Source organism: Dermacentor silvarum, chromosome 6 (assembly GCF_013339745.2).
Source record: "Dermacentor silvarum isolate Dsil-2018 chromosome 6, BIME_Dsil_1.4, whole genome shotgun sequence".
Classification (NCBI taxonomy): Eukaryota; Metazoa; Arthropoda; class Arachnida; order Ixodida; family Ixodidae; genus Dermacentor; species Dermacentor silvarum.
In genome coordinates, this window is record NC_051159.1 from 115,269,204 (window position 1) to 115,413,382 (window position 144,179).

General features: G+C 46.0%; 2 protein-coding genes across 6 annotated transcripts; one reads left to right on the top strand and one right to left on the bottom strand.

The window, feature by feature from the left end:
• Nucleotides 1–13,003: 13,003 nt before the first annotated feature.
• LOC119456840 (myosin-11-like) lies at nucleotides 13,004–82,294 on the bottom strand. 3 transcript variants are annotated; one of them, XM_049669393.1, is made up of 20 exons: nucleotides 81,638–82,294; nucleotides 73,265–73,344; nucleotides 72,130–72,200; nucleotides 70,014–70,271; nucleotides 68,881–69,020; nucleotides 63,791–63,908; nucleotides 60,943–61,042; nucleotides 60,135–60,240; nucleotides 55,680–55,997; nucleotides 52,362–54,135; nucleotides 47,760–48,127; nucleotides 45,011–45,186; nucleotides 40,375–40,513; nucleotides 37,781–37,822; nucleotides 32,793–32,991; nucleotides 30,214–30,241; nucleotides 26,843–26,910; nucleotides 20,541–20,899; nucleotides 19,207–19,263; nucleotides 13,004–13,556 (listed from the first exon to the last, which is right to left on the bottom strand). In XM_049669393.1, exons 1-19 carry the CDS (start codon nucleotides 81,674–81,676, stop codon nucleotides 19,252–19,254), a joined length of 4,395 nt encoding a protein of 1,464 aa, XP_049525350.1. In that variant the 5' UTR covers nucleotides 81,677–82,294; the 3' UTR covers nucleotides 13,004–13,556; nucleotides 19,207–19,251. The 3 variants fall into 3 exon arrangements, with proteins under 3 accessions (XP_049525350.1, XP_049525348.1, XP_049525349.1); XM_049669391.1 differs by lacking the exon at nucleotides 19,207–19,263; XM_049669392.1 differs by lacking the exon at nucleotides 19,207–19,263 and having other exon boundaries at nucleotides 20,541–20,895; nucleotides 26,839–26,910.
• LOC119455877 (transmembrane protein 161B) lies at nucleotides 20,561–113,780 on the top strand. Of its 3 annotated transcripts, XM_037717392.2 has the most exons (13): nucleotides 20,561–20,688; nucleotides 71,103–71,211; nucleotides 83,219–83,290; nucleotides 83,483–83,583; nucleotides 86,001–86,099; nucleotides 87,722–87,988; nucleotides 91,653–91,807; nucleotides 93,033–93,093; nucleotides 100,386–100,529; nucleotides 106,456–106,569; nucleotides 107,524–107,698; nucleotides 110,841–110,937; nucleotides 112,848–113,780. In XM_037717392.2, the coding sequence occupies exons 3-13, from the start codon at nucleotides 83,288–83,290 to the stop codon at nucleotides 113,117–113,119; spliced, it is 1,488 nt and encodes a 495-aa protein (XP_037573320.1). In that variant the 5' UTR covers nucleotides 20,561–20,688; nucleotides 71,103–71,211; nucleotides 83,219–83,287; the 3' UTR covers nucleotides 113,120–113,780. The 3 variants fall into 3 exon arrangements, with proteins under 3 accessions (XP_037573320.1, XP_049525351.1, XP_037573319.1); XM_049669394.1 differs by lacking the exons at nucleotides 20,561–20,688; nucleotides 71,103–71,211 and adding an exon at nucleotides 82,926–83,128; XM_037717391.2 differs by lacking the exons at nucleotides 20,561–20,688; nucleotides 71,103–71,211 and having other exon boundaries at nucleotides 82,927–83,290.
• Nucleotides 113,781–144,179: the final 30,399 nt, after the last annotated feature.

Here is a 144,179-nt window from a genome sequence, read left to right on the forward strand (position 1 = left end):
AACAAGTCGTTCTGCCGGGTTGAGTCCTTGGTTAAAATTACTACTGCGTTTTATTGCGATAGCAATTATATGGACACTCAAAAGCAGATTCCTGCCGTCGGCGTCGCCGTCGCCGTGAGGTTCCGTATGACGTCAATGGAGATGAAATCGTCGCCGATAAGTGGTTCTTGAGGGAAAGGGAAAGGTTGGCGCTATCTTCTGCAGCCCTTGAGGGAGCACGGCTCAGCGCCAACGGGGAGGGGTAAGTGGGAGCGAAAGAAGGGATAGAGTGGAGTCGCCATGGCTGGGCGAAGCAAAACCGGCAGGCATAGGCGGCACGTATCAGGCCGAGATGAAAGGCCTTGGTGTGCTGCAGAGTCTGCAGGGGTGTTGTGCCAGGCTGGTCAGGCCCGGGGTGGGTGGGAGGCCGTGAGGCCTTCCCGCTTGTAGAAATGTCCTTAGAGGCGTGCGGAGAGCCCTGACGAGTCAAGGAACTCCACGACGCCTCGAAGTGCACAAAGGTGGTGTCGGCCGGGGAAGAGGAGATCTTCCTCCTTGCCAGAGGGGAGGCCCAGGCGGCGGAACTCCTGCAGGAGTGGGCCTCGCTGCTGGAGGTACGCCGGGCAGGCCAGCAGGAGATGTTCGATCGTCTCCGGCTCCCCGCAGGAGCTGCAGGCCGGGGACGTCGCTCGTCCCAATCGGTAGCTGCGTGCTGCCGTCCAGCTGCAGCCGATGCGGAGCCGGAGAAGGAGCGAGGTCTCCCTGCGAGCCAGGCCTCGCTGGGGGAGTGGTCGTGGGGGGCATCCCAGTGCCACCCGTTTGTCTGGGTGGTGGGTCGCCAGGTGTCGCCGCAGCCTCAGTCCAGTGAAGTCGCCCTCCGTCACGGCCCGACTGAGGGGCACAGTGGTGTGGTGGGCGTCCTTCGCCAGGGTGTCGGCTGCCTCGTTGCCCGGGATCCCTACGTGGGCGGGGATCCAGTGCAGGGACACCGGGTGGCCTGCGTCCTGCAGCGCTGTCAGCCGGGTAGACAGCAGTGCGACTCCAAGGCTGGCGCTTTCTGGCCTCTGCAGGCCGAGGAGGGCTGCCTTGGAGTCGCAGAGGATGGCCGCTGGTACCCCAGGAAGCTCCTCGGAGAGTAGGTCGACGGCCAGGTGGAGGCCTGCCGCCTCCGCTGCAGTCGAGCTGGCGTGTCTGGGCAGTCGACACTGCCTGCTCTTCTGCAGGGCTGGTGCCGTGCAGGCCGCCGTGGCAGAGCCGGTGTCCGGTATCACCGAACCGTCGACGTACACCAGGAGGTGGTCTCCGAGGGTCTCGTCCAGGAGGCAGGCGGCCGTCTGCTGCAGGGCGCAAGCGGGCGAGCGCCTCTTCGAAATCCCGGGCAGCTCCGTGGCGATGGGGACAGGAGGCCTCTGCGGTGGGGGCAGCTGTACCGCATTCGGCGGTGGGTTGCCAACCACCTCCTCGTAGAGGCGGCACAGCTGACCCATCCTTGAGGAAGGCCGGGACTGGAGGCGACGCAGCAGGCCTCTGCCATCAGGAGCATGGTGGAGGCGGTCGACGTGCCTCAGCCCCTGCTGCAGGAAGAGGAGCGACAGGGGCCATGCTCCAGCCTCCGCAAGGGTAGCGGCAATCTGGGAGCTCCGGGGGACGCCCAGGCAGAGTCGGATGGCCGCCCGGTGCTGCAGCTCCAACTTTTCGAGGCGGCGTGGCGGCAGCGCCACCAGCGGGAGGGCGTACCGCAGGCGTGATGTGGCCGCCGCCTCGTAGAGCCGCAGGGCCCACTTCACCGAGCAGCCCTCTACATGAGCAAGGAGCTGCGACACGGCCTTGCGGACTCTGATGGTCTGGGTCTGCATGGCCCCGACTGCCGGTCGCCAGGTTAGCCGGTGGTCGATGCGCAGCCCAAGGTACGACACAGTCGTACTCCATGGGATGCGCACGCCTTCCAGCTGCAGCCGGGGAGCTGAGCGCCGTGCCGCTGCTCTCGGGTGGACGAGGAGGGCCACCGTCTTCCCCGTCGAAACCGAGAGTCCGATGCTTCCCAGGTAGGCGGCCGTGGTGTCCAGGGCTCTCTGGAGGGCCAGGCACACGTGGCGGCTTGACTGCGGCGGTCCCCGCACCCACAGGGCGATGTCATCCGCGTAGATGGAGCACTCCACCTTGTAGTGAGGGTCGGTCGGCAGTGCAGCAGGCAACCGGGCCAGGGCGAGGTTGAAGAGAAACGGGCTCACCACTGACCCTTGTGGTACGCCTGCTGCGACCGGACGGGGAGCGCTCCTTGCATGGCCCACGCGGACCCTGAGAGTGCGGTCGTTCAGGAACGATGACAGGAACCGCCGCAGGTTGCCGCCAATGCCCAGGAGGTCCAGAGCCTGCTGGACGACCGCATGTGGGAGGCCATCGAACGCCCCCTTGACGTCGATGAGGAGGAGCATGGCGAGGTCTCGGCTGGCCCTGGCGTCCTCCAGGGTGGAGACGACGTCTGCGATGGAGTCCGCAGTGCACCTTCGGCGCCGGAAGTCTGTCTGCTGGTCCGCGAGGAACCCGCAGGCGCGGGCCACCCATTCGAGCCGTGCCAGAGCAATGGCCTCCATCACCTTGCAGGCAGCGGAGGTGAGAGAGACCGGTCGGTATGAGGACAGCTCGTTAGCCGGCTTATTGCTCTTCAGAATGGGGGCCACGATGGCTGTGCGCCAGGCCTCCGGCACCTGTCCTGACCACCAGATGTTGTTGTAGCAGTCGAGCAGGCGTCGTTGTTCACTGGTGGCCAGGTTGCGGAGCATCTGGAGTGTCACTCCGTCTGCTCCCGGTGCACTGCGACGCTTGCCCCTCCTCAGGGCCGTCTGCAGCTCGTGGAGAGTCAGTGGGTCCTGGCAGATGGCCGCGATCTGGCTGGTCGCCCACTCCGGATGCAGCTCCAGCAGGCAGGTAGGCGGGTTGGCAGGGGGAAGTCCGACCGGCAGGATGGCCGCAGCGAGGGCAGCCGGGGGGGCGAAGTGGTCCGCTAGCAACTCCGCCAGGGCCGCCTCGCTGATGCCCAGCGAGATAGCCACCGCGAGGACGGGGTGGCGGTTGACTTTCCTGCCGGTCAGGGACTTTAGGAGGCGCCAGGCCAGGGGGCCCCTGGAGCGGTTCTCGATGGTGGCGCAGAGGCTCCCCCAGCTCTGGCTCCTTCTGCGCCTGGCCTGTCGTCTGCAGCGGGCATCCGCTCTCCTGTATTCGGTACAGTGCTCTGCATTGCCCGTCCGGATTGCTCGGCGCTCCACGCGTCGCCTGGACGCACGGAGGTTGAGCAGGAGCAGATCCGGGGCAGGAGTATCGGGCAGAGCAGAGCACTGGACTGTGGCTGCCTGGGCGCACTCCATGATGGCACTCAGGAGGTCACAGCCATCTTCCAACTCACTGCAGCGCTTCCTGAACAGGGACCAGTCTGTGACGTGGTATGTTCGTGACCTCGGCCTTCTCCCACACCCGGGGGTGATCAAGATGGGGAAGTGATCAGATCCCCAAGTGTCGGGAGTTGTAGCCCAGTCATAGGAGCGCTGCTCGGTGGTAAGGGAGAGGTCGATGGCTGTGCTCACCCCACGGCGGACGTACGTGTGTCCTCCTTTGTTGAGTACCACCAGGCCTGCTCGGCTGATGGCGTTGCAGAGGTCCCTGCCTCGGCGGGTGCACCTGCGGCTGCCCCAGTCGGTGTGGTGGGCGTTGAAGTCACCGCACAGGACTGCATGTCCACCGAGGCGTGCTGCAAGCCGCACCAGGCTGGAGGGGTCCCACTGTTGTCCAGGACGAACGTAGACGCTCGCGTCGCCGATAGATAAGAGATAAGTGGTTCGTGAGGGAAAGGGAAAGGTTGTCGCCGCTCGCCGAACGCTGTATGTGCGAGTGAAAGGGCGCGAGGGACGCGCGCTTTCACGGGGAGTGAACGCACGGCGGAAAACAAACGCGCGTTCTGCTCTGTGCTCTCTTAAGGGCTGCAGAAGTAGGCGTTTCTTTCCTCCTCTACAATCACCATATATGTAGAGCAAACGTGCCTTCTTCCGACGCACGAAAGGCCGTGGGGGGGGGGGGGAGGGGGAGGGAAGGGAGGCGACGTTTAGCTGCGGCACCAAGTGCCTATTTATATCAGAGGCTCCGGCAACAGTCACCAACGCCGCACGCATTTTGAGCGAACGCGGGCAAAACGCCGACGGCGTCGACAACAGTTCTGCGTGTTGCCGGTGCTGCTGCATGTCCAAGTTTATACAGCTGATAAAGCTGCTATCATTACTCCGTATAGCTCTCTTCAAATTTGCTATCGCAATTGATGCTTCACCTTTCAGGTGAAACTGCGACAACTTTTTTCAATTATAAATCTACGCGCAGAGCGAAACATTAAGAAGCAGTCGATACATCCTTACATTTAGACGGCTTCTGCTTGTTCAGGCATCTTGATGTCCGCACAGCATACCTCTCGTTGACGGCAGCCAAGGACCTCTCAAAAAGCTTAAGATCATCGTCTGACTTCAGGTAGCCATGGGAGTAGCCGTCTTCATGACGATGTAACCCTTGGAGGTACTTTCGATCACCTTCTGTCGCTCAGGAGGCTCGCTCATCATTGCATTCCGTGCTTTCACAAGCGAAACGAAACAACGCACGCCGCGAATATGATACGCGCGCCAACTTCTCGCTCACGTGGAATGAGAGGTACTTTTCGATCACCTTCTGTCAGTCAGGAGGCTCGCTCATCGTTGCATTCCGAAACAAAACGACGCACGCCGCGAATATGATGCGCGCGCCAACTTCTCGCTCACGTGGAATGAGCTGATCCGAACTGAGACGCCGCGCACCGACCGCGCCGCCAAACAGAGGAAAAAAAAAGAAAGAAAATGGTGATACGTCATCGAGGCGAGGCCCCGCCCCTAGACGGATTTGTTGTGAAAACAGTCGCACCCAATTTTTTCGCACTAAATATATTCCGAATATCGTGCAAAAGCAAGCACTTACACGTAGCGCGTAGGCACGGACAACGTTTGAAGTTCATTCCGAAATATTTTTCAGAAAGATCGGATGGCTATTTAGAAAATTTTGAGGTATAATTTACGGTGTCTGAAAGACTGCGTTTGCAGGCGCATTAACTAGATGGCGCTACCATACTGACGGAGGCTCGGGATCGCGTCGCCTGCACGCCTCGTCTGAATCGCATCTCGTCTGCGCGTGCGTTCCTGGATAGGGTAGCAACATGGCAGCGCCCTTGCAGGTTCCCGAAGGGCGCTATAGGCTCCCTTCAATGGTCATGCGGCGCAGCGATCGGCTTAGCCGTCAGCGCCGCCGTGTCAGTTCCGCGAAACACCGAGGCGGCCACTTCTACGAAGGCATGCTTCTGCGGCGCTCATTTGAAACAAGTCGGACGTTCTAAACTGTGGTTTTTAAGGCAATTGAAAACATTGAGGCCCATTTTCGACCACCGACACTCGAGAAAGGACGTCGACTTTACGACAACAACCATGTATTTCGTGTCAAAAAAGTAAACAGGACGGACATCGCAGAAAAGTTCTTGTCACGACAAATAAAGCACGTTTACGACGTCGAACTCAAAGTAAGTTAACAAATAAATAATTTATTCCGCTTAAGTGGGCAAATACGGCCGTAGACGTTTTTCAACTTTCATTTGTAGCTTCAGTATACTTCGAGCGTGCCTTATCACATTTGTCGAGTTGGAAGGTAACTTGAATGATTCTTTATGGAGCTTTTTTCTCCGTTGACAACGAGCCTCTAGCATATTCTGGTGTTGTCATTCGGGCTCCAGTGTGAGAGGTTATCACCGCTGAAACATAACAGAGAGCAATCAGCTGACACTAAGCAACGCCAAGACTGAACAAATGTGTGCTAGCGTGCGCGAGAGAAGTGCTATTTTGCGAATACTCGATGTGTGCTGCGGTGCACTCCAGCCTTAGTTCTGTTGTTCTAAACGCGAGAAAACGACGGCATGAATGAGCCCGGTTTCAGCAGTCGCGTCTTGATCCAGGCGCAGAAAGGAGCTGCACGTTGGCTTATTAATGCACAACAAGAACTACAAAGGTCCAACGCGGAGCGCTTACGAAGCTAGATTTGACACATAACAACCACTGCGCATTTGTTTTGGAGCGAGACTAGCTAAACAATTAATCAAACCAATTTACAACAGCGGGAATCAGATCACGTGTGTTTATGCAGTTGTCGCTTTATTGTGCGTTTTCATAGCTGCTGCCTTGTGTTTTCTTTTCTTCTTTTTTTACATTTTTTAATTTTGCGTTTGCGTCATAGTTCAACAGAAATTCGCAAGAGCGACTCTTACTTGACGGCCCGAACCACGACGATCCACCTTCAGCCGCCGGGTTTCTCCCCACATTCTTGAAGGGAAGCGGCACAATTTGATGCCGACATCCCCTTCGCGGTTGTGAAAATACCTAAGGCAGCAGTATATGCGCATGTTCTTGTTGTTCACACTTCTCACGGAGGAGCTGCCGAGTGGTCGCGGTGAATCCATTGAAAAATCTGAAAAGGAAGCTTTCAGGTGCGCCTGAGCGAAGCATGGTCAAAGGTGAAGTGGCGGTGCGGGCCTACTCGCGGGTGCTCACCGCCGCTGCTAGGTGGTGCGACATGTACAGCCAAACTGCATTGCAGGGTGCCTATGGGGAGCTTCCCTCTAGAGTTGGTTATATTAACTCTATGCCATGAACCGCCGATGAACCGCTATATTTTGAACGTATGGGCTTCTATGGAAGCTTCGCTACCAGATACCTTGGTTGCGGTACTTACCAGGTAAACTCGGCCGCAGGGGCCATAGGAGTGTCTACTCTTTACGTTTACTATATTACTCTATGCTCGCGGAGCGAGCGAACCCTCCTTTCCCTTCTCCGTAGGGAGGGAGCGCTTGTGATTCGCTGGAAGAGTGGCGTGATCCGGCGCACCACTTGCGGGAGCGGAGGTGGCTGAGGGTTTCCGGCCCCCAGCTGCGGGTTGTTTTTCGCGTATGACAGCCACACCGACGGCGCGAGTCAGGCAATACAAGCGTCGCAAGAAAAAAGACTGCTAATATTTAAAAAAAACTGCACGAACAGCTACTAAAAGTTCATTTCGAAAAGGAAAGGTTGGCGCTATCTTCTGCAGCCCTTGAGGGAGCACGGCTCAGCGCCAATCACGTAGAGCACTGCACGGGCCCGGGCCGACCCGAAAGCCCGTGTCGGCCCAGCTTCCTTCTAGTAAATGTATGCAACTCTATAGCTCAGACGCTGTAACGCGTGCAGTTTTAGATGCGAGAGCATCTTATGCTCGGGGGAGTGTCCGTTCTGCGGCGTCCGCACCCATACTGCGCATGCGCCACTCTCCCTCATTCTCCTCTCCTACGCAGGTGTGCGCTCCCCTCCCCTCTCCGCCACAGGTGCGGCGCAGCAAATCATTGCATATAACTCTCTCTCTCTCCCTCTCTTAAGGGTACGCCGGTAGGCGGCGCAAGTGTCGCGGCGCAGTATTGACCCTTTTCGCGGAGCAGTTTGTTGTAGAGAAACGAGATGGCGCTCACGGCGGCGCGCCATACGTCTCCTCAGTCAGTGACCGCGCACAAATACGAAACCACTACCGCTCCTACCTTGCTTCTGTGCGATCAGCTGTCGGAAATGCAACTGAGTTTTCGCTAACACACTGTGCTCCAATCATGCTAGATTGAATCATGTGGATTGAAGACGTGTGCAGAAGTTGGCGGCAAAAATAGTGACTGGCATTTTAAGGAATGGAATGAATCTGTGTGGCCAAGTTCGCGGACCGCTGCAGCAATTGTCCGAACGTGTTACCGGCACTTCGAGATGTACGGCTCTCCTCGAGCATACACAAATTTCCTCATCCGCCTGCGTTGTATTGCTAACCTTCAAAGAAAGGGCTTCAGCCCCGCTACGTCGGCAAGGGTGAGTACTGCTCGTTAAACAATGATAACGGGAGTAGCGCCGCCTCCTGTCATAGTAGCGTTCACGCACAGTATTTACATACATCTACCCCAACCAGCACGGAAACTTACACCCAAAGTGTCAAGAATAAGTGAATGGGCGCACACTTGAATATATGCGCACTATATACGCACAATAAGTGACTGTACTACAACGATAGCGCACGAATGGTCGAAGCTGAATGTTTCGTCATGGTCCACAAGAGTAAGCGAGTTACTCGTGATAATACGCATTTGCTACAAGGTATTGCAATGTGCAGAACAGCTACGTTTCAAGCCTTGTGCGCAGCAAGAACTAATCTATCGGAACTGAGCATACCCGCGAGCGATTAGGCTGAAAATAATCAGATAGTGGCCGCACCGAGGAACTTCACTGAGTCAGAAACTGACAAGCCACTGCTTCAAAATATTTGCTGAATAAAGAACAAAGAGCAAAACACACTAATCCTGACTGAATTAATGAGCGGAATGTTAGGATAGCTTTGAATACATATTTAGCCCCGCTTTTATAACAAGCACCATATACGCTGCTTGCGCCGTTTGGACATAGCTTAATCAGCTCCGAAAGCGTTTTTGCATGTTCTCTGAAGCTGTGATCAAAGCTTCGTGTCGTCCACCTAGTGACCGTCTACGATATCTCCGAAAACAGGTTTTCTAAGCCGCGCCGGCGTCATACACTTCCATTGTAAACAAGGAGGCAACGGAGGCAGTTGAGGCAAGCAATGGACGAGTCACCACGTGATCAAACATGACAGCGCCCACGGGATCGCCGCGAAAAGGGTCAATAAAGCGCGCGTTCGCTGTACTTCCGTGCGAAACGCCATGAGCAACGTCGGCGCTAGTTGCAGCGGCAGCGCCACCGCCGCGGAGCAGAGGAAACTTAGCTCGGGAAGCCATAGAGTTTCACACTATAATGTTATAGTGAGAAACTCTATGCGGGAAGCCGAACGTAAACGTCAACGTCGGCAGCAAACTTCTACGGAAGCAACACGGGCTAGGCACGCCGAAGTGGAACGTCGGCGTTATCAAGCCGATACCGAACTCCGGGCTCGGAAAGTCGAAGCGCGACGGCAGCGTCGAGCGGCAGCTACCGATCCCGAAGCGACGAGGAAACGCGAGTCTGCGGCAAGAGCAGCAACACGTTCGAGGCCGTTACAGCGCCCGGGCTTCGACGGTGCTGACGCGCGGTTCAAGCGCGACTTCCTCGATCGGAGCTTCGGGCACAGCTGCAACGTGTGCGACCGGCTTTGGTTCGACAACAACCTGAGCAAGGTCGGGAGCGTCCAGAACGAACGTCAGCGTAACGCGGCCGTCGGACCCCGTACAAACGTCTCCTCTCTTCTCAATACATTCCCTCACTCTAAACTTTCATTGGGTTGTGTTGCCAAGTGAAACGAAACAAACTCGATGCGCACCCCCCGCGATGCTTTCGCACCATGGTTGCCCGTAGGGTGAGATGATGCGATTTTTTTGTTAATATTAGCAGCCTTTTTTTAGCAGTCTTTCTTTAGTCTTTATAAGCAGTCCGAAGCGTTTGTCGGCGGGCTCGGGCCAGGTCCGGGCTTAAAGCTGCGGGCCCGGGCCGGACTCGGCCTTGAAGCCACGGGCCCAGGCCAGACTCAGGCCCGCTCATTGAAGGGCCTAATAGGCCTTCGAGCACACGCGTCCGTTATGCATTGCATGGTTCAATGCATTCTGTGCCAAGCTGATGTGACATGTGCAAGATGACTGTCATCATCATCAGCCTATATTTATGTCCACTGCAGGACGAAGGCCTCTCCCAGCGAACTCCAATTAACCCTGTCTTGCGCTAGCTGATTCCAACACGCGCCTGCAAATTTCCTAACTTCTTCCTTCTTTCCTAACATCACCCCACCTAGTTTTCTGCCGTCCTCGACTGCGCTTCCCTTCTCTTGGTATCCATTCTGTACTCTAATGGTCCATCGGTTATCCATCCTACGCATTACATGGCCTGCCCAGCTCCATTTTTTTCCGCTTAATGTCAACTAGAATATAGGTTATCCCCGATTGTTCTCTGATCCACATCACTCTCTTGACTATATTTTATCAGATGACCGTATACCTTATCAAAAAAAAATAGTAAAACAGATGAAGTTCTCATTTTTAAACAGGCGTGATGTGTCTGCTGAATCCAAAATTGTGGGCCGATCCTGGCAGCAGTGCAGAAAGGGTCCACGCGCAATGGCACATACACCTGTGAACTAGCGAAGCTGAGCCTGGCTAAGCCTAGCGAAGAATGGTGGGGACTACTTAAACTTAGTCACCGATAGACAATTTATAGCCAATCAATAGCTAGTCAATAATTAATCGACCACTAATCAATAAATTCCCGATAATGCTGGGGATGACTTGGTAGTGCTTAGCCTAGCCCAAATGCGTGGCCAATACCTTATGATAACCAATCAATAGGTAATTTATAATCGATCAATAATCAATAAATTCCGGGAAATGCTGGGGATGACTTGGCAGTGCTTAGCCTACCCCAAAAGCCAGGACTAGCTAGGTGTCCACCAGCTCCGCTGTCTCTTTAGCATTGCGCCGCCAGTGCAAGCTACTTTTTCTATTTTTTTTTCTTTTCCGCAAAAATGAACATTGTTTCCGCGTAAGGAAAAATAAATTATACAAAGAACCACTCCTCAAACCATTTTCATGTTACTGCTTTTGCGATTGCACTATTACCAGTGTTGATACTATTGCATTATTTTAGCGCTAAGATCAGGTACTTTTGTGCTTCAATGCATAAACCAGCATTTTCCTCAGTAAGTTAACTGGAACGCCCATGCATTTAGTTGGACACTTTCAAAATTATCTCGAAACTGGTTCAGTCCTGAGAATTCGTTCCAAGTGGATACACCTTGCGAACTCGGAGGCTATAATTCGTAGATTGAAAGATGTGCCGTAAGATAAGTTAATTAGCGTAATTATGTTAAATATTCAATTAGGCATTCTGACCATCCATTAGGCCATCCATATAAGAATTAGCTTGGAACTACACAAAACAATTGGCCTCCTTAGAGCTTCGTCACATTAATGCGAACATAAGAAATCCTGAGATATGGTCAATTTCATACTTCAGAACACTCTATAAGCATCAGTCGTTAATACATAACCTACCATTCACTTTGAACAAATACAAAAATGTCGATAATTTCAGTAAGAAAGAACTCGGCTCATACTTTGGTCGCTTGTAATGCATCTGATGCGATTATTATTCTGCGTTTGTGTATGGTTCTGAGTATATAATGCACATCCTGTTTCGTTTTCTTAGCAAATGTTAATCTTGTAAAATTGTATAGCTGGTGTTGCATTGTTTTGTATAGCTAGTATTGCTATTGCAGTGTTGTTTAAAATGCATTCTGTTAAAACTTTTTCCAATTCTGTTAACTCGCCGCGACGGAAATATTCTTTGTCTTTCCGTTCATAACTATTTCGTCTATGAGGAATTCCAGCAAGAGCTGGAAATATATGAATTATTGTGCATGTTCGCGCACTGTTTGCTGCACTATTGCCTTGCCTGGTCTTTTGGGTCACGTCAAGCTACGTATGTAGCTTTTAGTCCAAAATGACCATGCAGCATGTGGACAATTGATTTGATTCGATTGATTTCATTGGACACTTTGAAAATTATCTCGAAGCTGGTTTAGTCCCGAGAATTCGTGCCAAGTGGATACGCCTTGCGAACTCGGCGGCTATAATTCGTAGATTGAAAGATGTGCCGTAAAATAATAAAAATGTTAATTAGCATAATTATGTTAATTCTTCAATTAGGCATTTTCATTTCTCGTGGAAGTAATGGCCGCCTCATCGAGTAGTTTAGATCAAGGATTATAATTGTGCTATCTGCCACAGGTAATCTTTAAAAACTTGGTTCAGCTAAAATGAAACACCCTGTATATTTGCATGCTAAATGACATCATAGAACCATATCGTACAAATCAAGGTAAGTGCATGCGCACCAGCGGAAAAATAGCAGCACAGGCAATGGGCCGGATTACTGATGTTCCCGTTAGAGAAAGAAAGATTTCGGCCTTTTATTGCTTATATACTGCAGCTGATTAAACGTTGAGAAGGTGAGGCTGACAGATACGGTACAATCTGTAAGTAAAAAAAAGAATTTTTTTCTTACAGGCTGGGCCTGGTCATGCACACGTGGGCCCTAGCTAAGCTTAGTAATGAACTCCCGGGCCTGGGCTGGTCTCGGTCATGTACGCACGGGCCGGAAAATCAGGCCCGTGCAGTGCTCTAGAGGGAACTGTGGCGCTAGTGACCACGGGAGCTCAGCCAGCATGGAAATTATGTATAGATTTGCCTAAACTTCACCCCTCTGGCAATAAATGGCTTTGCGACTTTGCAAAAGAATTTAAGAACGTACTGCGTTATAAACAATAAAATAAACATTAAAATTGTCCGAGGGCAGGATTTGAACATAAGAACTCAAGCACAGAAGCCCGATATTGAAACCACTACGCCACTGGACACATGGACAAGCGGAACCACTGCAATTAGCAGCAATTATGCGTGCTCGCAGTGTCTTAACTTCTACATTACACAAAGCATAAATTGCTTTGAAATTTAGGCCCAGATAAATCGTAATAAACGAAGTGACAAGAACATCTGAAGACGCACCCATATATACTACCCATCATTCCCCTGGTAGTTGTAAACTCGTAGATAGATAGATAAACTTTATTACAAAGAGAGTTTATAAAGTACCCGTTGCAACAAAAATATCACTGGTTGTAGCATAACCAATAAAGCTGCTACACAACTAGACCTACATGATTACTACAAGCAAAAATTATGGGTTGTGCAAATGTAGGTTACCAGCGTGAAACCAATAACAAATCTTCCATTACCTATTTTGTTTCAGCATTGCTTCGAAAACTCCCGACAATTTGCTGTTTTGTCTAGCAGACAGAACAGTAACAAGACTAACAGTTGGTTGTTGCGAAATATCTGGTTCGACAAATGATGAGAGTCATTGTATTTTATATACAAGGCACACAGATTATGCTAAAATTACGAACACGAACGAGAACCAAGTGCCAAGTAAAAGTGTTTATTAAAAACTGTAAAACTTCCTTTATACAAGCAATACCAAGTGTTCCAAAGGAAAGCCACGCACTGAAAACACAGCATAAGTATTTACACAAAGAAATTTGAAGTTTGCCAGGACTTGGCGATATTGTTGAAGTATTCACAATAAAAGGCGTCGCACAAAGGCACACAGTGCCCACTTTTCGGTATGTATATTACTAAAATTCATGGTCATCCTTGCATATTTTTTCTTGAACCTGGAACTTAAAAGGGTGCGATGCTAGTTACTTAACTGGCAGATTTTAATGCTGTCCTGCTATGAGCATCTGTCACACTTTTACTTCAATTTTTTTCTCTTCGTTTAAAAACTGGCGACTGTACAAAGAGCTCTGTCATTGGGTCTAAAAAGAATATCTTAAAAACATCATGAGAAGTGCTTTAAAATTATGTACATTCTAGAACACTAGCGCTTAAACCTGCTTCTCAAAAATTTCTTGACACTTGAGGGAGTCTGTGTCGACTTCTTAGGTTTTGTCTTGGATGGTGTTGCTGCAGTCCCCTGGAAAAAGGAACGAGTGCATATCCTGCATAAAGCCTTGAGTCGCCCACTGACTTACTTTCTTGAGGCCACTTGCAATTTTTAATCATATTAATCATAATCATTAGGCATGAACACCATTTAGTAAATGAAGCAAGTCAAAGGATGCACAGGACAACAGACAGGAAGGAAAACAATTGCGATGACACAGGCGGGTGTCATAATACAATGCCATCGGTATTGTTTTCCTTTTTCTTTTTGGCAGTGTTTTGTTATGCGGCCATCGTTGGTTGCAGTTGTCCGGTTCCCACTCGCGTGATGATTTCAGTAGTTATGGTGAAACAGAAAAATCAAGATTTTAAAAACTTTCTTGACAGCTACCATTACCACTAAAGCCTATTGCTTATGCATATCAAATGAGCCCGACATACTCAACCAGTTAATAAACGAAGGCCATAGCTGCGGTCAGAAGTCCACATTCACCTTGCTGTTTTACTTCATATTTGATTGGTTAACACTATCGTTAGTACAAATTTCCTCGCGTGCTTCCACAGTGTTCAACTCTTCGGCACGACAACAGTACAGTCACCGGCAAATTTTATGCATTCAAGCTAAAGGTACGAACACTAGAAGAAAGCTCCCTGCAACGGCGTGCCACACTCCAATGTACACGCCAACGACAAGCTTTTGCAACGGGCACACTAGCAGATCACTGCTGGTGACTGAGCCTGTGTGAAAATCGCGCAAACATCTTGCTTTCCGAACGTTCGCTTACGCTTTTGCGATTCGCCATGCTGCACTTGCATCAGAGGTCGTCAGCGCGGTGAGGCAGGAGCACCAATTGAACACCGTCTACTCAGTGACATAGGAGGCAAAGTGAACCTTCAAAAAGCAAGATGCTTGTGCGATCTCGTCCCTGTGCGCTGCTATAGGCTTTACTCAACTTCCATCTGAAAACATTGACAGCGCTTTAAGAACAACCGCTAACGATAACAAAATGCATAGTTTTGTCACCGATACACCTGCTCCTTGCCATAGTCTTAACATAGAAAATAACAAAGGACATTCACGCCACTTTTGGCTCTCAAACGTGGGTACGAGCAAGTGCAACAGTGGGTACAGCCACTCGCTGTCGTTAGCTGCTCTCATTCATGCTAGTGAAGTTTGACAGTGGTTATAACTTGGCATGAAAGACAGTTAACACCACTCTATTCTAATATCGTAGTCATTATTAAGTGCAAAAAATAATTATAAATGAGCCCGTCAAGCGAGGTGGCCATAGTTTTCCAACGGCCAGTCATTGTGCGGTGAGTGTACCACAACCTGATCTGCGCATTCCCTGGCAAGTGCAAATCGTATCATTAAGTACATAGAAAGCTGCAACAGTAATGACAATATGGTTCTGCTATGCTAAAACACATTAAAAGAATCGAATGAAGAGTATCGGCTCCCGTGTGCCTTTTACTTCCATTGACGATGTTGACGATGCTCTAGGCAGATGCGGCAAAATTAAGGGTCCTCATCAAGCAGTAAAATCTGTTGCATTGTCAAGCTCCGACCCTCGTAATGACCAGCAGTGGCTAGCAAATACAAATGCTCTGGTTTTGCTAGTGACATGCTTATTTACACAATGCTCCGATGATGACCTGTTCATTCCGAGAGAGATGTGGTTCACCGAGTGCTTGTTTCAAGCACTCTGCATCAAACAAGTCAAGCTTGTTTGATGCAGTTCTCAAAATTGAAAGTGATAATTGCACTTGAAAGCACATGTACTCAAGAAGTCCTGTTCGCAGAGCCTCAGATGCAGTGAACTGCCAAGTCAGTAATCAGAAATCCCAGCTATGTCTCAGTGCGGACATTTGCAGCCTTGCTTTTCCCACGGCAGCTCACTTATTAAAGCTCGAAAAAAAATAGCAGCAATCACCATTTCCAAAGTGGGAATTGGTATAGTGCTCGGCTGTTCCTTGCACCATGCCTCACAGCACTGCGGTTGCCCAAGTTCTACAGCCATGTTCACGGTTCACCGATTCGAGCACGGACACAGCAACGGCTCCAGAAAAAATATAAATCCCACTTTTGCGATAAAATGTGCCGCATTCTTAATAGCACGAGAAGTTGCAGGGCATTCAGCATTGCATTCGAATCACTCCCCTCTGTGATCCCTTGGATGACATCGCGACCATTTTCGGTGATTCGAGCTTGTTAACCGATCCGTGCCGTCCCCAGGAGCCATTGCTAGTTCTTTCCAAATTAAAGTGATTTTCATATTCATGAGGTGAATAACTATAACTTGCTGCAAGCTCACTTTTTCTTTTACGTGCTTCAGTTCAGTTAATAAACTGACTTTATTCAAGTGCATGAACTGATTACAGCCTCATTTCTTTGGCTGCTTGTTAAAAATTGCTTGCTTTAAAAGTCACTTAACATTTTAGCTTAGACATTAACACAAAAGCTATCCACAAGTTCTGAAGTGCCTGCGACAATAGTGACGTGCACGTAGCCTTTTGAGACGGTGTACACCATGTCATTGTACCAGCACACCACACACAATTGGTAGTCTATCAAACAAAGGTGCACACGAGAGCACTCAAACAAGCATGCGCATGCACACACACACACACATGCACGCACACATGTAGAGTGACAAAACAGCCTCCCTCACAAAAACCAACAAGGCGTATGTGATTTCAGGATCTAAGTCACCTCAATACCAGCTCTCAAAGAATTGATCGCACTTTCAGAAATCTTGAATACACTGTTTTGAAAAAAGAACAAACACATTGCATGCCTCCAAGCACGCATACAAGCCTTATTTCTAGCATGACAGGTTTACCAGAAACAAAGGACTGCAGCTGTGTTGGGCAGTGAAGTAGTGCAATTGTGCCTCCAACTTGCGGTGATCAAAACCCTACGGACATTAAAAATGCACTCGCCTAATTGGTTCATTTGTACGAGCATGCGAAAGGGAACAAATGGGGCTTGCAGATTCAGTGATCCGATTTCAGTGGTCCTTGAAAGTGCGACTGTAGTACTACTATTAGCATTGTAGAAGTGCATCACAACAGTGCCTATCACTCGTCAACTGGAAGTTTATCCCACAGACAACCTAGAGGTTTCAACATGTTAGCGCTCGTAGACCTAAACACTGTCAGACAGTTGATATAGAGAAAGCTTGGTGCCACATTTGTTCTAACGTCATGGGAATGATAGGAAATGCGAGTTTTGAGAGTGTCAAATGCCGAGTGTACCAGAAATATTTCTAGCCTTGCGCTTCTATATTCCCAATCAGCTTTCTTCGTGCCAAGAAACAAATGCTATGGTTCACATCAGCCAACCAGCAAAGTAAAACAGGAGGACTCCTCCACTGTCAGCCTCTCCCAGCACTGTACTGCCTCAATAAAAGCTTCACAATAGTGCAGTATAAAATCTTGGTGATATGAATCTCACAGGGTAGCATGAAATATTCGTATCACCCAAAATTTGTATCATCAAAACATACATAAAATCAAGAAGATATGAATTTATTTACCTGAAAAAATTTCTAATAGTGGAACCCTATTGATACGTTCCTCCCTGATGCATTTTCCCGGCTGCTACGTCGCAATTTCGCGGTCCTGACCTAAATCCCACCGACATCCATGTATCAAGTTCGACGTGATACATAGCCAATCTCTAATGTTCCTGCATCTTACGATGCGTTTGAATGTGGGAGTCACATAAATTTAGCGGTGCAGCCAGCTTGTACGTTGCAACAAGCGACTGGCACATTGCAGATACGGCGCAGCAGTGCGGGCGCTGTATCTTGAAAGCGATCTGCGTGACGTAGCAAAGTGCGCGCCTGCGTGGGCCTCACCATCAAAACAATCTGTGAAATGCACAAAGTACGCGAAGCAATCTGCAACGTAGCAAAGTGCGCGCCTGCGTGGGCCTCACCATCAAAACAATCTGCGAAATGCACAAAGTACACGCTGTGTGTATGCGCTGTGCTTTCGACGTTTGGTTCGCGTTGAAGCGAGAAACAGCGCGAAGGTCAATTCACTTGCTGTTGCGCCCGCTGCGCTTCACGCCAGTGTTTCGACAGCGAGTGTCCGCGGTCATTGAGAGAGATGTGTTCATGTTTACCTGTGCGCGCGTGACACCGTGGTTGTTAAGTGAATGTTCACAAGTTTATACAGCCGGTAAAACTACTATCCTTACTTCGTACAGCTGTCTCCTAATTTGCTATTGCAATTGTTGCTTCACCTTTTGGGCAAAACTGCGCCCTTTTTTTTCTTTTTTCTGCGCAGTTTTTTTTTTTGCGCGGTCCCGTTCTACTAAAGTTTTCTTCTAGCCCAAATCGTCAACGATCCCTTTCCGAAAGGCGTAAAAGTGCGTGTACGTGATGTCGTGAATGTTTTTGCACGCCACTGAACGCCTCAGCACGTCAAGTGCAGGGAGCGTTTTGGCCGTCTGGGCTGCTGCCGCGGTCGTCGTTGCTGCAGTAGTCCTCGTCTACTTTCTCCCTAAGCATCAGCTAGGCTGCGATGTGGTGCGGTCCGCTCGATGTGGGAAACAATGAGAGATTGCACAGCCGCGTGACGTAGCTGGCTGCTTGGCGGCTATGGATCCCGCCTAGATCCCGCTGTGTCGGCTTGTCTGTGCCGGTCAATCCACTGGCTCGGCCGCCGCCGCTGGTGCTCGCGTGTTCGTCAGTGGCGCAGCGAGGCGTTCGGAACAGCTGATTTTTTTTCGTATTGTGAGCAATGTATTTCGGCCGGGGAACGTTGCGAATTCGTATCGCAACGAAATTCGTATCAGCCATGATCGTATCACCGGGGTTTTACTATATTAACAGCACGCAGTGGGTGAGCCTCCTCCGGAGCATGCAGCCGGCTCTCGTTTCCGATTACCTGACATGAACCATAGCCTTCACTGCACTCCATGAAGTTGGCAAGACGCAGTGTAGTTATTTCTGACCTGCTCACTTTCTTATTGGTTTGTGGTTTCCCGCTGTTGCCACAAAGTTGCACAAAATTTGACGCGCGTGCCAACTTAATGTAGGCTCACTTGAACACTACCACCTGGGAATAATTTCACAGTAGTGCAGTGGCGCTTATTGTGCAAACAGATTAGCAGAGTTTACGAGCGGAAGATCTGAATTTGGCAACATTGCAGCATATTACAGCGTTTGACATGTTTACAGCAATTAGAGCATTCTGGCAATGTACTGTTGTCTTACGTGCACAGGGGAGGCAAGGAGGCAATGGCCTGATTAACAAATGCAGTGCACACTTGTGCAGCATATGCATATACACATATGCAACTAACACCAAATACACACAGAAATATGCTTACTAGCAAATCAAAAGCAGTGCGAACATTCATATTGAACGACTTCATTACGTTCTCAAACAACTGTTTTTCAGACTAGTCGGCACAGTAATGTGTTTAGGAAGAAATGTGCCACAACAGGACAGCACCCGTATTGTGTACCTTACGGAGGGAGGCAGGACAAACCACAGACGTATCACTTTTTTTTTTTTTTTTTGACAAATGGCTTTATACCTGGGGGCCCCCAAGATACAAGGGTGTCACATGATTGCGTCATGACTCTTCATAGCCAGTGGGACTTGGGCACAGAAGGGTTAGTGTGCAGACAATGAACATACCATGCACAAGAGGAAATACTTACTCAGAATGAAATCTATCACCAGCAAAAATAGAGTGCAGCAGGGATTCAGAACGAAATCTATGGCCAGCAAAATAAGAGTGCAGGCAGTTCAGAACAACATCCTTCAACAAAGAAAAGTATAGTTCGTGCTTATCCAGCTCTAGCAGTGTTGCTGAGCAGCTGAGTCAGTCTTGTATATCAATAGGCTAAGCATGGTAGTGCAATGTGGTATAACAAACTTCTAGAGGAGTGGAAAGCTGGGCTAATAGGAGTGGTTAACGGTTACAAGCGCAGTATACTATACATTTGGCCTCATAAGTTTGCAGGGCATGGGTTCCACTAGAAAGTTCAGTTCTCACCCAGTTTGCGCATGCAGCGCCTAAATAAATTGAAAATTGTTAGCTGCGCACAATGCAGTTCCAAATACCAGGCGATGCACCTGGCACTTGCGGTAATTCAGCCTCTGTTGGAGATTTTGTGCCCTGTAAACTTTTAAAGCATACAGTAGAAAAGGGTGACAAAAATATGTGCAGGAGGAAGTGCTATTTTCTAGTAAACATGCAGTCCTTGCCAGCATTCCTCATATTTCATGCACAGTGCACAATGCACAATGCACAGTGAGGATCACTAACGCCAAAATAAAACGAGGACCCAAAGTACCGAGAACATTTGTTCCATCTCTCATGTCTCTTACTGAAAGAATGTGCTGAGGGATGTTCAGTAAAGGTTACTATCACATAGCAAACATATATATAAGTTAACTTCCACTGCTTCAATATTGCATTATCTAACTGTTCAAACGGATGCTGTGGTGGAGGGCCCCGAATTAAGTTTGACCTGTCAGGGTTCCCTTCAATGTGCACAAAAGAGTGTTAAGCACAAGTATCTTTGCATTCTTCACCCACTGGTATGCAGCCACCGCAAACCGGAATCGAACCCGCGACCTTGTTCTCAGCAGCAGAACACCATGGTCACATAACTACTGAGCCATAGTGGCAGGCATTGTTAATTTCTGACCACTTTTACTGTTCCATCAAGGTTGAATAATTGAAAGTTGATTGCCCAAAAATTAAGGCACCAAACAGGCCATGGCCATTTTCGGGTACACACACTCAGAGAATCTTTAGCTGCAAGTTATAAAGAAAATTATACAAGCTTTGGTCCCGCTCCTGCAGCGACTTCTGGGCCGAGAAGCTTGGCACTTGCCATTTCAGTGAAGCACCTGGTTTTAAAACTTACACGTACTTGCACGTAAACGTTTTCACCACAGGCACTGCTTTGCCACTGCTTGAGAGGCTCGGCCTAGCCAGGCTACTCAAATGAAGGCAAGACTCTCCAACAGCCTCGACACTCACCCAGAATGATGGTGGTTTGTTGTTGCTGTCATCGCTGCTGCTGGAGCGGGCATCTCTCTTCCGCTTGGCCGCGTCTTCAGCAGCGTTAACTCGTTGCACCGAGCTGCTTGGGGCAGCAGCTGCAGAGGTGCTTGCAACTTCTGGAAAGGTGAACTTGCTGTCTCCTTTCAGGGGTGTTGCTGGTATCGGGCATTGCTGTGTCTCGACTGGGTACACGGACTTTAGATGCTGAGGCAACATAGAATTGCGTCGATACAGCTCGCTGTACCGGTGCATTGGGTCCTCCGGCTGACTGCTAAGCTCTGCGAGTGTTGTTTCTGAGAACAAGTCTTGCTCTTCATCGCAGGAGAAGCGGCTCTCTGTGCATAGTCATGGAAGAGACGTGTTCTTAACATTGCAGCCAAGGTTTAAGAGGGAGGGTTAGAATGGTTTGGCCAGATTGTGAGAAAAGGCAACGGCTAAATTGGCAGGAATGCAGTACCGATCTTGGTGGCAAGAAGACATACTGTATTCACTTGATTGCATGCACGCTCTCTTTCTAGAAAAATGTACTAAAAAGTTACACGCACGTTATAATCGAGTATGAAACCAAACCAGCGATAGTGACAGGCTGACAGCGATGAATGACGATTGGTCCACTGTCGGTCAGATGCTAGCATACATTTTTTTTCTTAGAATTGAGAACAAGTTCCGATCGCTTTCTTACAATAAAAATCCAAAAACATTTGCTTGAATAGACACTGAGAAACACTGAATCTGTTTAGATCTGTAAAGCATTATTGAATAACCCTATGTTCATTGATCTTGTAATAGGTTGATTATTACAAGAGAAAATGATTTAATTTTTGAATTTCAGGCCGTAGCCCTAGGGCCAGTACATGTCAGTGCGACATCACAGATTGCAAAGTATTTTTTAACTTTTCGGCCATTGTCGCTCCAGTAAATGTTCCTGCAAATTCTAAAGTTCCATTTTTGGCTCTCAAAATATAGTGTAGTCTATTTTTACCGATAATTTAACCAGGCCCAAGCAAACTGTCAAAATCCATGACATCACAGTGAGCTGGTGTGGGAATTTCAAGGCAGCGTCACAGCCCCCGGAAAGTAAAGCTAGTTTCGGCTTCAAGGAACATGCGCGCTCCTAGCGGGTGCCGGACATCCCAAGTTATTTTGCGTATTTCTCTTTTTGCAAATTTTAAATCTGGCGAAGTGTGGGAAGTGGTCGCCATCGTGCGTCCGTCAAGCTTGCCACTCGCTCACCCTTGCCACTCGCTCAGCGATAGCATAAGTGAGATCGCGCTTGGTCGTCTGCTTCAGTTGTCGTCCCAAGTGTGAAGATGGGAAAGATAAGACAGAGAAGCTTGATCAGGCGTGCAACGAACGGAAGACGCAGGAAACCAGGTCAACCAAGCATTAGACGATGATGGCTAAATTGGGGCATCACATGTGTTGCGCGGCTCTGTGGTGTACGTTCGAATACCGGGAATTCCATTTCTACGAAGTTTTTGAGGTTCCCTAACGACCACGGGTAAGCACAAGTATTTCACTCTATTTTCCGAGCAGGTATTCATTTTGCATGAGTAAACCAATTCTGTGCAAGCCTGAGTGGACTGAGGTAAGAGCAGTGTCGCTCGACTCATTCGTCATGACTGCAGCCCATCTGTTGCCGGTGAAATACTTGTAATGAAGGGCTTGAGTGTGTGTTTTTGGGCTACATATATTCTGTTCACTCTTTGTTGACATGCACAGCCAAGGTAAAAAAAGAAAGACGCAGCCGTCGTGGTTAATAATTTTCGGATTGGATCTTCTGGAATCTATTTTCACTCATTATGTACAAATTTCCATTGTGAATGAAAATTGCTTCTGTAGATTGACTTCCACACAGTGCAAAAGTGACAGTCCGAATGTGTGAATAAAAACAAAAGCGTTGAACTTTTACTTGTGTTTAGTTTTGCCTGGCCGAGAAATCTGCTAGTTTTAGCTGATCCACTTCGCAACACACGAACAAAATTAACGATTGATGGTGCCAGGAAGTTATATTCTTTATGCTACCCCCCACTATATCTATGGACTAGTTTAAGTGTAGCCCTAAACGTAACCTCAAGTTAGGACTTTCAAAGCAACTACTTTCACGAAATGACGAAATGTAATATATTAACTGCGAATATTGGTAATTAACAATGGTTCGCTATATAAATATTCTTCATTATAATTGCTTGGCACTGGTGCGTACAAGCAATGTCCCAGTGGTTTATCAAATAACTAGCAGCTTGCAAGGTAAACCTGGTAGGAAGAAAGCGCTTCCTAATACACGACACACTTCAGCGGGTTCTGCTCCGCGATTCAGTCAATGTTGCCGCACGGCCAGCGGACCTGCAAGAGAGCACGAACGCATTCTGCTTGCATGTGAAGTGGGAAAGGAGGGCTTTAGCGGCAACCCTCCTCCTACCGGCTGCGTGCCCTCTCCCTCTACCTTGTGACCTCATCAGTGAGGTCATAGAGGCATTATATTGTTTGTGAATTATTTCCAGTAGAATATCCGGCAGCCGCCAGGGGTGGAAGCGGCGCTGCCGCCGCGTATCGGCATGGGACCGAGCGTCCCATGGGAGGTATAGGGGGTTTCCGGCCCCTGGCGTCGCCACCTGTCTCATTTTTGCGTCTTTTCCAGTTTCCCAACCGTTCCCTTGCTAAGAGTGGTTTCTTGTACAGTTAAACCTGGATATAACGAAATTGACAAATTCCCGAAAAACTTCGTTATAAAGAGGATTTCGTTATATGCTGGTTCGGCACGAAAATTCGAAAAAGAAACGCTTACCGTGTTTACTAGATTCTAACGCGCCCTCAATTGTAACGCGCACCCGTTTTCCGTTTTCGTCGAAGCACTCATCCTTGGAATGTCACACACACCAGGTACTGGATGCGTGGACGCGTGTCGTTTCGCACAAGCGCGAGGCATCGGAAATGAAGAGCGAGCGTCACGATGGCGTTGTAGCGTCGTATAGTGTTACAGTAGAACCCCGCTGTTACGTTACCGGGGGCTGCGTTTTCCCGGCTGTTCGTTTTCGGCCGGTCCCGGCACAGCTTCCATAGATCCCAATGCATTGGTAACCCCGCTGTTGCGTCACAACTATGGGACCGTTCCCGCATCATACGTTGTGAAATGCCACCCCGCGCCGGCCCGAGCGGCCATTTTGACTTTTCATGTCGCTTGGCTTGGTGGCTTGACGATGGCATTGGCCGCCCAAAGTGCCGGGGGCGACAACTATGATGTATTTTTGGTTTCCGCCAGAAAAAGTATGGCCCTTGAGATCCGGATTTGCTACATAAAGATGGTGTCTATGACGCGTTGTGGCCCTAAAATTGGTTTTGGCTTATAGATATCCCGTATAAACTCCAAGGGCGATAACGCAGTTGCCGCGCGCCGTGTGCTGTATGTGCGAGTGAAAACGTGCGAGGGGAGCCGACGACCGCGTCTAATCTCGCGCGCGCAGGAAAAGCAGGGAGGAAGCGCGCCTTCTTCCGTTGCGCTCGAGGCACCAGCGAGCAAGCGAGGGGGGAGGGATAGCGGGGCGGCGTTGTACTGTACTCTGACATCAACTGCGTACTGCGCGGCGGCGCGCGCTCGCGCGGGCCATATCTTGAAACCGATCTGCGTTGGGGCAGAGTCTAGCAGTGTAGGCGAGTCAGCGGCTCGTAGCTTTGTGCGTGCTGTGTGTTCTCGGCGCTCAGTTCGCGTTGAAGCGATAGACAACAGCACGAAGGTCACTTCGCTCGCTTCCCCAGCAGCGCTTCCACACGCTGCCAGCGTTTGACAGCGCGTGTCCACGCTCATCGAGTGTGATGTGTCACAGCGTGTACCAGCACGTCGGCAACATCAACTGGAAAAGGAGAGAGTGCCGGCTTGGCGTGCTAGGCCAGCTGCAGCAAGCGGCAGGATCAGGTTTGAATGAAGGGAGGGGGAAAGGTCACGCCCGCGGAAGCAAGATCGCCGGGTGGAGGGATGCAGGCCCGCCTCGCACACGCACACACGCACACGTGCGCTCGCTTCACATTCTGTCGCGGTGGACAAGGTGCTTCTGGTTGCCGCTCGCGCAAAAATGACAATATTTGGGGCGAAATCTCTAGGTTGTCGGAGGGGGAAATTCGTTATATCGAGGGGGTCTCCTGCTGCCACTTCATTACGTAGAGGTCTCAAATACATGTGCTTCTATGGAGTAATAGAAGGGAATAGAAAAACTTCGTTATATCCAGGAATTCGTTATATGGAGGTTCGTTATAAGCAGGTTTAACTGTATTGCAAAAGGGTAATTTACTAACGGCTAAAGTCATTTCTTTCTTTAGTGGACCTCTAAGGTGTATTTTGATCAAGAATACTTAGGCGAAGCACCCTGTTAATAAAAAGACCCGTGCAAAGCAGGCCATTTTAACTTGACTAAAATGTGCCGTGAAGACGAAACAAAAGTTTTTGCGCACCATTGTTACTGTTTAGTGCAAAAAAAATTCTTGTGTATAAGAAATTTTATTCTTATAACTTTCTCAGTAAGTGCTAACAAAGCATAGCATAAAATGCTTCACATGTCGTATTTTTACTGGGGCCACTACATTGTGTAATCAATGCTGCAATAAGGGTCAAAATGCATTTTATTCCCAACTTTTTCAAAATTTCCGCAGAATATTAAGGCTTTATTTGTTCCCAAAGTAGTTTTATTACCTAGCACAGGGGTTCTCAAGTACAGTCATCCCACGGAACCCTGCTAAGCTCCATAAAGTGCCAAGGAAACTTGACCACTCACTCATATGCACGCGCCTGACCCCTATGGTAACCTCAACAATGACCGCTTTAATGGCAGTGCCTGTCTCAGCAGAGCTTAAGGGACAGTGAATGCTTTGAACACACGTCATCTCCCGTCGAAAATGACCATTTTTGGCCTGGCCTAGGAAGATTTCCTAACAATAATGGTACCTCATAATGTCTGATCACTCTATTTACCCAATTCTAATGCACGCCTTTTGTTTTCCATGCAAATTGGGTCGAAAAGTGAAAAGTGCCTGTATGATGCAATCGGATACGAAGCAAAAACTGCCTTTGCTGCGTTCCATACGCTTTACTTCGTAACATGGCTGTATTGCGGCGAAGCTGACCAAGAAACTGATGGCCATTTAAAGAAATTAGGCACGTATTAGATTTCTACTTTGTTTAGGAGATGTAATGTAATTTCTATGTTCATTTGCTACTTTGGATATATAGAAAGTAGGCAAGAATTTGATTCAAGGGTATGCAGGACTGTCAAATACTGCCTGCATACTGTCAAATACTGTTTCTTCTGAATCTTGTTTAATTTGACTAGCCGGATAACTTGATCAATTTCATCAGGCCCGTCAGGGTCGAAATAATGGAAGTTGACTGGTATACATGACGTAGAAGAAGATAATGCGACATTGGCTTACTTTTACATACAAAATTAGCAACCCTGTTTAAACCCGTATGCGAATGAAAGTATGTGTTTATTTGTCCCCTCCCCATAGCGGCACTGATACCATGGCTAGAACTCCCAGGACTTCAATATTTTTACAATGAAAGACACATGCACATAAAGCTGTCATAAATCGGATGTCCGGCCAATATCCCTGCACTGTATGGGACTTTGTCTACAGCAGCTGATAAACTAGAGAGTGCAGTCATTAATGGCACGATTTGTGTTCTACAAGTCAAAATATGACAGGCACTGCTCACGATTAGTCCGCGAGATGTCTGCACTGAGAGAAAACAGTTTGTTAACCCACAAAGCCAGCATATCATTCATTCAGCATTCAAAGAATTAATTTCATTAATCAATTCATTCAGTGTTGGCTGAAGACATTCAGCCAGATAGTGCGTACTCAAAACTGAAACTTGGCAAGAAAAAAACATTTGTTGCACGCACGATACACTCGTCCACAAAGGGTTATGAATAATAAAATTCATGTAAGCTTCATAGTAATGTTTTTGATGCCCCAAAGAGAAATTTCCACTTGTGGATAGCTCAGCAAACCAATTATTGAATAATTTCTTTTTACTCAAAAGAATTTCATTGCTTTATTAATTTTCTTTTTTGCACGAATGTACTCTCATGGCTAGAAATAAAGGTGAACAAGTTTTAATTTTCCTTGATGCAGAATGGTGTTTGGGCTTTGCGGGGGTTAAAAAATCCATTGTACTGAAAAGTAGAGCACCACAGGCAAGTGACCAATAATGAGCATCTTTTGACAGAACAAACTGACAACGGCAGCAAGCAACATGAATGACAGAAATTTGAGGAACTTGCCAGAAAATATGCTAGAGTCCAGAGCCGCTGCCTGTGCGACCTGTCCTGACCTCGAGACACTGCTCTCCCTGTGAAATTCAGCGAAACAAAACGAAAGACTGCAGGTCTAACGATTGCATCAAAAGAACACCTATGACCATAGACAAATGAGAGCACAGAGAAATTTTGCAGTCAAATTACCAGTGGCACAATTTGTCTGCACTTGGCATTCTCCTCTGGTCAACTGATATGAGTGAATGAATTAAGGGCCTTGAACCACTTTTTATCGAAGTGGAGAAAGGCATTTGAAGTGAAAATAGGCTATTTCAAAAATACTTTGCCGCAAGAAGTACTTCAATACGTTCAGCAGAAATGGAGTTATTGGCAATCAAACACAGCCTCTGCTGTGCTCCCGTTCCTTCTTCAATGCCTTGCACTGCGAAGGCGAGTTGGGGCGTGGCCACAACGCTGCGCCTTCTACATGTCACCGTGGCGCACAGTTCAAATTTAATGTTGGATGTTAACATCGACGCCACGACTTCCGATTTTGGTGCCTACTACGCGATAAATGTAAGCCAAACACAGCTGTCCTCAGCGAGCTGCAGTGCGCTTAGCCGGTGGACTCGTGGCGGCACTACGCGGCAGCTGCGGTATCTACGCCACGTAGCCGACCGCAGCTACCAATACCAGCCGCATATGGGAATCTGCTTTATTACGAAATAAAGTGTCCAGAAAAGGATGAGGAACATGGTTTCTGTTGAAAAGGGAGCATTTGAGAGGAAGGCAACTTCGTGCTCCGCTTGAGAGCTCCACGCACCGCGTAAGACCGCAAAACTTGGCCGAGATGTTCACAGCAGCGCGTAGTACTCGCGGACTTATTTCACCAAGCCCAAGGGGTGGTTAAGGGCCCCTTTAATCTTTTTTTTTTTCTTTCTTTTTGGCAATCGTCCTGTGAATTTGCTCAGCACCAATCGTTCATAAAAATGAACGATTGGTTGAATGGCACTGTCAAACTCTCTCGTTTAAACAGAAGCCACGGTCCTCACTCTCTTCTGTGTGCTTTATTACGTAATAAAGCACATTCCAATACGTGGCTGCTATTGGTCGCTGAGGTCGGCTACACCGCAGCCGCCGCGGGGTGGCGCCACGAGTCCACTGGCTGCTCGCTGTGGACGACCGCGTTTGGCTTACGTTTAGTGTGTCGTAGGCACCAAAATCGGAAGTCCTGGCATCTATTAACATCCAAAATGAAATTTGGCCTGCGCACGATGGCGACATTTCGAAGGTGGAGCGTTGTGGCCCCGGCCCACTCCGCTGTAGCCTTCGCAGTGCAAGGGAGCACAGAGGAGGCCATGTTTGATTGACCATAAGTCCGCTTCTACTAAACGCATTGAAGTACTTTGGCGGCAATGCATTTGTGAAATAGCCTATTTTCACTCTGTCTTTCTCCACTTCAATAAAAAGTGGTTCAGGGCCCGTTTAGGCACAACTTCCAATTGCTGCATGTGCTGAACAGAGACTTAAAGGGCACTAAAGAGAAAACATCACTTCAGCTTAGACTGAGACAGCCTCCTTTCAAGACAATATCTATTCATTTCACACAAAGTAAATATAAGTAGAGTTGAAGGTAAAACATTTTTTAAATTTTGTGACAACAAGAAACGAAAAAAACTTACAATTTGCTCTGCCTTCTAAAATCTAAATGGCAGGAAATGTGGAGCTGCTGCCACCATGTTGAAACAGTAACTGAATCTGTCAGTCTCGCATATGAGAGGGGTGGCTGCCAGGCTAAGGATTCTGGGAAATGCCGATACATCTCTGAACTTAAGTATGTACACTACTTTAAGGTGATTACTCGGACTTGACGGGGACTGCTCAAAATGAATAATTGGAAGCCCCAGGGATAATCTATGCGAGTTATAAGCGAATTTCAGCTTGAGGCGAGACTTCACAGCAGCACAAATTTAGCCTTATGTTGTGGCTTTACGGCAGCATGTGCCCCTGCCTTTAGTGTTGATCCGCAAGAGTTATATGCGTAAAAATAAGGTACTGCCTAACCTTACAATTTGTGCTGCCTTCTAAAATCTAAATGGTTGAAAAAGTGGAGCTGCTGCCGCCATGCTGAAACAGTAAATTAATCTGTCAGCGTCGCATATAAGAGGGGCGACTTCCAGGCTAAGGATTTTGGAAAAATACCTCGCCTGATATTTGAACAAGTGCGGTATGTCTTTTGTATTTGGGCAATTGTTGCTCAGTAGAAGTTCTTGGAACTTGATATGATCAATCATTGGCTCTTTTAGAATACAATACAATCTGTATTTACCAATACAGTAAACCTCATTACAAGAGACACTTAAGGGACCTGGGAAACAAGCATCTTGTAACCAAGGTCTCTCATAACGAAAAATTCTGAAAACACTGAGTAGTCAGACTAGATCACTATTATACATCAGCACCAAAGTGTGTTTGAACACATCTACAGGAAATTGCTCAGGATGGCTTAAAGTTATTCATACTAGTTTGTTTTTAGTGACTGCAGATTGCATTAGCTTCCTTCCCAACTTTGGAGGTAAAGCACTTCACTTTACAAGCCTTCCTGTTGCTCACAATACCTTTGAAATGCTTTTAGATGTTCATCAGCCTCAACTACAGACACTTTCTGCCCTGCAATGTCCTAGTCATCGTCCTCCTCGTCTGGTTCATCTTCTAAGGCACATACACCATTTACTTCCGCGAGGATTGCATGATCTGCAAGCTCTTCATAGCACACGAGGTCCACCTCTGCAGGCACAAACTCCTTGAAAGATTCTAGAACGTCTGGTCTCTTGAATGCAGGCCCAAGCTTTATCTTCGGGGCAGTTTTCCACAGGATCTTCCATCCTGGATCTTCCATCCTGGGTTGGATGGAAGATCCGTGTCTGAGTTGTGTCTCTTCTAAATAATGAAGAGCTTACTCTAGGAACCTAAAAAGTTCCCCTTAGTAACAGAGTGTCTCTTGTAATCATGTCTTGTATGCGATGTTAACATAGCAAACAGGAAAACCAACCAAACCATTTTCAAATATCTCTTATAACCAAGTGTCCTCTTTTGTAACCATGTCTCGTCTTGTAATGAGATTTTACTGTAATAATCTACTAGGCCTGAGCAGATGCTGTGCGGGAACTTGAAGTCGCCGTTGCCATCTGTATCTGGTTCTTGCTTTTCTGATTTGTCAAGCTTCCTCTAGAATTAGGAGTGGCTTTTTTTTTTATGCTATTGCAGAAGCATATTTACCAATGCAGCTCAGTCCGTTAAAAAAAACAATGCGGTGGAAGCGGAAAGGGTTTGACAAATGAATGACTAGAATGACCAAGAAAAACATGGCCTCATCAATGAGGAAATGTTGAACTTACCGTCGAGGGTTGGACTTAAACTGTGGAACTAGAAAAGAGAAACAAGGACAGACAGTATTAATGGCATTGTGAATTCTCCAGCAGCCATGTCCAAAACAACATAATAGTGCCTTATGTACCTACATGTTATCAAAGTAAACAATGTTTTAGGGGAGAACTTGTGCTGTCTTGATCTCTTCCCTTTCTGAACAAATACTGTCACATTTTTGTTGTGTTCATGCGTCTGTTTTGATAACTGCACATATCTGGTATTTGACTTGGTTTCGTATCTACCTTTGTTGACCATTAGCAACTCAATTTTACGGTTTTTCATGTGAAAAGCACTGTTACATTATAAGGCATGGGGTTCTTTATCATGCATCCATTGCACGACCGTTGCACGACCATGACCGGGACTTGATCCTGCGACCTCATGCTTTGCAATGCAACGCCATAGCTGCTAAGCCACCACGGTGGGTGTTGACCATTTTCAACTGCTCTGCTGATAACTGCTTGCATCTCTGGAGAACTGTCATATTACGCAGTGCATATTCACGTCCACCACCATGGTCTTTGGGTACTGAAAAATTACTATAGTGAACAAACAAAAACATGGCATTCCAAGGTTTCTTACTAAGAAACGAAGCAATTTTCATAGCAAACTGTTCAAGCTAATACATGAAATAGCCTATAATGTGGACAAATGGTAAAAAAGAATTGATGGGTATAGTATAGTCCCAAGCCTTCATAACGAAGTGCTTGGGACCTCTGAAATCATTCATTATACAGGTCACTTCATTGTAAAGGTAGTGCACCGCACAGCTCACAATGGAACCGGGATAATTATTCCATCATTATACGGGTCATTTCAGTGTAGTCGTTCGTTCTAGAGGCACTCAACTGTAATCAGTTTATGGCAGTACAATCTCCTATTTTTCAATCGAAATAAGTATGTGGTGACAGACTAACAAGAATACGAAATTTTTCAACAAATATACAGTGGAATCTCGATGCTACAAATCTCACGGGGTCATGAAAAATATTCGTATTAGCCGAAATTCGTATCATCGAAACACAATTAAAACTAACCAAATTATGGGGGGGGATGAGGGGATCAGATCGCGAAAATCGCGAGAAAAATTGATTTTTGAAAACCACGCGTTTCGGTATCTGCAACGCCTAATCTACGCTGTATCAAAATGGTTTGGCTGAAAACGCACTAAAAGTGGCTGAAAAGATTTATTCGTCAGTGCGCAGGGCGAGAAAACAGCTTTAAATCGCGCCAGATCACCGCAATTCACGGAGACATATCTCGTATTTCCCGCCACCGAGCGCCGTCATCTTGGTATCGTTCGAAAGCTCAAAGTTTCGCCGTTACGCTTCTCAATTCGTCTGTCGTCGCCATCTTGTAACAAACGCGCAAACTCAAAAGAAGCGCGGGTCTGCGATAGGTAGTCACACGGGCCCTCCGATGAATGCGGGCCTCCGATTGGCTGCCGTGCTGAAAGGCGTCTCTCCATTGGTTGCTGCTATGGCAGGGGCAAGATGGCAACCGCAGTTGTCTGCTTCATAAACCACGCCGGCATCTTCACTTGACATGCAGAATTCGGATTACTGAGAGCTCCCAGGTTAGTGATGGATTGTCGCTCGTTGGAGAAGAAATTTTGGACGAAGCCCGCCTTCGGAATAAGGAAGCGCAAGCCTCCTACAGCAAGAAAAATACGGCGATTAGCGGGAGAAGCGGAGGAGCACCCGACTGAACGTGCCGCGCTACCTTGCATCGTGGATTATGTGCCGCGCTATCTTGCACCGTGTGACTCCAGCAGTGAAACCGACAATCGCCCTGTGTCATCAGCACCGATAACGCAGTCGACGGAAGACGCGCCAACGGAGGCTCCCCCGCCTCGGCGTACCGCCGCGCGAATCAGCCAAGATCGTATCTCGGTCGACATAGCTCGCTGCGACTAGGCAAAATGGCCAAGAATGCGGCCCGAAGCACAGCAGCCACTCCGTCCGATGGGCGGCCGCCGAAAAGGAGGAAAAGCACAAAAGCAACAAAAGCGCCACCGCTTCAAACTCTTCGCGCCCAGTCGCGGCCTCTGCGCTGTCCGGCGTCGCGTCCGCACCTCTGAACCAAAAGAGAAAGGGAGAAAGCGCGTGACTGCGCGCCGTTGTCTTTCGCGGCCGTCGGTGGGGCGGCGTTTATTCGTATCAACCAACACGGGTCGAAAATCGATTCGTAACAACCGTACTCTAGCACGTTGCAAAGTAATGGGGCTCGGCCGGGACTACGGAAAAATTCGTATCATCCGGAAATTCGTATTAGCCGTGATCGTATCATCGAGATTCCACTGTATTGAGAGTTTTTCTTTAGTTGAACAATGTACTAATAGTATTTTTTATGCTAGGCAGTACCTTTGAACTCGAAATTCAAACCAAACTGTGGGGATCCAACGTCTTAAAGTGACACACGTAAGGCTGAGGAATCACTGGTGACTGTTTCTGAATTTCCTCTATTAAAATGCGGCTACCGCAGACTGGGCATCAAACCCGAGACCTTGTTCTCAGCAGCAGAATGCCATAGCCACCACGACGGGTACCTTTGAACTCGTCGGCAGATGCGATGGAGCTGCGAGACGGCCTGCTTGAGAGTGGGCGCTGTGACCAGATGCTCTCCAGGCTTGGTGTGGAGTACATTGACTGGTTGGCTCCCCTGGCAGGGGGCTTCTCTGCTTCCTTCTTCGAGTGTTCACGCAGCTTTGCATCGCAGTAGCTCAGCTGAGCATTGAGTGACCGGTTCTGCAGCATAAGAAAATGGAGTAGAGTAACCCAAGGTTGTTTCATCGGGATGAAACATGGTAGAAGATAAAAGTGTGCGCCACTGGTCACAAGGAATGAAAAATGCCATTTCTGATTCTGTACAGTAGTCCACATATGTCTAGAGTGATGAATTGGTGTGCTGCAATGCAAAGAAATTATGGAGGTCTCCATTGCAGGCAATCACAGCTACGTTCATTTGAGAAATGATGGAGTGGCCCCAGCATAACAACCGTCCTGGCCGCTGGCTTGAGCTTATCCTTGCCATCTGGCATGCCACTGCAGCTGATGGCAGCCCCACTACAAAATCAATAACGGTGTTGCTGGTCGGTTTGAGAGACAATGTTTTTGAAGGCACAAGGACACCCATGCAATAGCATTCAAGCTGGTGCCTCAAACCTAGCAGCTGCTGTGTTGCTACTGGTAGTGGTTCTTTGCTCAGCAGTCCAGCACTTAACACAATCGTACATGGTGTGAACACGGCTCTCACATGGGTGCTTGAATGTATTTTAGTTTGCGTTTCTCAAGCTCACACTTTTAAGGTTCCGCAAAAAACAGTTCAGTGAGCAAACTACCAGGGCTGACAAGTGGTCAGTTTAATCGCTTGCCAAGTACTGTGCACAGCCCTGAAGCTTTTCCTTGCAAGAGATATGTTTTATAATGGTGACTTCAGCGATCAAATGTGAGCGCTAACATAAAGGACAAAGTGGCACCGGCTTTACCAGTGCTGTTGTTTGTCATGAGTGTTCGTGCTTTGCAACTAAGTCACCACAATGAATCTATATGAAATAGCCCAAGTTTCAGTTCTACTTCAGAGGTACATTTATCACAGTGCATCAAGGTGTGTGAAACATACTTATCAGCGCTGACGCTTTGGCGAGTTGGTCTGTGAAAAAAAGGCTTAGGTCAGAAACGTGTGGAAACGAGAATGTAGCTTTACATAACGACACAAGCGAAGGAAATAGCATTCATGGAGTCTAAATTATCAGTAATTTCACCTTCCTCACTACTTAGAAGAGCAAATTCTCAACAGCGTGTAAATGAAAATGGATCAAATTTACTAAGGATACAGTACACAAACACAGCCAACTTTCCGCACAAGCTTTGTCACGAATTAATGTATAGAGTAAAATTTTGAAATATCCGTAATCAAATTTTTTCTGTTAATTCGATCATGACCACCACCCACACATTTCTATGAGCCAAAACGATCCTGGATTAGCCCTTGCCACATAATTAAAGCTTGACTGCTTAGCTAGTTATGTAAGGTTTTATGGCGCAAAAGCAACTAAGGCTATGATGCGCCATGCACAAATATATAGTTTGATGCAAGTACTTGACTGGTTTGCACGAATGCACGTGACTACTGGCTGCTTTGTATGTTGGAAGTTCTAGGTAAATGCACTGAGTGCACGTATCTTGCCGAAAACACCTGCTGGGTTAGCAGCATCTTTTGCAGAAAAACATTGAAGGGCTTTCAAGGAATAAAGAACTACGGTGCCCGACAGCTTGAAAACACTGCCTTAAACAATGACAAAGTGTGCTCGTAAAACCTTTTCCGCATAAACTACCACTTGCCACCACAAATAAGATAGATCCTCATGGCAAAGGTGCTAATCAAATCGTATTGGTTTGACTCCTGGCTTGCATAAACCTTGCGGTCAGATACAAATAAAATCCTCTAAACTCGGCCAAAAGCAAAATTCAGGAATTTATAAGCTAGTTTAAGTCGTAAAATGACAGTTTTGCATTGAAGTACTGCCGTAAACCCTGGCCTATTTACAGCTTGCCTAGAGGATTTTTAAACGAAAATGACACACAATGAATGATTATAATATTTGCCAGATTCTAGCATGCACCTTTAAGAAAATTTGCCTGCGCCGTGGAATTGAAATCAAAACCGTGTTCATAACAGCCTTCTGTCAGAGCCACGAGCCTAATCAGTATCATTGCCCTTCCTATCACACCAATGAACTGAGATTTGGAGCAATTTCTGGAGCAGCAATTTTTGTGCAAGCGGCCCTAAAGTTGCATTCTCGCCCGGGTTTTGTGGTGTTGGTTCTGGGTGTCCAGCGTTTGTCGATTCACGTTGTGAACAGTGACATGGTACCCATGCGAAGTTGTTTAGGCAGCGCTGACTCCACCCTCGATGTCTGCACCGCACAAAGACTGTGGCTTTTGGGCCGTGATCCTGTAGCAATGAATTTCGCACAATTTTATATGCTGCCTTTATCATCCACCATTCACGGCCGGCTGACCCCATTGATAACAGAGGTGGAGCGTCGCTCTTGCCACTGAGGAAACGCCGCAAAAAGGAGTGGCACTGGAAAGTGCATTGCTGCAACATAGAGACCTCGTTATGTTGCCACGGATTGACAATTCGGTATACTTGATATATTTGATTGCACTTTGGGCTATCTGTGGCATCAGCATGACAGTGGTAGAAGTATGGACTTGCAAGACCTTGGGTAAGCATACGTGCGTGCAGCTATGCATTGACAAACTTGGGCCTTATTTTTGGACAATCACTTTTTGGGATATTTTCACGTTCACGACGTTTGGCGCAACTAGCACCAGACACGTCGGGCAATAGTGTTCCTGGCACAGTGCCAAGAATGCTTCAGCTCATAGACGCCAAGAAATCTGACACTAGTCATGCGAAATCCCGCGAGAGAATCCCCAAAAGTGGTCGTGCGAGAATACGGCACATTTTTTAGCTACTAGTAGAATAGTAACTTTTTTTGTTTTCTGGCGAATTTGAATACAGCATTTCAGACTCCCAATTTGGACTTTTAGGCGGCCCCCATTGAGCCCGAATTTTCTGTCAGGAACGTGTAGATGACTGGAAGCTCAATTTACTAAGATGAGTTAGTCATGCGCACTATAAGTGCCTGCAGGTCACGGCGGCCACACACGTTTTGTGCAGTTGCTAATTTTGGCACACTTTGGTGCAATATTTTTTTTTAACAGGATGGCCCAGGAAACCTTGTTTGGTGCATTTGGCACAGGATTGAGCACTGCCCATCACGCGATGGTTACAGAACAAGTTCTCGCACAGCATAATGACGAAGCAGCGCTCTCATGTTCTGAATTAGCTTTCGCAATGAGACAAAGTAATTTTACATGCTACACTAGCAAATAGCATCGCACATTTCTGGTGTTCCAGAGAATAGCATGCATCACAGGGTGAACCACTGAGAAAACAGGAGTGTCCAGTTGGGGCAAAATGGTGGCACATGCATAGGTACCGTACTAAGCAGTAAATTAAGCAGCACAGAACCAATTTAAGAATTAAGCAGCCAAAAACAATGAAGTTACTAGGCTTTAAGAGCACAGGGTGATATCAAATTTATTGGCAGCTATGATGGTTAGGACATTCATCCCATTTTTTTTTTATGCACACAAGTGAAAAGGATGAGGACAAGTTGAAGATCAGATGCACAGTGTTTCACATGGGGCAATAGCACAATGGGGAAATGGCACAAGACAGGAAATATGACAGTATGACAATGAAACTGGCACTAGTTTAGAGCAGAGCAGGCAATTCAAATCATTGAGTCCTATGGCTCACTAACAGTCTGTGCACTCGATCCCATAATCGAGTGGTTCACGTTTTAGCAATTTAGCATGTGGAAAAGTGTCGCACAGTTCGACAGCGGTGCAAAGACAGGTTAGAACTGAAGAGACTGTCCAGTTGGAGAGCGACGTGAGGGCAAGCCGAGCCAAGCTGTCGGGAGCATGTGTCACGAGTTGCCTTCAGGAGGTAGCTCACATGCGGTGGTGTGACCACCGCACCTGCTACAGTCTGGCAACACGATCTCCTTCAGAGGCCCTTGAGACCACCCCAGGGTGCCCTGCACCTCTGGTTGGTCTTAGCAGCGAAACACTGGCAAACAGGAACAGCGAGTGGATCGCGACAGACGCCCTTGTCGCGGACACAGTGTCAGCAACGTCAAGGCCACGGCCAATGCACACTGGTACTGCGTCCTCCGAGACCCTAAGCCTGGTCACAGCCTGCCAGTATCCACCTCGTAGCTGATCGTCGCTCGTCTGCCCCGATGTTCTTCCGTGTGCATGCCACCTGACCTCAGCTTGCCCTCTTCGTGAATTCTCCCATCTTATTTCAGTCACCACAAGACCGCGAAGTTTGCGCTTCGATGTTCACGGTTAGTGTCACATTACACTTGCCACACATTCACTACGACAGCACTGAAATTATCACATGCACTCATGCCACGTTACTGGAAATAAGTTGATTGGTGAAATAAGACATTAACCAGTTCTCCCATGTACTTCAAGATGGAGGCAAGAAAGCTGGTTGTCTAGCGCTTCTAAGGGATCCGAAGCATCTTCAAAACATGACCAGGGCCAAGCAAATGTGCCAATTCTAGTCAAATTGTTTTCATTTTCATGCTTCAGCAGTCCAGCTTTCAACGACGTAATGGATTTTTACTGACTAATGCTTTATCAGTAAAGTTAAGGAATAGAGGTGCCCCGCATTTACGGAATTCTTGAGAAGGCAAATGCTGAAGTCTGCCAATTTTGAGAGCTCTGCTGCATTACAGTGAACCACACACAAGAGAAAACTAAAATCCATAGCAAAAAAAAAAAAAAATTCTGAAGCTCATTTTTGTTTTTTCTCTAAATTTGATATTGTACCATAGAAATAGAGTTTTGAAAGAAGGCTTATCAGTCTAGACTGGTTTAGTTCCTCTTTATTTTCCCTTTAAACAGAAATACCATTGTGGAGAGAGTTTTGCCAAAACCTTACCTCACTCGCCAGCCTGTCTCGTTCCTGAGTCATGGCGGTAAGCTGCGTGGAATGGGGGTTGAGAAACACTTTTAAGGTACTTTAAATTTCATTTTATTATTGTGACAGCAATTATAAAGACACTAAAACAAGGTAGCACCGCTTCCACTGCTGTGAAATCATGGTATAAATCATAAATCATGCTGTGAAATCATAGTATGGATGTGCATGCGTTGCATGTGCACTGAGGGTTCAGTCTCCCGTGACGCACAGTGCATTTGGCTGAGGAAGCAACAAAGCCAAGTGGATGTACCATCACGCTTTATTTAATCGACTCTGCAGCAAAGTGCTCTGGCTTCCAGAACACTTCGTTGGACGCGCGCATACGTCAGAGTTCCTGCTAAACAGCTGTGTGCACTGATCTAAGTGAAACGGAGAGTACACGTCAAGCTAAATACTAATCCTTCACTGGGCCCTGAGAAATGCAGACTGTTCTCTGTCCGTCTTGTATCGTGCACCGTCAAGGTGCGACAGTGGTAACGCCACTGCCAGCATTCATCATGGCAATGTTGCAACACGCCTGGTATCTACTGTTGCACAGCAACAGTAGCCTCGTGTGCTATGTCACGCCATGCCGCCTCCGCTATCGTTAGAACACTGTGCAAGGTGCTCTAGTACAACGTTAAACCTTGCTATTGCTTTCAATGCTTTGCCCCTCGGGTGGAAGTGCCAATGTTTTTGTGTTACCCTCAGGGCCAAAGGTGCTATTGAGGGGAGTGGGTACAATGTGGAAAAAGAATACCCTACAGACATTAAGCTCCAGCAAACTAAGTGTTAGCTAAGCGTTGCTAAAATTGATGTGCTTAACAGTCGAGGCAAATGGTCTCGGAAGGTGGTAGTATTTAGTAGTACCTAAGAGGTATGGTTAATAACAGCAATTGTATGCGTTTCGCACAACAACATTATTCAGGCTTTTTGTGCATGATCAGTGCAAGGAGAAATAACGTTGTGCAGGTTACGAATAACTTATTTTGTGAAATAAACAAGGACTAGCAAACTTATGATGATAGGCAAGGAAAGTGCTAGGGGCAGCATATTCAAGCTTACTGCAGATTAAGCATTTGTGCAGCAGGAGTTTTAAAAGAATCCGACGCAGAACAACAATTGCAGCAAAGGTATCCTAGATTCCAGTCAGCATTTCTAATTATTTTGTTCACTTGCAATGACCAAGAAAGGGAAGAAGTTATATGGACCCCATGACGATAGGACATGACTGACTCGAGAGGGAAATGTTTTTAGGGCTGTTGACACTACTACTCCTGGTCTCAACATAAAGGACCTGGCATCATCGACACTGTTATAACCTCATGACATAAAGCAAATTTTTTTCGATGAGTAACAATGGAGTTAGCATATGCTATCTGCCAACCTGAGGACCTCGAAATTTGGGAGAATTGCAAAGCTGAGAAGGCACAACAAACGAAAAATAAAAATTATGCACTTTTTTTCTGTGTCACAGCAACGTCAGGAACCAATCTGAATGGCTGCCAGCACAGTTATTAGATGCCTCGGTGTTCGTACTGTGATTGGAGAAGTGTGTGCACGCATATGACTCATACTATAAGTCTAGTGACAGCGGCCCCTTTCTATTCTTAATATGCTTCAACACATAAACCTGTATGGTGGCAAAGCTGACCTAAAGAAAGCCGCCGTTCTGCAATGCATGAGAGCTCTGCCTCACACACGCTTCTCAACACGTCTCGATGTGAAACGAAATGAGTTAAGCCTATACTGCCTACACACAAAAAGCATGGATATAAACGTGACTTCAGCTACCTCCATAGCACATATTGGCAATTACAATGCAGACTATGCTGTATCATGCAATTTTTTTCGCAATGCAGTTGGGGCGTTTTTTTTTCAGAACAGTCTTGTCCGTACAATCGGAAAGATTGCTCGGAATTCGGAAGAGTTGGCAGGTATGGGTTAGGTACAATCACGTTGCATAGAAAATAAGGAGTATCGTGAGCATTTCTTTTGGCAGTGCTCTACTGTGGCAAGCTTCAGTTTTTCTAGAATTTATAAAAAATATAATTGAGTTGTATTAGTAAGTTAAGTTTTTACAATACTAAAACATGTTACCCTTACCATGACAGTTAAGCCAGGAAAAAACAAAATATGGGTGGTTAAACCACCTTGAAGTTCCCAGACCAGTTTGCCACGACGTAACGGATTTTGATAGAGTCTGCTCAGGCCTAGTTGATTCTTTACAATGAAGTCTTCATTCTCTCTTCACATAATTGACGTACCGCAAAATGAAGAATGAATCTTGAAAGAATACTTTAGCAGTCTAGAAATTATAGAGGTTCTCTTTAGTGTGCCTGGCTGAAATGGCAAAGGCAGCGCGAGAAAGAACAGACAGAGGGACAGAGAAAAGGACAAGCCCTGCGCTTATCCATTTCAGTGCAGTTTTTCATGTCCACTCTGTCCTTTTTCGCTCTGCCTTTAAGGTTCTAGTCATGAATACCTACCAACTTGCCCAACTAATGCAGCTTTAGTGTCTTTCTAGAGAAGAATACTAATATAGCTAAAAGCATGTTTTGCCATAACCTTACCTCATTTGCCAGCTTATCTCGTTCTTCCTTCATAGCAGCAAGATGCACGGCCTGCTCTTCTGTTTGAGCCTTGAGTGCCTCAGTGTCTTTGCTGGACTGCTTGACGTTCTCGGTCATCTCTGCGATGTGTTTCTTCAGACTACGAAGAGGAGATCCAGAAATGATTTTCACAGCGACTCATCATGCATTATGACGTCATGCATTGTGCAATAGTGCATTATGCAGTAGTGCAAATTACATAAAAACAGCAAATGCACTGAGCACTTACAAATACTACAGGCGCTTTGAAAGGACAGTTCCTATCCGAAAGCACTAATCTCTACTCTGGTAGCAGGTATTGCAAATTATTACTGAACAAGCGTGACCAACAGGAGAAGATTGCGATGTCTACAGCCACACTGCCACCACGAGGCAGAAGAGAGGTTGTACGCAGACATTCAGATGAGGCTTAGATACCAGCCAGAACATTTGAGAGCTGACCCTACAGCAATCGACATGATTTTACAACAGTAATAACTACGGGGGTGCAGCAGCTCGCAAGTTGTGGATGGTAGGACCAAATTCTGCATGGAGACAGATGGTTCGGGGACTATTAATTAGTGATGATGATAAGCATGATGCCTGCAACAGATGCCACAAAACTGTGTGGAGCAAGAACCATCAGTGTAAAATGCATCTGCATTAAATGATTCATGTGGGCCCATTTTCACTACGCTCTGCAATTTGGACATTTCGTCCCTGTTAAACATGCGAGCACCAGTGTCACCATTTTTTCTTTGCAAGGATTCCACTAAAAAAAATGCCATGACACAATATGTCATGCACATAGGAGGAGGAGAGAGACGAAAACCGTTGTCGGGACATCTATTGCTGCACTCAAATGAAAGTCTTGCTTCTCAGAGACATATTTCATAGAGAATAGAGAGATTTAGAATATCTGGTATTCTGGTCAATGCAGGCCGACTGGGCGTTTTACCAGAGAGGCGGAGGCATACATGTGAGCGGCCTGCATGGTGCAGCCACCTGGTGGTGCAGAGTCACGCTTACAGCCACAGCGGCGCGCTTGCGTGGGAAGGCGGCACTCGCGAAGCCACCATCTTTTTTTGTCTCACCCTCGCATGCCTTCACTCACACCTAAAGCACACAGTGCGCAATAGGATCTTATCACACTTGGACTTTATATGGAACTAGACACGGCTCCACTTCAGCGGTCGCCCTTGTCACGAGATTTGAGAGGTGCGTTCACAAGCAGCTGCTTGCAATTGAATTATTTGACCATCTGCATCAGTGGAAGTTTCCATTTATTGACTCGGCATTCCTTTGCGGTGGCAGTGAAATTGCCTACACACTTCGTTATACTGAGCTACTAAATTTGCATACATGGTGTTTTATGGACAAGAGGTTATGAAAAGTTAAATACTTTGTTATGTCGAGGTTTAACTGTGTAATGAAATTTCACTGTTCTCACGAATGAAGACGGGCAATAAATGGAAACCACTGCGGGAGCCAGTGGCAAAATGGTTGAATTGCAGGTGGTTGCTTGCGAATGCACCTTTCAAGTTGAGCGCTGTGCAACAGAGTGGTTGCCAAAGAGGAGCAGCGTCTTCACTGGTACCAGCAAACTTTACTGGTGATGGCCTCCAAGATGCTCTGCCACATCACGGAGGCCATAAGCTGGCGAGTGCGATGTCGACCAGGGGCGCACATCAATGCATCGTATCGCGTCATATATTGCACATTCCACACAGCGTAGTTTCATATCCTGCTCTTTACTTTGCGTTGGCACCCAATTTGGTGCTACCCTCATGTGGCAAGTGAGAAGCACAAGTAGCGGTAGAGTCGGTAGTACTAAAAAGAACACCCTCTCGCTTGAGGACAAGGCAAGTATCTTGCAAGCGATTTTGATCGGCGAGAAAAAGGGTGTCGCCACTAATTTCAGGATACCACAGAGCTATCTTGAAGTCCCCAAAAGAGGCTATCCTTGACTCGCTCAAGAAAAAAAAGCACAAATTCCCAGCGAGAGCAAATGAAAGAGCGAAACCAGCAGATTAATTTTGGAGCAAACAAATATGTTTTCTGTGAGTACACTGCTTCTGCAACAAGTTTTGGATATCCATAGCTGAATTATTGAAATTTTGGGGACATAATGCACGTGTGATGTCACAAAATAGAAAATGTCGCAGCCATGAACAACGGTGTAATTCATGCCGTTGCTTTGCTTACACAAGATTTTAATGCGAAGCTGTTTTGTGTCATCCAACGGGTTTTGATGCCGAGTTGATCGGGCTGTTTGGAGAGCAAATCGGTTCAGTGCAACATAGCATAAGGTGTCGTACCACTCTAGGCAACACTTGAGGTTATGCTGGCAAGCCACGGCGGTGGAATGAATACGAAAGCTTTGCTTATGCCAATCACCACAGTACGTTGGACTTTCAGATTTCTTTTTTTTTTTTCAGCTTTTCATGTGCCTTACAGCCTCTGCGAGGACTGTCAGTACAGCTTTAAGTGGTCACCAACTCAAGTTCAGCAATCTTTTTTCTTTTTTGTTAGTGACTGCCATGTCGAAAAAGATTCGTTGGCAACTGCATATTGCATAAAAGGTTGAATTTCAATGTATATAAATTTTGATATAATGAAGTAAAGTACTATAAGCTATAAGTTCACTTTTTCTTTCAAGATGCAAGCAGATTTTGCAGAACAACCTTGCTGTCTATGATATCAATTCAGTGTCTCTTTGGTGTCTTAAGAACATAAGGTAGCTTAGGCCACATTTTACCAAATGCTATTAACCTCGAGATCGAGCAGAGTCGCCGTCTGGTGGGCACTGGGTTAATCACAGATAGTGTCGATTGCGCCACGCGTCGTCTGCTAGGCACCACGTGTTTACATGTGCGTGCACGGCATGAATAGCTTTAAAGGCTGCTGCTTTAGTGGCTGCAGCAGAGTCATAAATGCTGATCTGAATTTTTTTGACGGCGTACAAAAGCATTTAGCATTGCGATGTCTTTACGCTGCAGTGAGATCAGTGAATGTCCGTGTCAAGCATGCAATGTGCAATTGTCACACCCTCCGTGCACAAAAATCATAAATCTTATTGCCTCTCGTTTCGAGAACATCCCAGAAAGTATTTTACCTTGTTTTAATTAAATGATGTGGTAGCCGCAAAACGTGAATACCGTGCTTTAGTGACTTGTCACGGTGTGTAGATCACTCTGAAAACTTGGATATCATGGAACGGGGTGGTGTGAACATCACTCAGCAGTAGTAAAAAAAACTCGTAAACGTTCACTCGTATCATATCGCATCACACACTTTATATTACGATAACTGCATTATGATAATTGCAATAATCACATGACTCTTAGTGCTTACACGACCAGAGATGTTCTTTTAATATGTGGTTCTGATGCCACTACGGCAAATAAATCTTGCCTCACAATTAAATTGTGCACTTTTATACTCCAATTAGCTGCCACAAAAGAAAAGCTAAAATGGGGCATTATACAAAGATCATGTGCAAGCGACAGTCTCTAGACGGAGGACGTCATAAGGCGGCTATTAAAATTTCCTTTCGCTCTTTATTGTGGTGTAGTTAGCTTGATGCAAGACTGACTGCTATTAGCCGAGATAAAACTACCTAATAATTTTAGCTCCTCAAATAATTACAACTTTGTCACATCGCTGCCGTGCGCATAACCGTGCAAGGGCGATAAAAATAGCATTGTCTGAAGCAACCTGATGATCCTACTTGGGCTTTAGTTCCTTCGGGGCTAATAAATGTTATTTCTCTCTCTCTCTCTCTACTAACATACTGTCACAGTGGCCTAGCTTGCCTAATTGAACTGATTAACTGTTTGCATTTCACAGTGAATAAAGAAAAAAGATTAAGAAAAGGAGCTGTAGATCAACTGGTGCTATAGAGTGCACATTAACTTGCTCCTTTACCTTCGTTATAGAGGAATACAGACTTTTAAACCAGCGCAAGATTCGCAGAGAATGCAGTATTAACTGACGCGACAATATTAACAGAGTAGGCGGAACGCAAGCGAAACATACAGAAAAAGCCCCGAGAAAGTGCCGAAACAGATTGCGTGGGTGAGTGCTGGCCAGTCTCCCATTGAATGACAGTTCACGTTTCTTTCAATTAAATACAAAGTTTGTGCACATTTCGTGCAGCCATGTGGAGGGCAATAGAAGATCAGCTCACTGCAGTCAGCGCGTTTCATTACAAGAAAATCGGGCTGAGTTGTTCACAGTGGAACGCCCCCGCGTTCATTTCATTGCGCGCCATCGACCGCCTATCCACACTAATGAGGCGACGGTGCTGCCACCTAATGGTTCGATCTCGTGGCAAATAGACTATATTACAAAAGCATTGGAAGGCCACCATTACGCGCTGTTAACGCCAGAGTTTTTTTTTTTCCCGCCACCAAAACCTAGTGCTGCGGTTGGCTCATGTCCATTAAAATGATTGTACAGATGTGCTCGGTGTCTCACGACTATGTTAATTTGAAGTTACCGCACAAAACTGAGAAACAAACAGCCCAAGATGCTGCAGCCCGCACACAAAGTTGAAACTGTCTATAGACAACAGTTACAGTAAACCACACACTCTACTTGGTGAAGCCATACTTACAGTGCCTCTCTTCGCTCACGAAGAGATTGCTGGTTGAGGCACTTCTCTTTCCACATGGCAGCCTCTTCTCTTAAAGCAAGACTTGATTTCTTCATTTCTGTAATCTTCTTATTCATTTCAGCATTAAAGGAGGCAAAAGCGCCTCTGAGCTTCTTCGCGCAGTCCTCATTGGCAGACTACAGAAAAAGAAAAGGAGGTACTATAACTTGCACCACTCAGAGCCATGACTGAGTGGCACTGGCTAACACTCTCAGGGCTACATCTAGCACACATAAATACCCAAGTTAGTGGACGGATTTATGGTCGTCGCTGTAGCACAAATGGTAGTACAACGCATGCATAATGTGAAGGTTGTGGGTTCAGTTTGCACCAGCGACAAGTTATCTTTTCGTCCCTTTTCATTTCCCCTTCAGTATTTTGTACATTTCAATTTCAATCACAGCTAATTACCCCTATGCTTTCTTTGGCTTCATTGCCCGCTGGCTTTATATGGTCGCGATTTTAAGAAAATTGAGCCCCTCCGTTCCCCTTCTCATTCTTGGATCTAGAAAGGCATTCATTAGGGGTGCGCGACTTAAAATTGTCAAATACAAATTGAATGCAAATAGTATAACTTCAACATCAAATACAGTAACATGCAACTGCTGGTTAATCCGGAAAGTGGAGCGATTCACAACTTGTCTGGTCTCGCCAACCTATGCACCTATACAGCAACAAATTCTTGTTACTCAAAAAAGCTTTGCATTGGTTGTCACTCAATGCATTTGCAATAATCAGGTGATAAGCCCACGAGCACGAGTAGTGCTGCAAAAGTATTGACAGACGAGTGAGGTAAAAGCTGCACTAGCATGCAGCCAAAACTAAGTGATTGTGTACTGTATGACATGACCACCGCTTAGAAAAACAACAACAATATTTTCTTTTCCTCAGGAACAATGTACATGAAGGACTACTGCCGCACAGCACTCATGAGCTTTCATGTGCATGGAAAAAAAAAAAAAGAAGACGATTACTGTATAACCCTTACTCAATTTTAGTACATAGCAGGCAACAGTGAAGAAGCACTGCAAATAGCAAAGTCATAGAAGTCTCATTTAAGAAGTCTCGCAGTGCAGTTGCCTCTGCAGAATAACTGCAATTGTCACTGCAGTCAAAGTCCACAACAAAGAAGTGTTTTATTACCCATTAGGATTCTATAGACTCCAATGTATCGAAATTCCCGCAGCAGCGAAATACTGTTCCGTGAATTTCATTCTAGCAGGACTGAACTGTACAGCTTGTGGACGTAAGGCTATGTCAAATCACATGTCATTCGTGCTTCCAGTACACCATATGTACTGTATCGTGTTTTGGTTGCGAGTGCGAGCGGTACGCTGTGCGCAGTGGTTGCAGAATTGTGCCAATTCACTTGCTCGGTGGTTAATAGCTTCAGGTCTGCGACACCTCGCACACAATAAGTGCCTCATATGCTACATAAAAACAAAATCTTTAATGTTGCATAAAATTACATAACACATCTTTCATAGCAAGGCACTATTTTCTTGCCAGAAATGAGAGCGGTGATGGGAGTCTTAAGCCTCTACAGTGTGGCCTGCTAGGCATGAAACCGAGTATAAGAATGTGTAATGCACCTGTACTCATGTTCAGAATAGCACCTTTCAGCATAGCACGATGTGCGCACGCATCATGGTAACGTTTATCAAGGATCAGCCATCTCTTGCATGTTAGGTTCTAGTCAGCTGTTACTGCAGTGACAGATTGGTCACTACTACACCAAGAGACCACGTGGGCATGCAATGGGTAGATGGCATGTTTGCTTAGTGAGGTCGCGTGGACTGGCATTGCTTAATAACTTGTCCCAGTGATAATGTAACACTTCAATCCATCGTCGACACTGTGTCCGGTTAGTGTAAAACATGGTGGACGGAACTAAACACTAGTAAAGGCAAAGTCATGCATGTAACGCAACCACTTGAAGCTTCAACTGCATAACTACCTTGACAACTCTTCCTCAGAAGTAGTATCCTCATTTAACAATCTTGGTATCACCATTTCATCCAAAATCTTGTAGAGTGCTCAACCGAATCCATTTTATTTATTAATTTTTATTTAGAATACTGTAACCCATACAGGATGTTACAGGGTAGGATATGCATATAAATAGAGTAAAATTTGAATCCATAATTAGTAGCACCATTAAAATGCTTGCATATCTTCATAATTTTTTGCTCAATTACAATTACCTCAATAAAAAATTTAATTAATCATGGTGACCAATTACTGCCCCACAAGTAATTACAAAGAAGTAATTGATTACTTATACCTTCGTCCACTTCAAATGCTCTAACAGAAGTGCTCTATTTCCAATAAATATACATATTCATTTTTCTTTGAATATCCTTATTCTCTGTCTATCTTGCACATTTTAATGAAAAATAAACATTTTGTTCTGGTATTTTCGCATATACAGAAAGGGTTATTAAACCAAGCTTCATATGGCACAAACTTGAGTGCCACAAGTTCTAAGGTGTGAATATTGCTTTATATTAATAGTGAAAAAGATTGTTTATTAAAAAAAACTGTTCAAGCCGCATGATAACCTATTCAATTTTCTTCTGGTACTATTCCATTTGCCTGCGATTTAGCCTGAAAATTTGCTATCCACACACCATTACCATTTAGCAATCTTAGTACGAGACTTTATGGCCACAAGGAATCGTAAAGCATGCAGAGAAGCCCAACTGCTCACCTTGAGCTTGGACTTCAGGCCCTCGTTCTCTTTCTCCAGCTCTCGGACCTTATGGCCGAGCTCATCACGTTCGGCAATCAGTGTCCGAGACTCGCTCTGCTCGCTCGCAAGCTTGAGCTCGAGGCGCTCTTTCTCCTCTGTGAGCTGGCCCATATCGGAGGCCGAGGTCTTGCAGCCTTCACACTGGTTCTGAAGCTCTTCTAAGTCTGCCTGCAGCCTCGCCTTCTCTGCAGCCTCCGCGGTGAGCTCGTCTATTTGCTGCCTCAGTGCCTCCTTGTGGGCATCCCTTTCCTTGACACACTCGTAATAGTCTTCCTCGGACTTCCTCTTAAGCTCCAGCTGGTTGTTCAGCTTCACCTCCAGGTCACCTGTGCATTGTGTACAGTTTTTTTCACTTGAAGGTTGATTGATTAAATTTAATGCCACAAAGCAACGAAGAGGCAATCGGACATGGAAGAGTAGGGGCCTCTGGATCAATTTTGGCCTCCTGAGGCTCTTTAACTCCTTAATTCATTCTTATCAAATAACTGTACTGAAATGGCTTAGCTTTTCATGACCTGAAATGTTTCAAAAACATGTTTAAAAGAACACAATCTCTGGAAACATTTTATGGCAAATAAAAATTATGAACAGCCCACTCCATTTGGAACTTTCTGAGAAAATATTGGATTGTAGTGTTCCTCCATTGATGTGTGAAATTACAGCACACTACCACTGGCGGTGTGATAGCACTCAAATGACTGTACTCTGAACTGCACTGTCGCACCACCTACACCTGTCAATGGTTGCTTTAAATTGGAGCACAGGGATAGCACAAATTGTTTAAAGCTTGCTTCAATCATACATTCGTCTATTCGATAACGTGGTCTATTCATGCAAACTTGGAACAGCAAAGACTGACAAGCAACACATTTCTTCTAGACCACTTTTCCAGGGTATTGGCTGTTCCAGGTTTCACCTGCTTCAGGAACTTGTCTCAAACACGCTTCAAGCAGGCACCCCTCTTGCAGCCTTTCAATAATTGAATTCTGGGGTTTTACATGCCAGAACCACAATTTGATTAAGAGAGGCACGCCGTAGTGGGGGACTCCAGAATGCATGGACAGCAGCGAAAGGTTCGAATACTGAAGAGCACAGTTTTTGAGAGCAGGATTAATTTTTTGCAAAACCTGAAGCAGCATTTGTAAAACAAGCCCAAATTCATAAATTTTACAGAAAATTCAGGATACTGAACAGTGGATACCGTTTTTTTTTTTTTTCTTTTTGCAAAATGTTCTTCCTGGTGCTGTCCCATTTCAGGAAGTAAAAGACACAATAGCGTGTCAGTGTGGGAACTGCCAGCTGCCACATAGTGTGAAAAGTCTTAAAGTGCAGACAATGAACAGCTACCGTCATCTACGTTGCGAAAGTAAAAACATCCTTCAATGGTCTCATTTAGTTGCTAGTCATTCAAAAAATCACTTGTGTCAGAGTTCCCTTTTCTGGTTTGCAGGGGTGGGACTGCCTAAAGTCATTTCGGAGCAATTTTTGGAGCAGACAAAATTGCATTTTGGAGCAGCTTGGAGATTTCATTTTGAAGCAGTTTTAAGCCGACTAGTCTGAATTTTGGTGTAATAATGGAATATGGCAGCGCACTTCGAAACCACGACGAAACACACAAGCCAACACAAAGCACGTAGTAGAAGCGTACTTTGTAGCTATGGCGTTCTAGGATATGGAAGAGTGGGTCGAGCAGCGGCACGACACATGCTTTCCTGTAAAGGCAAAAACATTGGTGGCACTACGATCGAGCTACATATTCCCGCACCAACGCTCATGATGATAGCAGAAAATGTTCTCAAATTATGCGGTCCAACTGACGTGGTAACGTCATTTCTGGATCACCATAGGTCACTGTAGACCAAGGGAGCCGCAATCAACCCTGGGCTGGTATAATGTAAAACTATTCCAACCTGTTTTTATTGCAATAGCAATTATATGGACACCCCAGGCGCATTTCTGCCATCGCCGTGATGTTCCGTATAAAGTTCAGGGGCGATAACACTGTTGCCACGCGCTTTATGTGCAAGTGAAAGCATGCAAGAGTGAGCTGACGATGGCGACTCAATCTCGCACGTTCAAAGGAGGAAAGCAGGGAGAAAGCGCACCTCTTTCGTCGCGCACAAGGCACCGGGGGGGGGAGGGGAGGCAGGAGGGAGAGCTGCTGAACTAAGCTGATCCCGCTGCAGCGCGTGCCTCCCGAATATCTAGTTCGCTTGCAGCGCCTTCGGCCTACTTTTCGTTGTTTTGTGCCTCAGCTAGGGAGGGCCTCTCGGCCCACTCAACCGTATTCTAGTGCACTCTAAATACAGCCACCCCGGCCGTTCCGAGAGCAGCAACAGACGGAAGTGGCCACGCGCATGCCGGCCATTTTCCGAAAGTGCTGAAAAGTCTACTGTTATAAGCGCGAAAATTACGAGAAACTGTGCAGGAGGTGCTGTCGCACAACGTGCGCAATTTGAACGGCTGCACTCTTTTTTTGGAGAACGAATCAGCTAGCCGTTTTGCAGCCACTGCCAGAGCACAGATGCCACAGCCGTTCTGGAGTAGCGTGGCGCAATTTTCTGTGCTCGGCGCAGTTAGCCACAGGAATTTTTGTATAAAAATGGTGCAATTGGCGCAGGAGTCCCATCCCTGGGTTTGCGGCAGTTTCCAACAAAAATTATAACTGAAGTTTTACTAAGAGCAAATGTTGGGCAAAAGAAGTGGCAGTATGTGGCCAATGCCAGTTAGCTAGCCAAGGAACTACCGTATTTACTCTATTGTAACGCAACCGCGATTGTAACGTGAGGGGTGACTTTGTTGTGTCTAGCAAAAAAAAAATGAAGAAAAACGCTAAAGTAACCCGAGACCACTGGATGCATGAAAAAGTCGCAGTAAAATTTCGCCTCAAAGGCGAAGCATCAATTGTGATAGAAAATTAGTAGAGAGCTATACGGAGTAAGGATAGTTTTATTGGCTGCATAAACTTGGACACATTCGCTTACTAACTGAATTAACAAGCATGGTGTCAGTGCGCACAAGCAAACATGAATAGATCACACTCGATGACCGCAGACAACCACTGTTAAAATGCAGGCATGAGCAAGCGAAGGTTCGTGAGGTCTATCGCTTGAACAGAAACTGAGCGGCGAAAGCACAGTCCATACAATGGTCAAAGCCGTGTGGAGATCGCTTTCAAGATAGGGTGCGTGCGACAGCCTGCAGCCGCGCAAAGTACAAGTACACCGAATAGAAGCCGCACCCCTCTCTCCTTCACTGCCTTCCTGCTTTCTTCCTTTTGCATGGGTGATTGAGTCGCCCCTTGCGCCCGGTTGAGAGACATTTGGTACCTCGCGCGCTCTCACTCGCACATTTCGCTTGATTAGAATTGGGTGCATCATTGCACTTTTTAGTGCAACTTGAATTTCGGTATCGACTTCAGGTAGCAAAAATCTGGAAAAAAACTTGCGTTGCAATCGAGTAAATACGGTACTGTAGTATACACTGAAAAGTTGTATTCAAAGCAACACTTATAAATTTTCTGAAAGAAGAATCATCCAGATAGACAAAAAGGCTGCCAAATCTGACAGTCATACCATGACAGCACCACTACTGCTGTTTTGGCTGGCAACAAATAGAACAAGAAAATTCGGCCTTACACTTCTCAAAACTACTGTCTTTGTGGTTCTGGGACAGTACCACACATCGGTATTATAGTTTTGCATTTATAATTAACACCTCAAACCAAAGAGAACAGACACCCGAGTTGCTGAAATTAAATAGACAAGATGGCACAAAAGAATGTGCAGGTCTGTTCTCAAGATTATGCACAATTATGAAATTCACCTAAGGGAAGCAGAGCAGCGCAAATTTTATGCCCAAGAGAGCGTTATTGGATAAAGTGTAAATAGATATGCTGATGTTCACCACAATATGATCTTGATCAGAATAAAAACATCCTTTTCCTCTAGTAAAGCCTTTGCTATCTGTGCAGAGTTTATCACCACACTCTTGAATATGTTGACTTGCATGATCCGTGCAACGCGATGCCTGTGCGTGCACTGCTATAAGTCAATGCCTCAACACTACTGCTCTCGCACTGTTTCTACAGCCCCAGATAGTAGCAATCAGGGCCAACTAAATTCTGGGTTTTTACCTGCCATAGCCACGATATGATGATGAGGCACGCCACAGCGTACTCACCATCAACAACCTGTGCTTCTTCTCCAAGTGAACCTCGAGCGCACTGGTTCGCTATGACATGAATTTTGATGGTGCCTTCTGGGACCTAGTTAAATATTTATCGGTAAATATGGACTACATTGCATTTTACAAAAACCAATAACTGAATTTAGAAATTCTCGTGAACATTTACTGCTTCAAAAAGGGTCAAATATACTTCGAAGTCCATGACATCACAATGACAATCCAGCATTGGGGTTCTAAAAATCGAAGTCTGACCTCAGATTTTCTTCAAGTAACAAGTCTCTTACCGCAAGGTTACCAAGAATAGAGTTTTGAAAGAACACTCAGTTTTAACCTATTTAGTGTCTCCTTAATATTTCACACTTTCAACCTTACCTATGCGATCTTCTAGAGCTTGGTTTTCATGCTTGAGACAGGCTTGCCGATCTTCCAGCTCCTTTACCTGCGATGCCATCTTGTCTCGATCACCGACTGCTGATGCCAGCTCCTGTTCGCGACACGACAGCTTTTCGCTCATGTCTGCAAGAACCAGTTTCAGGCTGCCGCATTCCTGTTGTAGCTGCTCAACAAGCGAAGACATCTGCATCTGCCCGTGCCGACTTTCCTTGAGCTTCAACCTCGTTTCCTCAATGGTGCACGCAGCAGCCTGGCACTGTTTCTCAAGTGACTGCGAAGCAGTTTCTGCAGTTGCGAGAGACGAGTGCAAGCACTCTTTCTCAAGGTTCAATCTCGTGACTAACTGCTGGAAAAAGCCTACCTCTTCCTGCAGGGCCCCCATTTGTCTGGTTGCGTCACCAAGCTGAGACTCGGTAACCTGCAGCTTCTGCTTGCAGTTAGTGAGGAACGAGTCGAGGCCAGCATTGGCATGCCTGAGAATTTGTTCTTGCTCCTCAGAAGCACACAGCTTTGTCCTAACCTCGGACACTTCCTTCTGAAGAGTAGCGCAGGCAGTGCTTGCTTCAGACAGCTTCAGCTGCAGAATTTGCTTTTCTGCTAGCAAGGTATCAAGCTTCTGTCCTGTCGCCTCAAGATTGTTCCGCAGTGCACTGTTCTCGTCGTTCACCTCTTTAGTCCTGGCTTCAAGGTGCTCCATTTTGAGCTTGGCTTCCTCGATGGTACTCTTGAATGTGGCATTTGAACTGCAGAGGTTTTCATTCGCAGCCACATGCTCGGCACACTTTTCTTTGAGCGCATGAACAACCCGAGCTTCGTTCTCCAAGCGAACCTCTAGTTCGGCCTTTTCAGCTGCACTCTTCTCGATGCACTGTTTAAGCCTGGCGCATTCTGCACTGGCTTTCTCTGCCTGTCTGTTTTGGCACTCACTCTCACTAAGTTTGTGCTGAAGCTCAGAGCAGAGCGTGTCCAGCTGTTGCTTGGAAGCTTCAAGCTCTTGTGCCCGTGCTTGAAGCTGGTCTGCTCTGCGCGTAACACTGTTCAGCTCATCTTGTACTTTCAGAAGTCGCGATGATTGAGCCTCTTTCTCACATCCAGCCTGACTCAACTGTTGTTCCAGCTCTGTGCAGCGAGACCTACTTGCCTCCAGTTCAGTGCGCAGCGTGGCAATGGCTTCCTCAAGTTTTGCACACCGTTCCTCACTGACCGACAGTTGGGATGACAGCAATTCACTTCTTCCAACTGCTTCTGCAAGCTTCGACTCCAGATTCCCGAGTGTTGCGTCCAGAGCGAGCAGCTTTGAATTCTGTTGTGATAATGCATCCTGATGCTTCCTGTTCTCTGCTACGACTTCACGCATCCTTTCAGCCTGTGCCACCTTTTCCACCTCCGACGTTCGTAAAGCTGCATTCAGCTCGGCGTTTGACTTGAGTAGCTCCTGGTTCATGGCATCAGAAGCAGCTGACTTCTCGTCGAGTGCAGCAATCTGCTGGTCCTTGTCGGCGAGCTGTTGACGAAGCGTTTCAGACTGGCTCGCTTGAATGGAAAGCCGAGACTCGAGCGTGGCACTTGTGGTTTTCGTCAGCTGCAGCTCATTCTCCAGTCCCGAGATGCGAATGTTCAGCTGCGTGCTCTTGTTGTTCAGTTGAGACACCTCTGCCACGAGTGAGGCCTTTGCTTCCTCCAGCTGCACTATGGTTGCTTTCATGGCGTTGCCTTCTGCCTGCATCCTGGCTGTGGTCTCTTCCAGTTCACTCTGTAAACAAAAACAATTGTGCATAAGTGAAATGGAGGTCACAAAGAAACTGAGGATTATGAAAATCAGCAGCCCCACTTCGAAAAGATAGAGACCTGAGCAAGTTATATCTGACTTATCATAAGGAAGCAACGCAGCCCACAGAAAGACAATAGTTGTGCATTTGTCTTTGCATACTAAGCAGCATTTTTTGGCGCTTTTGCACTGATAGTATGAGGCACGCATCACTTTAGCAAACACTGCAGATTAGCCACGTTGTTATCCACGATTGAAGGAATGTTGCCTGCATAAGACGCATTGAATTAATCAGCTGTGCGTTACCTAATGAAATAGTGCAAAATTTCAGGGCAGTTTTCGAACGTTCTGGATATAGCATACATCAGGTATACATAATGGATCTGAGGAAGGGAAGAAACATTGCACATGATCAGGCCACACTGCGCAACAGTTAAACTAGGCAGTTTTCATCAAACTAGACTGCCACAGGAACTGTCGTCCTCCTGTTAGCTCTATCGTATCTATGTGGAGTTGCTGTTTAATTTCTTCGACCTCACACGATCAGTTACCAACTGTTGTCATTATAAGCTAGCACTTTTTGCATTTATGGGCCTTTGCCACTGAAGTTCTGGAGTTGGCCAGTGAAATTTCTGCAGCGATGTCCACTTTATCTATGCACTTCATCAGCCCACTGTTCACCATTGGCCATTGTACTTATCAGATGTGTTTGTCACCCACTACTTTCATTTTGCAATTGTCACCAAAATGCCCTCAGCTTCAGTGCATGCTCAGTGACAACCAACTACTCTGGTAGTTTGCCAATGCTTTATTGCAATTTTATGACCCCAAACATCAGCCACTCGTGTGAAGCGAGAGTTGATACCACGCATGCACGTGCCGTGGCAGAGGACTACCAGGCACCACGACCCAGCATGCAAGTATTCGCTCACACCACAGTAGTTGCTTCTAGAAGCACGCCAGAGCATTGATGTCCTCATGGCTCACACATTCCTGTGTCAGCTTTTTCTTTACTGAATGCTTCTGATACATAGATTTGGTTAGACAAGTAAACCAGTATCCAACAATAAATAATAGTTAAATCAAGCCACAGTTTATTTCAATACACCGCACCACAAGAACTTCATGCAAAAACCAGAAGTTGGCTTTACTGAAATTGTAATATTTTCAGTGGCAAAAATTACCCCTATATAAATTAGATTGTGCGTGCTTAAAAAAGACAACAGAGCATTGGTCCACGAGTAGCTGTGGATAAGCTCAGTTCGTTCCCAGCAGGGAGCAGCACGATAGGCATTTGTCTTTGCATATTAAGCAGCATTTTTTGGCGCTTTTGCACTGATAGTATGAGGCACGCATCAAATTAGCAAACACTGCAGATTAGCCACGTTGCTATTCCCGATTGAAGAAATGTTGCCTGCATAAGACGCATTGAATTAATCAGCTGTGCGTTACCTAATGAAATAGTGCGAACAAGCCTACTGTGCTGCTCCCTGGTGGAGAAGGTTAAGACAGAAGCAACGAGAACTCGCCTGCAGCCGACAAGATTCCTGCTGCAACTTGGCATTGGCCTCCTGAAGCTCAACCATGCGCAGCTCCGTGTAGCAGCTGAGGCGAGGTGATTGCGGCAGGGCCTGCGGGCTCCTCAGGACTGGCTTCTCCTTGTTCGAGTAGAAGCTAACCAATGCATCCAGCTCATTTGTCTTTGTGCCAAGCTCGCAGCGGAGCTCGCCAACCTCGTATTCCACAGAATCAAGCCTGGCGCGGAGGTCCGATTTCTCAGTCAGGGCTTTGGAGAGGTCTTCCTTGAGGTTGTTGCATTCCTCTTGAAGCTGGGACATCTTCTCACACTGCAGCAGCAGTCATGGAGCAAGAACTTATGAGTAAGGAAAACTTTGCTTTCTCAGTTGCAGCAAATAGAACAGGAAACTATACAGTAAAAGCTTGTTCCTTCACAACTCGTTAATTCGAAATTTTGAGTAATTCGAAGTAGCTGTCGCGGTCCGTCCAACAATATATTGAAAGCAATATGTAACGCATCCCACTAATTCACACTAAAATCCGCACCGCCATCGATCATTCGAACTCCACACCATCGTGGATGGGGAAAGTGCTGGTGTGTGGGAACACGTTGGCCACACCGGTGTCGCCGAGTGAGCCCGTTCCTGCAGCGAGTGGTGGCGGCGGTGTGCACTCTAAAACACACCCGCGCCACTGTGCCGACGGTCACAGACAACCATTCGAAGCGGCGCGCAGGTTGGGGATCGTTCTGCGCATGCTCCGAAGAGAGCAGCCAATGGCGCGTGCGTCAAAGTATAGAAGGGGCAAACAGCATTTCGGCTGGCACAGCGCAAGCGGCGCAGCGAGACTGGCTGCAAGCGCCGCTTGCCAGCGCGCCGACAACGTTGAACAGTGCATGGGCACGAGTCACTTGCAGCCAGTTACACTACGCCGCTTGCACTGTGCCAGCGGAAATGCCGTCCCCTCTATACTTCGACGCACATCATCGGCTGCTCTCTTTGGAGCATGCGCAGAATGATCCCCAACCCACACACTACTTTCAACGACTCTCTGCGATCGTCGGCGAAACGGCGTTGGCGCTTTTTTTTTTCTTTGCGCAATGCATTGTGGGTCGACGCAGTCGGCGCAATTAACAGGCAGATTGAGCAAGAGCCATCTCGTGCACGTTACCCGTGTCAGCTGTGCCAGTGCTATTCTCTATAGACGCTATTCTCACCAACGTGACATAACTTGTGCGCGTGCGCTTACGCTACATTAGACTACAGTGGAACCTTGTTGATACGATTCTGCGTAATATGTTTTTCGAGATACATTTTTTTTTCTCGTTACCTGGCCAATGCCCCATAGGAGCAATGTATTTTCATGCGGTTGATATGATCGCGTTTTCACCCTAAATTGGATGATACGACTTCAAAGTGGTATTTCTGAAAGTCTTAGCTTTATATTCAAGCGCACTAAATTAAATTACATTCCAACGACCCACGAACAACGTGTTAAGGGCCGGTGGCACTAGCGGAAAAACACGCGCCACAAAAGCTGCCGTGAAGAAGGTTTTTCATGCCGTGGGAGGGATCAGTCCTGGACCGATTTAAATTGTCGCGCGCCACGGCGGCGAACGAGCCGCGAGCGAAGCAAACCAATGAGAGCTGTCCCCTTCAGTGATGTATGCGCGGGTACAGCCGGTCTAGAGGCACACGCTTGCTCTTTAAAGAAAAAAGGGAGCGCACGCCTCCAGACTGGCCGTGGCCCGGGAAACTCGTGCGGACCCGCCCGACCGCTATTTTCGCACTCGTAGTATCGTCTGCTCGCATCGGCTTTTGCGCGCGTTTGTTTTGGTTGGCTTTTCAGGCGACATCTTCATGCGGTCACGTGCCTGCCCTCGTCTGCCAGTCGTATCGCTCATTGTGTCCCACTGCTCCTTTGTTTCAGAATTGTTGGCCTTTGGTGCCGTGACCTCTGTAGCCTATGTCAAGGAACTTGTTTTTTTTTTTTCAAAAGAACTTGTTTACGGACTTCGAAAAAAAAAAAAAGTTCAGCAAAAACTGACGAGCTGTTCTAAAGTTCTAAAGTGTGTTGGCTGCGATACCATTTGTGTGGTGTCGCGATGCTGCTCCGCATAACACGCGTGTTATGCAAAGCAGTATCACTCGACGCCACAGGAAGCTTTGGTAGAGACTGTCACCAAGTAAGCCTGTTTTCTTACGGTTTGCGGCTTGCTTTAGATGATACGATTTTTCGACGATACGTTTTATTTTCATGTTCCCGCGAAGATCGTATCAACAAGGTTCCACTGTATATCCGCGCCTTAACCGAGAGATTTTTTCTTTGACTTCGTTATTAGTTCGAATTTTGTACAATTCAAATTTTCGTAGCATCAACGTGGAATTTAACCCATTAGGGACCACCGTCCTTTAAAAAGTACAGTACCATTTTCATTTGTACATAAAGAATAAATATACTGTTTTCCTTAGTACCCTATTTTGCTAAGAACAGTCCTGCCAAGACGACCCCGTTGTAGTTTTTTTGACAGCTGCATGATGTATTTGATTTATTCATCATCAAACTTGGAGAAGTGCTGAACATGGCCGGTGCTGCCGTACATGGACCTTTATTTTTTATCAAGCATATCATATGCTTCATGAAGCTGAGGTTTGTGTGGAATTTTTAGAAAAGAATGACGTAAACTATGAATGCATGACGTTACGTATACAATACATATTTATAGCGTCACAAGAAAATGAATGTAGGTGTACTTTGTAAAGTACACTGGGCCTATGTGTGTGTTAGAGGGGTGTGCTTGTTCTCGAAGCACGCACGGTGGCTTTTTTTTTCCATTATTTTTTTAATATATTTTGCTGACTAGAAACACTTCAGAGACCATCGCAGGTAAAAAATATATTAAGGATTACATCAAGATGGCTATTATTCCTCCTGGTTCCTTTCTTGCTGCTGAGAAAGATGCCAACGCTTGTATCTTCAGTCAATAAAGTAGCAAGCCGTGTTTGTTAAATTTAGATGAATAAAAAGCCATTTGGATATCATATGAACATTTAAAACAGCAGATAATTTATGCAGGATTTTATTACAAATTGCAAAATAGGTGGGAGGAAACAGAAAACAACAAAGACTATCTATATTCCTGTGCCAATTGCGATGAGTTATGCAATAAAAGTAGAGCAGCCCGCATTGAGGAACCAGACGTATCCCATCTCTCGAAAGGTTAGAAAATTCTAACAAAACTGTTGCTGACCAAATCATATAACAGGACTGAAATGCAAGAACCGACTGCTATTGGAATGCCACCAGTCTGCTGAATGTTTCGACTACCACTGAACCAAATGGGGGTAGAATGCTTTAATCTTGAAAACCTGCATTCATAGTAAGATATCAAGTGTAGGTCTGCGTCAATAATATATTTTCATCGCGCACGCCTTTGAAAGCAACACCAAAGTCCTTCCCCGTGAAATTATGCTACACACTTGAATAAAAACACCTCCCAGCAAACAATACTTCCTGCTAAAATGCTCACTTTGCTTACGCAAAGTTTGACTCTTCACCGCTGCAAGCCTTTGTTTTTTGAAGCTCCAAAATATAGCATTTACAATTTGGTAACCTACATCAGGTATTGCTCCCATAAAGGCCCAGTGTACTTTATAAAGTACACTATCATAGCGTTTCAAAGAATAAAGCGGCACTCATGAAACTTTCACAATGTATTTACAGTGTGAAAATATCACCTCACACAAGAAATCTGCAAAATGTAACGGGTAGATTTTTATTGGTCCTTAAAGGGTTAAATTACCCAGCTTTTACTGTACTCCATTTCATACATAGCAGGCAGCACATTGAAAACGTCTGTTACAGATCCCATTTCAGACCAAAAAATAGGCTGTCACATGTGAAAGAAAGATGCATCATGTAATTCCATCATTAGGTCCTATACCTAGCAAAATATGACAATTGTTTTATGGAAGGCATTGCAGATCTCAACCTATTTAGGACTAAAAGAGCGGTGCGGACACGTATCTGTGACCAGTGGCCACAACGCATCACTTGCAATCATAACCAAAACAGTGTCACATACTGGAAGCACAAAATTGCACAAATAATGCACGATTTGATGTAACCTCACATTCACAAGTTGTAGTTATACAGTCAAATCTTGATAATTGGAACTTCAAGGGGCTCCGAAAATTTGTTCAAGTAAATGAAGTTTAAATTAAATGAACCTCTTTGAATGGAGGACTGACGTGCAGTGCTACGTGAGGTGGAGCAGATCAAAAGTGTGGCTTCACTGCAGTGTGACACGTGCTGCCATGAAGCCACACGTCTACGTTAAATTTTTTGCTGCTGTGAAGCTGCACCTCAAGGCGAAATTCACACATAGCCCCGACATCTTGGCAAAAACAAACCTCATGTGGAACAGGGTAATACAGAAATATGCTTAGAAACACTACTTGACTTGCCTCAGCCTGCAGAGAGACATTCTGCCGAATGAGAGTGTCGTAGTCTTCTCTAACCCGTTTTAAGGAATGGACTTGTTCCTGCAGGAGCTGGTTTTGTGCTGCAGTCCTAGAAGAAAAGAAGAAATAATGAAACTGTCAATGGCAGCAGTGGCTTTTATGTTAGGTGGCCAATGTTCCAGGAAAAGACAATATAAAGATACATGTGCAGTTATACACTTCCCCCAAAACAAAGTGCGCACACTCTTGATGTTTTTGAAGGCCGCTGCCAAATGAGTCTCCATAGAAACCCCAGCAATTGAAAATGATAGTTTAAGCTAGACTTAGAAACATTCTGGCTTTGAAGAAGCCTGCGTGGTCATTGAGGTGTGCCTGGCTGTGTACAGTAGAAAGAACCTCATTCATTCATTCTTTCATACGCACGCCGAGATGGTGGGGCCTGAGCTGTCATTCTTGCAGCTTCAGCTCCTCGAATTCAGCCTGGGTCAACAGCTTCTTCACACGAGGCATTTTGGCAGAAAGATTTAATGTGCCTACTCCGGAAGACTCATTGTGGCTCGATACACAGACACGTGTCTATGTGGTGGGGCTCAATCGACTCGAGGTGAGCTTTGTTTTCCTATTGCATAGTGTTTTAAGACAGGGACAGGAAACTGATAGAGCTTGTGGACCGGGAGTACGCGGGTTCGAATCCCGCCTCAGCAATTATTTTCTTTCTTGGTAGTTTCTTGATAAGCACCACAAATTATGGCTGGCTTAAACAGCTTCGCTGTTAATAAGAAAACTGAAAAAAGGTAAAAACACTCCATACTCTTCCATGTTTTTCTGTAGCAATGCAAGGCTGCTGGCATCACTGTAGGACACCGACTGTAGAGCGTTTAGCCTTTCCTTCAGGCTGTTGATCTCACGATCTGTAGATTAAAAAAAACACACACACACACAATTATGTAGTGCAAAGATGTAGATGTACACGATGTCATAAAAGTATGATCCACCTTGGTACCGTAACAGCTCACCAGATTTTGAAATGTTACAGCATATCCGTTCTAAGCTATTGCACTGGTACAGACCACTAAGAAGGGCACATTCTTACATCACTAGTCTGGTAACATGTCTTTTTAACTGACAATGCTCTGCAAGCATTGTTTGCAATGGGGTCGAGCACTTGAGTGCCTGCCCAGACCCATTCTGGCTCCGAATTTTGCTTGGAGACTGTAACGCAACTGGGGCTATCCGGTCATCAGGTCTGATATTATCACCATGTCTATGACAATTAAATCCGTCTGTGCTTGTACAGGTGATGCACCTTGCTGACTTGACTTCATAGCAAAAGTCCGGGCCTAAAATTTCTTATGAGGACCTGAGAACCAGGCCTTGGAAAATTAAGTGTGGATGCTCCTTTGTCTTGTTGCTTTGTAATCATGTTATTCCTGAAACGAGGGTACAGGGCTTTGAGATCCTTTCATTGTTCAACTTGAAATACTAGGATGATCAAGCATATCCATAATTGGGGAGAAGACATTACATCGCGCGAGAGTTTGACGCTACATTGAACACCTTCAGCTAAGGAGTTAACCAGTGAAATCATACCTAGCCTTAGAAAGGTTATGGTACCAGCTAAGTACAACAATAACCAACCTTCCATTACTGGTCGCATACGGTAAAGCACCGTCACTTCTTAGACGTAATTGGATGGAGGCATTGAATACAGCCAAACCTTGATATAACGAACTATTTTTATTTCCCCATCTTAGTTCTATTGAATTAACGAAACCTCTATGTAATGAAATTCCCGTTATAACGAAGCTTTTCGCTGCAAGTACAACTTCATTATATCGAGGTTTGACTATCATTCAACATGCCACTCTTCAGCGTTGCTGAAGACTGTCCTATAAGCGATGCCCAGCAGCTTGTAGAGAAGCACTGTAATGGGCCAGGAACTGTCCAATATGTCACAGTTAAAATTGTTGTCAAAGAGGGAGCAAAGCTCTATTTTTTCAAGCCTAGAACAGTCAAGTTTGTGTTGATGGGTGTTGAACTACAAAGGTTGCAGCTGGAAGAAACCATACAACCGGTGCGCTCGTCCAAATGGTCAGCATTCATTGATCCCATCCTCATCGCCAGAATTGTTACGATTGTCCCCAAAGAAAAGAGGCGAACACTGGGTTTGCTTGAAGTTCATGCTGAGACTGCCAGTGATCTGGCGCGCACACTTCTTTTACTCTGAGCACAAGCACCACTAGCTTTTAGTGGTGGTAGTTTATAGAGGCATATATTTTAACAGTTTGCAATGGGGCTGAGCACTTGAAGGAGTAAGCATGACTGCAGCCATTCGTTATAGCGCTACATTATACAGTACTCAACACAACCAAAAGGTACTTGAAAACAAGTTAGAAATATCCAGAGAAGGCAACAGAGCACAACATCACATAGTACTTAAGGCAACAAAAAGCGAAGGAACTAATGAACAAGGTAGTTGTTTATTCATAAATAGATCCAAATTCACTTCTCTTGGTCACGAATGCAGACATCATCCAAAGAATGGCTCCACAGTTAGAACTGAAGGCAAGAGTGCAGCTAAAAAAGGTGTGAGACACTCCAATGATTAAATGAACATTACAAGGTGCGAGAAGGTTGGGAAAGGGGGGAGTAGTTGAAAAATTACTGAAAGATAAAGGAGGGCTATTGTTCCATGCAATTATAAGAGAAAAGATTTTCAGAAATGACGTGTCACAGTAAAAGACAAAATCACGAAATTTTGCAGAACCACTCTATAATAAAGAAGTACTCACGCAAAAATATTATATCTTGTCCTTTCTGTTGGAGTAACTAGCTATGACCTATTAATCATGGCACAAAACCTCGTTTGCTTCAGTGCATGACAATCATTTATTAGGAGCCTTGTTTATAGCGACCAGTCCAAGTTTAGATTTCACAAAGCAGCGAAAGGGGGCATAACTTCAATGGCTGCTTTGTAAACCCAGCTTTTCACAAGATTGTACAAAACCAACACACGCTGGCCTGCAAGATTCATTGTTTTTTTTTTCTTTATCTACGTACACGTGCAGCGCAATGTCCTCATCGTCCTCATTTCGTCGCCAAGCAGCAATGATTTTCTGCAGACGAGAGTCTCTACCATACTAGACGTGGCCGGTCACTTTCAGGTGTAGGCATCTTCAAACCGACCGCCTTTCTCCCGTGCCAACCCCGCCGGGAAGGCTGCTTTGCTTTCAGCAGATGTCAAATGGCAGCAAAACAAGTCTTTGCTAACGCCGCCTTGGCAACAGCTGGCTTCCCCGTAGATGAAGGCAAATGCACAATTTGTTTTTCTCCTACAAACCAGGCAAGTAAGAGTGCCAAGTTTTATACCGAGCCAACCGGACAATAAAATGTGCTCTTCCTCAAATGTTTACAATGCAGCCACATAGATGTCGATGTTGTGGAATGCTGCACACTGCGGCTGACTGTCCGCATGTACTTTAAAATTTAAGTGTTTCTAGCTACACTCACCATTGATATTTTGTAAATGTCTGTGTCTACAGAAATTGATCTTGATAAGAATTCTTGATCTCGCAAGTTAATTCATCTTCAAAATTTTGTGTCAGTACTCCTCTAAGCACAATCAGTTTGCACGCTACCAACACAATTTTGGACAATACCTTTACGCTTGATGATGTCCTTTAGCCTGGAGCCCTCACATCGAAGCTCGACGTTTGCCTGTTCTTCATCGGTGATGTGCTCGCGGAGCATCCGCATCTCCTTCACCTGGTGGGCAGGCTGCAGAGGGAGACCAAGCACCAGTCGTGCATTCGATTGATTCATGGGGTTTGGCGTCCCAAAGATGGGTCTATGAAATGCCATAGTGGGGGACTCCAGAATTTTGGCCCCTCTGGGGTTCAACATGCGTGAGCACCTTGGCATTTTGCCCCAGTCTAAATGCAGCAGCCGAAACGGGGAATCGAACACGTGACCTATACTCCATCTCACAAGTCGTCTGAAGCATTGTGGAAGCTGCAGGGCTCCTTAGATAATAGGAAGGACGAATTCTACTCTGGATGTGCTCATCCGTGCCGCGTCATCTGCTCAGCAGCTGCTGAATTTGCGGTATACGACGTGCATGCGCAAATGTCCTAACATGTTGCGTATCGCTGTAACGTATCATGCACCAAGGAAAAAAACTTTCTAATCCTGCCGTTATTCTGACAGTTTTGCCCGGACCTATATTCCACTGCACAAAAATATTGACTGTACACCTCGTACCTTTGGCAGCACTGCAAACAACTTGCAAGATGGAGTATAGTTATGCATTCCAGAGTAGAAGTGACAGAGTGAAAGCTGTGCTCACTTACATCGTTTCATACGTAGCCCACATTGGTGCACTGCTTGTGTGTGCAATCAAAATGTAATAATGCATCGTATACTGGAAGCACGCAAATAATGCATAATGCGACTTAACTGTTAACATGCAAGCTATAGTTGTATTACCATTTTTTCCAGTGTATAAGTTACACCTTTGTATAAGACGCACCCACCTGAACACTGCAATTCTGGCGGGAAAAAAAAAAAGTATATAAGTCGCACCAGTGCATAAGACGCACCTGTTCATTCGGTAAGCAATTTAAAAAAATTAGTGACGTTTCACTCCGTGAACGTGCAAGCGTATGGGTGCCATATATTTCCTATACAATTGCAAAAGCAATGATACGGACAATTCAGGCGCATTTCTGCTGTCGTGAGCCAAATCGTGCACAAGGGAGGAAAGCGGGAAGGCAGTGTGGGAGGGAGGGGGGTCGGCTTGTACTCTGGTAGCAACTGCGTAGTTTGCGCAGTGGCGCCCGCCATATCTTGACAGCGATATGCAGATGCGATGACTTCAGGGTTGGTCGACTCGCAGTTGGCCTGCCGCCACTTGCATTGCTGTTCCGTCCTCCTCGCACAGCACTCGGCAACTCGAAGAGAAGAACCCGGTACCCCGAGAGCGCGCACAGAACCCGTAGCAATTAAGTTAACCGGCGCACTTCACCTGGCCATAACATTGAATCCAATTCTGGCAGCACTTTTTCCAGAAAACAAAGTACATAAGTCGGTGCGTTCTATAAGACGCACCGACAAAAAATTCAGGAAAGAAACCACCTTATACACCGGAAAATACGGTATACGAAGCAGTTACTCCGTAGAAGGCATTTTATATCAAAAACAAGCGCACCGCAGGACGCATGCAGCAAGGCTTCTAAGGCCACACTACTTGCGTATCCTCTGCCCGTAGCCTGCCAAGTCTGAAGTGGGATATTTAATTGCCCTTACACAAAACTCTTGCCCTTGCCGACTAGTGTTATTTCAAGCACACACACCTTGCCATAGAGTTATGGGGAGCACATAAAAAAAAAAATTCAGGGAGCGAGAATAATTCTCATACATGATTAGTGTAGGGCGATGAAAAGTACTAGGCACAGCATGCTTTTGTGGGAGAAGCCCTTCCTGCTTTGTCAAAGTGTCACTGATGATAGTGCTCAAGCCTCAAAGAGACAAACATTTTTCTCTGCACACTAAATAGACTTTAAAACCCAATATCTGCAAGATCCATGTCCACAGATAAGTGTGGATCATGTGGAATGAGCCAGGTGTCGCGAAATACTTTGCAGAAAGGTGGCCATTTCATTACAGTGACAATTTTCAAAACTGCGCCTCACTGAATTCCAATGTCTTGCTTTCGTGCCCTGCTATTAAATGTAGACAAAAAAAAAAAAAAAAAACCTTGCAGTAGCATACCGGTAAGTTCCAGTGTGGGTCAATTGAATTAACGAAAACAATAAGGGGAACCAAGGGCCTCAATCTCTTGTCAGGAACAACCTCTTGAAGCCAACAGAAAATGTCTGTTGGCATCACGCAGCTGATTAAATTGAGCTACACAAGCAAAGTGATATGCTCATGAACGACTGTTTCCAAGTACAACCTGATAACTGGAAAGCTGAGGAAATAAAATAAATACTGCTGCAAAGGCTGAAAGACAAGAAAATGCAAGGGCTCATTTCACAAGGCAACCCTTCAAAAATTAGCAGGAAAATAAAATACTAAAAGCAAACTCTGTGCTTTGCGTAATTTCTGTGGTTTACCATTCAAAACAAATATACTTGCTGCAAGAGGCATGTGTATAACACAGAGCTCTAAATTAATCTTTACAAGCACGGCTTCTGTAGCACGCACTAAAGTTTTCAAGTACAAAAGCATTCGCGCAATCGCGTTGTGTTGGATAAGGGCTACTGCAGCTTGCAATTGAGGCTGCAATATTATGCTCAGCAGGGGAATGTCAGCCTTTGAGCTACTATGGCAGGTACTATTGAAATTTGTGTTCACAATATTTCATCAGCCAAAAACCTACTGGCAATAATTTTGCATTACAGCTGAACCTCCTTAAATGAAGCCGCACCTAACAAAAATAGCTTCGTTATATCAGATATATTGATACATATCTGTTACAGTAATAGCAGTGAGCATTTTTCTATTTGCTTCATTATATCCATGTTTGCTGTTATCGAGGTTAGACTGTATATCGAAAGAAAGATTGACGAACACTTACTGTATACAATGCAGCCTGGAAAAAGAAAAATCCGGTTTATGTTCTTAGAGCTCATTACAAAAAACGAAATTAAACTACAGTGTTTATTGTTCCGAAGCTGCCTAACGAGTTGCAGAGGGTGCTGGGGTTAATTACGGCCACCTGAGGTTATTTAGCATGCACCTAAATCTAAGCAGACGAGCATTTTCGCATTTAGACCATGTTGAAATGCAGCTGCCGCAGGTGGGAATCGAACCCACAACCTCACGACCAGCAGCCAAACGAACACCACAGCTACTGTGCCACCATCACGGGACGTAACAAGTCAGCTTGGTTGGGGGTTCTTTTTCCATGGACAACCACAACTTGACTATTATCATAACAATGATGTTCTTTTGTGAACAAAGCCAGCTTGCGTGCACTGCAATTTGCTGCACGATGCTGCCATTGTAAAAGTATTCAATTGCAATGTTTGTATAGTTGTGTAACAAAAATGTGACGCAGACGAGAGACAGGCATCTTGCTGGGGTTTGAAGTGCCAAAACCAGTTCCGATTATGAGGCACGCCGTAGTGGAGCGCTCTGGATTAATTTTGACCACCTGGGGTTTTTTAATGTGCCCTACAACGGAAGCACACGAGCGTTTTTGCATTTCGCCTCCATCGAAATGCAGCCGGGATTCGATCCCGCGATCTCGTGCTCAGCAGCACAACGCCTTAGTTGACCGAGCCACTGCGGCGGGTGACGAGAGAGAGGCAAAGAACCATTGCAATTTCCACTTCATTTCCAGAGCACGAGAAAAGACTGGGTTGTCTGGCGCAATTGCACCTGCGCTCAAATTCTTTTTCATTTCACAAGATCCTGCAAAACACCACCACCTTACAAGTGGACTACATGTTATAAAAAGAAATTCATCAGGCTGCCAGTGACCAATTCCTTTAACGCGATTACTCAATGGCAATCATGAACCCTTCACCCCTGAATACATATTTAGAGAACTCTGCGAGATAATAAAATTGGTTTAACTGCATTGGTAAATCACCCTTCTACATATACCAAAAAGCCACTGTTGCCGTCAGAGTAGGCTTGATGAGCCAGAAAAGACAACACAGCTTTAAAGTTGCCTCACTAGCTTGCCGTGAAGCCGTGGTTTTTGACAGCATCTGCTCAAGCATCGTTAATTTTTTACCTGGTAAAGATGAATTACATCACATTACAAACACACGCACACACAGCCAATGATCCAATGAGTCAATAATCAAAATGAATAAGTTGAGAACTTACTAGCCAAAATATAAATACACTGAAATTGACGATGTCATACTGATGCACTGTTGCGGAGGTTTCAACATGAGATTTGAAAAATTGAAGTCCAGCCTTTTTTTCTTTCTTTCTTTTAGCAATTAATGTCTTACTGCAAAAAGAATGCAAATAAGGTTTTTGAAATTTTACTTTTGATTAGTCTGAGCTGGTTTGGTGTTTTTCTTTATGACCCTTTAAATATAAATTTGTCAACAAGCTGAATTAATGGAACGTGAAGGCGGTTAACTGCAAGAAAGTCAACTACCGAGAGATAACAGCGCACAAAAATGCATTTGTTTAGATTGCCTTCAGACTAAGAATGAGCCAAGTAAAAAAAAAAAAAAAAACAAAAAAAACAACAACAACAACAGGTATAACTCCAGAGTTTTATGTGCCAGAACCAGAATCTGATTATGAGGCACGCCGTAGTGGGGGACTCCAGATTAATTTTTACCACCTGGGATTCTTTCAACGTCCACCAAAATTTTGCGCCTGTCGAAATGCGGCAACTGCGACAGATCGTATGTATCTGCAACCTCGTCCTTAGTGCAACACAGTAGCCACTGAGCAACCGTGTGAGGTAATAGTAATCAACTTCTTACTGCAAAAATAATGCAAATAGGGTTTTCAAAGTGTGCCCTTTATGAATCCAAACCAAAGCAATGTATTATTTCAAAATATTTCATCACGCAAAGTTAATGGAACATGAAGGCGATAACTGAGAGTCAAGTGCTAAGACAATAGTGTGCAAGAAAAACAAACGAAAGAAAGAAAAACATGTGCTTACGTTGCCTTCAGACTGAAAGTGAACCAAGGCAGACAGTATACGTGTTACACACATTAGCACTTAACAGTGGAATGGAACAATGAAGAATGCAACACTGGAGCTCACCAGACGGGCACGCTGCTGCGGTGAAATGCTGTTACGCTTGATCGGAGTTTGCGCGCCCGTCGGAGAGGCAATGAAGCTCTCGCTCTTCCGGCGCTTGATTTTGACCACCCCGAGAAAGCTTTCCTCCTCCAGGTTGGATGCTGCAGAGGGACGAGAAAGCAGGGAGTAATGGCCAGAATTGCACCATCTAAACCTGCAACAGCAGGCTGCAATTAGATAGCAGCAAAAGGGACACTCAAAACGCCAACCTCCAGCCGACATCCATTCAAAGATTAGTGGAACTTATATGGTCACACATTCATTTTACATTGCAAATCGAGTGCTGCTTGCCCCCCTGGGCACAAGTTCATAAAGAGATTGATAAATGCAACATTTATGGTTCTTGGCAATCAAAGCAAAGCAAGTGGCAAGATACAATGCTAATGATGATGATTTATAGACAACTACCCAGCTTGATTTAATCAGGTACACATATTTTTTCTAGCAGTCATGTATACAACTCCTTAAAATTCTTACTCTTCCTCAAACCTTCTGCCTTGCATCGTTCCTTATGCATCTGCTACATGGCGTTCTACCTGGTGTAATATGCAACTGCAATGCATAATGTGCAGGTATCAACGCTATGCAGTGCATGTCACATCGCATGTATTGGTAAAAAAAAACAGCAGGGAAGTGATTGATACGACCGGATGTCTTAGTCATAGGTAGCGGGACAAGGCGGATTTTGAAGGAAAAAAAAAAAGATTAGGATATGTATGCAGAAATGCTAGGTAAAAACATGTACAGCAACCCGATTAAATTAATCAGGCTAGGTGACAATTTGCAACAGCCCCGTTTCACAGGGGATGCAATTAAATCATTATCATTGTGTCTCCTCGCGTGCTAGGGCGCATTTCATAGGGCATTTTTCCGCTGCCTGATAGCAAGCGCTTGCGTGGCTCAGTGGTAAAGTCTCCGACTCCAGTGCAGCAGGCCCGGGTTCGATCCCGGCGGAACTGGGTACTTCTTTTCATTTCCGGCGATAGCAGTTACGAACACCGGACATCTGCGGCGGCAGACACCATTGCCAACCGAAACAGGTATTGGTATGAGCCCATAACAGCTTACACTGTAAAATATTTGCTCCCACCAACCTTTTAAGTATGCTGCGAGGTTGTCAAGCACATCGTCACCGGCGTTCACGATCTCTATCAAGTCTCTGATGCAGCACTGCGTTGCCTCGCCAAGCTTTAGCAGCGGGGCCACCTCACTGGTTGGGCTACAACTTGTGGCCCGAAGTGCCAGAGCTGACAGCGCCAGGACGGAAGCGACTGCCAACTGAAGATCGTCATATTTGCGCTTTTTTGTACTTCCCGATGACAGGAAGCGGGCTGGGAGGCACGAGTGGTGCTCTGAAGAGGAAAACAAGGAAATTCGAGTGGTGCATCAAACCATGTTTTGCTTGAAAGATTTTGAATAGTCCCATTTAGCAGTGTAAAACACCTAAAGGGACACTAATAGAGAAACAAGTTCAGCAGTATTTGTAAATTACACTTTCAAAACTTTACTGTGAAAGGAGGCTGATGCAAAATTTAAAAACTGGTGGCAACACCACTTTTATGTTCCATTGCCATCTCACCGCGAGGTCATCGAATTTGATAGCATCCGCTTGGAGCTTGTATTTTATCAGTAAAGAAGGACTACATTGAATTCTAAGAGTACCAAAGACTGAACTTAGGAAGTTCTTTTACTCAGCAAAGATTTTTACAAGCAAGTAACATTTTTCGAAATCCCAACGTTCCAATGCTAAGGTTTTGGCATGAGATTCAATAAATGGAACCGACTTATTTTCTCTTCTAATAATCAACCTATTTTACCGAAAATAACGAAAAAGAGGAGTTTCAAAACAACAGTATCAGCCTAAAATGATTTCGCGTTTTCCATTAGTGCCCCTTTCAAAAATATGGTACTAACAAATTTTTCAAAAATGTATGCCAGTATTTGAGCCACAGATAATTGAAGCGACAGAACTTTGTTCTGTGCTTTTCTTTGCATGCTCTCCTGAATGCTGAAGTGCAACAGCATAAAAAATCCTCTATGTTCACAGGCCTACGCAAGCCTCCGGTGAGAACCTACATGACATGCCTTTTTCGTAGCAGATACGGCACAGCTGGGTCACAGTAAAGATGAGAAGGCGACAACACACAGTGCATAATGTCTTGTATTCTTTGTTCTGGTTCCAGTTGCGAATGCACACCAACTTTGCCAACAGATCGACTTCGCCACGGGTTTCACCACAGCTGCAAGGCGCACCAGTCTTAGTAGTTCTTAGTGGGCTGACTGGAAACTACGGTAAGAAGCATATGTTGTGTTTGTACCATGACAAGCCTGCTTAGCCCTCGATATCGGAAGGGAGGGAGGCACGAATAAAGATTAGACAGTAGGAGTGGGGTTGAGGAGATGCTCTTCCAGACTTCCCCCTAAAATTCTCCACAGTGGCATTCCCCTGAATGTTGCCTTTTAAACCCAAGTACAGGGCAAAAGCAGCAAGGACTACTGCTACAGGCTGGGTTGTTGCGAATGTGCTCTGAACCCAGTGAAATCGGTCTACTCTGCATTCTCCAGACATCTTAAAGCGAAGCCTTTTTGACCTCCTTCCTGGTTGCTTGGTAAAAGTGGCCTAGATTACATTTTAAAAGTGTATTCTATCGACCTATCATAAAGGCCAGCTGCATTGAAATCTCAATTTGGCGTAGTTGTAAGCTAGTACATACTACAGAAGCAATTTTGGCAAAGCTGCAGTGCTGGTAATCGTAGAATTTAAACAGCCTTAAAAAGTGCCTTAGGAGCCTTGTCACATGCACCTGGTCATTAGCAGACGACAAATCCCAGCACGCAGTATTGATTTTCAGCGTGCCACGGACACCGTCATGTCGAGGAGCCATGCTGGTTCTCAATGTTCTAGATGTGCGTCCTCCAGCAAAGCAGTGAATGCAGCATTTTCAAATTTCTTTTTCGGTATCAAAGACCGTTATTTCTGCAAGCTTTTTGCAATGCTTGCAGTCAACTTCAAACACATGATTTTGCACAAAGGATGCTCTATATCTATGCTATCTGAAACTAAACTTCTTACGGGGTACAATATTTCGTTGCACTTAGCCTTTAATTTCAGAATCCAACTTTTTCAAAGTTCACAGAACAAGCAAGACATGTGAATGCAATTATGTGAATAAATGCAGTTGCTCCAATTACAGCAGCCTGCAAACTTACCACACAGCAGCTTCTCTATGTTTGGAAATGTCTTTCCAGGCTCGACATTTTCAATGCAGCAGGCTGGGTTACTAAAAGAAATAAAGAAGTGCTAAATTAGACACCTACAAATGAAATGGATTCCTTAATGCATGCAACAACAACAGTTTAGCACACACGTGTACTCTAGCAGCAGATTTCACCGCAGCTTCACGTAGACAGCTAGTTACAAATCGTTGATTCCTTGATGGATGCCATTACCCCCATTTCAGTACATACATTGCAGCCACTACTGTGAGGTGCAATGTACTATCGACCAAAAAAATTTACGAACCACGGGATCTCAGAAATCCAGCTAAATATCCGAGCAGCCTTTGGAAGTAGCCAGTAAAATCTTACATCACAATGTTGTTCGCATATGCCAGTAGAGGCTGGAAATGGGAATACCAGGCTTCATTTTGAGGCTGCGGAGATATTCCGCTTTTTGTCAGATCCCTTGGTCCGTAAACTTTTTGGTCGTTAGTACACTCGGCCACAAAATATTGTGGGGCACGCGAGCGCGTGGCGTGAAAACATGCACGCTTGCAGTCACGGTGGGACGCGCATGCGCGCTAGCGTCGGTCTCCACACCAGGGGTGAGCCGCCAGAACGGAGGGCCTTTTCACCACGCGCTCGCGTGCCCCGCAATATTTTGTGGCCGAGTGTACCTTACAAGGACAGATTATTTTAGTATTTTGGGGGTATTATCTATATTTAGTATTACCTATTGATAACTAAAACAGCCTTTTGCATTGGAGAAATTAGTCATGCAAGCAGTCATTCATTTTTCATCTATTTTTCAAGCAGTATTTTAGCTGCACAACCTAAAACAAGCACATATCATAAATCTACGAGACTGAAAAGTAAAGAAATTATTGTCGTATGTTTCTAAGGAAACGTTCTGCACATGACTTATTCCAGAGGATAGCTTCATAAGGGAAGCAAGTTTAAAAAAAATAAGATTTCTTCAAGATAAGATTTCATGATTGCCCTTTCGGCCAAGGCCTTTCATCTATGTATGCCATTTTCAAACCCGTCGTCATATCTATAAACACTATTGTTCCGTTAACTAAGGCTGTGCAATAGGCTCAAAATTGAACAGAAGAGCGAGACTCACATGGTGGACAGCAGCTTAAGGAGCTGCAAGCCATCCTGCAGGTCCGAGATGGCTCGAACCTTGATGTTGTAGCAGGACAGCTACATAGTAAGAAAAGAACAGGGCGTTACCAGTGCTTCTGTACAGTTGTAACAAAACAAAGCTCAGGTGTAAGGGATTCCTCTGAAAAACAAATTAAGAAAAGGCGAAAGAAAGGGGCTTGTGGTTAGCAGTTGAATGCGTTAAAAGAGCTGTATGGAAACGCGGACAAAAAAAGAAATAGCTACTGCAGAGCCCCCAGCAATAGCCTGAAAGACGAGACAGGTGAAGACCACTTGTTTTTGGTGCCTAATGTGACTTTATGATGAATTCACTTTCAAGCTCCACGGAATAGTAGTGCTAAGTGAAATCAAGTTTTAACTGAATGAAATTTTTTTAAAAATGATGATTCGGTAAAGACCGTATACACGGAGCCACATTGATAAAACATTCCGATTTTATTTATTTCTTGCGGCTGCAACAGCCTTTCAGCTTTGGCGACAGCTCACTACGTCATACACAGATATTTTGCGCAATGGGAGGACAATAATGCAAAAAAGAAAGACATTTGTCACGTGAGTAAATAGTATAGCGGACAAGCAGAGAAGCGATGACAAAGCTGATGATGAACAATACGACTACAAAACCGCACGAGAATACACGCAAACTTGTATGTGAAGTAAATGAAAAAGATTGCTGTTGAGAAACAGAATCTCACGTTTCCTGCAGTCGTGACGTCGGGCACAGTAAAGGACCATCAGAATAAAATGTACGCAGACACTTGGTTAGTTTTACGAGATGGTATGCGAAAGTGCAAGAACGTGACTAGTGTGGCACAGTCAAGGTCACCTCGCACAACTTGGTGTACAAATATCGTGTCATGATTAAGCAGTCTTTCACGGAGAGTCAAAAGACCCCAGACTGCCCCAATATCAGTTCATAACTATAAAACCAGCATTGGCTAATGTACCTGTCACAGATAGTGTGCACTAATTTACGCTGCACCTTTTCAACTAAGTTACTGTAAGGAAGTCACACACAGTTGCAAACAACTGATGCGAGCTCTAGCTGCAAAGGAACCAGCGCACAGTAAAGAGTGCGAATATGTTGATATCTGCTAAATCTTTGTTAACCGTGAAACTACATCAAGGGATCGTAGAGCCCTGTCAACAATACTGAATACATGTAGAGAAAAGTGCAGCTTGCTGTCTATTTGAATTCTGAGGGCCCTTGCATGCAATACACAAGATATCTCTCCCGCCGAAAGCCAATAACAGAGCTTCACTATCTCAAACTTCCTAGTGAACGACATTACCGAAGTTGTGCGTTTCTTTTGTTTTTCCCTGGTTAAACTTAAGCCTGTTGAAAAGCACCATTTTTCAATAGAACCTATTTCACACAATATCAATTGGCAGTCATGTGAGCTTACCACTCTGCGATACAGTTTTGAGGTCACTGGCGCACAGTAAAAGCTCAGAATGCTCAATACACAAGGTCAAATCATTCACAACGCTAAGAACAGCAGTGGCCTAAGGTTAGGACCCTGGGGCACTCCAGCATAAGATATGAAAGGATGAGAAAGGCACTACAATAACTTCACTCGCTTCTGACGATTTAACAGGTAGCTCGCAAACCACCAAAAATAACACGGACATAACCCATACGCCTTTAAATTCGACAACAGCATCTATTGATAAACAGAATCGAACGCTTTGGCCATGTCAAAATACACCATCAACCTGACCCCTATTGGTACGCTATAGCCAAGAAAAGCACAAGTTTGTTTCTACTGATCGTCCTTTCTGAAAACCATGTTGCACGGGCGAGAACTTTAGCTCAAAGCAAAAATTTTGACCTATTGTAAATAACCATTTCCAATACTTCAAAAAAACCACAAAGGGAAACAGGATGAAAATGACTGATATCACATGAGGTCCCCAATTTAATTATCGGGAAAACAAATGCTAATTTCCACTGGGACAGAAAAATGCCAGTTTCCAAGGATATATTGAACAAGAATGTTAAGACCGGAATTAAAATTTCAGTACAGCCCTTGACTACCCACAGTGAGCTTCGGCTTCAGCTTGCGTATTGACTTGAATACTTCTGTTATGGGTGAATATGCTCAGCAATCACACAAAATTGATAGTGGCAGGCCCACCGGAATGGTTGTGAGAAATTTCCACTGAAGTGCTCAGCAAACGCCTCGCATACCTTTTGTGGTCTGGAAAAGAGTATCTTTCGATTTCACTGCTGTCACATTTATCTTTTCCCTTTACTCTGGCATAGCACGCGAAACAGCTGGGATGCTTACTGAAGTATTCTTCAAGTCTCGCTTGATAAAGAGCATCACGAGCGAGCAATTTTTTATGCCTCTGCAAATGGCGAATCTAGTCATTTGTACAGTTTATGATACCTCTGTTTCTTTTGCAGATATTTTAAGTGTGCAGAAAACTATGATGGAAATCTGGGTTTCCTATGACGAAGTAACAAAATAAACATTTTTGCAGCATCTTGAACAGTTGTAAGCAACTGAGCACAAGCCTCAACATCTATTTCATTAAAAGGAGAACCACAATCAGCCATTCAAACAGCTGTACAATCCCAGACCTGATCCTTGACCGTGCATATGTGGATTTCGGGGAAGTGACAAATTTGAGTGATTTCGAGGCAATGACAAAAGGAAAGATGTATCGTACATGATACTGAAAGGAGACATTACTCAGTCCCGCTGGAGCGACGTTGACGTCTCCTGGCCCAGATGAGTTCGACCGCGCCATTCTGATCCTTGAAGACCACTACAAGAGCTCTGTCAACATCACTGCAGCGCGTCACCGTTTCCGTCGACATGCACAAGCCCCAGGTGAGACTGCAGTCGATTACGTCACCGTGCTACGAGGTCTCGTTGGAGCATGCAATTTCGGTGACTTTGCGGACGATATGATACGCGACCAGCTCATAGAAAAAACTACCAGTGAATATTTGCGCAAACGTCTTCTACTGGAAGAGTCTTGCGCTTTCTCGGGCTCTTACCATTGCGAGACAGCATGATCAAGCGACAAGAGAAGCGAAAGAACTTGCACGACACCAAGCACATCACGTTAATGACGAAAACACTTCAAAGATGAAAGAGAAGCACTGTGGCACGTGCACATGCTATAAGAAGCAAACAGAAAGTCATCGAGCCTTGCAAGAGCAAGAGTGTTATCGTGGTTCTTTGGACCACCTTGCGAATAGCCCTCTCTGCAAAGCTAGGACACATAAGTGTTGTAAATGTGGAAAGATTGGCCATTTGGAAAAGGTCTGCAAGTCTCTCCGAAAGTCTGAGAAAAAAGTTGAGCATGTCGCGGAAGACGACAAAGAAACAGCTGACCCGGACGATCACTTAAGTGTTTGTCACATCTGGAGCCGTAAGAAGGGAATTTATGCCGTGTTGGAAATTGAAGGAATTTTGGTATCGTTCCTGATTGACACTGGATCATCGGTTTCAATTCTAGCCGAAGAACTTTACCAACGTCATTTTGCTACTGCATTTCCCCTGATATCAACATCCGTCCAGCTCCTTGATTATTCTAAGTCAGCAATTCCTATAAAAGGATGTTTCATTGCTCCAGCTACATTTCCCGGCCGATGCACTTCTGTTCTTCTGTACGTTGTGCCTGGAGAAACAACCATACTTGGTTTAGATGGTATCGCGGCTCTGGATATGAAGATTCAAGGATTGCCGCTCAGGTGTCTGCTAATGACACAAGAAACTCTTGTGCTACCTCCTGAATTACGTTCAGAGTTCGAGCACTTGTTTGAAAAACAGCTAGGAACTGTCAAGGGTTTCACTCACAAGGTCAGAGTTCGAGCGTCTGTTCAACCAGTGGCAAGCAAGCTGAGACGACTACCACTCGTCATTCGTGGGCAAGTCTCGGCAGAAGTACAAAAATTAGAAGCTCAGGACATCATTGAGCGCGTCGACTCTTCAGAGTGGGTCTCACCAATTGTCGTAGCCAGAAAAAAGGATGGCTCGATTCGCATGTGCGTAGACCTACGAAAGCCAAACAAAGCTATAGTGGTGGACAGTTTTCCCCTGCCACAAACTGAGGAACTTTTGAACAGCCTGGCTGGAGCACAGCGATTCTCCAAACTAGATTTAGCTTCGGCATATCATCAGTTGCCACTAAGTCCAGAAAGTCGTGATCTTACGACGTTTATAACACACGACGGCCTATTCCGCTTCAAGAGGGTTTGCTTCGGACTGGCATCGGCACTGTTTCAGAAGATGATGCATATGATCCTCAAAGGATGCAAATGCGTATTATTTTACATTGACGACATAATCGTGTACGGACGCTCCCGAGAGGATCACTTGGTCAATTTGCGCGCGGTTTTGAAACGGCTCTATGATGCTGGTCTCAGGCTCAATCATAAATGCATTTTAGACGTTGCAGAGTTGACTTTCCTTGGCCATGTTGTCAGCGCCAAAGGGTTATTCCCATTGACGTCATCTATCGAGGCGATAACCAAGGCACTATCACCTACAAATGTGAATGAACTTCGCTCGCTGCTGGGACTTGCAGGCTTCTACTCCAAGTTCATCCCTCATTTTTCTGATGTTGTGGAGCCAATGTGTGCTTTGCTTCGAGGAAATGCGCCTTTCACTTGGACTGCAGCAGCACAAAGCGGCTTGGAGCAGCTGAAAACTCTGATAACGTCTTGCGAAGTTCTTCACCTTTTTGATCCTCAGTTACCTGTGTACGTTACAACTGATGCCTCAGGATACGGATTAGGTGCTGTACTGCAGCAGGATAACGGAACATCACTGCAAACTGTCGCGTTCGCCTCAAGTACTCTGCAACCGCATGAACGGAAGTACTCGGTTGGTGAACGCGAGGCCCTTGCCTGCGAGCACTGGCACATTTACCTGTGGGGCCGACCTTTCATTTTGCGGACAGACCACGCTGCTTTGGCTACGCTCCTTTCAACGAAAGGCACAGGTCACCGTCTGTTAAGGATTGCGCGCTGGTCATCACGGTTGCTGTGCTACAACTACATCATGGAGTACAGGAAGGGTAGCGAAAACGTCGTGGCTGACGCACTCTCCCGGCTGCCCCTAGAGAGTTTCATCCGCGATGCACCCGAAGAAGAATTTATATGTCTTCTGTCCCCAGTAGTTACCATGCAAGAGCCTCAAGAAGCATGTGCCACCGATCAGGTTATCTCTCAAGTGAAGCAGTTTATCACTATTTCTTGGCCTGACAAGAAATCCTTGTCAAAAGAGCTGCTACCGTACTTTCACGTGCGATCTGAACTCTGTTAGCGACGTTCTGTGCCGGGGTGACAGGATTGTCGCGCCTACAACTTTGACACGCCGTCTTATGGATCTGGCCTACGAGTCACACCCAGGAATTAGTCGCACTAAAGCTCTTCTGAGAGAGTCATATTGGTGGCCATGCATGGATAATCACATTGAAGAACTTGTGCGCACATGTGTAACTTGCCAGTCATGCGACAAATCTGCGCGTGCATCTGCAGCTCCAATGCAGCCCGTCACTCTTCCCGAGAAAGCCTGGGAAGAAGTCGCTATCGACATTGTGGGACCTTTCACGCAAGGTTCAGCCGACTGCTGTTCTGCCATTACAGTTATTAGACAGTTTTAGTTTAGCGTGGTTACTGGAATAGCGGGCGTACCGGAATAGCGGGATCGAAATGCGCATGCGCAGAACGCTAAACGAGCCATACCGTTTACCGTGTGCACGCTATTTCTCAGAGTTAACGTTACCGTGTTAGCATGGTTTACGTAGTTTACGTAAAACGTGGCGGCGGTCCCGGCCGCCCGCTTCGAACTGAATTTAGAGTTGCTGTTGAATAATTCACTTCGTTGGTAGGAAATGACTGCGTAAATAGCTTTCGCTTACCTTCAGGCAGGATCGACAATATGTTTTTATGGATAATTTAGCGGAGTTTTCGAGATCGCTTCTCGTTTTGAACGCGCCTAAGCCTAACGAACGAAATTTTCTCCAAGACATGAGCGCCACCTGTCGATAAAGTTGGGAGATAGGCACGACGACGGCATATGGCCTCTGAGATGGGAGGATTTCGGAGGCTATAGTAGACAGCTTGTACTGCTTGTCTGTTTCGTTGCAGATCGACGGACATGTGAACTAAAAATACGTTGCAGATCGACGGACATGTGAAGTAAAAATACAACGCGCTCCTGGCTTCCATTGCGCTGCCTCTCGCACTTTCTGGACGCACACACACATAGACTTAGGTGCCCTATGTATGCGAAATTCAAAGCGTAATGGAATAGCGTCCCGCACGTAAACTACGCTATCACGCTATACTAAAACTCTCTTTCTGCAAAGTTCGTTTGCGGAATGGTAACGCTATTTCCCGTAACCCCGCTATTACGCTAACGCTAAACTAAAACTGTCTATTGACTATTACAGCAAGTGGCCAGAGGTGGCTTTCGTACGAGATGCGACAACATCTACAGTGAAGAAATTTCTACTTGAACTTTTCGCAAGAGAAGGATATCCATGCGGTATCGTTTCTGATCATGGACCACAATTTTCTTCAGTGAATTTTGAAGGATTTCTCACAGAGCACGGAATCATGCATTACAACTCTTCTGTGTATTACCCGCAAGCTAATGGTTTGGTTGAAAGATTTAACAGGGTATTAAAGTCATATATTCAATTGGCCCTGTTAGAACGCCGCGATATGAGAACAGCAATGCTTGATTGCCTGCGAACATATCGCTGTACGCCTCATGCGACTACAGGTGTTGCACCCGCTGTTCTTCATGGACAACCTCGAACCAGACTCGACATTGTGGGATTGCCTGACAAATGTTTCAGCACGGACCCTTCAAAGGCACTGCAGGAGTTGCGAGAGCGCATCAAGAACAAGCAAATCAAGTCGAAGCATTACACCGATGAAAAGCGTGGTGCCATAGAACCCAACTTCGTCGTTAGTGACTACGTGCGGATTAAATTACCTGCAGTTTATGGGAAGCTATCTCCACAGTTTTCTGCGCCCAAGAAAATTATTGAGAAGCGTGGACCCGCCTCTTACTTACTGGAAGATGGGCGTTTCTGGAATGCTTCCAAGTTAGCAGCCGTTCACCGTGAAGCTATCAGCAAAATGAAGTTCGGTACCTCTGCTGTCATGAACTGGTCACCGGCATCCGATTATTCCGCTACTGCAGCTGTAAATCACCCTTCACAACCTGGCACGTCAAGCGCGGATAACTATGAGAATGCACCCTTTAACCATGAATCACCTGCTGCAGAGCGCACGCAACAAGCTTCATTTAATCTGCCGGGATGCGAAGCACGCGTGAGAAGAAGCGCCCGTAACAAGAAGACGCCGAAGAAGCTGCAGGACTACGTTAGGCAATAATAGACAAACAACCACAATGAAGGTAAATGACGGGTATCTGCCTGTACCAGTGTGTCACACATTTCAGACACAAATTGTAGTATCTGTTATTAAATGTACAATATTAACAACACAGTTCCTATTTCATGAAACTGTTGACGCCCATTAAAACCGACAACATCCAAGATAATTTTCAAGCTGTCTTGAAGTCAAGCACAAGTGATATCATGTGTATTGAAGGCAATGGCTTTCAGAAAGTGCACTGATCACGTCCGTTTAAAGCACCTTTTCGACGTCCTTGGTCATCTTCAGAAGCTCCTCTATTTGACCAGAGTCAGTTTTTCCCATTAGAAAGCTAAGGAAACCTTCACATTTCATTATAATTTCACGGCAATTAAAATAAAGAAAAAGACGCATCAAGAACTGTAGTAAAGGACTTGAATGCTAAATATGTAGTGTGTAATCTAGTTTCAGTGTCCCAGCCAGGGAGGACCACATCGGGAACTCCTGTAGGAGAGTTTGCTATTGGGATAGTTGATCTCGATTTCAAAATATTAAAACATGGCCCGGAAACGTGACAAGTGGCTACGCCACTGCCCGCAAGCTAAAGTAATCTCGCATGTGCAGCAACTCGCGCGCAGCGTGCAGTCTCAACGCCTTCCAACGAAATATGAGATATATAGCAACTTCCCGAACAGCGAAAGAGACGCACAGGTGGAGCAAACACCATAGCCAGACAGCCAACCATGTCACAACTAGCTGTTTCTGTGCAGCGCTTCCTTCCAGCATGCTCGCACAAGTGAATAACTACAAAAATACGCGCGATGACTGTTCGTGCAGCGAAACAGCTAGCCCACAGTGAAGCGCACTTCAAATGGGGGCCGTTAATGTTTTGCAGCGCAATATGTGGTTCTGACAGGCAAATATCGGCCGCTGCGCCGAGAAAACCGTTTCGAGACAAAAGAATGCTTCGAGACGTACCCACTGCAGGACTGCTGCTTCCTTGTCTCGGTTCAGCATCGCTGTAAAGGACTACCTAAATTAAAAGCTAGAAACTCAGGAAACGCCCCTTAAAATTAACCATGCCAGCAAACGGAACCGCAGCTGCCGGCCGGTGCACGGTGGCTGACGACGGTTACGAGAACATTTAAATGACCGCGGAGCTGGCGAGGAGAGCGCGCTGCACACGCGCTGCACGCGCATCGCGAGTGGGCGAGGGTACTGCTGTCGGCGGCGATGGCGACTCCTCAGCCTGCCGAGTCTACCATGTTTCGTTTTCTGACTTCTGCAAATCGAGCTAAAAAAAGGAAAAAGAAAGAAATGCTTGTACTTCCCGTACTAAGATGAAAAGGGCGGCTCTGTGCTATAAGCTCAAACATGTAAAGAAGATTTCCCTTTACTTTGTTTTATTTAATGAAAGGGAAAAACCGTAATACACACACGCAGGTCAACGATAAAACCACATATGCAATTATACCGAATGAAACTGGGTGCTCAACATAATCAGCAGCCGCTAGCACTGTGCCTAAATCTTTCGTAGTAAAGCGAGCGCGCACATTAATCCCATCTTGACCGTGCCCAACATGTGACCGGCGGTGTGAGCAAACAGTTTGCAGTGCGTCGCCTAGTTCACTTCTCGTCAGCGCAGGTCCTTGGTATCGTGCATGGTATCGTGGGACTTGCAAGTAGCATTGTCCTGCAGGTGATGGGGCTTCAACTCCACTTCGTAGTTTCCCTTATCATTTCTAACAGCCCTGATCACGTCCGTTTGAAGCACTTTTTCGACGTCCTTGGCCGTCTTCAGAAGCTCCTCTATTTTACCAGAGTCAGTTTCGTGGAGGTTCTTCACGTATTCTTCTTTCACTCTAACCTTCGCCGCCCGTATGGTCTGCGAGTCTCCTTCAAACACTTGCAATATCACACGGTGGAGGCTTTTATACGAGTTCAGAACAAGCGACCTCGTCGAACCGGCGCCGCTCATGTCGAGACGAGTCCAGAGAGTACTGCGCACAAACTCTCGCACGGGCCTGGGCGTGATGGTCACAACAACGGACACAAGCACAGCGTAGGTACTTGTCACACTAGTACAACGCAGACTCTGCAGATGAATAAACCTGACGATAATTTCAGCACAACACCGCACTCTCACGCATTTTACATGTGCCCTGCGTCGGCTGCTAAATTTTTGGCTATTTATGTGACTGCCGTCGACTATTTCGTCCTCGTTGGGGCTTGTTTGTAATTTTACAGCGCTTTATTAAAAGTCGTTAAATTCATGACTGCCTGACACATATGCTTAAATAAGCTCTATTCTTGTATTAAAATAAGAAATATTTTATTTCCAGCTTTATCTTGTGCCACCCTAAAGACCGGTGTCGATAACCTCTCCGAAGCGGTCTGCTGCCAAAAGGGGATGGAAGGACTTTTGCCTTGCGTGCGGTCCCAGTTTTCGTTCGTCTAATTTACATTTGCGTGCGTCCTGAAAAGTCCTCATTGCTACAGTGCTAACTTTGATCGCGCCAACAAAGTGTAGTGGCATATAGCTCGCGTTATTTCTTCTAGTTGGGCATCGCCCGCCGGAGCGAAAGATGATGGTCGTGTAAATCCTACCTCGCATTGGGAAAAGAAAACATGGTAAGAAACGCAGTTTCTTTTTTCCAAAGTGTGATCCTATTCAATCCCTTCCCTGCGCTTGAGCAGTGCTTGAAAAGCGTACGCGGAGCGTCTCGAGAAAGCAGCGCTACGTATTTTCGTTCTTGCCTTAAATTGTACCGGCCGGCTTGCAGTTTACGACTAAAGCGAGAAAAAAAACAAATCTGTTTTCAGGCACTTTTCGGCGTCCAGATCGTGATCACCATGATAATGGCCAGCGTTCTGCAAAAGCTGTCGCCACAGTATTCAATATCCCGGTGGATCATCTGCAAAAGGTGAGAAATGTTCTCCACTCGCGGCTTTGCATCGCCAGTGCTTACCCCAAGACATGTGAAACTTGGAAATTGCGTAGCGCTGAAAGGACATGCATGTATACACATAGCGACGTACGACACACAGCAGTGCGTATCGGTCCTTGACCCTTTAGCGTCATTCGTTTTCCTAGTATAGACCAATTCTAGACCAACCTACTGCCTTTCAAATTTCAACTACTGCCTTGGTCAAGACATGATGTTTTGTTACCTCTTCCTGTGCCGTAATAGGCCTCCCAAGTCTGCCTTTCAAGTAAACCTCGCACGCTACTTTTGCTTGTACACTGCAAATTAGGGATCTGCGAATAGTGATTTTTGAGACCGAATTGAACATCAAATAGTTTTTTTTGAATAATGAACAGCCATTATCACAATTACGAGGGGAAGTCAAACAGTAAATGGACTTTTGAGAAAAGGTACATTTATTTTAATGATAAAAAACTGAAACATACATTAATTTTCAGCATAACCTCCCTGCACTTCAACACACTTTACCTAACGTTTCACAAGTTTTTTGATTCCGTCGGAAAAAAATAAAGTTTTTAGGTTGCAGCTACAACCAATTTTGCACCGCATCAATGACTTCTGCATCGGTCGCAAATCTTCTTTTCTTGAGCGCTTTCTTCAATGGTCCAAACATATAAAAATCGCTTGGAGCCAGGTCTGGACTGTATGGCGGGTGTTCCAGCAATTCGAATCCCAACTCCTGCATTGTTTTGGCTGTCCGTCTTTTTTACTTCCTCTCGTATTGTAAAACGATGTTGACATCATAGTATTGTTAAAATTAGCAAGTTTATGTGAAAACACAGTAGAATATAAAGCGTTGTTTATTAAAAGCACAAATGGAACATTAGGAGCAAACTAGTAGTTTCTTCGCATTCATAGGACTCTTCAGAGAGTGCAAATGACTAATGTAGATATAGCCTGTAAAGTATGGCTACCTAAGCAACGTATCCCTGGGCGGGCGGGAGGATAGAGGGGGTGTATACTGGTAACTGTTCACCTAGTGGATGTGTCCATTTCGTCTGCTGCTGAAGCTCTGACTAGCGGGGCTGGGTTAGGCATCAGGAGGCCACAGGCAACCTCAGCCAATGAGCACTTCAGCACCACACGAAATTGACATTTCCCCTAGGTGGACACTTGCAGTATACCCCCACCTGCTCCACTACCTAAGTCTCCATGTTTTCGGTATATACTATGCCCGCGGAGGTGAAAATTTACTATTCTTCTTATTTCTGGGGTTTTACGTTCCCAAACCAGCTCTGATTATAAGACGCGGTAGTAGAGTGCTCCGGATTAATTTTGACCACCTGGGGTTCTTTAACGGGCACTACAATGCAAGCACACAGGTGTTTTTGCAGGCTTGACCCTCTACATTCTGGAAAGCTCCTTCGATTCACACTGTTTCGACTCCAGAAAGTCTAAGGTAATACCACCCCTCAGTGCATATTGTCAGTGCACTTAAATATGACTCCTTGGTGATTCCTGATATAACCTTTCATACACGGCGTCCACATTCGTGGACGTGACCTATTTTTGCCATTTCTGTGCAGTGGTAGCAAGAAATGGAGCACAAGCATTAAGCTTAGGATAAATTGAACATTCTGATAACTTATACTACTTCCATTTCACTGCTGAGAGATATGTATCGTTACAGAGTACCGCTTTGGTGAGGGCACTACCAGGTTTTACATGATGTTTGACATGGGGCACGTCGGTAGCAGCCTTGAAATATTTTTTTTTTCTTGAAATGCTTGTGGCCAATAAATAACTTGTGTATGTAATTCAAGCGGGTGATTCAATCCTTTTTGTGAAATGTAGCATGACTGACTTTACAATATTCAAATATTTAGTTTCTCGGTAATTATGATGACTTATCATAAAATACACAAAGAGCCCTTCTACTACCTCGATTTGCTTTCAGTGGAGTCTCAAGCACCCTGGCATAAAATTATGTAAATTTCACACATGTATCGACAGTCGATCATAATTTGTGTATGAAGGGGATAAACCTTCGACAACCAGACACAGTCAGTGCCTGGTCAAAGGCAGGGTTTTTCAGGCAACTTCTTATTGCATGGATTGCTGAGAAGTGTTGCTAAAGCACAGTATCGATCTGCTTACTCGAGGATTGCTGCTGATCTGTAATCTGTGGAATCAAAGCCCATTTGTGAATGCAACAGCAAATTTCCTCATAACTTGTGCAGGTAAGCTGGACTTTATAGGTGCACTGAACATGGGTCTGTACAGATGTGTTTGTAAATTCTATTTCTTGGTCCTTGGCCACACACTCAGGCTGTCCAGAAATTCAGCTCTTTCTGTGTTTTTTATAAACTTGCGTGAGTGTCACGAATGCACTGCTTCATGTCACTGTGGCGTAGGCTGATACGGTATCTCCACCCATCGGACGAAGAACTCAAGTCGCTCGCTGGAATTTCTGGAAAGTCTTTCAAGGGAAAGAACAAAAGAGAGAAGTGGAGGTATGCATTATCTTTTCTTTGCCTTTCTTTCTTAGTACACCAGTAAGAAAAATACTATTCTATGGCCATATTTTCTAGCACACAGCACACGAGTTGGCAAAAGCAATGTTGTCATTGATACCTTGTGTGCAAATTAATGCTGTTACAAACCCGAAAGACCGGACTGTATGATGTTTGATGAGATTGGAGTGCATGCAGCCAAGATGTGTATCAAAAACAGGGTATAAAACAAGAGGACATAATTAAGAAGAAGCGTGTGGGCACCTGGTGCATTGTGTGTCTATTCTTAATTTTATTACAGAGCACAGCAATATTATCTACAGCATGTTTGGTTAGTTATTTGTTAGTCTGAAACTATAAAAGGGCCTGGAAGTTTTGGCGGGGCTAATTCTCTTTGGTGCTGTTCCACATCATTCTAAATATGTTCTGGCAGGCTCAGGTAGGCCTCCCTCTACATGTCGGATAATATTGACGTTGAGAGATCCAGTGCCAGCCAGGAATGCCCCTTTGTGGTTGTTCCTTAATTTTTGTTGTTGCTGGCAACATCCTCTTTCTGTGCCTCTAAGCGATTGACTAACTACTAGCAGAAGTACAGCCAGTTTGTCGGACCTTGTTATAGCAAAGTCATATCCAGTACTAAAGGACCTTTTCTATATCCAATGTTTGTTATAAGTATGTTTTCGTAACATGTTGCTATCATTGATATACATTTTGTTATTTACTTTGTTACATGCAATAATTTGTTATATCCGTGTTCCTTATATCAAGGTTTGACTGTATATATAAGAATGTCAAGTCAGCCTTGATGGTACCTAAAGGCATGTACTGAACGCAGTGAAGGTTTGTTTTAATAAGTATGCTTACCCTGCATATAAACCACACACCCAATTGCAACCCTCCGAAATGGGCAAAATAAGGCACACATATAAACTGTGCCAATCATGGCATCTACTAGTGTTTATACAAATGACCTTGTGCAATTACTTGACTAAAAAAAAGCACAGTAACAATTTTGTTTTTTTATGAGATGTACGGCTTCATGCCTTCGCATTGCCACGAAGCTGTGCGGACTTATTTAAAAAAAATAATAATCTTGCACGTACCGCTGCTGTTCTTGGTCATATTTTGCAGCAAAATAACATTTTGTGCTCCAGATCATTCGATATAAGACTTGGTACTCTTACTTGTCGGGTTCGTCAAGACAAAAAATGCCAGGTTGCCTTCGTTTAGGCCTTTTGTTGTAAGTGGTGTCTTAAAAATGGCGGTTATGATGTCACACAGTCGCTTTCATCGTTTTCTGTACGGCAAACCATTGCCCTTGAGAATGGTGTTCGCTACTTGATGGGTGGGCCAATTTGAATTTCTTTTCTTGAAAACCAGCCAAGTAAGTGCCAAGTGTTACATGAAACGATCCAGGCCATAAAATGCAATTTTTCTTTTTTGCAAAATTTGAGCGAAAACACAGCAGTACTAGTAAGGGGAAAATAATTTTTTATTATGTGCAGAGAAAAAACGCACACCTCTGTACAGGCGTTGAGTGCAGAGATCCTTGAAATCAAGTGTTGTGTGAACCATTCTTAAGGTCACTGGTATTGTGCCCTCTCTGCTGCCAAACGCCACAGAAACCGCAATGGCTCTCTGGATGATGGCAAGGACTACGAGGAGTTTCTGGTGCCAAAGAGCATTCCCGTGGTGCTGCAAGCGGCACCGATCACAGCTGAGGAGGCACTGCAGCTACGCTTCTACACCGACTACCAGTGGCTGATGGACTTTGCCGTGCATGCCGTCTTGGTTTATGCTGTCACGGAGGCATACCGCTACTACATCCCCGGCCGCGAGGAGATCAACCTCAGTCTGGTGTGGTGCCTGCTGGTGCTGGGCTTTGCCGTGTATCCTTGCTGCCTTCAGAAAAACGCATGTTGGTCTAGAATGTAGAGCAGGGCCGAGAGAGATCCTGGTAAGGAGTTGAACATGATCTGAGGTGGCAGGTGACTCTGCTGTTGGTGTATGCTCTGTCACCAACTTTGTGAAGGGTTTTTCTTAATGCTTTGTCCTATCTAGTCTGACGGCTACGGAACTTAGCTGCCAAGCACAAGGTCGTGGGTTAGATTCATGGCCGTAGTAGCCACATTTGAGTGATTAATTAATTAATCCACCTGTCTAATTCACCTAGTAAACTTGTTAGACAATTTGTTGCTATGCCTTTCACCATGAATTTGTTGTTCTGCTTTGTTGTACTGTTTTCTCAGACATACACCCTCACTTTTTTTGTAGTGCCCTCTGAGTGGCGATGTAATGCCCTCTTAGTTTAGTAATTATCAAACTGTAAATAGTACATATAGTGCACTATTCATTGTACTATTGATAGCACACTATTTATATCAATAGTACTATCATTAGGGCCTTATTGATAATGTAAAATAATGTGAAATAACCCGACATACCACGCATAAACACTACAACATAAACTTGGCAATGTTTCCCTGTTAACTGAGTAACAGCAGTAACTTAGTGTTACCGCTGGTCAGTTATTCAGGTTTTGTAACCTCCTTGCAATCCTTGAAAACCCTTTAAATTGGAAAAACAAATTCAAGGGCCCTTAAATCTTTCTTAAACGCGCTCCTTCAATTCCTTGAAAACTGGGGTCGGAGGCTCTTTCGAACATTCACAGTAACAAATTGCCACATAGGGGCTGTGTCATGTCTACAGGGAAACAATCCTAGATATGTTCTTTTGAGAGTGTTGCTAAATGATTGCAATGTGGCGTTTCTACAACCACTGACTGGTTTGTTAAAATCACCGTTGCCATCGTGGAGCTAGACAAGGCCAGATCACGCGATGAAGCCATGCCATCATTTTGTTGTTTTGCTAGTTGGTTCACACCACAGCCATCACAGCTCCATTTTCAAGCCCTAGGATCTAGAAATACGTGGAGGAAAGCAAGTTTCATCCAATTCGTTGTAGCACAACGAGTACGTCAAGGCTGAAGTCAGACACTACTAACTGACACTACTAAAGGTTGTAAATATACGCGCTTACTAACTAAATAAGCACGGTGTCACGCGCGCACAGGTTACATGAACACATCTCACTCGATGACCGTGGGCAAATTGACCTTTGCGCTGTCTATTCTCTCGCTTCAACGCGAACGTCGAAAAACACAACAAAAAAAAAACGGCGCATACGAAGCTGCTGGCACTCGGCACACACTTCGGCCACATAGCAGATCGCTTTCAAGATACGGTACCTGCACAGCAACTCCGTCGGCAGCAGCCGCAAGAGCTGAACGCAGCTCCCCACTGTCTCCGTCGCCTTCTCCCTGTGCCCTGTGAGCGAACGAAGTCCGCGCGCCTCCAGCCGCCTTCCTCTCTCGCGTGCGCGAGATTAAGTTGCAGTTACCGCAACCTAATCTCGCGCTTTCACCCGCACACCTGCACACTTTCACCCGCACACCCGCACACTTTCACCCGCACACAGCGTACGGCGCAACCGAAACTTAAAAAAAAAAAAAAGAAAGAAAAACGGATTCCGTTTAAGTGATTATGACGATAGTGCTGAGCTGACCGAAAAAAAAAGCAAGTGCCGCTTTTTGGAACGTTTTGTCGGCCAAGGAAGAGCGAACATGGCCTTCGAGACGAAAAGATAGCGTGCGTTTACTAATCTTGAAGGCTATACAGGGGGCCACTGGTAGCCAAGCCAGCGGAAAATCCAACCTGGCGATCCCCAAGAACGGGTAGCGTGGCTTGAAGCGAGCGATTTAGTCCGGAGAATCGAACATTTGCACCTAGATTCGTCCGAAAAATCGATCACGAAAATGCATTAGCCCTTTGGGAATCCTGACGGTACACTTATGAAGTTCGGAATATCCAACAAGATCGAATTTTTGGAGTCCAAAAAATCCGTCAGCTACTGTATAAAGTCCGTAAAATTGGCAATTCGCTTTGTTATATTGAAATTTCATCATAATGAAATTGAACCTTTTATGCAAATATGCAGTCTCTCATGGATCTCTCTTACAAAAGGCCTGCAAAATGTTCTGAATTATCAGGCAGTCGGAAAAATCAAATTTGGATTAGAAAAAATTTATTTTGTTGAACTTGAGAGTCGGTTACAAAAGATACAGTTTCATGCAGTGCCGACGATATCTTCACATGGGCAGTGCAAAGCAAACCACTCGCTTCCACTCTGCCTCCGCGGCTGATAGTGTCTTCAGCAGTGGGACGATGCTATCAGGAAAAGTGCTGGCAGGGGGGTGCGAATTCGTCTGCCTCTTGCTTCAGCGCATCTCCGAAACTCGAGATTACACAACCTCCAGCACTAAACGTGCGGCGCGGTAAGACAGCGCACATGATGTCACACCATCTCGGCTTACCCAGTCTTGCACACACAGCAGGTTACCTCTAGCTAAAATAGGGCGAGCAGCTAAACAGGGCTAAGCTACACTGACAGCTATACATAGCCACGGACTAGAAAAGGAGGTGTGTGCCAACCTGCCCCGGCTCCCCTCCCTCCCTCGCGCGCTCGATCGCGTTATCATGAGCTCGCTCCCCTTTCCTCTTGCTCACACGAGAGGACTGCTCTCATCAAGCCAACGTCCTCGACTCACCCTCCCATGCTTTCACTCACAACCCAAAGCTTACAGTGTCCGGGCCGCAATAGGATCTTGTCACGGAACATACTGCTCATACGGAACATGATGCTGCTCTGTTTCGGCGGTCGCCCTCGGTCACGCGACACGCTGTTTGAGAGGTGTGTTTAAAGAAGGCTAAATTCTAAGGTTTAATGGGCCAAATCTCAGATATGATTATGAGGCATGCTGTAATGGGGGACTGTGGGTTAATTTCGATCACCTAAGGTTCTTTAATGTGCACCCAGTGCATGATACACAGGTGTTTTTGTATTTTGCCCCCATCGAAATGCGGCCACTGTCACCAGGATCAAATCCAGTGCCCTCAGGCTTAGCAGTGGAACGCCATAGCCAAAAGAAAGCCACCACGGCAGGTGGGTGCGTTTTTTGAGAGGTGCATTTGCAAGCAGCTGCATGTAATTCAACCATTTGACCATCTGCATCCACAGAAGTTTTCATTTATTGCCTCAGTATTCCCTCGAGGCAGCAGAGAAATTCTGCTACACAATACACGAATTGAAATTGTGTATAGATAAACACACTTCATTATATTGAGGTTCAAAACACATTGTGTTCAATGGGCAGGAAGTTATGGGAAGGTAAATACTTTGTTATATCGAGAATTCCGTTACATTGAAGTTCGTTATCAAGGTTTAACTATACTGATAGTCTTTTTTAGACTATCGATAGAAAGGTAAAAAAAAAAACTATGCATGCTATCGATAGTCAATCTGCCAATAGTTTAGCATCACTACCTCTGAACCTTGAGGCGTAAGTTAAACACATAAATGAATGAGTGCTAACTAACTGTAGTAAACTAACAACTAGCCCAGGCACTCTCTTTGGCAACTGGTTGTAAGTATGCACTGCATTCACCCGTCCTCCTCGCCAGACTTTGCTGTCCTTGACACGTGGTTCCTCTTCAGCAAGGTCCTCTTCTCACTGACAGCTCTGTATTTCCGTGGCGAGGAGCCCATTGGGGAACGCTCGCTCTGCCTTGTCTCGGGATTCACATTTTTTGTCCTTGCCATGGTGGCACTGATTGCTGACGAAGACTTCCTCGAGTTTGGCCTACGGGACGGTGAGTGGCCCTAACTGTCTTTCTCTCTCTCTTTCTCTGTTTTCTTCTCTTTCTCATTGATTATAAGCTCAGCACAGATTTCACATTGCAGGAAAGCTTTTTCACAAGATTACAGGACTGGGAATTATAACTTGAATTTATTAGTAGTGGACCATACTGTTGTTGCAAAAGAAGGCGGATGTTATGAAGTGTGGGCCAAGAACGCATTGAGACTAGGCAGTTGCACGCAACTAGCACAACACAACGAAAGATGCAGCCCAGCGGCTGCAGTTGCCTTTTTATTCTTTACTGCTGCTGTCAGAAATCTTGTAGTAAGTGAAGGTCAGAACCTTAGAAAAAATACTTGTAAGTGCCAGAGTGCCCTAGATATTTACTGTAACGTTTGTCCCTTCCTATGAACCAATTTCATTTTTGGTACCCATAAGATACATGCGCCATGACATCAGGATACACTACCTCGCTCCATCAACGTGCGAACGCAGGTGGAAGAAAAGGGCATAGCATTATAGTTACTGTATTTACTCATGTAAGGCCTGTACTTTTTTTTTTTTTCCTCAGAATTTTTATCGTGTTAGGCCCTTGCACGAGGCAGGCTTATGGCTACTCATTGAAGCATCAAACTGTGCAAAGACTGCTACGCAAATAAATGCAACCACTGGAGGCTGACTATGAACACATTTACAGTAGCTGACCGGTTTTTCGGGCGCAGTCTAGTGTGATCTTGTAGCGGCTTGTGGGAATGAGCCAGCACACAAGTATGTGCATGACACTTAGTGAAACTTTTTGTTCCAAATTTTCGCACTCCGTAGTAGGGGTGTGGACCTTACACAAGGGCGGGTCTTAAACAAGTGAATATGCTAATTTATTTGAGCAGCATCATACCTGCACTACACCTGCAAATATAGCTGGGCATCAGGTCGTCAGGTCCGGTATTTCGAGACCAACCCTGGTAGGAAATCAAACTAACCGTCGGACTTGTTGAGTGTCATCAGTTTATGTGCAGTAAACGTGTAGCGGAGTTTCTACGGCTTCAAAAATATGTGTCCATACTTGGGGAAGCCATTTGGCAAGCATAAGGCAAAAGATTGTGCTTGCTTTCTGACCAACTCTCCTTTGCAGCATCTGTGTTGTGATGTTTTGGTGCACACTTGTTTGCTACAGATTAGCAGTGTCCAAGTCAACTAGTGAATGTACACGTTGTTTTTTTTTGCTTTCTTCTTGGCAGCATATAGAAGTTTCAACGAGAGTTCTCACCAGTTTCTTCAAACGCAAGGATTGAGTTCAAGGTGAGCTAGCCTTCACTGTAGTTTTAACCCATGGGCTACCACTGCTGTGCAGTCTAGGTAGTATGAATACCATATTTTTGTACGTATAACCTGCACCAAACATTCAGAAAAGTCAGCAGTAAATTTGGGGTGCGGGTCATATGTAAACTTTACTTTTAAATTTTGCCGTAAACTTTGCCGTGAAGCGCGGTACCCGCTGCAGTGTAGCCACACCTCAAGGCAAAGTTCTCGGTCATTTATTTTTGTTATCTCCTAGGGAATCCTACCCTCTCCCCACCACTGCGTGTTTAAGATTCCTTTTTCCCTTCATCATGGTTGTCCATTCTCCTCCTTTTTACGGGTCGGCATTTTGCGTATTGCGAATAATGCACGCGGCGAACTCGTACATAGCCGGCGCCGCGTGCATTGACATATATGCGCCGGTGACATATATGCGATACGGCTGATAGCCAAATCGCTGTTGCGCCGTGCGAGTGCTGCTCCGGCCGCACTATCATCCTCTGTCGCATGAATGCTAGCTGCGCCTGCGAAGTGGTCCGATTTGCGTCAGATGTCATGTGACTGATTTGTCCGGGATGACATCCGTCGTGTGAATCCAGCTTTATCAGCATCACCAAAGAGGGAGGAACAGAGCTGCTGGCCGATGATACAATGATGTGGACGAGTTTTGTATCCGTGAATGGACTGTTTTTGCAAAGATTTGAGCGTTGTTGCATGAATTTATTACCGCGGGTTATACGCGCAGATATATATATTTTTTCTTTCCCGGCTGTTGTAATTGGGGGTGCAGGTTATACGCGGTGGAGGGTTATATGTGGAAAAATACAGTAATGTCACCAAAGAGACGTTCTGCATGTTCAGGGCAAATTTTCCTTTGCTCTTTTTTTATACTGAAAATTAAACATGCTCATCAGCCCAGTTTAAGTTTCTCTATTCAATCATGAGAAAATGGAAGAAAAAAACGCACACACACATGCCCTGTCATTCTTCTTCGTTTTGTCTCTTGTTTTACATGCCTTTTCTAAAATGAGCTTCTTTCTTTTTCTTTTTGCTTTTTTATTTCTTTAGCTAAAAGGACAGTTTCTCACAGACTACACAAAATTTTCTACCATTTGCTGCGATGCCACAGCAGTCATTTTTGTAAAGCAGATTTCAGTCACACTCTAAAATGTAGGAGCCATTGTGAAAGTGTGTGCTAGTACGCAAATGGCTGAGATCTGAGTAGAGTCAGGATAACCATACATGGAAACCAGGATATCATGTTGAAGGACCTCAAGATAGAGCTGTAGGTGGCGGCATTCTTTGACTGTCTACCGCACATAAACCAACCAAACCAACCTAAATATTGTTTATAGCAAAGGTTGCCACCATTGCCGAGAATTTAAAAAAAATGCACTAAGAAGGAAAGGTGGGGGCACGTTATCAGAAGTACTGTACTGCAACAAACACAATGAAAACAAAACAAAGCAGGTATATGCCGAGTACAAACGTTGCTTGATTGAAATTTATAGAAAGGCTTTATATAAAATGTGATGTACACACTTAACCTTCATGTTATTTTTGTTGACAACAATTTATTTGTGAGGCATAATAGTAGCCTAAGAAAAACAGCAATATGTAGAAGACTAGATGTCAAAATACATAATAAAGTTGTTAGTACAGTTAATTGTGATACATGTTATGAACATTTGCAATGAAAACAAAATCATTCTTTTGTGCACTGACTGAAGTGTTCATTATCACTCTTGTATGCTATTTTATATATATGATGAAGCTGGCTGGTATTGTCGATACAGTTATGCTTGCACTTTCAGTATTTTTTCTTGTACTTGATAGTTTCTCGCTATGTCTGCGTTAATAGAATATATATATTTTTTTCCTTGTGGTGTGTGATTTTGTGCATGAAATTTATGACAAAAGAAGAGAGTTCAGCTAGTTGGTGCTCTTGCTTTTGCTGCAACATTGTTTTTATCGTGAAAATGAAAATATATATTTTAACAGAATAAAGAAAGGGAACAGGGGGACAGGCCAGCGCTCTGTTTTTTCCCCTCTTGTTTTTCTATTAAGATTTATAATATATATATATATATATAAGACATGCAACTATGTCGCATGAAATGCATGTACATTTACTATGCCCTTCTTGCTTGGGCTAGTGACCGTGGCCTGCAGTATAGTATTGAAATAAATAAAGAAATATAGACTAAAATTTTATTCTTAGTATACGACGTGCGTTATTCAAATAATTTTCTTATTTTAATTGATTGTGTTGACTTTCCAGCATAATGTCCAGGAAAGGAGTGAAATAACCATAAATAAATTAATGCTTTAAGGAAAGTTGGAAAGTTTAAACAATTATGAATCAATTTGCTTGCAACAGTACAGTTGCTTTGTGGAGCGCTAGGACACAACAACTGAGGCCAGCAAAACACTAGAGGCAGCTGGCCTGTTTTTATTTCTTGCTCATGCTAGGTCTATGCCCCACCTCTAGTATGCATTACTCCACACTGGCATTGGCAGTTGCGTTTTGCCTTGGACTCATTGCTTACAGCTGAGGGCACTGCCAATAATGCTGCACTTACGATGTATGGACGTCATACAGAGTGCTTCTGAAGCAGCTTACAATGTTTCAATGAATGGAGAACCGGAAAACCGGCAAATGGCATGTAAGTGTCGGGGTCGAACAAGCAGTCAGTGCCATGAGGGTAAAGCCGGTTGTGCCGCTGTTAAACCAGTCAAGTGGCAACCTTATCTATGGCATGCTAGGCAGCAAGAGGTTTTCTAGGTGTCAACACATTTCCTTTCACGCTACGTCGGACTATATTTAGTCCTTTACAGAGCCCTGAAAGGAGATAGATAGATAGATAGATAAACTTTAATTCAAAGATAGTTTTGTCTTGCCCCAATGGGGCATCGCTAATCGTCGGGTCCCCTAGTCCAGGGCTCCGCTGGCTCTTGCCATCTTCTCTGCTCTCTGGATCAGCTTTAGCTGGTCGTCGAGGGCCGAGCTGGACAGTAGTGCCTCCCATTGCTCCCTCGTGGTGTTCGTGTCATGGTGTTCTATGTTGTGTAGCGTGCACTCCCACGTAATGTGGTATAGGGTTGGTGTGGCCCCACACCACGGGCATTCATCCCTGTAGGCTGTGGGGTGCAGGCAATGTAATATGTGTAGGTTCGTGTAAGTGCCTGTCTGGAGCCTATGCCAGGCAGCGGCATCCTCCGTCTTTAGTATTCGATGGGGTGGGGGATATCGCAAGCGACTCCCTCTGTGGTAGTTCAGGATTGCTGAATACTCGGGGTCAACTGGGTCAGGGTCATCAGCAGTCGGCGTGATGAGTGCTCGGTTATGTGCAAATTCTCGAGCTGCTCTGTCGGCATACAGGTTACGCGTGATGGCAGCGTGACCCGGTATCCAAATGATGGTTATGATGGAGTTGTCGTCAGTGTCCTCCTTGGGTATTTGGGCTAGGACTTGTGCCGCAGGTCTTGCGATTCTTCCCTGTAGGAAGTTGCGGCAGGCCTGCTGGGAGTCCGTGAGGATCGTCAGTGGTTTGCTTGCGTGTTGGCCTTCGCGGATGGCTAACGCGATGGCCAGCTCTTCCGCTTCCGTGATCGTGCAGGGGCGGGTCGATGCACTGGAGGTGACGTGGCCTCGGCGGTCGCAGACCACTGCCACTGCCCCCTTTTTCTTCGTTCCGTACATAGCGGCATCCGTAAAACGGGCCGTGGTATTGAACCTGAATGTTTTCTCTATGTATTGGGCCCTCGCTTTCCTCCTTCCGGAGTGTAGGTTAGGGTCCATGTTGCGTGGTATTGGGGCAATGTGATACCTGTCCTGGACGTGACGAGGTATCGTGCAGCTTTCTTGGGTTCGTATTGTTCTGGCTTTGAAGCCCAAGGTTTGTAGGACCTGCCGGCCCGTGTCACTCCGCGCAAGTCTCTGTTGTTGTGAGACGTGAAGGGCTTCTGTGAGTTCACTGAGGGTGTTGTGTAACCCCAGCCCAATAATTTCTCAGTCGATGTACTCATCGGCAGGCGGAGAGCGGTCTTGAAAGCCATCCTCAAGAGCGTGTCGGCCTGTTTCGTCTCGGATTGTGTGAGATGGTAGTAGGGAAGGCTGTATGTGATTCTGCTCACCACCAGGCTTTTTACCAGTCGGAGTGTGTCCCCTTCCTTCATGCCTCTATTCTTCGATTTTACACGGGATATCATGCGTGATATCGCCTTGACACTGGTTTTGAGGAGCGTAAGGGTGTGTGTAGCACGCTGGTTAGACTGCAGCCACATGCCCAGCACCCTGAGCAATGACGTTTCTGGTATGAGGCTCCCGTTAAGGTGTACCTCGATTTTTCGTGGTGGGTCTGTGGGGACTGTGTGGTTACCCCGGCCTCGCCAGACTCGTATGAGTTCAGATTTCTCTGGCGAGCATTGTAGTCCCCGTTGGCTGACGTATTCTTGGATGAGGTCAGCTGCAGTTTGCAGCCGTTCTTCTTTTTCAATAAAGGACCCTGTTGTGGTCCAGAGTGTCATGTCGTCTGCGTAGAAGGCGTGGCGGAGGCCTTCTACGTCCTGCAGTTTTCTTGCGAGGCCGATCATGGCGACATTGAAGAGCGTGGGTGAGATGACTGCTCCTTGTGGTGTGCCCTTTTTGGGAGGGTGGTATACTGCAGTCTGGATCTCCCCAATCTGAAAGGAGACATTGCCGCTATTGCCCGAGTAGAGTTGGGCCCGGCTGTGAGTTGCAACCACGTCTCACTACTTTACTGATCACCGCAGTGTCTTCATAGGCATAAAAAAATGATGAATAAACACTTTATTCAGTGCAAACATGTATGTATATCATTGCGAAACCACACCTCGGCCACAGCTCGACAATGGGCCTAGCCAGGGCAGTGAAGCTTTCGCTATCAACCAGGGTTAACCAAAGCTAAACCACACCAATTTTTTTGTTCAGATGATGCTAACTCTGACTCCCACGTGTGTGTTTATTGAAGGCTGTGTTTTTGACTAACTTGTACCTTCTTCACATTCTTAGTCAGATATGAATAACAAGCTACAAATGCAAAGCATTGTTTCAAAATATACTGTAGAACAACAGCAGTAGCAATCTTGTGGGGTAGTCAGAAGTATTTGTCATCTGTAATTGATATGATTAAACAACACAGCAGTGGGGACCATACGCCGGCGACTTTTTATAAAATCATGCATTTAAAGTAATTCAAAATTTTCAATGTGAAAAGTTAATAGAGGCCTTCCTTTGTCCTTTCGTTTGGTTAGGTCACTCAGCAAATGCTCTGAAATACATAAATCCATATACAAACATATTGTTGGGTTCACATTGTCAATACTGTTTGTCATTTGTCAAACTGTGATCTGGTATTTGTGCATGCATTATCACTAACTTTTCCAAAACATGTAGCACGGCACAGAACATCGAAAGTGTTCATTGTTTTGGAAATCATTAGTAGCTTCTCATCATTTTCCTCTTCAACATTGTCATTCTTTCTCACAGATTCTTGTTATGATGCCACGCAGTAATGCCATCCATCATACACAACTCACAAGCCACGAAGTAGTCATACTCGGTGAGAAAGTCATTAGCAGATAGACCAATGCCAGGTTGCTTCTGGCTTCCAAAGTTTAGGTTTTCAAGTTCTGGTTCCGAAGGCGTGCTGAGGATTGAAAAAGCACATTTGCAAGATCAGTTTGTTATTGTCATTGGTGACATGCAGTCCCATAAGGAGCTGATGAAGGGCAAAAATTTTAAGGGAGATGAACGCTTGGGACTTATTACACAACTTTTTCAAAGGGAGGATAGAAGAACTGAAGCATTCATAGATTGCGAAGTAATGTCTTTATGTCTGCATGTGGTCTGCTTTAATAACATGGTTAGAACACAGAAATATGCCTTCAAATATTGTGGGAAGTCTAATTCAATACAAGCAATGATGACAGGATGTCTTATCGCCATCTATGTAGTGAGGAGGGCTTGTCATAAGCCAAAAGTGAACATCACTCATCACAAGCTGAGGTCACAAACATGCCTTAAAGGGACACTAAAGGCAAATACTAAGTCAAGCTATAGTGATGGATTAGGGATTGAGAAATTGAAGTAAATGTAAGACATGATTAGAGACTCCCCGGGACATTCAAGTACTTGGCTGATGACGAAGGCACTCCTCATTTAAATTCTGTCGCTAGTATTGAACCACTCATTATAAAACCATCATTGTAGTGTATTATAAGACAAAAAAAATTCTATTTCACGGATTCTATTTCATTTTTAGAAAAAAGAACTCATTCAGCGGCCCAAGGCCATTGCCGAGGATCTCGAAAGATTTTTCTCCGGCGCTGGACCCCTGGCAGCCCAGCCCCGGGCACCAACAGCCATAACCGTTGGACAATTAGAGTTTATTCCTATCTTAACTCATTGACATTACACTGCTGTTGCGCTCGCGCGCATGCATCTGTCTTTACCAAGCGCCGAAGCCCGGCGAACCTGTTCAGCATGATTATGTGTTGCGCATGGTTCTTATCTATGAGGCGGTTGTGTTTCCCTCTCCCTTTGTGAAGGCGAAGCTGTTAAAAAGGATAGCCGAGCCACGCCGAGGGCATTCTGTGTATCTACCAACAGCAGTTACGCTGTATTAAAAACTTTGTTCATCGTCCGGCGTCGTGTTCCGGTCTCGGCTCGGAGCCCTGCTCGGCGGAAGGTAACACCGCTGACAACGCCGCAGGCGGTCCAGAGGTTTTGTTTTTGCTCGACTCTGCGCCGCCCGTGCTTTCACGTTTTATTAGTTCCGTTATCACGTAGTGCTGCACTGGTTTTGCTGGCTCGCGTACCTCGCACAAACTGCAAGTAGCAGAGAATTCCAATTCGATGTGATGTCGCGGGATGTCCGAATGGTCCACGCCACTTGACCAAAAGCAGCTGCAGTGGCGCATCGTACTGCCGTCGGTCGGGTGCCGTTTTATTCACCGACAGCAGCACCGTCTGTCAGGTGCTGTTTTTCTCACCGATGGCAGCAAAGGGCGGTGATGGCGTGTGCAGCGTCACCACATCCCGGTTGGCATGGAGGGGATATGAATTGCCATAAAGGCATTCGGACCATTCAGATGCAATTTTCTCGTAAACTAAGTCTTTTCTTTGCACGAAACAAGCGATGCTAGGTTTCTGGAATGGTATTTGAACAGTCCACGTGGACTTAGTATTTGCCTTTAGTGTCCCTTTCTGTGAGTTCCAATTGTGTGCAATTTTTTGTGTTAGACAGACGTTTGCTTCTGATTCCCAGTGGTCCCACATCTCAACTGATGTTCAAGTTCTTCCTAGCTGTGTGGTGCGGCCTTGTGGGAGCTTTCTTCACATTTCCTGGCCTCCGCTATGCACGCATGCACTGGGACGCATTTAAGTACTGCGAAGGACAGCATTTCATCAGGTAAGTTGGCCAGCTTGACTAGATAAGCATGTTTAGTGATCAACTTTATGGCACAGCACGGAAGTACAGTAGACTTCCATTAATTCAGCCTTGGTTAATTCAATTTTTCGGTTAATTCGATCTCTACCTAAGGTACCGGCCAGTGCCAATGCATCTCTGTGGGCCCAAACATTTGTTATTTGGATCTTAAAATTGGCCGTCGCCAGATAATTAAAAAATGGCTGAGGTTTAACACCTGTAAACCTTATTATCACGAGCGAAAGGTTTGTTTGGCTTGGTTTTTCAAGGACTGTGCACACAGTATTTCATTAAAGTTAGGCTTTATTGCAAATCTGATGGTGTGTCTCTGTGTTTCTTGAATGGTGACGTAGACGGTCTTTGCTTGAGATTTCGCAGTCTGCCGTCTAGCTATATCTACTGGATGATTGGATTCAGCCTACCGCTTGCGCTGAAGCGCTTGCACAGACGGCCCAGCCGGTGCATCATCCATGGTGAGACTGAGCGACCAAGCGCTAACGAAGCTGCCACTAAACCCTCGCCTAGTCACATACATGGTACCGCAGCGGCGAGGCTCTGAGCAAGTGCAGCGGCGACGCCTCTCTGCAGTGGATCACGTGGCGTGACTTCACACCTGTCATACTTGCGCTCTGGCGGCTCAAGGTCATTGCAATGCGATGAACGACCTTGCGAGACATGACGTAGTAGAGCTTTCGCTCTAAAACTTAACCAGTCAGCAAGCACGCGCCTGAACCATATGGTGACCCAAATAGTGACCCCTATAGTGGCAGCATCTGTCTAGACGGAGCGTAGGAGACTGTGAATGCATTGAACACATGTCATCTCCTGTTGAAAATGCCCATTTTTGGCTTGCCATAGAAAGATTTTCAAGCAATAACTGTAGCTGACAATGTCTGATTGCGGTATTTATCCGATCCTGGTGTGTGCTATTTTTTTCCAGGAAAGTTAGGGTAGAAAATTGCTTGTGTGGTGCCAATCGGATGGGAAACCAAAACCGCCTTTGAGGCGCTCATATGCTTTACCGCTTAGCACTAATGTTCTGTAGAAAAGCCAACTTTAAAAAACTGTGCGGTGAAGCTAATTATAAGTCACGAGCCGCCATTGTGCAGCACATATTCGTCCCTTGCCCATTTTTCTTGTTAAATAATCGGTTGTGCGTTAGATTTCAAGTACTTTGTATAGTAACTTTAATGTCATTTATATGTTAGTTTTCTGCTTTCAACTCATAGCAAGTTGGCGCACGTTTGATTCTGGGGTGTGTTAGACTCATGCAAATACTGCCACTGCCAAATGAATCGGTGGTGTGTTTCAGCGTTTTTCGTGCACCTTGTTTAGTTTAACCCGCCGGATAATTCACTCATTTTCATCGATCGCATCTTTAGGCATTAAAAAAGTGCGTTTTAGGCGCCAAAAATAGGCACGCAAAACAATGTTTTAGACCCCCAACGTCGTAAATATAGGCACAATAAATTTTTACATAAATGCAAATAATTTCAGACGAACACATGCGCGGCCTATATCTACAATAGGAAAACAAGAAATGTTATTGCCTATGATGGCACAAAGGCGCCAACAGTTGAACATAGCCGTGCAATTGTCCCATAAAACTTCTGGACTAATGACGATCAATTGGCTTCATTCAATAAGCACACTGCTCATATTCATGTTCAATGGCCACTGTACTCGAGTGCCGCATATAGTGAAACAGGCATGAAAAAGAATACTTGAAAGCTGGGAATACTGATTTAAAAAACCGATAGTTTATCTCTGCCTGACGCAATTAAATTAAGACACAACAAAAACAGACAAATAACAAATGCAAGAGAGACTACGATTTATTAAGAAATTAGCATGTTCTTACATGAGGACTGTTAGGTACAACTCTGGCAATTTCCTCATATACAATGACATTATCCGAAGTGTACAGGCCAGACGTCCCAACACTGCCAAATACACTTCCGCCCATTTGAAGTGCACGTGTTTGAAGAAATCTGTTTGGAGAGCATGCGGAACGTAGTCTAAGAATCACTGTGAAGATTGTGGAAACAATAGCAAAATACCATCTTCTCTAGATTTTTGGATTCAAAATTGTGCCTCTTGTCACTGAGAATGATCTCGTACGCTGAGAAGGAACAGCCGACGGCGGTGAACACCTTAAAAAAAATGTCGCAGCTTCGCCCGAAAGGCGAAGCATCAGTTGCAATACCACATTAGTAGAGAGCTATTCGGAGTAGGGATAGTAGTTTTATCGGCTACATAAACTTGGACACATTCGCTTACTAACTGAATTAACAAGCGTGGTGTCAGTGCACACAAGCAAACATGAATAGATCACTCTGAATGACCGCAGACGACTGTCAAAACACTGGCAGCAAGCGCAGCCGCCACAGCGGGCGAAGGTTCATGCGGTCTATCGCTTCAACGGAAACTGAGCGGCGAATGCACGGCGCATAAAAGGTCAGAGCCATGTGGAGATTGCTTTTAAGAGACCGTGCCGGCGACCGCCACAGCCAAATAAAGTACAAACGCAGTTGTTGGCAGAGTAGAAGCTGCCGCCCCCCCCCCCCTTCCCTCCCAGGCTGCCTTCCCGCTTTCTTGCTTTCGAGTGGGAGATTGAGTGGCCAGTTCCCCTTGGGCCCGGTTGCAAGATAAGCATTTGGTGCCGCAGCACAGCGTCGCCCTGCCTCCCTCCCTCCCATACCCCCACGGCCTTTCGCACGACAGTCGCGTTTGCTTTCCGCCGTGCGTTCGCTCTCCGTGATAGCGCGCGTCTCCCGCGTGCTTTCACTCGTGCATATGGTGCACGGCGACGATTTTATCACCCTTGGACTTTATGCGGAACCTCACAGCGATGGCAATTGCAGAAATCCGGTTGAAGTGTCCATATAATTGTTATCGCAATAAAAGTAAATTACAAACAAAACAAAAGCCGCGTGCGCATCACATTTTTCTTTCTTCTTTTGCTCTTCACTCTCCTTTCCCCTGACGGCTCTCCGCGTTTTCGCATTCGCCAACCGCTCGCGCAATGTCAGCGCGGCGGCGTATGCTGGCCGGCACGTCGAATTTCTATGCTGCTGGCAGCGTTTCCCGGGAGTTGGTTGAACTAAAGGACTAGGTTGAACCCCATAGAGTTCTGAACAGTCAATGTTGCCCGGTAACATGAATAACACTCTCTAACTGCACTAGAAAGCGAAACTTGAGGCTAAATAGTGTTCATATAGGCGCCGATATTGAAAATAGGCATTTATAGGCATTTAGGCACAAACACCAAAATTGGCATTTATAGGCACTATAAAAACACTATAAAAGCCCTTCTTAACCTCTAATTCATGCTCATATATCAAAGTGGGGCAATAGGAGCGCAAGGAACAAAAAAGGCATTTGCCTAAAATCCGGTCTCTACTAATCATGTCCGAAGTAACTCTGCTATTGCACCTTTGTTGAATGCACTTTACAGTGCGTGTCAGTGCCAACATTTAAAATGACATACTATACCGCCATGGACAGGAAGACTTGCTTCCTATTGAAAATGCAAAAAGAAGAACAATAACGTATTCATTTGCTTGATTGATGGTTGTGCAACAGCTTGTGATCATCGATTTGATAAACTATGATCATTTCACTTTTTTCTTTCTTTTTTTCCTTTTCCCCAGCTTGTGCCATGTAAGTGTACTTACTGCTGTTTGTCTTAATCGCTATTCTCATTTGACAATTTTTGTTTGAGTGTGAGTACTCCTATGTAATTGCTCCTCTTATGTGGGCCCGTAGCTGTTGCATCACTGAGCCTAGATAGGTCTTTGCTGTTTATGAACACATAAGCTGCGTCTCTACATTAGTAATTTATTAGTTCGTTTAATGATTTGCTCGTACAAACATTCATCTGATCTTTAAGTCAGTTAACAAACGAGCTAGTCTACCTGAAGAAAGAGCGTTCTTTAAATTCATTGATAAGATGCAAGCGCTTGATGGAAGGGCTTTGCTTGTGTGCTTTTTTTACAGGGTTTTGAAGAAAACAGTGCATGGAAGCTGCTTTTTTTTACAGCTTATGCGGCTCTTATTATGTTTGGCTCTTCTACCTGATCATTATCTACTTGTTCATTATCATTAGCCATTAGCTAGGTGAAGACCTCCAGTTATTCTTCTTGTCTTGCTCTAGCTGACTCTACCCTGTGTGTGCTAATTTCCTTATCACATTACTCCATCTTATACCCTGTGCTATCCTCGGCAGTGATTCATTTTCCTTGGCACCTTTTCTCTTGCTCAAACACAACAGTGGTTATATGTTCTACTTATTACATGATCTGCGCAATTACACTTTTTATGAACTATAATATCGCCTACCACTGTTGGCTGTCTAGTCCATACTGCCTTCTTTTAATATCTTACCATTGCACCTATAACTTTTCTTGCCACCACTCACTGTGCACTCCTTAGCTTCTTTCTTAAATTTTTTTGTATTATCACAAGTTCTGGCATCAAAGGTCAGTATAGTAGACTTTCGTTTATTCGACTCTGGATAATTCGACATTTTGGTTAATTCGGTCCTGAAATTAACCTTCATTAAATAATTCGAACTCCACTGCTCAGCATGAATGCGCCTGACCAAAATGGGGACCCCCTGGGGCTGCAGCGTCTATCTTGGCAGTGCTAGGGAGCAGTGAATGCATAGAAGACACTTTATCTCCAGCCAAAAATAGCTGTTTTCAGTGTGCGAGCAAAAAGGGCAGTTCGCAACGAATGATTACCAGATTACCATGTTTACCTGTTTCCAGCATCAGTGCTTTCAGTATTGCTGTTGGAGCAGCCAAGAAATCTGCTTGGTTACGAGTCATGCAACCCGACCCGTTCCAGTGGTTGTGCTGGGGAAGGGTTACTCTTGCACCACTCACAGCAACAATTATTATCATCCACGTTCTGAGGTCTCACATGTGCTCTTGGGACAAAGGAACGACAACACAGTAGTGCAAACAATCAAAAGAGCTTTTATTGCACCTTTCGTACACTAATGCATGCTGGCCGCATTACTATCCACAGAACATGCATATGATGGGCGCTCAACAAATCGAGTAAGTCCGACTCACCGTGACCGAATAGCGAGTGAATATGTTAGTTTCATATTGGACACCAACTCCTAATTGTTCGTGTGTATGGTCACACGAACGGCGGCGCGTTTGAACAGTTGTGTTCGTCCATCCCGGTGCCCCGCTATGACGCCTCGCGAGATGGTCTCCCAGAGCGGGCCGGCGCGCGCTCGAAAGGTCCGCGCGCGCTGTTTGCCGACCCCACGCCAAAGAGGACCAGCCCTGTTGCACCCGAGTAACCCCGTCGTTAGGTGGCGTTAACAGCGCAACACTCACACCATCTCTCCTACTAGTCTTGCAACCACCCCGACTGCCACTGGCACAAAGCCATGCGGTAAAGCTGGATTACAGGAAACACGAGTAATGCAGGAAAAACAATATCAAGGAACGCGTGAAAGTCAAGTGTCCCCACGACATATGTCGCCGTCGCAGCCATGTTTCACATCTAAATGCATCCTGTGATGCTGGTTGCGTTACCAGAACTTCCCCTCAGTTTTCGCTTCCTTCCCTCCTACTGCTCTGAAAAGCAGTTGGCTGTTCAGTTACCTAGACCCAGAGTGCCTTCGGAAGCAGTCAGCTCAGATTCAGAGGATCATGGCGACCATCCAAAGGTGCCATAAGAGTGCCAGCGTCTGTTGCATGTATTCCAGAGGCACAACAAGCAACACTCTAGTGTGCGCAAAGGAGCAGTGTTCTTGAGACGATGGCAGTGCCTGCTGTGACAGCATGTCAATGTTACAGCAAACAGCAAAGGTGTTCATAGCCAGTGAAATCACAGACTATGGATTCTTTTCCATTGCTGTTTTTTTTTTTTTTTCTGATTGCAGGCTGCTGCTTCACCTGAGCTTTGTCTCGCCTCTCTTTGTGGTGCTGTTGTGGGTGAAGCCTCTTGCCCGCGAGTACTTCACCGAGAGATCATTTCCGGGCATGAGGGAAAACCTGTAAGTGACTGGTGCATTCGTTCTAGCTTTCTTTCTGACTTCATTAAATCTAATTCGAGTTTGCATCGATCACTTGACTAGAATAAGAGATTTGAATGAGACAGTGACAGTCCAACGTTTATGGTTATGACCAGTACTACAAAAGCATTGAATGCATAACAGAGAGCTAGAGAGCAGGGTGCATCCTGCTAAATTTGTGCACTACTAAACGTGGATATGTAAGACTGCTTGGCAAGATATATAACACACAAGAAAATCACAAACATCATAATTATGGCGGAAAACCATAAACTCGTGTGAGCTTAATTTAGAGAACGTACACAGCCTGTTAGCTCACAGAATAAGGCTAAATTCATCTGTTTGCTGGCCAGGCAACTGGAAGTTTCTGAGCAGTCACTAGCGATAATTCCTTGCTCATGTTTTCCTTGGAATTTTTATTGTGCAAGAAACTCGTGTCTTGGTATCGTTTTCATGGCCAGTATTTTGTAGTGATGCCCTTTCCCAATGCTAGTGCCTTTTGGTGCTTTTCATGTTCGTAAGTGGTCAAGCGATGCTTTGCCCAGGGCGAAGCGTTGTATGACCACTCACGAACGTGAAAAGCACCAAAAGGCATTAGCATCAGGAAAAGGAATCGCTAGAAAATCGTGACTCAGGGAGTGATACTCATTGTAACCCTCAAAGTCAGATCGTATTTAGGTGGGGCCTTTTCATACATTTTGTGGTTTTATATATATATTAAGCCATGGACTCGAGAGTCTGCAGAATTAACAAATACATTGCTACTCCACACCAGAAGTCATTGCGGCTTCATATGTCACATCCATGGCACTGTATACATGTGGTGTCTTAATAAAATCTAGGCACATCACAGGTAAGGTATGAGGCAGAAACGGTGGCACCAAGATGTATTCTGCCATTGCTGCTCTAGGCTCATTGAACACTTCACTGGTGCAGAATGAGTGGCGAGGCATTTGAGGCAGGCCGCATCGTGCTGGTGCTGGCCGTGGTGGTGCTGCGACTCGTTCTGATGCCACGGTACCTGCAGTCCTATCTGAACCTGGCTCCTGAGAAAATGGCTGAGCTTCGCAAGGAAGCTGGGAACATTAGCAACATTGACCTTCAGCGCAAGGTAAGCACGACGTTTTCTTGTGCATGACCTGCAGCTTGCTGTACGTGTCAGCTTGGTTGCAGGGCACTTTGAGCTGTGGAACAGGGGACGCGGAGAATTTTGCAAGTGCGCTTCCCCAAACGTCTTGTTTGACCCACACGTGATGGAGGACGTCGACCTAAAAGTGGAAATAAAGCAGGAGTGCACGAGCTGGTTTCTGCTATACTTGACACCATCAATTTTTTTCTACATCGTCGCTCTTTGCAAGCCTGCCTTAGGCTCAGTAGTGCTACGAGAGGGATGCCGGCGATCTTGTGTGGGCCAATGTGCCTAATAAGCATGGAAAAGCCTACTTCTAATATTTCGCATATCACCTGCAGACCTGGTGCCATTCCCATGTTGTTTCAGTGAAGTTCCTATTGAATATCACTTGGGCCATTCTTGTTTTGTGGTGTTGTATTTTCTTCTTCTTGATTTTTATTTTCTCCTGAATCAGCCGAGGTTGGCTTTGCGTAAGGGAGAGCTGAGCAAAACAATTTCAGAGCATCGAGGGCACACACACCCTACGCACACATGCGCATGCCTACACACGATGCAACACACACAGTAATACTATAATACAGTCGGCTCACATTAATCCAACTCCGGCTACATAGATGTCTCAGTGGATTCGATCCCCAATGAAGGTCCCAGCCATCACCTATAAATTTCCATTAGCCAAGGTTTTCGTTGTTTTGATCCTGAAATTAGCCCTCGTTGGATAAATCGAACTTGACTTGTAATCCCAATGGCTGCAGCGTCTGTCTTGGCGGTGCTATGGAACATTGAATGCATTGAAAACACATTATTTTCTGCTTAAAACGCAGATTTTTGGCCTCCCTTTGGCAGACTTCAAAGTGGAAATGGCAGCTCACAATGAATGATTACCACATTTACCTGATTCTAATGCACGCCTTCTTTTGCAACAAAATTGGTCCAAAAATTGCCTGCTCATTACAATCGCATACAAAACCAAAACCGTATTCACAACGTTACCAACAGCATATCAACCTGCCGTTGTTGCTCAGTGATTATGGGGTTGGGCTGCTGAGCATGAGGTTGGGGGATCAAATCCCGGTCATGGCGGCCGCATTTCGATGGGGGTGAAATTCAGAAAACACCCATGTACTTAGATTTAGGTGCACGTTAAAGAACCCCGGGTGGTCCAAATTAATCCGAAGTCCCCCACTATGGCATGCATCATAATCAGATGGTGGTTTTGGCATGTAAAACCCCATAATTTAATGTAATTTTAACCAACAGCATATCATTTGAGCCAGTGTCGTCACCATTGTCATCAAACGTGGCGGCAGAAAAAAGTTCTCATGTGGGATGCTGATGACTGCACACTAGGGGTGTGCAAATACTCAATAGTAGATTTTGAATCATATATTGAATCAAATCAAAAAGAATATTGTATCAAATATAAAGTACCAGAAAAGTTTTCACAAAATTGAATGCTTACAAATTTTTGGTGCTGCACATGATCAGGAGTCTCTAAGCATTGCATAACAAGAATGAAGTAGGCTATCAGTAACTTAGCTGCATAGAAATCAAGATATACACTGCGGTCTACTCTTATTAAAATGAACACCAAATTAGTGTGTCAGCACTGTTTACAGCTCAGTTCTAGCATATGCAGGTCTGGAAAATATTTTCTTTAACCATAAAACTTCTGTTGAATAGATTCAAGTGATTTTTTCCCTCAGCAACTAATGAATTAGTGACATTCTGCTGTACACAATACCAATGAGTTTCATCTAATAGTGGACCTCTGTTTTGTGGCAATCTTATATTGATTGTATAGAAAGTTTTGCTTTCCAATTTTTTTCAAAAAACAGAAAGGCTATCCCAACTTTACGGCAGGTGGCTTATCGTGTGGCTAATCTGCACGACAGACAAAGTGCTGCGTGTCATGTGACTCTATCACTTCTCCATGCTTAGCCAGCGCCAACGGCGAAGAGCAGGGGTGCTGTCTGTGCCGTTTCAGCCAAGTTTGGCGAGATTTGCCACCTGTCAAAGATTCTGAAATCTGGAGGTCGCAGCAAATTCACACGACTCTCTCCCCCTGGGTGAACGTCGCGCAGCGCCATTCTGCAAACAATGTGTGTGCGATCCCCGCATCGGGCCGATGTCAGGGAGCGCTTGCAGTGACCAAGTCAGCTACCGCGTCATCCGGGCTGGCCCGTCCACGGCATGCTCGATCAGAGCTCCCTTTGAGCCAAATAACGAAGTGAAATGCCCACTTGGGTGGCATCGAGCACGAGGGGTTCTCCGGTGCTGTGACATGTTGCACTGCACCGGTCTCCGCACCGAATATATCGAATATTCGAAAAATTAAACAGCAGCCATTCGATTCGCAGTTTGAATTATTCAAACATTCACTATTTGATTCAGTGATATTCAAGTATTCGCACACCCCTACTGCACGCCACTTTCAGGCTAATGTACAAAAGCTAATTCAAAAGATGCTGTTTTGCTGATAAGATAGCAGAGACGGCGTCACACAATGTGTTTTCAACGCTCCAGAGACTTGCATATGTCACAGGATGAACTGGTTAATGTTTAGTCTGGGAGCTGGCCGCCATCCTGCTGGCGATTGTAATGGAGTGGTTAAAAAAATTTGGAATATCAAACGCGCTGGACCACAAGGAGGGCGACATGGTGTGGTATGTATTTCTTTGTGCTCTTTGAATGCATATCTGGAAACTGGTGTCATCCTGATCATTCGTTCTAAGTGGATACACCTTGCAAACTCACCGGCTACAATTTGTACATTGCAATTTGTGCCTCAAAGTATATTGAATAAGAAGCTTAATTTGTGAATTTTTGTTAATTAGTCAATTATGCATTTCAATTTCTTGTGCAAGTATTGTCCGCCTCTTTCAGTAATCCAACTCAATGACTAGGAATCGTGCTTTCTGCCACAGGCAATCGCCCGGTAAAACGAAGTGCACAACACAGATTGGGTGTAAAAGTGCAGTGAAACGTATTTGTAACTTTTGCCTAACATGATGTTGACTGGCTCACTTGCAGTGAAATTCACTCAAGGTAAGTTTCAGTGATCTCGCACTTTCAATGAACTTTCCACTTTCCTTTCTTTCCCATGTTCTTGCTTTTTCAGGTGGTTCGAGTCTTCTACTACTTGTGTGTAGTGGCCCTGCAGTACATCACACCATTGCTCACATGTGCATTTACAGCTCTCCTGCTGAAAACGTTAGGTCAGTGGCTTGGTTTACGCACCACTCAACTGCAGCAGTTCTTATTAGGTCCCATGTCCTTTTTTCTCGCACTGTTTCCAATATACAATACCAAACAACCCTGTGTCACACAATTTTTTATGTTTTTGTTGTAAAAATGTAATGAGTTTGTGTGCATTTTTATATCATTACGAACTCTTATTTTACCTCTGCTTACAAATGCAGGTGTGAAATTCTGTGCTCTTTGTCGCGCTTTATGTTGTTGAAAGCTGGTTTAATGGTCACTGGGATGTAAGATTAAGGTCGCATAAGAACTACTGTGCTCAGCCATTAGTCTGTGGATGTATTCAAGCAAAGTTTTACATACTTCATTATCTGTACTGTGAGTTAGCATATATAGTTTGTCTCTGTTCACTACATATCATGCAGAACAGGAAGGCACTTTGGCATGAGTTCAGACAGTCAGCCTTTTGGTTTCAGCATGGTCACTATGTTGCACACTGAAATTAATTGCCATCAGTGTTAATGCACTTTGCTTTTAATTAAACATGACTGCCAAATTACTAAAACTAATTAATTCAGCCCATCTATACTGAAGCTATCACTTGCCTACTTGCAATGAATTTATATTTCTTGGAACTGGGTTGCAAGCCATTAGGTTTACAAATGCCAAATTTCAAGACAATGTCAGCACTGAAACTGCTTGATTTTGAGGATCTCTTTTAGAAGACGATAAACTCATTTTTACTTCAGGGGACCTGAGGTGACTCTTAACTGTTTAGTTAATATTATTTGTAACTGTTATATTTTTATTTAATATTGAATATCTGTATTACTCTCTGCCACTTGATGAGTTGCGATAATGTATTAAGGATTGTATTATGGAACAAATTCTAGTAAGTTTTGACGGACAAATGTGGTGCTTCTGTAGAGACTTTCCTGGAAATCTTGCCCATGTATTTGAAGTCAATGCTAGTGGGGTGATAAGACTGGTTTTTCTATACAAGTCAGGGTTTTGTATCTGTTGTAAGGTCCCTTAGTGACATATACCTAAAGAGACACTAAAGGAAAATATTAAGTCAAGCTAGGTCTATATATTATTTGTCAAGAAGTCTATCATCATTTTCCATTTGCCAATATATCACTTTTTGCATAGAAAATTGCCCCTGATAGCTCCGCCGCTGCGGATAGTTCCACTGCTGCTCCTCAATTTGGACTGCCAGCGCCAAAATGAACAAGTTGACGTAATCTCTACGTGACCTGCTCTTTGTGAATCAGCCAGTACTGACGTCACATGAGAGGTACCTTAGACCACAACCAGGTGGCCCCGCTTTGATTTCCAATTTTCGTCATTTTCTCGCTTACAAGGGCTCTGTTCTTGCTAAGAATGACAAATTGGTTATTACAGAAGCCAAATCTTGCAATCTAGCTCAACTTAATATATTTTATTAAGGTTTATTTTCCTTTCGACAAAAAAAATTAGCAACAAACATTGTGATGTCTTTCATTTTTTTATCGCAATAGCAATTATACGGACACTCCAGGCGCATTTCTGCCATAGCCATGAGGTTCCGTATAAAGTCCAAGGGCGACAAAATCGTCCCTGCGCACCGTATGCTGTATGTGAGTGAAAGCGTGCGAGATTGAGCCGGTGATCGCGGCTCAATCTCGAGCACGCAAGGAAGGGAAGCAGGAAGGAAGTGCGCCATCTTCCATTGCACGCAACGCTCTGGGGGGAGGGTAAGGAGGGGGTGGTGCACGTTTTACTCCGGTTGGCCGTGTGCGCCCGAGTGGGCTGCAAGGCTCCGGGGGAGGGGAGGGACGGGGGAGAGGTGTGTTCTACTCCTGCGGCTGTATCTTGAAAGCCATATCTGCGTCGGGGACACAATATGCATTATGGTGCAATTTCCTTGCTCATTTCATTTCTTCAGGCGGCCACAGCTGGATCGCCTACCTGTGGTCACCGAATGGTCCCGGTGCACCTCTTCAGCACAATCCTGTCCCTGGAGTACCATCGAGGGGACCCTCTCCAGAATCCATCCTGGCAACCAGCCAGCAGTTCTCATTAACGCTGGCCGGCCTTCGAGCCGTCTTCACACCTGTGTTATTCCGTGGTGTTCTCAGCTTCATGACTTGGTGGCTGTGCGCCACATCTTTTGCTACCAGTGTAGTTGGACTTGTGTACCACTCGTACACTTCCTAGGTTGAGGCTAATGAGTGATAGGGCTATAGTACGAATCGGAGTTTTGTAACAAGGACGTGCGGTGGAAGAGGCAGTTAGCTAGGAATGATTTGTACGTTTGGTAGCAGGCAGAATGCCAATTTTTGTTTTGTCGAACTCCTTTAGGCTTGAAGCACCACTCAGATCTGAGTGCTTGTGAAATGACCGTGATTGCTAGGAACACCTGTAAACTTCCATCTCAGTGCACACAGAATTTGCACTTATGCCCCAATGTGTGCAGAGATGATTGTGCACTTCAAACATTACTACTGTAATGGCCAAGCAGCTGATAACTTTGTGGCAAGTTCTCATTTAATTAGATGGTATCTCAGGCATGCAGAGAGCACATTGACAAACATTGATGGGATCAGTCTCTTTTGGTTGGTTGCTCTATAGGGGAAACTTGAGCGAGACTGCACAATGCAAGGCATGGGGGGAGCAAGAGAGAGAGAGAGAGAGAAATGTTTATTGATATGAAATGCCCCTAGCTAAGGTGGGTAGGATGCTGTGTAAATGATGCTTGCTTTGCCTCATTTTTGACACTTTGCAGTACACATGGACATGAATTATTGTCCCAAACTGCATACAGAGTATAGCAGACATGTAATATGAGGATGTTGCAATTAGCAGTGTATATACAGGGGAACCTCATTGATACGATTCTACATGATACGTTTTTCGGGATAATATGTTGCTTTTTCTTTTCCCGATAATAGAATTTGGTTGGATAATACTTTCGATAATACGATTTTCGGATGATATGTTTTATGTTCTGGTTCCCGTGAAGATCGTATTAACGAGATTCCTCTGTACCTGGGTACCCAGTACAGGATATACAAAGCTTGGAGCTAGTCTATGATGTGTTGAAGTCATGGTACTTACGAGCCCTCTGCCTGGCGGTGTCGGGCTCCTTTCTCACATGGAAGTTTTTTTTTTAGCTCTGTTGCGATGTTGTTTTGTTTGTATCTTTTTATTCTTTTTCATCAAATTTCAGACTTTCCTAATAGCGGCAGCTGATAGAGCTGTCTCATCAATCTCCTTGAGTTCACATGATTATGTTCTGCAGGCAACCGCAAGATATAAAGGGCAGGGGCTGTGCTTCTTATCACAGAATTGTGAACGCAACATTGCCAAGCGGACTGCCCGCTTGCAAGTGTGTTTGTCCTGCTTAAAATCCCATTTAACTGCTTAGTGGTATCCCACAAAGAGCTTCCTAATGAAAATACACAAGAAAGGCTGTTGGCAAATCAGGCTAGCACCAACCACAAGTGATTCTGTGGTTCCTCGTGACACATCCGCAAGACATGTTGGTTGTTCAATACAGGTGTAAGGGTTGTACTTTCAAAGCATGTGCACCAGTGTACAACTACGCTTACTCCATCATTTCTTGTCCTTGCTCAAGCGTGTTATAGTGGATATCACATTATCAGTTGGTTTCTGACAGATGTACTATGGTATTTTATTTGGATTTAGAAGTGCACATTTAAGTGTGTTGTGCAATGCAAGTGAGGTAAATTTATGAGCTAAGGAACTTTATTCAGCTGTACAGCAGCTAAAGCATAATATGATGAGTGCGTGTTGCGATACTCATGTTGAGGTTATTTTGGCCATTCAAACATTCGTGTTTAGAAGCATCTTGCTGAAAAAGCAGCCTTGATATCAACTTTGAAGGAAATTAAAATAACAAAACACATAATTGTAGCTTCCACTGAAGCATGCACACTTGCATTCAATATGAGCTGCAACACCGGTGCCCGCAGTCAAAGGTGCTTCAAGAGTGTATGGCGACCAGGACATAATGCATCTTAGAGTCACTTTGACCACGGGCACTGATGTTGCAGCTCATATTGAACGCAACTGTATGTGACACTTGTGGCACCGGTGTTGCTATGGATAGCTTCATGGCCAAACAAAATTATAGCAGCTAATATGGCTGGTTAAGTGAGGCTTCATTTTCGTGTAGACATACAGGTCAACAAGCTGTACATTGTGTAAGCTTATGGAGAGTTTTTATGAAGTGTATGAACACCTTTTTCATGTGTGCAAATGCGTGTATACTGGTAAACACCACATACATTTTTTTTTTTGCTCGTATACGTCATTTTTATATACATTGAAGTGTGAACAGTATTTAAATGTAGCTTCCATAAGATAGGCATTGTTGTTTGCTCATTATATCATTTAATGTCCTCTGCGGTAATTTATTAACGTACGGATAAGTTTCTTCACAGAGTTGGTAAAAATCATGAGATTAAACCTATGCAACTAGTCGGTTACTATAGCCTTTGTTGGTCTTAAATGTGGTCCACTATATCAAACAGCACTTATAACCACATGTGATAGGCGTCATCTTCCACAATCAGCATAGTCACTTGTGTGCCTTTCGAAGCTGACAGATATGTGCACTGTGTTGTGAAACAGTGTAGGTGTTGTTTGCCAGTGTATGACATTTTTGATAAATGACACCCATCACATTTGGGTTCCATTTGCTTGGATGAGCAGCACAGGTGGGCTGCCATAATTCTGTCGGTCAACCTTTCTCTTTGCAGAGCTTTCACATCGGTGCAGCAAATAATGACTCGCCAGTAGCTGTACAAATAAAGCATGCTGTGACACTCGATACAAAAATCATCAGAAGGCTGCAGAGTTCGCAGTGCAGTTGTGGCTGCAAGACTCTTCTTCAAAGATGTAACAAATGTTAGAAATTTAAAGTGAAGGGTATATTGAGAACATACTGGTATGTGTAGTATGTAGAACCTCGTTGTAACGAAGTCTCATCCGGCACGAAAGTGCCTTCGTTATATCCGATATTTATTATACCATATTTATTCTATTGTAAGGGGGTCAAATTATAAGGCGAGGATGCCGGTTGGAGGATCCAAGAAAAAAAAAATTTAAGTATGCACACTAATATAAGGCGATATAGAGTAGACGACAGATTATTCAGACTCTGCAGGGATTGCCCGAAATACTGAATTACTAACACAGCCAGAACGCAAAATAGCGACCGTGAAATATAGGGCAAGGGAGCTCCAACATGAGTGCGGGCTATATGTGAATTTTTTCTTCTTTTTCTTTCTGGGGTTTTACGTGCCAAAACCAGTTCTGATTATGAGGCACGCCGCAGTGGAGAGCTCTGGATTAATTTTGACCACCTGGGGTTCTTTAACGTGCACTACAACGCAAGCACACGGGCGTTTTTGCATTTCACCTCCATCGAAATTTTCTTCACGGCAGCGCGCATATCGCCTTGTTATGTGGCTTCACAGCATTGTGGCGCGCGCTGCCGTAAAGCCATATTATAAGGCGAAAGACGCGCTGCTGTGAAACCTAAATGCAGCATTCGCGTATAAAGCGGCGGGTGACTTCAAGGCTAAAGATTCTTGGAAAAAGCCTCGCCTTATATTCAAATACATACAGTAAGCAAATATATTTTACATGCTGATATTGACGAGAAACATTTTAGACTTACTTTATTATAACCTATAGCCAATAATTCGATATTGTATCTATGTTTGTTATACACTGGAACCTTGTTATAATGAAATCCCACCCAACACGAAAATACCTTCGTTGTATCTTATGTTTGTGGTAAGCATACATTAAAAAAGAAATCGTGATTACGTATATGAAAAAACAAAAAAAGTAACTGGTACTGCGATGGACCAGGGCAAAGGGTCTCCTGTGAATTTTGGCAGCCTGTTAAGGGGTCCTGCGATGCTTTTTTCTAGCCACCATATTTGCTTAGATATATTCTCAGCAGACTTGTACGTAATGAATTACATGTAATTACAGTTACTTGTAATCAATGACTTTTTTTCGTAACTTTGAATGAATGACAAGTTGATTCGATTGACTGATTACGCTGTTTTATTTTGGGTAGAGGTATGCAACTATTCAGGGCTTAGGCTCTGAATGCCACTGAAAAAAAAAGCCTAAGAAATGCGAGCTCACATTAGCATTGTGTGTATCACTGTAAGCATAAACCAGGCACTCAAATCGGGGTCTCCACATCTCGGTGCTGCATACTGTTCGGAGATCCCCTTACAGCGCGCACGTCTGGCACATGCAGTGCTGCAAAGTGCCACTCTGAGCGCCAGGCACAATTGGGAAGAGTAAAAATAATTTTGTCATCCTCGTCAGCAACACATCATGAAGTAAGCAGCATAAAAAGCAGTACAAGGAAGAAGCCGCAGCGTCGTCGTCTTTTTTGTACTGCTTTCGCGCCGTTTTCTTCGTGATTACCGCGCACTAATTAACTAGCTCATCTTTGTGTTCTACATTAGCAACAGCAGCACAAGTAAGTCGGCACGCTTGTTTTCCTTGGTTTCTTGCTGAGTGGTACATTTCCAGAGTCAGATGTGTGTGATATCAGCTCAGCTGGCGGGAAGAGTAGCTCAAGTCTCTGAGAGGAAGGGTGCACACTGTTTTTTTTGTTTCACAAGTTTTGTTAGCGGTGTACATCCGCAGTGTAATACTTTTCATCCCCCAGCGCCGTGATTCGTTGCTCCATGCCATAGTTCTCGGATGCTTGTGCTTGCGCTTTGGAATAGTGATCGGCTCTTCGCAGGACTTTTATGTTGTTGTTGGCCCGAGTGGTCGTGGCACATACCCACAGTGGGGGACTGGCCATGAATCGGGTGGTTAAATTAAGTGGATAAAGACAAGGGTATTAACAATTTTATGAATGTTGGAATTACTTTTATTTAAATTTTTGTTTGAGGAAAGAAGTAACATAACGAATCTATAAGTGGCCTAATTCTCTTATATTCTTCGTCTATGCTTATGTCACTACTGCTGGATTTCATAGGAGCATCATTACGCAGGCTCCGCAATCACCAACTCTGCTGATTACTGACATGATGACATCTTCTGTACCCCTGGCACAGACACGAAAAAATGAAGGCTTTAAACATGAAAATTTGAAGTGTCCGTCACGAGGATGTGCTGTTATCATCAGCCTATATTTATGTTCACTGCAGGACAAAGGCCTCTCTCTGCGATCACCAATTACCCCTGTCTTGCGCTAGCTGATAGCAACTTCCGCTTTTATATACCTACGTTAAACTTCTATCCACACAGGTTTAGATTGGTTCCCTCATCATTATGCTCATTCTGTGGCGAAGCAGAGAGGATAGATAATTTCTTGTTGCAAGTTTAAGCTGGCATACCTCTTTGTTTCACGCCATGTGCAAATCTAGCTGCCAGTCCAAGTAAACAAAATGTAATTATTTAGATTATTTTGGCGGCACCTCTAGGACGCCAAAGGAGCGATGGGGACACCGAAGCTGGAACCCGGACTGGCCCATATGCTGCAGGTGCGAGGGAAAGCGGGGAGGATGCGCACCGTCTTACGGACGCAAGGAGCGGGGGGGCATCTCTTCTCTACTCCAGCTGCAGGCGGCTGGCTGAGCACGGCCATGCGCGTCCTGTATATCTTGGAGGCAATCTGCGCTAGGTTCGAAGCAGGCGCGTAGCCAGGGGGGGGGGCTGATGGGGCTTCAGCCCCCCCCCCCCGAAATTTTTTTCGTGCCGGCATGCACCGCCGACCAAAACTACCACCGACGCCGGGAATAATAATAATAATAATAATAATAATAATAATAATAATTTACTTCCCATGAAAAGAATTGCATGGTGGGGTTCTGGATAAAAAGTTGCACGCAGGCAACTTGACCAGCCCAAAAACCCATCAAAGCACAGAGGGCGTCGGGTGCTCACATGTGAGTAAACAGATGGGAAGGTGTCAATTTACAAAAAAAAGTGTATACGAGACAGGTAGTAATACACTTTAACAATTAGAAAAACAAGTAGTCCGCAATAACAAGGAAATATTGTATTTATACATGAGCAATATAGATTACATAAAGAAAGTCTTATTATATGAAAACAGGAAGAAAAATAGGGGGAAAAAACATAACATAGCACTATATTCAGTGCAGCACAAACTAAAGCAAACAAAGGGGTGGAAAGTCATACAGTATTGCGTATGAACAAACTCATTAAACAACAAGGATTAGTTTGACTGAAAGTAGTTGTGCAGGCTGCATAAGGACAGAAGGTCTATTTCTCGTAAGGTGAGGTTATTGAGTAAAGTCCGAAGTGTATGTCGAAGCATTTGTTGACCATAATTCGTTCTTGAGTGCAGAATGTCCCGTTGTTCAGGTGTCCTAGTGTCATAGGCTGCGACATGTTCGTGTAGGCGAGCTATGTTCAATCATTCTGCATTCTGTCTACAATGTCTTTTTCACGCTCGAAAGACATTTCGGCACGAACATTGCGAACTCGGGCTGGATTTTGTGGCACCTGGCGTGGATTTCGTGGCACCTGGGGTGGATTTCGTGGCACCTGGGGTCACGTAACGCAAGGAGCCCCATCCGAGCACAAACTTTCAAGAGGTTTTCGATAGCGAGCGGGCGCGTTGCGGCATCTCGCAGCGGCCGCGGAATCTACGGAGCGCATGGATTTCAATTCCGAAACTGTATGGGTGTAACGTTCTCATAAACTTTTGACGCGAAAGGTGCACTGACATGTCCAAAGGCGTGCTTTAAAAGATTTTCAATTCTGGAACTTTATGGGGTTAATGCTGTTATAAACTTGGACCAACATGCGTGCACTGGAGCCCTGGTGTCCAAGCCGTTCCAGAAATGAAAGCACGCGCTCGCAATCTTCCATACACACGAAAATACTAAATATTACCGTGACTGTGAGCTAGCAGCTGATAATTTTCGCCAAATATTTTCAGTCGCCAAATATTTTCAGGACGCGTGCCCAATGTGATCGATCAGCTGGACCAACGCAGGCAAAGTAAAATTTTAGAAAACAGGAGAAAGGAAATGGCCTATTATTGAGGAAATTCTTTTTGCGGGCTGCAAGATCTGGCTCTCGTTGGCCACAGATACAGTGGCCCTATGGATTTAAGCATAGGCCCCGCTGAAAACACAGGTATTTTCAGAGCGCTTCTTCGCATGCGAGCTGATTGTGGAGATACATATCTGAAGAACCATTTGGAAAGTTGCCCCAGTAATGCCTCGTATTTAAGCCCAGATGCACAAAACCAAATTATAGAAATTTGTGGCGAAATTATCAAAGAAAGCCTAGTTGCAAAAGCAGGCTGCTTCTCCATACTTCCTGATGAAACAACGGACATCGCTGGAATCGAACAGCGTACTGTTTGTGCAAGGTACCTAAACAAGGATGTCAACGACATCGAAGGAGTGTTTTAGGTTTTGACAGCGGAATAGGTGCCCTCTCCCTTTGCGACTGCAGGTTCTATGTAAATGTGTACAAACTGTTCCAGATTCTAGTCACCCTTCCAGTGACCACTGCCAGCGCAGAGAGAATATTTTTTAACAAGAGTTTACAAAAAAACTACTTGCGCTCTACAATGTCTGTGGAACGCATGGTTAGACTGGTGCCTCTATACACCCACAGAGACGTCGGCATCAACGTGTCCGAAGTCATTGACCGCTTCGCTCAACTTCCCCGCCGAGAGAAGTTCATCCTTTAGATAGCGAAGCAGCAAAAATTAATGCAAGTAAAAAGCTTTGTTCCTTCACGTCCATAAGCTCGTAATTATGAAGACGTATCACTGTTCGTTAGCTTTTAAAACCGCAGAAATTTTAGCCGTTTATTCTAGCAGTTAGCATCATGATCAAGCTTATCATGCGAATGCGGAAATTACGACGACATCAATAACCAATTTTGACCGACCTTGCTCATTGAAAGCCCGGCCCACGCGGCGTTTGCCAAAAACACACTCGGATATTTGGTAGTAACTTGCCGCATCATCTGTGGCTTTCGTTTGTCCTTTTCTTTCCTTTTTAGCTACCTGCTTTTATTTCTTTTTTGAAACGAAGCAAAAGCCTCCTTTATTTTGGGTGCAGAGTAATTGTTGCCGCTGTGCAGGCAGTTAAATTACACATTTTCGTACTGATTTCTGCATTATTCCTCTATTATTCTACCTGTATGGTGCTGTCGCGACCGCTGCATGGCCCGAGTACATATCAGGATTTCTGCGATCATAGTTTTGTTCTTGCCTAGATCATCTGATCGCAGGAACGCATAATATACAGTGACGTTTGCTTAAATACATACATTTATTGGAGACTTAGACGTATATTTAAATAACTTGTTGCGAGGTGTTGTGTATACAAGCAGTGAACTTTGTTTCCAGCGACTCTTTTTTCCATTTAGCGAGTTGTATCTTCGCATTTCTAATGTATATCTTGCAGAACTCTTACTTTTATGTGACTGCCACAGATACGAAGATGAGAGGATTGCCCTTCGGACGGCTTTGGGGCACTTAGACGACAGGCCTTTTACGGAGGAAAAGATCTAGAGCGCGTGGCCTCGTGCGTTTGCTATGTGCAGGGCTACAAAGGCGCTGCTGTGCTTTTTGAAGTGCGCAAGCCTGTATGACCGCCTGTGACGAAACTCAGCGATGAACGCTTAACTGTAAATGTGCAACGTGTGAACTGTGAACTTCTCTCTTCCTTCTTTTTCAATCCCTTGTCCCCCTTCCCCAGTGCAGGGTAGCCTACCGGGCTCAGCATGGTTAACCTCCCTGCCTTTCCCTTATCACTTCTCTCTCTCTCTCTCTCTCTCCTACTTTTTATTTGTACTCACTGTTGCGAGTATAATCTCGGTGTTATTACAGTACACGACCGGTAACAGCTGCTCCTGCGCAATCTATTGCAACGAGGGACAGCGTCATTGAGGTTTTTTCCTGGTCGTTGCATATGTGCAAAAATGTAAACAAGGTTCTTGAATGACGAAGATTCATCAAAATATTTGTCCTGAACTTATTCATTTCATGGCCTTTACGTTCTTCATATCAGCTGTATACACTGCTTTGCTGGTTTCGAACTGATATAGTTCTAATGTCCGTGTGAAATTTTCTTTCCTTATTAAATAGAAAAAAAAAACGCGGCCGCATTGATATCAGTTACTTCTGCTAGAATTTTTAGGACATAGGAATATATTCTTTTATGAAAAAATACTTATTTTACTTGACAGTGCGTAGCGTTCAATAATTCGTTTGCAGCATCTAATATACAATGGCATTGGCAATGCAGTTATTATTCATGTATTTGATCCCTCGACAACTTCTATAAGGAGGAGGCCGCGCTGCAACCTGAGCCCCCCCCCCCCCCCCCCCGAACAAAATTTCTGGCTACGCCACTGGTTCGAAGGCTAGATAGCTGATGGCTTCGTGTGCGCTGTGTTCTGGCGCGCCTACTCTGCGGTTAAAGCGAGAGGCAGCACGAAGGCAAATTCGCTCGCTGCTGCTGGCGCTATTCACGCCAGCGTTCCGACAGCGATTGTCCGCGGTGATCGAATGAGTGTGTACGTGTTTGCCTGTGTGCGCATGACAACGTGCTTGTTAATTTTGTTAGCGAATGTTTACAGCAGTTTATGCAGCTGATTAAACGACAAACCTTCGTATAGCTGTCTAATAATTTGCTATCGGTCAAAATTGTGACTTATTTTAGAGCGCCGCTCTTAGGCGCCCGTTCCTGCCTCGGCGTCGTACCTCGTAACCGAGCACAGCGAAAATGGGGGCGAACGCGGTGCGCAGCGGCTTATGAAAAACGCGGCGAGAGTGAGGAAGAAAGTGGAGATGAGTATGGCGAAAGCGTACGTGCGAAAAAAAAAAAAAAAATTCTTGGGAGCGCAGCATTCTTATGGGGACGGATTACGAGCGAAGCTGTTCAGGCTGCATACATTATTAAATGGTATTTTTTTTTTTTCATACGGCACCACACTACGCCGACACAAGCGCCGCCGCAGTCACCGCACCACGCCTGCCGCATCCGCTGCTGCAACCACGACGGCACCTCTGACGCGCGTGACGTTATGTTGACCCTTTTGGTAGACACTACTAGAGTGTAACGTTATGTTGACCCTTTTGGTAGACACTACTAGAGTGTACTAGACAATGTATTCTAGTACACTCTAGACACTACTTTTGCCGGAGGAGTTTGTTCTAGAGGAAGGAGATGGCGCTTTCGGCGGCGCGCCACTCTCGCCGCACGTTGGCTCAGCGGGCGCGCACGAATACGTTTTATACAAAACCTTTACTGCTGCCGTGCTACTATGGTGGCCACCATAGTGCTACTGTGCGATCAGCTGTCGCAATTGCAACTGGGTGTTCGCTAACGCACGGTGCTCAGTTCATGCTACAATATATGGAACGACAGAGGGAAGACGTATGCGGTAGTTGGCTGCAAAAATAGTGACTCTAATATTAAGGAATGGAATCTATGTGGCCGCTGCTACACAAGGACTGCCTGTGTTGCCGGCCCTTCGCGATAAGCAGCATTCCTCGAGGATTAAAAAAAAAAAAATCGCTCATCCGCCAGCGTTGTATTGCTAAACTAAAAAAAAAAAGGGGGGGGGGGGGACTTCAACCTCTTTAGCGCCACTTACTGGCATGGTAGCTACTATGCCAGTAAGTGGCGCTGAAGGGGTTATCCACACACATACACATATTCACCCCTACCAGTAGCGCACCCAGGATCTCTGCCAGGGGGAGGGGGGGGGGGGGGTGTTGACAGTTTGCCAATACCATCTAAACAGCACTAATTTCAATTTCTTCACGGGAAATTGTCAAAAAAATTCGCTTTTTACGAGTGTGCAAACGATTGCGCGCCGTACATCTTAGTTGCAGTACTGAAATGCGTAAGGAAAGAAAATGGGTTAAACAAAAGGGGGGGGGGGGGGGTTACAACCCTCGAATCCCCCTCCCCGTCGGTGCGCCACTGTCCCCTACTCACACGCAAACTTACACCCACCCTGTCGCCAATGTATCAAGAATAAGCGCACACTCAAATGAATGCGCCAAGCATAACTAACGGCAACTACGCCGACAACTTACGAATGTCCGAAGCTGAACGTTTCGTCAAGGTTAGAGTGTACTAGACTGGTCGAGTGGGCCGAACGGATGCGAGGGCGCTGCGAGCGAACTGGATTTAGGGAGCCTACATGCAAGCGCTGTTTTAGGGTGGTGACAACCTTTGTAAGGGTACTTGCCGCCGCCAGCTAAATTGGCGGTTGAAATATTCCGCCAAATATAGCATGTGGGAATCAAAATGGCGAAAAGACCAGCCGACAGACCACGTTTCCCGCACCCGTTGGTGCCGTGAAACTAGTTCATTTTTTAAAATAAACTTTGGCCTCAGCAGCCAGAGACCCATAGCGTGTCTGAGAGCAGTGCATGGCTCCTCTACGTTTTAGTTAAACAGGCTTGTAAGCGCAGTTTTTACTACAGCACACTTCGAAAAACACCCTTTATATATAGTGTGTACAAGGGGAAGGCAACGACAATGTTTAATGCAGTTCACATTCTTGGCGTGAGAAAATACTACCACGAGCACGCCACCGTTACTTATAACTTGTTGCTTTGTATGCTATTGAAAAAAATAAGTTTGATGTGTTAAAATAAAAGGAACATGCAACTAGTATATTAAAGATGTATGCAGGTTTCGTGTGCGCATTGCTGCAAAACTAAAAGAAATTTATTAGATCGTGTGCCAAAATGAGTACATCAGAGCGTGACAAAAAGAATGCAGGGATGCGCCGCGACTACTGGCGAAATTGAGAATCAAAATGGCTACTCACCAAATTTGGCGATAAATAGCGTTGAAAATTTTGGAGTTGTCACCACCCTAAAACAGCGCTTGCATGTAGGCTCCCTAACTGGATTGGGGCGGAGACGCGCTCCGCGGCATATTCAGCGTACTTTTGCTGCGGGCGCCGAGGCCGATTGCGCATAGTACGCTCTTAAAATGGTGCTTATTTCAACAGCACTGTAATTATGTTTACACCATTTTGCTAAACATATACATTTTAGGCGTGGATTATACAACGCAACGTCTTCAATTTTCCTGTCGTTGTCAAGCGCCTCGTCTGCTAGCGAGCGCGCGTTCGCTACGCGGACACTGGTGGACGCCCAGTTTTTCTTGCAGAACGTCTGTGCAGTAAATTTTTTTGTGTGTTTTAGTTGATTTGGTGCGCCCATGACTCTTGAAGGCCGGTACCAAATGTAGTTTTAGCCAAGTGAACTGCTGTTTTTACCACTGTCTTCTAAAAGTAACTGGTATCTCTGCAACATAAAGCTACGTAAGAACATTTTATTTTTGATATCGTGTCATTTTACGCGCGCTTCTTGTTGGTGGATATTGATTAGCGACAATGATCGATGAAAACAGTATTAGAGTGAAATAAACCAGGTTTATTAACTGCATGGCGCGAAGAAGGCGAATGTACTTCCCGGCAATTAAAGGGTACATAGACTTATATATTCACGATATATGTGTAAGGACCGGAAAAAATAACAAATATTCTAAATGCACTAATTGAAAAAGTGAGAACTCCCGACCGGAATAAGCGCACGTGTTTGCAGTAACAAACACACTTCTTAGTGAATACTGCAAATAAAACTCTCATTCGCAGAAATTATATTCATAGCAGGCAAAACCATCTTATATATATATATATATATATATATATATATATATATATATATATATATATATATATATATATTGTGGTGAAGACGAATGCCCGGCGCTGCAGCCACATCGCCAGTCATCCGGGAAGCGCGAGCTCGAGATTGCCTTGGCCGCTCTGGTTGAGACACGCTGCGAACTCTGCCCGCTGCTCTCTTGTCCTGTGTTCGCATTAGATTCTGGTGGAGGTGTTGCGGTTTCCCCCAACCTGGAATTACGCACCCGAACTTTGCCGTCCGTCATGCCTGACGACCCCAGCCCGACATCCCCCACCGGTTACTCCAGCCATCGTATGTGCCGGTGCCCAGCGTCAGCGGGATCCTGACATCTTCAGCGGCACCGATGAGAAAGACGTTGAAGATTGGCTGGAATAGTATGAACGCGCCAGCAACACTAACAAATGGGACGACACCCACAAGCTCAACAACGCGATGTTCTATCTATCGGGCGTCGCCAAGCTGTGGTTTCGAAACCACGAAGCCTATCTCCGCACTGTGGGCTCGCTTCAAAACCAGCATCGCAGACGTTTTCGGCCGCCCTGGCGTGCGCAAGCGTCGCGCTGAACAACGCCTGCGCAGCCGATCCCAGCAAACTGGTGAAACGTTCACCAGCTACATAGAGCTAGGACATCGTCGACCTCTGCCGGCGTGTCAACCCGACGATGGCAGAGGTGGACAAGGTACGTCACATCATGAAGGGCATTTCTGACGATGCCTTTCATATACTGCTGTCAAAAAGCCCTGACACAGTTTCTCAGGTCATTGAGCTTTGCCAGAGTTTCAACGAGCTCTGCAGGCAGCGTCTTCTCACACGGCGCCCACCTGTGTCCTATGAAAGCCTCGCGAGCGTGGTCGTGGCTCCTGACATGGACTCCCTGCTTTGCCAAATTAAAGAGTTCGTCCGTGCTGAGGTCAGTTGCCAGCTTTCGCTGCTGTCCTCAGCCACGTCATCACCCTCGCCTTTGCCGGCCAACCTTCGCCAGGTCATCCAAGAGCAAGTTTGCGCAGCTCTCCCTTCTTCCCGCGAGACTCCACCGGTGCCGACTCCCGTTGCTTTTCCCGAGGTGACTGCACCTCTTAGCTATGCCGAGGCTCTCGCACGGCCACCACCTCAGACCTTTGCGCCATTCCCGTCAGCCGTGTCTCTGCGTCCAGCCCCTCACTTCGTTCAGCCGCGGTACCCACACAGCAGTGGACAATGGCGCACTCCTGACAACCGCCCAATGTGTTTTGCACGATTTTGCCGTCGCCGCCCAATATCCTACCGCCGTAGCTTCGACACCGAACCATACGGTTCACCATACCCGTCGTCCTACGTGCCTCAGAACCCTGGCCAGATGTCTTCTTACTCGGACCACCGCCCTCTTGTTGACCGCCGTTCGCCATCGCCCCAACGCGCCGCTTTCGCCGATGCGTCGTCGTCCTTCTACGCCGGAACGGGAAAACTAATCGCCGCAGTTCCAGAGGCGAGAACTGCGTCACCCACGAACAGACCAAGGCCTCTCCCTTCTCCGAATAATGTTATTGATGTATATGTGGACGGCGTCGCTGCACTCGCCCTCGTTGACACTGGTGCCGCAGTTTCGGTTATTAGTGCCACACTTTGCCGTTCGCTCAGGAAAGTTACGACGCCGCTGTCAAACGTAACCCTTCGTACTGCCAGCGCAGCCCGCATCACGCCTGCAGCTGCGTGTACTGCTCGTGTTGTGATCAACGGCCTCCTCTACATCGTCGAATTTTTGGTGCTGTGTTCTTGTTCCCACGATCTTATTTTGGGCTGGGACTTCCTTTACGCTAATAAGGCCGTCATCGACTGTTCTCGTGCTGAGGTGGAATTTCAAACGCTGTGCGACGCCCCGCTCCTTGACGCTCGTGAACCTGACGATAAAGTTTTTGTTGCCGAAGACGGTTACAATTCCACCGCACTCTTCTGCCCTAGCCACAGTGTCATGCAACCTTGTTGCTGATGCCAGCGCACTTTTTACGCCATCCGCCATTTTCGCTGGTCGCAAATGTTCCCCGCTGCCTTTCGCTGTTTTGGACGTTCATGCCGGCATCAGCAGACTGCTCGTCTCCAACCAATTGTCCTCTCCTCTCACTTTGCTTCGTGGGGAGTGCGTTGGCCGCGTCCAGTGTGTCGACCCTGCTGCCATCATTGACATGCCAACTGGTTCCATCGCCACTCATGAGGTCGCCGGAATGACCTGTAACCCCGCGCAGGAGCCGACTTCGCCCGATGTTCTCCATAGCTCCATCGCCGACACGTTGACTGTTTCCCAACGCACCCAGCTTCTACGCCTTCTCGACAAGTTCCGTTCGTCTTTCGACTGCCAGCATGTTCCCTTGGGCCGCACGTCATCTGTTTGTCATCGCATCGACACGGGTACTAGTGCGCCACTGCGACAAAGACCCTATCGCGTATCCGCGACAGAGCGCCGTGTCATCGATGACCAAGTAGCTGACATGCTGAAGCGCGGCGTCATTCAGCCTTCGGATAGCCCCTGGGCATCTCCCGTTGTTCTTGTTAAGAAGAAGGACGGATCGATTCGATTCTGTGTCGATTACCGTCGTCTTAACAAAATAACTCGTAAAGATGTTTACCCTCTTCCGAGAATTGACGCCGCCCTTGACTGTCTCCAAGGCGCGGAATTCTTCTCTTCTGTCGACTTACGTAGCGGCTATTGGCAAGTCCCCATAGCACCCGAAGATCAACCTAAAACGGCCTTTGTAACACCAGATGGCATTTATGAATTTCGTGTCATGCCTTTCAGGCTTTGCAACGCCCCAGCAACATTTGAGCGTATGATGGACAACCTGTTGCGTGGTCTCAAGTGAAAAACGTGCCTGTGCTACTTAGATGATGTGGTTATTTTTTCGCCCGATTTTTCCACCCATCTCTGTCGGCTGGAGGAAGTGTTACAGCTGTGCCGAACTGCCGCCGGCCTTCAGCTCAACCTGAAGAAATGCCACTTTGGCGCAAGTCAGCTCACCATCCTTGGTCATGTATCTAAACACGGTATTCTTCCTGACGCCGCCAAGCTGCCGTGCAGTTGATTTTCCCCAAACCTTCCTCCGTACGAGAACTTCGCAGCTTCCTTGGCCTCTGCTCTTACATTCGCCGCTTGATTCGGAATTTTGCGTCCATCACCGCTCCCTTGAATCAGCTTCTACGGAGCGACTTGAACAATTACGCCTGGTCCCTTGCCTGTGACGATGCCTTCCAAGAGTTGCGTCGTCTATTAACATCGCGGCCTCTGCGTCACTTCGACCCGAGTGCTCCGATCGAAGTACACACTGACGCCAGCGGTGTTGGGCTCGGCGCTGTGCTCGCGCAGCGCAAACCTGAGTTCGACGAGTACGTCGTTGCATACGCAAGCCGCACCCTCACCAAAGCAGAGACGAATTATTCCGTTACGGAGAAGGAATGTTTGGCCATAATCTGGACACTTGGTAAATTTCGGCCCTACCTCTATGGCCGCCCCTTTGACGTAATTACAGACCACCATGCACTTTGTTGGCTGTCCACATTGAAGGACCCCTCAGGTCGATTAGCTCGCTGGGCCTTGCGGTTGCAAGATTTCGACGGGCGCGTTGTCTACAGGTCTGGCCGCCGCCACACCGACGCCGACGCGCTTTCCCGTTCGCCCGTGTCAACCGAAAGCGATGCCTGCCTCTCTGCCGTTGACGTAGTACTTCTGTTTCCAGCAGGCTCCGACATGGCTTCGGAGCAACGCAAGGATGCCTGGATAAGTGCTCTTATCCGCTTCCTTTCTAACCCATCGACTGTTCCTCCACCTCGAGCTTTGCGCCGTCAAGCTTCGCACTTCGAAATGCGGGATGGACTTCTCTATCGCCGGAATTATGTCTCCGACGTCTGCAAGTGGTTGCTCGTCATACCGCGACATCTTCGCGGTGAAATATGTTCTGCCTTCCACACTGACCCGCAGTGTGCACACGCGGGTGTCTTCAAGACGTACACCCGGCTTCGCTCCAGGTTTTATTGGCGTGGCATGTACACCTTTTTTGTGCAAGTGCATTCGGTCGTGCCCTCAGTGCCAACGCCGCAAGGTTTCTTCTCAGCATGTCTCTGGTCCACTCCAGCCAATCCCCTATCCTGCCAGGCCCTTCGATCGCATTGGGATTGACCTGTATGGACCCCTTCCGAGCACGGCTTCCGGAAACCGCTGGATAGTCGTCGCCATCGACCACTTGACGCCATACGCAGAAACAGCCGCTCTGCCTGCTGCCACAGCTCCTGATATACCGCATCCTCCCTACTGAAAAACTTTATTCTCTGTCACGGTGCACCTCGCGAACTTTTGAGCGATAGGGGACGTGTGTCCCTCTCCGAAGTCGTAAACGCTCTCCTTATTGAATGTCGCATCGTTCATCGCACCACCACCGCCTACCATCCTCAAACTAATGGTCTGACGGAAAGATTTAACCGCACCCTTGGCGACATGGTCTCCAAATACGTCGCCTCTGATCACACGGATTGGGACCTCATTCTGCCATTCATCACGTTCGCCTACAACACTGCACCACAGGCGACCACAAACTTTTCCCCATTCTTCCTCTTGTATGGCCGCGAACCTTCGACTACCCTCGACACAATTCTTCCGTACAGACCCGATTCATCCGAATGTACACCCATCTCTGAAGTTGGCCGCCGCGCCGAGGAATGCCGTCAACTCGCCCGTTCCTTTACAGCCGTCGACCAATGGCAACAAAAATCTCGACGTGACGATGATCACCCGCATTGTCACTTTCTTCCGGACTGCCTTGTGTGGCTTTGGGTTCCTGCCGTTCCTGCTGGCCTCTCATCCAAGCTTGTATCCAAATGTCAAGGACCCTACCGTGTTGTAGCGCAGACATCGCCTGTGAACTATATTGTCGAGCCTGTCACGCCACCTACGGACCAACGCTGTCGTGGTCGTGAAACCGTCCACGTACAACGCCTGACGCCGTATTCCGACCCCATGATTCTATGTTCACCATGAGTCGCCAGGATGGCTCCTTTTCCTGGGGGGTGATTGTAGTGAAGACGAATGCCCGGCGCTGCAGCCACATCGCCAGTCATCCGGGAAGCGCGAGCTTGAGATTGCCTTGGCCGCTCTGGTTGAGACACGCTGCGAACTCTGCCCGCTGCTCTCTTGTCCTGTGTTCACATTAGAATATATATATATATATATATATATATATACACGCAAGTGTTATTTATATACTCTCCGACGCCGAATAGTCGTTTCCGTTCGAATGTAACGCATAACAGAACCATTGAAGTCTCAAAGGTGAGTGACCGATGCAAGTGATGACTGTTATTCCGAATGATTGTGCTGCCGGGGAGTCGTGGCTGTTGCGCAGAGGCGCAGTTCCTGGGAGAATTAACGCGCGGGTGTTAACCAGTCCTGCTTAACAAGTTCCTAGCTGTCATTCAATATAAACGCCCCCGTTTGGGGGCAGCCTGTAAATCTGCTGACTTGATTCAGGCAAGGAAAAAATTTTGACAGTCTCACCATGTTTGCAACCCATTAAAACTGGGTGCCCCATGTGGTACCACACTTATCTTCAACGAACGCAACAGGTCTGCACATATCTCTACGTGTATGTGAGGTATGCCGTTCCTTTAATTGTTTCATGATGGTCGTTATTAAAAATCAAATTAGTGGCGAAACCGCAATATATGTGGTGCGCTCTACTGAGGGGCTCCGGCATAATTCTGACCACCTGGGGTTCTTTAACGTGAACCCAATGCACGGCACACGATCGTCTTTGGACTCGGCGACTTTACAATTGCTAGTAGGTACAGCGGGGGCGTGGCACTGCGGGTCACGTGACTTCCACTTAACACGTGTTGTCATGGCAATCGAGGCGCTCCTAGGTGCCTGGCGACATAATCGCTTAGGGACTTTTGAGGCACTGGTCTTTGAGACAGGGTGACGTTGTACGACCTAGGGTGCCTCAATGCGCGCCTCCTCCCCCGCTCTGCGAATGCTGGCGACATTCTTCGAAAAGGTCGATGTCGGCAAAAACCACTTCGATGCCAGTGTTCTCGGTATGTTCCGCCATTTTCAATCTCGCTTCAGACGGCCGCCATACATGGGCGTGAACAACAGTCATCACCGTCATACACCCGGCCTGCTGTGACTACTGCTGAATGACTGGTTGCTGTGTCCCACAGGGCTCTAATCATTCGCGAAATCCCTGGTGAATATTGTCATTCCCTAGAGATAAAAGAGAGTGTCTATAGATGGTGAATATTAAACTGAGAAATGGGCTGCCACGAACGCCTCGTGCGTATATGGATGGATGGATGTAAAACTTTAATGAACGTCCTTAGGTACGCGACTCAGCGCGCAGCGGGCCACTCCCACGTTGGGACAGTCAGGCCATGCCCGACCGCCGCATCGTGGGCCCTCTGGACAGCCCATAGTTGCGCCCCGGCATCGGGGCTCTTGATAGCGGAGAGCCACTTGTCCTCATTTATTTGTTCCGTTCCTCGTAACGAGGGGCAACGCCAGAGCATATGGTCTAAGCTAGCGAAGTCATTGCAGTGCCTTCAAGAACTACTGGCATAAGTGTCGGGATAAAGCTTGTGTAATAAAGCCGGGCTGGGATACGAGCCTGTTTGCAATAATCTGAGGGTCAATGCCTGCGCTCTATTTCACTTCTTGTGAGGAAGGGGAAAGTCTCTCCTGCCGAGATAAAAGTGCTGCGTAATTTCATTGTATGTTGTCGGTTGATCTCTGTTCTCCACCACTCCTGGCCGGCCGGGCCAGGAGTGGTGGAGAACAGACCATGGAGAACAGTTCTCCATGGTCGCGGAAAGCGAGACCTCGCGCCTTGGAGTGGGCCAGCTCGTTGAGGTTTGTGGGGCCTCCCATGATGGATCCCATGTGAGCGGGGAACCACGTGAGATTGTGGGTGGCAATGCTTTTGCCGTCGAGGATGCGACAGGCTTCTTTATACACGGCGCCAATGCTGAAGGTGCGGATGGCTGCCCTGGAGTCGCTAAGATGTTGGCATGTTTCTCGTCCAGGAGGGCCAAGGCAATGGCAACTTGCTCGGCCGCACATGACGACGTGCTTCGTACCGAAGCTGCGTTAACGGTCGAACCCTTGTGGTTGATGGACACTACCGCGAAATTTTTGTTGTTGCCATATTGGGCCGCATCAACGAAGCAGCTGCCGCCAGGGAGTTCTGTCACCCGGCGTAGGATAGAGTCACTGGAAAAATTTTAGAGTATCGCATTTGTTTTCCGCGCGCCGCCTCCTGCCGCGGCCACCGGTGATTGGGGCGCTCGTGTCACGTGACCTTTTGCCGCCATATTTCTTCCAAGCCCTTTCAGTTGGCACGTCGAACCCGTAGCGCACGCACCGCGCACGGAGAGCACTTCGCCGTTTCGTTCAACGCTTGCGTTGCGCTTGCGAACACAGGCGTCAGAAATAACCCATCATCATGCCTGGTTGCTGCGCCTTCGGGTGTAGCAACCGAACGGAGTCCGGGAAGGCATTTTTCTCTATTCCGTGCTGGAAGGACGACGGTGAACGACGTTCTGCGTGGCTCCACAGAATTGGCCGCAAAAACTTCGCGCCCTCGAAGAACACCCGCTTGTGCGAGGTAAGTTTCTTGAATAACTAGTTTGCTGGACAGTTATTGCTTTCAAGTGACTGTACTTGCGTGTGACCGCTAAACTTTACCTGTCCAGTTCACGCTCATCGCTCTGGGTGCGGCTATTGAACACTATGTAGCTAGCACACGTGGTTTTGAGTGAGCTGTTCTGTTCGCGTGGCTCGCTTTGTTTCATGCTATTGAAAATCGCCCAGTACCTATCTTTCAAGTAAGGTCTCCGGTTCGCGAGGCCCGCTCTGCTTTGCGCTATTGTTTCCAGTAAACTGTTCGGTTCGCGCGGCTCGCTTTGTTTTGCGCTATTGAAAATTGCCCAGTACCTATGTTTCAAGTTGAAAACATCGCACTACGAACTTTCTAGCAAGCTCTCCACTGTTTCATTCGGTTTGCGCGCCGCGTTTGAAGAAAACGTACATACATGTCAAGCAAGCTGCAGTGCTTGATTCGCGCGGCTCGATGGAAACAACAAACATGCATTTCAAGTGAGCATGTTGTGCTACAAAGTAAAAGGAGGCGGTTCCCATGAATAACGTGTTTTAAACAAGCACCAGGTCTACACAGAAAATGTTGCTTCAAAATGTCTTCTATAGATTTCCTAACTCTTTTTTTTTTTGCGACTACTTACACTTTAGATATTTTAAGCACTGTCACAGGGTAGGTTTATTAACATTCCTATTTTTCTTTGTTGTCTCCATGGACAAACTATAGGACCATTTCATTCCTGATGATTTTGAGAAACCAAGAGTCGAATCGGAAGACGGTATGCTGTTGTCATGCTTGACGAAATAAATTGTTGTTGTGACTGTTGTGAAATAAATATGTTGCTTGCCTCCACATCTTACTTTGTGACTGCATGCTGTTCTGAAAATGGGAATTTTGCTGACAGCATGAAGCAATTCGGGGACAAATGGTATGGTGTCCCTTATACAGGGAGGCTGTAAAATAGTAATTTTTATTGCAAACCTGCTACAGCATGATTACGAATGCTTGTCAACTGGCACAGCACCTCTATAAACAGCCTCATACATATTTTTATGCCGTGAGTGCAGCGACAAGAACATCATTTAAAACATAGAAGTGCTCAATGTTACAATTCCGTTTCAGAAACCTAGTTTTTACCGTGTCTTCGCAACTTTTTTTTTCGAAAACGTCTTTTTGTGTTAATGATCCGATTCACATAAAGGGTATACAATAAAAGGAGCATGATCGAAAATAAATATAGGAAAACCGCACCACTGTTTAGTACTGGCAATGTCAACACAATACTCCAGAACACAGTAACAGATTGGAAATAAGTGCGCTAAAAGGTTGACATTATCAAAGGTATAAAAAAAAAAAAACATTCGCACACATTCTTTATAGCCGTATGCGGATACCTGCTTGAGTTTCGCGTGAATTAAAAGCTGTTAACCAGTCGTTTACAACGTTACCTTCAGAGAGCTTATTTCACAAATCGACGAGAACATTACAAGCACGCATTCGCAAACACGCCAGTAGCCGCAAGACGCGAAGTTTGCTTGCAGAGGCTCCTGGCGTTTTATCACTGATACGTGACAGGCAACTTTATAAATCTACATAAAAATTACTGCTTACACTTTGCTCCGATTATACAGATAAACAAGCGCAGCAGTAAGCTGTTTACATTTGCTTGCTTTTGTACTTCGAAAGGACGCGAACGAGCACTATGAAGGCAACCTGAACACCCACTGCATATTCCATCGGCTGTCAAGCTGCGTTTTTAGCGCAAACACAACCTCAGGGCCCAGTTTTCATGTAAAAGACGTTTCAAGCGAATTCACTGGGCGCATACAAGTATGTTTGCAGCAGCTCTGCACATAGCACTTGACGCAAGACGAAGTCCAAAAGCGACACGTAGAGCATCGGAACCATCGCCGCACATTTTATACGTTCCGTCGCTTACCGCGCAGTACGTTCATTTCCGTCGATATCCTGATGTCACTTGTGGCATCCATTTGAAGAAAAACACAAAAATAATCCAGTTTCGTGAAACGGGACTCGAAATCTAGGGGGGAAATCCGCCAGTTAAGTCAACGCTACTCAATGCACGCTGGCACCGCTACAGCGCGTCGGCGGTCTGGAAGGAACATGGCCGCCGCCACCCAATGTTGCCGGCATGCCGCGTACCTTTGCGGTACTCTGTTTTTCCAGTGACTCTAGCGTAGGAGCGCCACGCAGTGTTGCCAGGTCCGACGAGGCGGCGTAGCCAAAAGCTAGAAAAGTTGTAGCCCAAACGTAGCCAAACAGAATAAAAGTGAAAAACTTTTCGTAGCCAAATGTAGCCATTTTTATTTGCAATTTTATTTGTGTATACATTTTCACATTCGATTACGGCAATCCTTTTTTGCGCAACCCGTCGTAAGAAATGTCCGTGCCACCGTGAGTGTCGGCCCTTTACATCAACAACAGCGACATCATGATTGCACAGAACACTTTTTGGTTGGCCCCGGAAGCTCTTATGTTCCAGCGAATTGCTGCAGAGGGCGAAATCAGTGCTTTTATTTTATGACAGATAGTACTAAGGTATTAATTTTGGTTATTTACAGTAATATTAACTACGAACTCTGCTTTTTAGCTGTCGTGAAAACAAAATAATGTTCAGCGTCATCGATCTCTCACGTTATTTCTGCCTACGGCGTAGAACTTCAGCTGTCCAGCGATCTGCAACGGCGACTTGCGTACGGGTTCCTTTTTGATGAGCTAAAACAATTCTTTCGCGCTATGATATCTCGTGTTATTTGTCACATTGTCCTTTCTTGTTTTCTCATTTTTCTGTTTTTGTTTTTCAATTAGCTTGGCTCGGATTAGCTGGGACACACACTTTATATATAGTGTCAATTGACATCAACCTGGCCGCCATCTTAGGTCTCTAGCATGCCAAGAACATGCGTTAAGAAAAGGGACAGATGCCACTCACTGTCTGAATCGGTGTAAGCGGAGCTTTAAGAGATTACTGCGCAAACCGGAACACTAGTGTACGAAGCGCGCAGTCGTTTTCAGCGACGAGCACGTCCCGAACTAACTCGCTCGAAATGGTAAATGCCGCGACGGCACCCAAAGAGCAATGGTAAACAACACATTGATAACAATGGTAATGCTGTGAAAACCGGTTACTGTCAAAAAGCAAACAATGTTGATGACTAATAATGTTTTAGAATAGGGGCCCCTAAAGTTTGCGGCCCCGAAGAGCTTTGCGGGTGTTAGCGTTGGGGCATGCAGGAATGAAGAGTTTTGGAATAGGCGTGTTGCGTTTGCGAATAGCATGTTGCTTTTGCAGCGTCACTACGGCGTCAAAGAAAAGCTGTTACGTACTCCAGCAGCCGCCAAATCGTTGGGCAATTTTCAGTGATTCCAAAGCAGCCCACCAAACTACAGTTTTCCATACGACAAGCGTTACACGAGCAGATATAGTGCACAAAATTATAGGCACGCTCATCATCACGCGCTCGAAGAAGGACATGGCATTGCATTTCAATGGCTGCCAAGCCATTGCGGAATTGTCGGCAACGACAGCGCAGATGAAGCAGCACGCTCGGCTCATCACAAACATCCGCTGGTTTCTATACCACTCTCAAGAACGGGTGCTGCGCGGCAACTTCAATCGATTGCTCGCCACATCACACTTCTGCGATGGAATTCACCGGGTTTCACCAACTCACGTTTGCACTCTCTTGACCCTAACTTGCGACTTCGCCTACCACCTGGACTCTCCCGTCGTGAAACAACTTTACTGTGTCGCATGTGGTTGGGTGTCGCATTTACCAACGCCTATTCGTTCCTAATAGGGATGACCAACAGTGCGGTGTGCAATTTGTGCGGGTGCGACAAGACTCTCGAGCACCTTCTGTGTCACTGCCCATCTTTTGACACTCAACGACGTATTCTCCAAGCTAAACTCAACCTGTTAGATAACAGAAAGCTCTCGGAAGAAAAGATTCTTGGACCATCGCCTATGCTTTCTTGCATGCAAAAGGCCACAAAAGCCCTTCTGCAGTTCGTGAAGAGTACTAGTTGGATTGCACGAACGCTTGTGACAGCGGAGATTCTTCTGTGACTGTCTTTGCGAATGACTTACTCTATTTTTTTCTTTTCTTTTCTCTCCTTATCTATTCTTCCCCAAGTGTAGGGTAGCCAACCGGGCACGTCCTTGGTTAACCTCCCTACCTTTTCCTCTTTCTTTCTCTCTCTCTCTGTTATAAATATTAAAATAAGATATACCAGTTTATGATAAGAAAAGTTATTTAGACTTTTGTGTTTTCGCCTTTTTATTACAATTTAGAACTCATTCTATTAGCAGCATGCAACTTGTTGCGCTTAGTATTGAGTAACCAACTTTACGCACCTTCACCCAACCAGTCAATCCGTGATAGGCCTATGAGTCAAGAAATCGACAATTGAATTCGGAATAAGCAGCGTATAATGAATCAATCTTCATTACACATGCTAGTTGAGAGAAAGCGATAACCGCAATCACTTCTAGCTTACGAACTTCACGCATTACCACGAATCGAGCCCAGTTTTGTGCTAGGTTAAAGCCGTCGCTTCGATGGGCGCCGCCATGTTTGTTTACAAAAGCTTTTGGGGCTCCCGCTAAATTGATGAAACAGCGTGCCCGACGCAATATCCAAGCACAGTGTGCGTCTTGCGCATGCGCAGTGGCTTCGACGCTATTTCTTTGGGGCCGCAAAACGTTTGAGGCCCCTTTTCTAAAACTCTAATAATTGCTGGAGTTTTATGTGCCAAAACCACGATATGATTGGGAGGCATCACGTAGTGGGGGATTCCGGATTAATTTTGGCCACCTCGGGTTCTTTAACGTACACATAAATCTAAGTACACGGGTGTTCCAGCATTTAGCCTTGATCGAAATGCGGCTGCCGTGGCCGGGAATCAAACCCACGTCCTCGAGCCAGCAGCGAGACACATCACAAGCTAAGCTAATACAGTGGGTGAAGTTCATGTGACGTGGTGCACTGATGTCATGGTGGCAAACATGTTTCGATATTAGCGGAATGAGTATCTGCATCCGTGACGTTACGGGCAAACCATCTAGAAGTAAAAGCACCAGAACCCACCTTTGGTTCGGGGTCTTGCTCCCACTCTTTTTTATACGTTCTCGAATACTTGGCCCACTTCCCCATGTTTGGATTCTCCTCTCTGAGGAGGATCCGATCTTACGTCCAACCTATCGAAATGAATTTCAAATCTAAGCACGAAGAAAAATTCATCTAGCTGGAAAAGGAAAATGGCAGTAAAGCTTCGCGCGAGATACGTGGACTAGGTCGAAAGCTGTGCCCGGCGCGATACTTCACCCAAAATTAAGACATGGCCATGAACACACTGGGGCGTGTCATCCACCCGTGCTTCCCTTCTTTTATGTCGGTGCGACGATCGCCCGAACGGCCCCGACCCTATGTTATTGCTTTCTCTTCCTAAGCATAGCCATGTTAGTACAGTGTGAAAAACCCACTACTCCCAGGTTCATTCCAATGCTCTGGGATCGTGTGCCTAACGGTGAAGCAGGGTGTAAATTTAAGTGCATCAAAGATCAAAGCCACCGGCTCAGACAACGGCGCAGAGAGGGAAGGAAATGCGGGGGGGGGGGGGGGGGTCATTTCGCGCACGCACACACGCTCAGCCACGCGGCCGGCGCCGCCAGCTAAAACACAGCCTTCGAGATTTGCTTCTAGCCGATCAGAGCCACGTCTGGAGGGTGGATTAGGGCGCCACTCATAGCCCAAACACAGCCAAGTCGCAGATTTTCAGTAGCCCAAATATAGCCCCATAGCCAACTCGTCCAAGTCGACGCCAAAAATTTTTTCCCCGTAGCCCAATTTGGCTATATATAGCCAAACCTGGCAACACTGGCGCCACGGCCCTGGCCTTCCTTCTTTCCACGTTGCGCTGGGGATGCATATTGCGCGGCGCGGGGGATATGATGATGTGGTCTTTCTGCTCTTTCGGAAGACCCTGGTAGGAGTCTTTGACTTTAGCCGGGGGGACGCCCATCTCTGTTAGGAGTCGTCTGCCCGCCGTGGTGCCGGAGAGCCTGAGAATCTGTGCCCTTTCTTGTGCTTCTGCAATTTCTTCCAGTGTATTATGAAGGCCCAACTGCAGAAGTCGGTCGGTGCGTGTGTAGTTTGGTAGTCCGAGCGCACTCTTGATCCCCCTCCTTATCATGGCATTTAGCTTGTCTCGCTCGGCCCTTTTCCAGACGTGAATGGCCGCTACGTACGTGAAATGGCATAACAAGAAAGCGTGAACTAGCCTTATCAGATTCTCTTCACTCAGGCCTCTCCTTCTGTTAGCTACCCACTTGATTAGACCGATGACGCTATCCGTCTTCTTTGCTAGTTTGTGAATGGTGATGCTATTTGTGCCCGCCCCTTCGAGTGTCATTCCCAAGATTCTAATGGACGCGACTTTGGGAATCGGATCTCCGCACTTGATGTAGAGATTAATGTCGATTTCGGTGGGGGGTTTTTAGTTCTGTGGCTTGCGGCCCTTTCTAGTGGGGCTGTAGAGAAGGAGTTCCGATTTCTTTGGGGAGCACCGGAGTCCCGTGTCCGTTAGAAAGCGCTCTGTAGTGTCGACAGCTTCCTGGAGAGCGGCTTCGACTTGTCCGTCACTGCCTCCCGCGCACCAGACAGTGATGTAGTCCGCGTAGATGTGTGACCGATGCCCTGGATCTTGCCTAGGTATCTCGAGAGGTCGACCATTGCGATGTTGAAGAGGAGCGGTGAGATGACTGACCCCTGGGGGGTGCCTCTTCCACTCAGCTCCAATTTCTTTGATTCCAAATCTCCAGCCTTGAGGATGGCGCATCGTTTGATCAAGAAAGACTTCACGAAGGCATGGAAGGACGAGCCCAGGTCGAGTTTGGAGATGGCGTCGAGAACGAACTCGTGACGGATGTTATCAAAGGCCTTCTCCAGGTCCAAACCAAGGATGGATCTTGTGTCCCGAGTGCAGCGTTCCAGGATTTGGATCTTGATAATCTTCATGGCGTCCTGGGTGGAGAGGCCTGGCCTGAAACCTATCATGTTGTGAGGGAAAAGGTCGTTGGTCTTGATATACTCGGCAATTCTGTTATGGATGGCGTGTTCGGCCACCTTCCCTACACATGACGTCAGTGAGATGGGGCGGAGGTTTTTCAAGCTCGGCGGTTTACGGGGCTTTGGGATGAGTATGACCTTCGCGACTTTCTATTGTTCCGGTACAATTCCCTCCTCCCAAATGCGATTTATCTCATTTGTGAGAAACTCGACTGATTCGTCCTCTAGGTTTCTGAGAGCCTTGTTGTTAATGTGATCAAGGCCGGGTGCCGACCTACCATTGAGGTCGTGTAGGGCGCGCCGGATTTCACTGACTTGGAAAGGCTCGTCCAGCGCGGAGTTCGGCTTCCCTTTGTATACTGGGTATGGCGCCTCATCGGCCACAGTTTTGAGTGGCAGGTACTTCTTAGCTAGCGTCTCCAGCACTTCTGCTTCCGAAGACGACTTCTTGGCTTCGTGTAGCGCTTTAGCGAGGACACTCCTCTGGTTTGATTTGGTGCCCGAGTCGTCGAGCAAATGTTTCAGAAGATTCCAGTTCCCACCCGTGCGCATCTGCCCGTCGATTGAATTGCAAATTTCGTCCCATTGCTGCCTAGACAGGGCTTGGCAGTGCTCGTCTATCTGTTTGTTGATCTCGTGCGTATATGCCTATTTTCCTTTGCAAGCTGCGACTCCGGACTGGCTGCATATGGACAGCAGCTAGGCTTCATGCCAAAGGCCGCAGCGCCTCCCCCTCGTGCCAACGATGCGGTGACCCCGAGACACTCGAACTCTGCGCCTGTCCAGCCCTAGCACAGGAACGTTCGAAGGTCATCCGAGCCTATAGACTGCAGGGACTTCCTGCTGACTCACTGACCAACCTGCTGTTCCCATCCCGCTACCATCTCCCCGCACTACACAGCCTCGTGGAGTTCGTGAAGGCTAGTGGGATAGCAGCATACCGCTGAGCGTACCTGCCCTTGCCGGTCCCTGCCGCCTCTGCTGCCTACCCATGTGCGGACGAGCCCCCTGAACTATCTCTCTTCTCTTTTATTGCGATAGCAATTATATGGACACTCCAAAGCAGATTTCTGCCGTCGGCGTCGCCGTCGCCGTTGCCGTCGCCGTCGCCGTGAGGTTCCGTATGACGTCAATGGAGATGAAATCGCCGCGCGCCGCCGAACGCTGTATGTGCGAGTGAAAGGACGCGAGGGACGCGCGCTTTCACGGGGAGTGAACGCACGGCGGAGAACAAACGCGCGTTCTGTGCCGTGCTCCATTAAGGGCTGCAGAAGTAGGCGTCTCTTTCCTCCTTTACAATCACCATATATGTAGAGCAAACGCGCCTTCTTCTGACGCACGAACGGCCGTGGGGGGAGGGGGGGGGGAGGGAGGCGACGTTTAGCTGCGGCACCAAGTGCCTATTTATATCAGAGGCTCCGGCAACAGTCACCAACGCCGCACGCATTTTGTGCGAACGCGGGCAAAACGCCGACGGCGTCGACAACAGTGCTGTGTGTTGCCGGTGCTGCTGCATGTCCAAGTTTGTACAGCGGATAAAACTACTATCCTTACTCCGTATAGCTCTCTACTAAGTTGCTATCGCAATTGATGCTTCGGCTTTCGGGTGAAACTGCGACAACTTTTTCTTTACCTCCTACTCCCCCTATCCCCTACGACGCTGCGCCGTGCTCCCTTATGGGCTGCAGAATTAAGCGTCTCTTCCTTATGTGTAATAAACACCTCCATTCTGATCTCGTCGAAAACCTCCGAGCCGCCCCCAGAGGCACCGGCAACAGTCACCAACGCCACGCGCGTTCGGTGCGAACGCGGATAAAACGCCGACGGCGTCGACAACAGTTCTGCGCGTTGCTGGTGCTGGGCTATCCAAGTTTATACAGCTGATAAAATACGTATCCTTACTCCGTATAGCTCTCTACTAATTTACTATCGCAATTGATCCTTCGCCTTTCGGGTGAAACTGCGACATTTGTTTTGCCTTACAAACCAAACCTAGCAGTTCTCTCGCGGCGCTTGTATATACCGGGTGATCACATTTATGATCACACGATATTATGATAGGTTATGCAGATTATTAAAAATCACCTTTGGCAGATAGCATATTTTCCGTTCCTTTAGCTGAAATATACGGAGGCGGACATTACTTGCACAAGAAATCAAAACACATATTCAACTAATGGACGGAAATTCTCTAATTATCTTGTTAATTATGTACTTTACAGCACATATTGCAATTTACGAATTGTAGCCGGTTAGTTTGCAAGGCATATCCAATAGGAACGAATTTTGAGGATGGCACCAGTTTGGAGAGGTATTCATCGCCAAAGTGTGCGATGAAATACGCGTACGCGTGTTCCAGTTACTTTTGTGCTTCAATGCATAAAAGAGCGTTTTGTTAAAAAGCTAAGCGCTACAGCAGTGTATTTTAGCGCGAGTCTGATGGTGCATATCTCGAGACCTGTGTAACCTAAAAGAAGATAGGAAAAAATTACTCCATCTCCCGCTAAAGGGAACCATGTGTGGATGCGAAGCAGCGGGGAGATGGTTAGCTTGAGCGGGAGATGGTTTCGCGGCAGCGGCCCGAGCGCTCATCGCGGCGATGCACGGGAGAGAGAATGAGGCGTGCGCGCTCGGTCATTTTCATACCGCGGAACTACAGTGGCGCCCCCAGCGGAGTTTGCAGCTGTCGCACCACCTGTCGTGCGCGCCGCTCCGGATTCCTAGAGAAGAGAAAGGGGGAGCATAGGATAGGAGAGAGAGGGGAGGGGAAGCGCATGCGCTGTGGGGGTGTGGCACACAGGCGCCGCTCCGTACAGTAGAGGATTCCTAGTAGAGAGAAAGGGGGAGCGTAGGAGAGGAGCGAGAGGGGGAGGGGACGCGCATGCGCTGCGGGGGTGTGGCACACGGGCGCCGCTCCGTACAGTAGAGGATTCCTAGAAGAGAGAAAGGGGGGAGCGTAGGAGAGGAGAGAGAGGGGGAGGGAACGCACATGCGCTGTGGGGGTGTGGGACGCCGCGGGAGGGATGGACAAAGCCCCCGCCATAAGCGGCTTCGCATCTAAAAAAACGCTTAACCTTGCACTCGGCCGCGCAACGCTTGAAATAGCGAAGCTGGGCGATCGCAGCCCAGCATTTTCCGGAAGTGTGCGCGAATTTTCATCTTATTGCTCATGATATGATAATTTCTTTTCGCGCGTCTCGGACTTACGGTCGTCACTGCGTCTTGCATAGCGCAGCTTGCAACACCGACACCGAGTTCAAATTCTGACATCACGTTCCAGGAGACCCACTCCGTGAATGCGTTTCTCTCTGTTGCTCTCATAGCGCGCAAAACTTCTTTACCTTGCAGAGCACGAGCGTACGAACGCGCCAGCAGTGGACGAAGAAGACGACACTTGAACGCAATCATATGATTCGCATATATGCGTGTTCTGCAAGCGTGACTGTATAGCCTAGTGGTTACGGACATGAGTAATCGAACGTCAACGAGCAGTCCATATGAAGAAAATGTCACACACAGCAACGCCATCCTTCGCAGCAAAAAACTTGAAAGTTGAAGTTAAACACCTGATAAAAAGTGGATACCAAGCCGGCTGACATTCTTCTTGGTAGTAAATATCCTTTAAGTGTATGATCATCTGAACGAAATGCTATCTTGAGGAAATTGTTTTTTTTTTCTGCATTTCGGTCTTGCATACGAGATTTCCATAGGCTATGCAGGCCTATCAGTAAAAACGTATCGAATGGAACATCATCATACGGAGCAACAACTTATATGTCGGGTACTGTGAGACCTTAGATCAAAATATTTGTGCTCATGTTATTGTAAA

Coding starts and splice junctions, on each gene's coding strand:
- LOC119456840 (XM_049669391.1), bottom strand. CDS start 81,676: ATGCTGAACCGAGACAAGGAAGCAGCAGTCCTGCAGTGG. Junction 54,136..55,679: donor AGGAATCTTGTCGGCTGCAG/GCGAGTTCTCGT, acceptor TTTTGTTTACAG/AGTGAACTGGAAGAGACCAC. Junction 40,514..45,010: donor CGTGAGCGAAGAGAGGCACT/GTAAGTATGGCT, acceptor TCCTCTTCGTAG/TCTGAAGAAACACATCGCAG.
- LOC119455877 (XM_037717392.2), top strand. Junction 100,530..106,455: donor GAAGGACAGCATTTCATCAG/GTAAGTTGGCCA, acceptor TTCTGATTGCAG/GCTGCTGCTTCACCTGAGCT. Junction 110,938..112,847: donor TCTCCTGCTGAAAACGTTAG/GTCAGTGGCTTG, acceptor TCATTTCTTCAG/GCGGCCACAGCTGGATCGCC.